General features: G+C 45.2%; 2 protein-coding genes across 2 annotated transcripts; both read left to right on the top strand.

The window, feature by feature from the left end:
- The first annotated feature begins 26,786 nt into the window (after positions 1-26,786).
- Positions 26,787-78,123, top strand: LOC134057010 (phospholipid-transporting ATPase ID-like). Its single transcript, XM_062513978.1, has 27 exons — positions 26,787-26,868; positions 27,194-27,252; positions 36,797-36,910; positions 38,994-39,092; positions 39,986-40,047; positions 41,602-41,674; positions 41,850-41,920; positions 43,041-43,123; positions 46,867-47,025; positions 47,718-47,806; positions 52,789-52,985; positions 54,111-54,319; positions 56,376-56,419; positions 57,954-58,119; positions 58,900-59,088; positions 59,837-59,952; positions 61,340-61,504; positions 62,923-63,034; positions 64,086-64,191; positions 64,988-65,135; positions 67,972-68,155; positions 69,692-69,915; positions 71,236-71,319; positions 72,297-72,542; positions 73,901-74,039; positions 75,927-76,057; positions 77,892-78,123. Exons 1-27 carry the CDS (start codon positions 26,787-26,789, stop codon positions 78,111-78,113), a joined length of 3,573 nt encoding a protein of 1,190 aa, XP_062369962.1. The 3' UTR covers positions 78,114-78,123.
- Positions 78,124-87,916: 9,793 nt separating this feature from the next.
- Positions 87,917-138,215, top strand: RUSC2 (RUN and SH3 domain containing 2). The gene is made up of 15 exons (XM_062512670.1): positions 87,917-88,087; positions 102,805-102,910; positions 121,816-123,891; positions 126,143-126,928; positions 127,409-127,609; positions 128,788-128,931; positions 129,824-129,900; positions 131,933-132,107; positions 132,789-132,894; positions 133,952-133,998; positions 135,218-135,472; positions 135,530-135,871; positions 135,968-136,190; positions 136,793-136,966; positions 137,281-138,215. The coding sequence occupies exons 3-15, from the start codon at positions 121,923-121,925 to the stop codon at positions 137,459-137,461; spliced, it is 4,680 nt and encodes a 1,559-aa protein (XP_062368654.1). The 5' UTR covers positions 87,917-88,087; positions 102,805-102,910; positions 121,816-121,922; the 3' UTR covers positions 137,462-138,215.
- The last annotated feature ends 5,040 nt before the right edge of the window (positions 138,216-143,255 follow it).

The raw sequence follows: 143,255 nt of genomic DNA, 5'->3' as shown, positions 1-143,255 counted from the left end.
TTTGGTCTATTTAAATTTCATGCCTCACTGGCAGGGTTGCCTCATGTCCCAGGCATTTTTGGGAGTCTCAAGGTATAGCTGTGTGAAGCACAACTTCACCGCATGCTGGAGCGATTTCCTAGCTGCAGCTGTACACCAGGCACTACTTTTGACTTTGTGTGCTTGCCAGAGATTGTAATTCTCTGGATTGTCACCAGTTTAATTTCTGATCAACCCTTGCTGCAAAGTTGTAATGCAGGTCGACTGGCCAGGCAAATGTGCTTTTCTTTATTTGTTTTACAAACAGCATTTTTTCTCAGCATTTTTTTGCTGGACTAGTGTAAATATGCTCTTCCCAAATATGCTCTGCAAACTCACTCGGGACACTGCGTTGACTATCCCCTTTGTGTTTAATGCTGTTTTTTTCTCCTATGGCCAAAACAGCAATCTGATTGTAGGAAAAAATTCAAGTCCTTGCTTGGGTAGACACCACCTGTTAAGCAGATGGCATCCAAAGAAACACTCAGGCCTCTTTCTGACCTGTTTACATCTCTGTACCAGCTCATCCCCAGAGCTAATCCAATCTTGCTTTTCTAAGGGAAATTATTACTTTCATTTACTGACACAAAGCATTTATTCTGCTCTGATTGCACCATCTTTACAAAGTCTTTAGGGATTACATGTGTTTTCTAGTACTCAGCTTCACCAAGGGAACTTGGCTAGATACTCACAGTCCTTAGAAGACATTTCTGCTTAACCCAAGCCCTGTGAATATTTGCTGTCAAATATTTGCAGCCTAAGCATTTACATGGGCAGCTGGGCACAGAGGATATCAGCAGCCCAGTGTGGAGCTGGACCACTGGCAGAGCATTGCAGAGCTCTGCTTTTGAGATGTGACACATCTGGAATGAGGAACATGCTGTCTTTGTCAAGATTCAAGGTTATAATCATAGAATCACAGAATGGTTTAGACTGGAAAAGGTGGTAAAATCATATATTTCCAGGCCCCCTACTATGGGCAGGCACACCTTCCACCAGACCAGGTTGTTCAAAGCCAGCCTGGCTTTGAACATTTGCAGGGATGGGACATCTGCAGCTTCTCTGGGCAACCTGTGCCACTGTCTCACCACCCTCACAGTAATAATTCTTCCTAGTATCTATTCTAAACCTACTCTCTTTCAATTTAAAGCCATTCCCACTTGGCCTATCACTTCGTGATTTTGTCAAAAGTGTTCTTGTAGGTTCCCTTTCCGTGTTAAAAGGCTGCTAAGAAAGTTAAAAATGCAAATTTGGAAATAATGGAACTCAGCACAAAAAGAACCTAAAATAACAAACACACCCTGGAGATTTTGCTTAAGAGCACTTTTCTCATTGTCTGCACTAATCCTCATGCAGCTTCCACCTCTCTTTCTATTATTTTAAACTGGGATATCCTGTGATTATCTAAAGATTATCTAACTCCTTGTGGGGAGGAGGCACCAAAAATGGTTGAGCTTTATGCTTCAGTGACACACCAAGATAATGGGCCATGGGTTTTGTGGGTTTTTTTACTTCCTTATTAAGAAAACTACTTTCTTTCTGACTAGGCATTTGGTGCTGTACAGTACTGCTGAAACCTTATTCATTCCCTTTAGTCCCAGAGACTTTTGATAACATTTTTTTTTGTCCTTGCTGGGTATCTTCATTAGCAAATTGCTATCTTGAAGCTGTGTGTCATTACCTTCTGGAGATACAGAAACAAAACCTGAATCACTCTATCAGAAACAGGAAATGTTGTCTCTTCTAAGGGGGCCCACTACGTATTTAACCCCTAAGCAGCACATGAAAATCAGAAGTGGTATGACAAATGGTAACACTGGGAACAGGGTGTTTAAATACCTAGGTACTTTCCATATATCTCCTTGTTTTTAAAGGGATCTTCTGTGACACTGCATCATATTCCAATAGCAGAAATGGCAGTGATTAACATCGAATGAGTTACACACCCAACATCCTTGTGGCTGTGTGCACTGCACATTTCTCACTGGTTTAGCTGCTACTGTCTTCTTTGGGTTCTCCTGAACTGCTAGTGGGCAGCATGTCCTCCTTAACTCTGCCATCACATCCTGAAGGCCCCAGGCACCCATCAGGCTGTTCCTCTCATTCATAAGGATGCAGAGGGATTCACTTGCACAACTTCTACCTGAGTTAACAGGAATTCACTGCCTAATCTCTGGCTGTGCCTGCGTATGGTGATGGAAGAATACATGTCTTTGCTCTCAGCCAAAGTGCAAAGGAACATGCACTTCTGTTAAATACCTGGAGGACAGATGCAGGAACAATACAATATAAATTAAACTCGAACTGAATAAAAGCAAAGCCTGGCAATGCTGGGATCTGGCATGTGCTGTGGCCATGCTGGCAGAGCTGTGGATATGTATGGGTTATTTACTGCCAACGTGGTGCTGCAATTGAAGTGCAAACTGTTGATTAAAATGTCATGCAGTTTTGTTGGGGAAATATCCATGGAAATAGATTGTTTTGTGCTTATTTATGTCATATTGTATTAGCACAGACATTTTAGATCTTTGGTTAATTACCTGAAGTTTGATATTCCATGGGAGCCAAGTTCTCTCTTGTCTATACATTTAGGCTCCCTGGGCCTTGTTTTACATGATAGCTATTTTTTTTTTTTTCAGACCATACTCCTTTGCCACCAGACAGCGCTTCCTTGCTCTTCTCAAAATTCATAGAACCCGAGTTCTGACTGGTCAAGAAGCCAACTCAGTCCCAGTCATCAACATCACAAATTATTGCAGCACTAAAATATTATACTCCTGTGTGCTCAAATGCCGTTTTGGGACCATGGCTCAATGGAATGCTGGTCCTGTTGCACATCCCTAAAGTAAGCATTAGTCAGTCACCCCCAAGGCCCTCTAGCCTTTCTGAACTGAGTCAGCTTATCATAATCTAGCCATCAAAATCTATAATATAATAAAGACCTAACCATAGAATTGTGGAATGTTTTGGGTTGATGGGATCCTAAAGATCATCTTAGCTCCAACCCCCTGCCATGGACAGAACACCTTCCACCAGGTTAATCTTGCCAAGACTTGAACATGTAATTCAGTAAATAATACTAAAAAAAATAAAATCATTTGATATTAGGAGTAATTTTGTAGAGGCCAGTAAGTTGCCTCTGTATTTCTCCTGGCAGGATAGATATAATTGTAACCTGGAAAAGAGACAGTAGAAAATTACATGCGTACAGTATGTTCAATTTGGAATTATGGTTAAATGCTTATGGGCATAATGGATGTGACATAGTGGCATTCTGGCAGAATTCCTGTAAATAGCATTAAGTCTTTCATAGGATGGATAATTGATTGTTAGAGCAATATGCAATGAAACCATGAAGGACCTAGAGAAATAAATCCCAGATATCTTGGCTGATGCTGTAGGCAATTCAGAAGCAGGGACTACTCCGTGCAGATCCAGGGGCTTTCCATGCTTTCCACACATACCTAGTGCAAAAAAAGTGTGGAAGATTGTGGGAAGTCTCTGTAAAATGTGGAGTCTTGGCATGGGTTGGATTTCCTCTTGTGTGTTCAACCACAGGGGTTCCACTGAGGGGTATCCTAATTCCTCAGTGGATTGAGCTGGGTTTTTTGATGTGTATGTTGGGAGTGGGCAAGTGACAGCCTCTGAAGTGCCACCACACACGGCATATGTGTTGGTGGCAGCTGCTGCCTTGCCAATAGCAGCCATGGCCCTTGTGCAACACCCCTGTTACAAAGAGCACTCTGGTCAGAGGGTCTAACAAGTTAGGCTGCAGCTTTCCCCTCAGATACTGATTTTTTTTTTTTCTATTCACATTTATGTGATTAGCTTTGAAGGACCTCTCCCAAGCATTACCCTGGGACTCCTCTCTTTTTCACTGGTGATGATTAGGAAATACGTGTTACACACAGTGTGGACACCTCTGGGGTTTGCTGCAGCAGTTGATTAATCCCCAGGCTTTTTCGGTACAGCCAGGCACCCACAGTGTCCTGGGCAAAGCTAGACATGGCTTTTTATTCCAGGAATATAACACTGAGACAGGAGGATCTCTATCAGCTCCCACCAATATTTGTGTCCATCAAATCACTCAGTTTCTCACAGGATCACAGAGAATATTTCTTTGTACCCAGGAGATTTTATCTCCTTACAATAGCATCTTCCCTACCAAAGCAGTGAAATTTTGGCTGGGAGGGAGTTTGTAAACAGAAGATCCCAAATCTGGTGGGAACTGGATTCAGAAATGAGGTAGTGTTTGGCCTTGTTCCCTTCAGAATTGATTTTCTTCTGTACTTTTTTCTGCTCTTCAGTGTAATCTGAACCTGGGTATTTTGACCAAAATGTTTTCGGCTCTGCTCCATCTCCTAAGGGCTGCAAAGGCAACACCTGAGAGATATTATTTCAATTTCTGTTTTAAAACATCAGATGGTATCACATTTGCAGGGGTTGGTGCCAGGAAGATGAGATCAATAGTTGCCAGAGCAAGCTGTTGCTTTCTTTTTAAAGACAACTGCCTGGGCCTTTTTGATTTCTCATATCCAAGGCGTGGACAATAATGTCTTGATTTGTTCCTTTCAGATCTGTATTTCTCATGTATGCTACTCTGACTTCTGACAAGAAGAGGATACAGAAAGTCTCTCATTGGAAAACCCTCTGACCCCTTGGACCCCTCACAGGTGCTCAGAACAACAGATGTTTCAGGTGTCCCCACAGTGAAGTGGGCTGCTTATCCTTCCCCTACATAAGGAGTTCCTCGCTGGTCAGGACTAGAAAGCTGGAACAGGGAAAGCTGGGACAAGGAAAGTTGTGACAAGGAAAGCATAGACTATGGGAGGAGATTTAGTCATCTAAGGCTAACCCTTGGGGGTTTGTAAGGAAGCCCCTCAGTGCCAAGTAGAAAGGCTTTTCTGGAACAGTGACTGGCATGGTTAGGAACTGAGTGATGCATTTGTGCTGCTCCGGAAGATGAGGTTGGGTGAAATGATCCCTGAAGATTCCACAGGCTCTGGGCATGGGGGATGAGCCCAGCATGGCTCAGTGTGGTACCAGCCATGGCAGAGCAGGTCAAGCTCCAAACCAAGTTCCAAAGTGGCAGATTGCTGTTATAAGAGAGTAAAGGAAAACAAAGACCATCGTTGCCCCTTTTGAAATGCATTGGATCCTTGGGAAAGCATCAAGACGTTAGTAATTTTAAAAAATTGCATTTCATGGAGAGAGATTCTCTCATGGACTGGCATTTGGTTTTAGCCTACATTGTGGGATGCTCCAGCATGTGCTTGTCTCCTGTTTCTCTCCTATCCTCTAGTTTGCTCCAGTTACTCAAGGGCATATTAGGACATCCAAAACGTTACTAGGTCAGCAGACATGTTTGGGTTCTGGGTTCTCCTGAGATGATCCTCTGCTCTATCAGCTTTCCTGTTTGGAGGAAGACCAAATCTAATCTGGAGAGTGGGCTGAGAGCACCCTTTAAAACAGTGTCAGTGAGGCTTCAGTTTGTATCTTGATCACAGTTGAAATGCTGCAGAGGCTGAAGGACTGGAGGTCATTTTCCCAGATAAAGTCCATGAATAAGGTCTCACTGGCATGAAGTTAAATCCTTCCCACCCTAGTTAGCCCTCTATGACTAGTGGGTATTGGGAAAGTGGAGGATTCAAAGGTGAAGGAGAACAGTATGGAGGAGGCTGCCTAGCCAAGAAGACAGCTCATTTACTGAAAAAACTACATATTTAACTTCTTCCCACCACTATGGATCATGGCAAGTGACTGCTGCCCTGTTGCATCTGTCCAGCTGAATCTCTGCCCAAACCCTGCTGGCTTCAGGGGACACTCAGATATCCAGCATGTGTGTACACCCTTAATACAGGAACTGAGATTTTGACAAGTGACACTGCAGGCAGCAGTGCTCCCTGGCATGTTCGGAAATCTGCAAAGGAGGATGCAAACCGTGTGGCAATTGGGAAGATTCTATCCAGGGAACAAAGTGTAAGGCAAGGACAAGAGGACCCAGAGCTGAGTTCATAACCCTGAATCACTCCTGCTCTTGTCAGTGCTTCCATGTGTGTTAAGTTTCCCTGCATGAGCAGGTTCACTGGAGTCCACAAGGAAAGCATAGCTGAGGGAAAAAGTCATGGTCAATGTATGTGAGGTGGATTTCAGTGCCAAGAAAAATCATAAAACAGCCTACTAAACTCTTAGCTATTTTAAAGCCTAAACAAGACCCAAGGCTGGGTGACTTCATGGTCAGTTCCACTTGTGTGTCAAAGGAAGGAGACAAACCTAGTTCTAGGAAGGAAGAAATTACTGTGGCCAAGGTCAAAGTGGTGACAGGCAAATATAAAGACAGCAGCAAAGAAAGTAGGAGCAGTATAGAATGACTTGTAATCAACCGACATATTATAATGTCATTAATAAAAGCAGATGAAAGTTATAAGAAGGAGGAAAACTCCAGAATGAGGCAAAACCAAGGGGTTCTCCAAATATGTAGAAGGACCAAAATTAATCCAGATCCTTGCACTTTTGCTTGCAGGAAAAAATGTGATACTTGGGCGGTTGCTGTTGAAATGAGGAGTGGGTGGTGAGAAAATGAAAAATGGCTAGTGCAGAGGGAATTTCTTCGCCAGTTAGATGCTGTTGAGGTCATAACCACCTGAAAGTGACCTGGATCTTCAGGAGATAAGTCCTGTGTGCCACATCCCACACTGGCTGTTTGTTGTGTATGTGTTTGAATTAGGAAGCCAATTCAGCAAGCATTGTCTCAAACTGGTGTAGTTCGGAATATTACTGAAGTCACAGCAAGGGGCACAGAATTTTCTTCTTTCAGAAATTGGTTATGGTGCTGGAGTGTCCTCTTTATTGTCACTGTGTTCTGCATGACCAACACTGGAACACTACCACTGCAGCCTCCAGAGTCCTCCATACTTTTTCTCTTGACTACAGAAGATTTCATTTTGTAGAAAATACTCTTTGGTAAAGCCTTGACTCTTGTGTTACTATAATTAACCATATGATTAATGCATCTGAGTGGGTAGGTATGAAATTAATTTTAACAGTGTTAATGAATTTCCATGTAGGAAAACTCAGAATTTGAAGGAAAAAAACAGACACAAATACACACAGAAATGTTAAAGTTGCTTGTGTTGTCACAATACATGTTCCTGGAGATGCTCCTGGCAGGAATTACTGTGAACATGACTATGTAAAGAATATGGTGCTTTAAAAGTAATTGCAAGTCACAGGTATAGGGAAGCTAGATGTGGATCAAAGTGGTAGTTGCCCCAGTTTTGGTCTGGAGATTAGAGCACCTGGCAGGTAAAATGCCAGGGGACTGACAAATAGGATGGCACTATATTGTGAAGGGTTCCACAACTTGGGAAAAAAATGAATGTTTTATTTGTTGAAGGTGTGAAAATCTGATGGGAAGGCTGGAAGGCTTATGAGAGTGCTGGGGAGTTCTGGTTAGGAGGGTCCCTGTGACCACAGTGTGGTCAGGCAGGTGTCCCAGAGGGCAAGGGAAGGGCAAGCTCTCGGGATGAGCAAGTAATTCAGCGCCGAAGCAATCCTCTGGCTGGCTGGAGGAAGCTCTGTGGTTGAGTTATGCAATTGTGCTCTATGAGGCTTTTCTCTGCAGAGTTTTTGCTACTCACAACTTTGGAAAGTGGGTGAGGTGGAGCCTTGGGATCTGCTTGTAGGACTGTGTCACTGGGTTTAAGGAGTCCTGACCAACTCCGGTATTAGACACAGAGAAAGGGGCTGCTGCTAAGAAATGGATCCCTTCCCAAGTTCATCCTTTTGGAAAGCAATTTGATATGTTGGACTCTTTTACCCGATTGCTTTCTTTCTGAAAGCTTCCGCGTCGGGCAGGAGGTAGGTAAAGCGAGCAGCTGCTGCCTCTGGAGCTAATTGGGGCTCCCCAAGCCTAGGTGCTGTGCTCTTCTGCTTTACTCTTTCACAGTTTGTAGCACTGAAGCATTTTATTTTTAAGGGAGCTACTACACTCTCCCTCTCTACAGGAAACAGAACATTAAAAAAAAAAAGGGGAGGAAAAGAAAAAAAAAAATTGGCGAGGAGCCAAGCCCAGCGACTGAAGTAAGAAGTAGGGAACTTGGAGTAAGTGTAGTTGCCGGGACATTGTATGTCAGAGCGAGTCAGCGGCGGATTTTAAGGGTGTCGGAGAGGACACACGATGCCCATCTCACAGCGCAGATAAGGTCGCCGTCCTTAGGTGAATGTCCCGGCGCTGCGGCTGCGAGCGAAGCTGCCGGTCCTGGGAGGGGATAAAGCTGCGTGTAAATGAGAAGAGAGGAGTGTACCGGGGTGCTATGGAGGGCAGAAACTTTGTTGCTGTGACTTTTACAAGCCTTCAAGGGTAAGATTTAATGCTTTCCTTCCGCTCTCTTGTTTTTCCTGCCAGTTTTGGGGGGGGGCCCCAGAAAGTTGTGGGGTGGCCTTTTTTTTTCTTTTTTTCTTTTTTTCTTTTTCTTTTTTTTTTTCTTTTCTTTTTTTTTTTTTTTTTCCCAGACCCAAGAGTTTTGCGAAGCTTAATCAAAGCACTCGGGGTTGAGCTTTTCCTACGGGCGAGCTTGGAGATGTCTGGGTGGAGTGAGCTGAGCAGTGCACTATTCCAAGCAGGAGCAGCCGCCCGGGGAAGCTGCTATTGTTTGTTTCAGGGGGATCAGACTGCGTTTCTCTTTGGGAACCCGCTCCGCCACAGCTGTTGATTCGTAACTTGAGCGTCGCCGCAACTAACTTACCCAGCGGAGCTGAATGCAGTTTTTTGACTGCCATCCTGGTGTCAGTTTAAAGAGTGTTTTAATGAAGACAGATGGAGGATGTTGGATCATTACTTTAAGACGTGGCAGATAACAGACTGAGCCTGTTTCCCAGCAATTACAGCTAATTGCATTGGCACATTGGAGTGTAGGGGTGGGAACGCAGAGTTTCATGGGTTTCTGTATATATAGATTGGAACAGCACCAGAAAATAGCTGTAGGGCTGGCTCACCTCATCCAGGATACCTCTTCAAGTATGGAAAAAGCAGGGAGGCTCCAGGGATACTTTGAAGCTTTGCACAGAATCAGTAGATTTAAAAGAGAGGCAACACTGCTTTTGTAAACCCTGATGCCAGGAGTGACCACTTACAGGGCCTTAAACTTATTCCAGTTTTTAATTCTGCCAAATCTGATTTCAGTCCTGAGAAAGAGTAGTTTCTGGATTCAAAACACACGTTTTGGTTGTCAACCCTGTAGCTCACTTTCTGTGTTTGCAAAGCAGGGAGTGGTACAACACATCCTATTCCCTGTTTTGCTCTTGAGGTATTCAAACACAAGAGGATGTAAGGAGGGGTGGAGAAATGCAAATAGTAATGTATTTCAGTGCTGAAAGATTATTAGTACTAATTACTTTAATAGCTGAAATTTTTGCATCTGCTTTTTGTAGAGAAAAACAAATGCATTATTCTCTTTGGAACCAAAATTCAGCAAATTTGACTGAAACAGTACAGTTGTAGTTCAAGGGGCCCCTTGGCAAACGTACTTCTGTGTGGCACATGGCAAGGTCAGTTTGTGGCAGGTGTGCCAGGCCTTTAGACTGCTCTTATGAGAGCCTTGGCAAACACTTCACTGTGATGTCCTTCTTTTGCAATACCTGTGAGTGAATGTGACTGTCCAGTTCCAACGTATGACATGTGGCAACAAAGGTATGGATGAAACAGGGAGGCTGAGGACCTGATGTATTTTAAATCCTTAGTATTTTCTCAGATGTGTCTCTAAATCCAGTGTAAAGTGATACCTGTTCAAAATTTAGGGACTGAATCTTGTACTTAACATCATTACTCCACCAACAGCAATGAGCAGTTGAAAATTTTCAACCTTTTTTGTCATGGTGCTCAGTGCTTGGGAAATGTTTTCTCATATGTTGAGTTATTGGTTGGATATTTACTGCTTTTTCCTGAAAAATAATAGAATTCTAAGATCAGTGAGTATTTGTGATCATTACATCATCTAAACACAAATTTTAAAGAACCCAAACTTTGGTGCAAAAGTTGAGCTGACCTAGAAAGGTGAGTGGGGGCATGATACTCTTTCTGAATTTGTATCTGCACAGGGTTGTTTAAATTTTTTGCATGTATACGTACCACAGGATATTTGGTGGCAAAACTGACTAGAAAAATCTTGTTCTTCTGCCTAATTCCCCTCAATTCTGGGTGCTTGCTTCTCATACTACAGCACAATTCACTGCCCCTTCAGCTCTGATGCGACCACTGCCTGGGCAGGAATTTCAGTCTGTACTGAACTACACCCCATGATCTGGATTAAAATAACCGTTCCAAAAATGATTGTATTTAACATGGATCATTTAACAGAGTCTGGGAATGAAGTGATAGGAGCAGAAGTACCAAGTATATTCTAATTCATATTTATTATTGAATCTGATGTATCATATAGCTTTGTCCAGAGAAACAGGGCCAAGAAATGAGACCAGTTTTCCATCCACAACATCTGCCCTGTATTCATCCAGGTTGTGCCATGTCTTTTCTCATTTTGCCACTCAAGGTTGTGGTGGTGGGAAATGCCTCGCTCCTCCTCCAGTTTCCAGTACAGCTCTCAGTGAACCTTTGCAAAGTCCATATGTTATAGCTCATTGCAAATTACCCCTCATGCAAGAGGAGATTTGCAGTTGCATTCTCAAGCCAAATCATTGAATTGTGGAATGGTTTGGGTTGGAAAGGATCTTAAAGATCATCCTGTTCCAACTCCCCTGCCATGGGCAGGAGTACCTCTCACTGGACCGGGTTGCTCAGACCCCGTCCAACCTTGAGCATTTCCAGGGATGTAGCACCCACAGCTTCTCTGGGCAGCCTGTGCCAGTGTCTCACCATCCTCAGAGCAAAGAATTTCTTCCTAACATCTAATGTAAACCTACTCTCTTTCAGTCTGAAGTATTTCACCCTTATCCTGGCATTACACACCTTGCCAAAAGTACCTCTCAAGCTCTCGTAGTCTAAGTACTGAAATTGGCTCTAAGAACTCACCAAAGCCTTCCCTTTTCCAGGCTAAACAAACCCCACTCTCTCAGCCTGTCTCCACAGCAGAGGTGCTCCATCCTTCTCATCATCTTTGTGTCTCTCCTCTGGGCTCACTCCAGCAGGTCCCTGTCCCTCCTGTGCTGGACCCCAGCTCTGGATGCAGTGCTCCAGGTGGGTCTCAGCAGAGCAGAGCAGAGGGGCAGAATCCCCTCCCTGCCCTGCTGCCCACGGGGCTCTGGATGCAGCCCAGGACAGGTTTGGCTCTCTGGGCTGTGAATGCCATGGCTGGGGCATGTTGAGCTTCCACCAGCACCCTCAAGCCCCTCTCCTCTGGTCTGCTTTCAAACCATTCTCTTTGGGATTGTCTTGACCTACCTTGTTTCTGTCTCTCTTAAATAAAACATAACTTGTTTTGTGAGAAAACATCACTTCCCTACTTGAGACCTGTCAAAGCAGCTTCTTATCGTGGATATTGAAATACCCAGAGCCCTTGATCGAACTGTCAGTAGCCATAAAGCAGGTGGATTTTCTTTGCAGACATGTAAGCAACAGAGAGACAGTTCATAGAGCCCTGCAGGTACAAAAGTGTTCTGTGGTGAGAGGGGGTAATTTATTTGTGGCTTATACATCCAATTCCCTGTAAGTGAAGAATTGGAAATTTGAATTTTAAATAATTTCTGATATAGGACCTGAAAACGTGGGGAAGCAACATGTGTCCTGTTAAGCTGAGGGATTAGACCTGCATGAGTTCTCAAATACTCTGAGCCCCAGTTGATTAATGAACAGTGCAGAGTGCCTGGGGTAAAAAAAATGAAGAAAAAAAAATTAAATGGAAAATGGAACAACAACAGCAACAAAAAGTCCAGAAGGTATGACACAGACTGTGGAAAGCAACTAGAGGAGACTGAAGCAGTGCTTCACTTTGCTTGACCATAGCTGGTGCCAAGGAAAATTAATGCAAACAGGAAATTGCCTTTTTTTTCTGACTATAGAATGTATTTTGTGTGTTTATGGGTTTTTAATTAATTCAGGAAAGGAGGTTATGAAATTGTCCAAAATTTTAGAAGTTCTTAATGCTGCACAACAAATGAAATATGAGATAACTTTTTTCCCCTGGAAGCATAAAGAGAAATTAAAACTGTGATTAAAAATAAGTATGAGTGATAGGAAGCTGGTGACCCATCATTGCAAGTTTGGAAGGGAAACTGAATCTCATATTTAAAAAATAGGAAAATAAAAAAAACTAAATAGGGGCATGGATTTTGATTACAGGTGAAATCTATGGGGGGAAAAAAAACTACCCTGAGGAGGTTGTTGATAAATACAGGTGCAAAGATGTCGGACCATGCAGGTAGAATTGAGAGTCTAAAATAACCCAAGAAAAAAGACCTGGGGCTGAAAGGCAGGAAGAGCCAAGGTCAGCCAAGAGAGCACATCTGTCTGCACAAGCTGTGATAAGTGAGACAAACAGGAGCAGTACCTGCTGCTCCACCAAAGGGGACAACTTCACCATTACTTGCTCCTGTTTCTCTTTGCACTGGCAGCTGGTGGTCGATGAACTCTCAGACTGAAAACAGACACCTGGAAGTGTGACAGTGCACTGTCACAGAGGGGATGTGAGCAGGCAGCCTTGTACAGAAGCCACAATCCTCATGAGAGTGGCTTTCCTCTGTAAAGAAGTATGGGGATTAGATGTGTGAGTCAATAACAAAGCAGTAAAGGAAGGTATTTGCAATAATATGAAAATAAAGGGTACACCTCAATGCAATAGGGGTGTGGCCAGCCCTTAATGCCATCGTCTGTGTGCCCATTGAATACTGACACGTTTTCAAATTACATTGTGGTTTGGGCAAGTCAAGAACTGAGTTTTGCCTAGAGGATTGGGTCATACATAACTCCTGGGATTTAACTAAGTGAGCAGGTATGCCAAGTCTATGTGGTGGAAATGATGTACTGGAGAGGCAGTTGGTACAAATGGATGTTACAAAGTTATCTCCCACTGTCTACCCTAAAAGACAAAGTTTTGTGGGAATTGAAAGCCTATAAGGGCATTTGTGCTGGCCATGATGATAACTTAAATTTGCTGCTGAGAGAAGATGTTGAATGCATGCAATCCTGATTTAATGCACTGAGAAGCTGTGGGAACTACATGCTTTCCATATCAAAACACTGCATTGTTTCAGTCTTCTTGTCATGCTGCATTCCCACCAGAAACCAGGGTTCAAAGAAACACAGTAATTAACAAAAGCATGTGTCAGAGCTGAGGGAAGTTTTGGGTTTTTCTTTGGAAGACGTGAAAGTCTAGTTTATTTAATTTTATTACTGCTGAGAGAAAGCTTATAACTACCTTCTCTTCTCTTCTCTTCTCTTCTCTTCTCTTCTCTTCTCTTCTCTTCTCTTCTCTTCTCTTCTCTTCTCTTCTCTTCTCTTCTCTTCTCTTCTCTTCTCTTCTCTTCTCTTCTCTTCTCTTCTCTTCTCTTCTCTTCTCTTCTCTTCTCTTCTCTTCTCTTCTCTTCTCTTCTCTTCTCTTCTCTTCTCTTCTCTTCTCTTCTCTTCTCTTCTCTTCTCTTCTCTTCTCTTCTCTTCTCTTCTCTTCTCCCCAAAAATGTAAACATTCTTTTTTCACTCTCTGTTGAAATTATATGCCTTGTCAATTTGTACACAGCTGGGAGTGGTTTGGTAGCTCGAGGTTGTTTTTCTAAAATGTTTGGAAAATACATTAAGATCCAGGGTTCTTATGGGTCATGTAATCATCAATATGATGATTAAAACCAGTTAACCTTTTGCATCTTTGTGCTGACAGTGAGGAGTGCCTTTTGTTTTTCTAAAATGTTTTGCAAATACAGCAACATCCAGAGTTCATATGGATCATGTAATCATCAATATTTTCATTACAACCAGTCAACCTTTTGCCTCCTTGTGCTGCCAGGATTACCAGATTAGTAATTATCTGATCTGTGGCTCCTGGTGCTTTAGGAAATCTGAGGTCTTTACCTCTATGTGTGTGGGGAGTGTGTCTCACTCTTCTTATCATCTTATAGGAAGCTCTCTGTCCTAGTTAGTAGAGTTTTGTAAGACATAATAGTAATTCTGAAATGTGGAAGAAATATGTTGAAAGTGATAGACCAAGGTCAGAGATGGAAAGTAAGTTTGGTTAGCAGGGTCAAGAAAGCTTTAGGTTGTGACATTGCATATTTTAACTTTAAATGGTTTGGCTTCATGGACAGAAAAATTCTGGGGAGAGGTGGTACCAAAGCATTTGTTATGATGAGCAGAAACAATTGGATGAGTGAAAAGAAAAAGAACATCTTCCAAGTTGGGTGGGCACAGAGAGGCTCCCAAACCCCTCACTGAATTCAGATTCATGCAACTGTAGCTGCTAAATATAGCTTAGCTGGAGCATCTGGAGCAGAAGTTTGACATATGCTAGTATTGTAGAGTTTTCCTTAAATTTGCCTTTATTTTCTGCAAGGACATGAAGCTCAGGCTTGCACTGGTGGTGTGATATCAGGCTTGCATTTGGGCAGTGGCATAAGCTATGTTTGCATGTGTGCTTCAAAAATACTACATATTTGCTATTCCTGTCTCCTTAGGCACCATTGCTCTGCACAGATAGCAAAGGATGAAGTGCAAAAACTACATTCTGACACCTAGAAAACTTGTTCTAGATAGACTGTGACTCTCTCAAGTGTCTCAGCTTGCCTCACTAATCACTTAAGCAACTGGTAGTGTTCCTGTTGATTCAGGCTCCTGGTCACAGAGCAATACCAGCTTTTCTCATGTTCACAGATCCTCTAGGTTGTCAGCGCCAACATCACCTTCAAAGCCTTTAAATAAACTTGTCTGATGGTTGGGACACTGAAAATTTCACTACCAACCAGTTTTGATGTGATTGTTTTTTTAATGCTCAATTCCTCTGCCTATCAGGATATATTCAGGGCTTTAAATGCATTTCTGGTGCCTGGTCTTAGCTTTGAGGCCAGGTAGTTTGCAGCCAGTGGGGGAGAAATTTTATTCTAGTCTGACCCAAACATGCAGGACGACCAGCCATGGACAAGAGTGTGAGCCAGCATATGTTGAGCAGAGGCAGATTTACAGGAAACCAGTGCTTCCCTCTGCTTCCTCCTCTTCAAGGAGGCTGGTGTTGCTCTGGGTAGACACACAGTTCCTCTGTACCTTAAGTAGAAGCTCTGGGTGTGTATTTCTCATTTTCATCTAGCTCCAAGATAGTGGGAATATCCTTTCAGTCTCTCCTCCACTGGTCCCTTCTTTGTGCCATGTCAGGAGATGAATTGATAAACATGTCTAAAGTAAAGTAGCCTACTGACACAGTACAACCTGAAAACCTGATTGTTTTGTATTTTAATGCATTCTAGCTGATAAACTGTGGCTGTTGGAATTTGTTTCCCCCATTTATTTTGCATAGAATTATATGTATCTGCTGCTCTATGTGTTGTGAATTGTCTTCTCTTTTCTCTTGCAGAAGTTCCATGGAGTTGGACTAAAATAAAGTTTTGGGATGTCTCTATTTGGATTAAAATTTGGAAAAAAGAAATTGAAAGGTGAGTGTGGTCTGATAATACCATTGTCTTGGGAGCAAAGGAATGTAAATACAGCACACGTTCCTTGAGCTCCTGTTTGGGAGCATGTCTGGCCCAGAGCAGGTGGTAGAATACACACTTTCTTTCCTTTTCCTGCATTTCATACTGCCTTGGGGGAGTGCTGTGGACTGGGAATGGGGGCACATCTGGAACAGGATCAGCTACAGAATCTGTGGCACATGACTGCCTTGGGGAAGTTGGATTTTGGTGGGTTTTTTTGTAATACAGGAATCCTTTGTGGGTGTGGGTGGATGAGCAATGCACAGTGCAAAGGTCTGATGCAGTCTTTGGAGGATGAAATGTACTGGTTCATCTCAGATTCTTTGTTCAGTTTAGAGCCCCTCACAAGAAAGACTTTGAGGTGCTGGAACATGTCCAGAGAAGGGAGAAGGAGCTGGTGAAAGCTCTGGAGTACAAGTCCTATAAAGAGCAGCTGAGGGAGCTGACGGGTGTATAATCTGGAGACAAGGAAGCTCAGGGGAGACCTTGTTGTTTTCTAAAACTACCTGAAAGGAAGATGTAGTTAGGCAGGGGTCAGTCTCTTCTCCCATGTAACAAGCAACAGGACAAAAAGAAATAACCTTGATACACCAGGGGAAGTTTAGATTGGATATTAGGAAAAATTACTTCACAGACAGAAGCAAGCATTAGAACAGGCTGTCCATGGCAGTGGTGGAGTAAACAACTCTGGAGCTGTTTAACAGATATATAGATGTGGTATTTAGGGACATGGTTTAGTGATGGAGTTGCCTGGGTAAACAGTTGGATTTGCTGAGCTTGGAGGTCTTTTCCAGTCTTAACAATTATATGATTCTATTTTATGATGGCAATGGCCCAGATATTCCCCCCAGCCTAAAACAGGAAGAAGAGTAAATTAGAGACATGCAGCCTGAAAGCACACAAGTGTGCACCCTGAGAGACCCAGTGAGCAGTGTGTGGCTGGGGATCCAGGCCTGCAGACATGGTGAAGAGGGAAAGTCTCTAGCCTTTCCTTTCAGGGTGTTCCTCTCTGTATTTTATGAATGTGGAATTACTGCCCTACTTGTATTTTGACAACCTCTCTGAGCTCAGAGGACTGAACAGCTTTTTTCCCAGGGGTTTATTTTTGCAATTGTGCTGCTATTTCCCCTTCCTGGACCAGGGCAGACTGTGAGCCCTGGTGTTAAAACAGGGGCATCCGTTTGCTTCTCTGACAGTCCCAGGAGAGGAGATTGTGATTGCTCCCAGGGAAGGATCTCTGCCAGCTCCAGATCTTTTTTATCTCATCTTGGCTTTGCAGATGAGGGAGCACAGGGTTGTCTGTGAGCCACCATCCAGTCAGGACACCCACACTTGTACAGCAGTAGCTGTTCAGATTATCCAAGAGATTCTGTTGCTATATTAGGAAAGTGTCGTGTCTTGCCTGGGCTGGAGTCTGGATTTTGGCAGGGAATGGTTCAGCCCACCTGCCCTCAACCAAGTATTGAGAAACTCAGATCTTCTTAGACATAAACCCTGTGTTTTATTGGGAAGAGTAATTTCTTTTCACATCTGATCATCAGTTCAAAACCAATGAAGACAAACTGGAAAAAGTTCAGAGGCTAAAGGAAGCAGAGGTGATCAGGGAATGAGGAGCTTCCATAACAGGAAGCTGAGTGTTTTCTCCTTCTCTTGTGTTTCAAATTATTTTGCCTTGCAGCTCCAAAGCTATGATTGTTCCTTGCAAACATTTAACTAGGCATAAATGCCAGTGTTGAAGTGCTATTTTAATCTAAGAGTTTGTAAGTCTTTGTGTTTGTAGGACTGTGCTGCCTGAGAGCAGGCAAGGCCCTCCCAGAGGGAATATCACATGTGCTCATCTTGGAGAAGCAGTATTGCTTATGGGATGACCAAATTTCTCTTCCAAAAACAAAGCTGGATGATGTTTAACCTTGCTGAAGAGCCATGTTCATGATATGACTTTCATTGAAGGAAATGGATTACCTCAGGCATCAGCTGCTTGGGATCAGGATTGCTCCCATAAGATCCAGCATTTCTCTCCAGCAAAGGCATGGTTTCCACATGAGCTGCAGGTGAAATATGATCGGTGTAGTTTAAGAGGACAGGTTACATGGTCTTAAGTTTCTTGGTGATAAGGGTTGGCTTTTTATAGTCTCAAGTTCTTTATAGAAGTTATCGGGAGTGTAACTAAAACGCAGCTGATGTTGGCACACAAAGATGCCCAGAGGAAACCAGTGGCTGGATACTGTTGGAGAAGCTGTTCCAACTGAAGCGGGGAAGTAAACCTCTTAGATAAGCAGCAGAGGTGTTTCTATGGAAAAGGTGGATGAGATCTTTTACATTGAGGTTTAACCTACAGTGAACATGGGTAGAACAGAGAGGAATGGGGGCATTTCTACTTCATCAACTGCGTGAAAGGTTGGAGATGGCTGATAATTGTAGAATATCTCTATTCACTGGCTTCCTCCCATGGCAGTTTAGTTCAGCACTGGAGCTTCATACTTGGAGGACAGGGATAGGTGGGTATTATCCATCAAAAAATGGGAATAGAGAGTAGGAAGAATTCATCCACATTGGAAGAGCAGTCATTGCTGAACTTTCGTCTCCATAAACTCAGTGTCAGGGCTTTGTAAGAGGAGGAAGAAGGCTATAAATTGAGCTATGGCTTTTGGAAAGCTCCCCTGGGTTTTCCTTCTTTCTGCTCACCAAGGCAGCTGGGCGTGGAGCAGTCAGGCTCTGGGCAGAGCTTGGCAGCTCCTGAAGAAGGCAGCCCATGACTGGCACTATAGGACATCGTACTCAGCTGCCTTCTGGGATCCCCATTCTGGTCTGATAGGAAATGTCTCACCACAGTAGACATTGAGTGTGAAAAATGTATTTATTTTTACATAATTTCCCATGAGGGAAATAACTGTGACTTGAAAAACTTCACAAAGTTAGTTTCAGAGCTGTATTTATCTTTATGATTTTTTGCATCACTTCCTGCCACTGTACATCGCTGTTATTAACAACATGTGCAATTGTGTTAAGTTGTGGTATTTACCAGCATGTCTAGGAGATACTGTTTTCTAGTAAAGGAAATTATATACGCCAGCCAGTCACTGTCAGACTAGTTTTCAAAATAAAAACAAAAGACTATTTCAGCTGCTTTTTTTGGCATGCTAATGTAAGTCAAAATATTGTGAACTACTATCAGAAATAAAACCAGGACTCAGAGCGATATAAAAATATAAGCAAATGGAGGGGGAGAATCAGATTTGCAAAATGAAGAAAAGAAAATTTCTACTGCTAATATATTTGAAAAATGTATATTTCATTCTGAAGTGGACTGAACCAAATGTGAAAAGATGTAGGTGCTTCTTGAGAATTAATTTGTTGCCAGGAATTTTTGAGACATGATGGGTCCTTACCTCTGCCCAGAGCCAGGGCAGGTGGCTGAGATATTGCTAGGATTAGGAAAGGAAGGGAAACCAGGACTGGTGTTATTTCAGGAGATGGGAAGAGAGATGAGTCAGCCTATGCACCTTCCTAGAAAAACCTAAATGGGAATATAAATAGGTTTAAGGTTATCGAACACTTCTTCCACCTGTGTCCCAAGAGTGCTATTTGACCACAAGTTTTGCACATGCTGGGCAAATCTGGGGCAACATTTTTTAGCTGTCTTTTCTTCTTTTCTCTTTACTTATGGTGATAATATAAAATGCTGCTTTTAGAAAGGGACAGGGTCTACCACTGAACTTTTTGTTGGTATTAAAAATTTACTAGACCTGAGGCAGAAATATTTCCAGTTCACCCTCAGGGTGTTTTATTTCAGACCTTTCATCTGCTTTATGAAAATGGAGGAGGTCAGTACATCACCAAAGTGGGCCCGCTGTTAGCAATTCCAGTAGCAAAATAATTTGGCTTTCTATAACAGGGATATATGGAATGTTTTACCTGTGTGAGAAATTCTGCTATGTGTGGTGTTTGATTGATGCTTAGCAGGAGATTGAGCTCAGTACCGATCACCAAAGACACAGTTCATGACCACAAAATGTATTTCTTGTGTTTCATCTCTTCAGGAGGAAGGAGTATTCCTTGGGTTCTTTGAGGCAAAAAGACATAATAAATATATTTATTTAATAATGGAGGGACAGGAAGGATGAAAGAGGGCTAAACCCACTGATGATGGTGTCCCTGTAAGGTCATGATGCATGGTTTTTCTTAATTAAATGCCCCACACTCAGTGCAGTGTACTCCATTTCTGAGATGAAAATGCATGTTACTGCCTGTGTAAATCCTCTCCAGCCAGGGCAGCCAAAGAGTCTCTGCAGAAGAGGGGGCACCTGTGCATTAAAAATGCATGGAGTCCAGGACAACCCCTCCTATGAGTCAGTAAAAAACCACATTTGTTTGCCAGGCAGCTGAACATGTTCCTGCTCCCAGCTGGGTTTGGATCTGACCTCCCTCCCCCTGTTTCCACCCCACTGGTTCCTCACTGGTGCTGCTGCCCCAGCCACACGCGATGAATCCTGCCAGGCTCTGGCAGCAGCTCAGGTCAGGGATGGGCTTTGGTTTCGTGCTGCAGAGCAGCAGGTGCACAGCACTGCTCAGGTTACAGCATGAGGGTGACACTCAGGTAATGAGGATCTGACAAATGTCCCAGACTGGCTGTGAAACATAGATATTTAACCACTGTGACCCTCAGACCTGTCATGCAGCTCTTTGCTTCACTCATGCATCTTCTGATCCATGTGAGATGATGAACCTTTTGTGTAAAGATCCCTGGCTTTGGTTTTGGATGAAATTCATTTGTTGCAGCTCTGATCCCAGCAAGGAAATGCTGTGTTATGAATGTGAAATTCTGTGGTATCACTGCTGTAAGAAATAATCCCATTGTCTTTACCTCAGTTACAGGGACTCTACCCAGATACAGCACCCCCAAATCAAGACATTTGTTGCATGGTTCTTTCACCCCAGATGATTGCAAAAAAGGAGCAAATATTGCTTTAAGGTGCAAGAGATTTTAACTACTGGCTTTTATAATAACCTCCTAGGAGAAAAAGATTTTGTTTGCCTAACATAGTATATGATTACTTGCCCTCTGCCATGGAGTTGCCTTTTGTGGAGACTGTAATTCTCAGGAATTTTGAGAGGAGGACAGAGGTACTGACTCACCATGGCAATTTTCAGTCGCTTGTGAATGAAGAGGAGCAGTCCAGTACAGACCAGAAAACAGGGCCAGGATTCATCTGCCTGTTAAGAAATAGCATCTCCAGGATGCTGGGTGTGAGGTGGCCATAGTTGAGAGCTGATACCAAAAGGTGTGCCACACAGTGATGATATGGTGCCCAAAAGTATGACAAGGAAAGTTAGGAGGGAGATGGACAAGGAGGAGATAGCAGGAGACACATCATGAGGTGTTTGACTAGAGGGAGTCTTCTGAAAATGCTTATAGCCTGTTGCAGAAAAGACCTGGATTACAGACCCAGTAGGGTTAGTTCCCTTGGAACCAGAACAGTGTGTTACAGCTTTCACAACTTGGTAAGGATAATAGCTTTGCTAAGAACCTCTCTGTAAGGGAAACTGGGGAGATGAGTCCAGCTCCTGGATGCCACACTTTGTAGCTGGTCCAGGGCAGAGTTTTTGCTCTTGAGGTCACTTGTTTAAAGGGTGGAGGAGAGATTATTATTTTTACAGAGTTTATGCTGTCTCTGTTCTGTTGTCAGGGTTAGTTACGCAGGCACTCCCCTAATTGGGCTGTGCACATTTAGTGCATGGAGTATCAGTGCCTAGTTTGTACTGGACTTGGCAAAACCAGGCAGATCTAAACCTCCCATTTCTTGGAGCCACAAGACCCAATATCTACAAAAGTTTTCCAATACCCTGTTGAAAACACTTCTCTTGGCAAATGCTCCTTAGCATAAACCAGAAACCAATTTCCAGGCTGTCTGACCAGATCTTGAATCTAAACTTTTGCAGGACTTTTCCATGCAGCAGTCCTAAAGTAAGAAGGCTGGTGGGTTGGCCAGTTACATTTATAGCTGATTTTTTGGCATGGGTTTAATTTTATTAAATACAGATGTTTTTCTGAGGTTTAGCTTCTAAAACTGTCTGCCTGAGAAAACAGGCACTTTCCCAGTGACTTGGTCTCAGTGGTTAGACCAAGAACTGGGCACTAAGCCATATTTATGTATGCCGAGTTTCCACTGATGAATAATTTAAAATAGTTTTCAGTGGCAGTGAAATGATAACTTGGAGTACAAATACCATTCCTTCTTTCCAGTGAATGCAATTTGCAGAAGCAGAACATTTGATTTACTTAGAGATATATTAAAAAGTTTCAAGAAATGAAAAACTTCTCATCTGATATCCATACAGCTTCCCCCTCCCTTTTTCCTCATTGCTTTCAGAATCAACAGGGCATGATAAGACATGCATGCTTGGATCTACAGCCAAAAATCCATGAGTTATGGTTTCCAGGCAAAGGTGGTGTAATGCTTGACTTTTCCTAATTTTTTGTTTATTGTGGTCATCCAGGAGTCTTAATTTCTGTCCAGACTGTTCTAGAAACAAATGAGAGTCGTGTGATCTATGATGGTTCAGAACTTCTTGATTAGGAGGCACAGCAGTAGGATCTCACAGTCCTCAGCTGGTAAAAGCCACTGAGGCAGTGTTGTCCTGTGCTTGTGGTCAGAGTGGTTCTCCTTTGGTGTAGCCAGAGGATGGGAAGTTCTCCTTACTGATGCTGTTGGATGAGGCTTCCTGTGAAATTTATTGTGTTTTTTCTTGATTTAGCCAAGGTATTGGCTATTACCCAGTAGGAAAAATTAAATCCTCACCACTATAAATTAGCCTTGTATTTTGGCCTTTAGGTACACTACCTCTAAGAGAGATGAATGGCTATGGCAGACAAAGGCTCCAGTCAATTTTGAACCAGGTTCACAGTTACACAGTTAAGGAAGTGTTATCACAGAAAACCTGTCCTTAGGTGCCATGTGGGAGTGCAGTGCCTTGAGTATCATCTTTGTTCTCTTTCATGTCCCACTGCCTCATGTTCCATGGCCATCCCAAAGCCATTTGCTGCCATTAATGTTTCTCACATAAAAGCAATTTGGAGAGTGAATCTCTCTGTTCTGAGACGCACCTTTCCTCACTGGGATGCATACATGTGTCAGCTTTATTTTAAGAGCATTTGAGACTCTTGAGTTCAAATCCATGTGTCAAGTGCCTCTTCCCTGGCTGCAAAGACCCTGGGGGAAACGTGAGAAAGGGGATGGCTTCTTGCTCCCCCAGTGTGCCCTGGGAAGAACAAAGGACCTCAGGGCATGTTCAATCGTTGCCTGCAGCACTTGGATTTCTGTTTCTGCATACAAAACAGAAAGCCACTGACTACTTCAGAAGCTGTCTGTGACACTGAGGCTCTCTAAAGCTTTGTCCTCTATTCCTATTTACATTTAACACCATTTATCTTTTCTGTGGCATTTCTTCCAGGACTAGACTTTGAGCCCCTGAGGAGGGGATAAGGATAGCACTTACTGTATGGCAGGAAACAGGCAAGTATGGGAAGTTCTGTTTTTCACAAATAGCTTTATCTTTCATCAGCTCTGAGAGTGCCGGTTGCTCTCAGGAAAATTCCTGAAGGAGCACACAACACAATAGTTGAAGCCCAGCAAGCCTGGACCTCTTGAGCTCTGCTTCTGTTTTCCTCTTTGACACCAGATAAGCGACTCTGATCTCTTAGTACATTGTTCTCCCCATTGTGAAGATAAGAAAAATTTGTCTGTGGAAAGCAGTGAAGGATTAAGCACTTTGAGGGTATTGAATAAAGCTGCTGTGGTTGATCTGAATCATCCATCTGGGGCAGATGGCAGCTGATTTCAAAATGACTGATACTGTTATATGTACCTGAATAAGGAGAAAAGCACATTTGCCTGCTAACATAGCCTTACATTAGTGATTAGAGGGCTTAATGAAAATAACCTACAGACAGAGACAAAAAAAAAATTGTGATCTGAAAAAGGGCTTAAAAATTAGGGATGTTTTGTATTTACAGGGTCATTGAAGGAAAAGGAGGAAGGTGAGCACTTCAATGCACCAAACAGCTTAGATGCTTGCTAATGCAAGAGTGAACAAGCAGGATGAACTTGGTATCTTAACACATCATTTAATAGGTGTAGCAGACATGTACTGTGATAATTCGTGAGGCTGGAATATTGATAGAAAAGAATAAAACTAACTCTGTATTGTTAACAGAAGTTTCCCTTTTATGACCGCGTGGTCTGAAATGCAGCTCAAAGAAAGAGATGAGCAAATTGCAGATCTCTTTGTAATGTTACAAGGTAATGAGCACAAGCATAGCAGGCCAAGAAGGGAAGTCTTTTGTGGAAAAAAAAAAAGAAAAAAGTTTTCTGAAAGGCAGGACATGGTGGTAAATGAAGAATTCTGTCTATGCAGAAGCAAAGTTTAAAAGAAGTGTAGAGGAACACGACCTACTCAGCTGGCTCAGAGTTTTGATGCAGAGGTGGGTAATTTTTTGGACAGGATGTTCTTTCAGAAGCCATTCCCCCCTAAAAAGAGGGAATGGGAGGAGCTGGCTGGTCCTCTGAAAGCTGGAGGGAATTTATACAGGAATAGTTACGAAATGATGTGATGATACTTAGGAAAAAGTGAGAGTATCAAATTGTTTAATATTGACTTCAAGAAGGAAACCTTCAATACATATGAAGAACTAATAGCTGAGACCTCATGGGAAGAAATCCTGGTGTGGAGGGAGAATTAGACAGGGTTGTTGTTTCCTTAAATAATTGATGTTAAGGGAACATATATTATTAATTAATATTAAGGGCACATATATTATTAATTGATATTAAGGGCACATGTATAAGTTATCACCTTTCAGAGAAAGGCTCAGAAGGATGAGTGAAATGGTGAAATCAGAAGCTCCCCATTTCCTTCAGACAAAGGAAGGATGCCTCTAGAAGGTGCAAAACAGTTTGTTTTATCCAGCACAAAGAGTGTGGTAAAGGCTCAAAGTGAGAAAAGGCTATCAAGGACATAAAGGGCAATAAAAGTTGTTCTGTAAGAGTTTGGGTCCCTGGGGAGGCTCAATGGAAAAAGCCTTAGTAAATAAAGCTAAGAAATCAGAGGGGTTTTGTTGTTGGATTTTTTTTTTCCCTCTAGACATCTAACATAATACTTGCCAAAAGCAGAGGAGAAAGGGGTAGGTTTTGGGCTGGAATAGAGAGAGAATGGGTTGACTGGGTAAGGTAAAGCATGCCCTGGAGCAGCTCTGCCTTTGAAAGTCTGGCTCACAGGCAGGCAAAGTTCAGACGACTGGGAAGAAAGCAAGCACAGTATGTATCTTGAAACAGGGAAAAAAAGAATAGCTGAGCAATTATAGATGTATTGCCTTCACTTGAGTAAAGGTTAAAACAATACAGCAAACCACTTCAAAGTAACTAGGAGTGTGTATGTGGGGAAGAGATGATTAACAGTCAGCAGTCCTGAAAAACTGCATCAAACCAAAATTAATTCTATTTTAGTGGTAGCTGGAGGGCTATTGAAAAAGCCTCAGATAGCTGCCATGTATCTTGACTGACACTTGTGGCATTTTTACAAGTAAACTTGAGATACATGCTTTGAGATAAAGTCACAAAACAGTGAGTGCTAGATTTTTCAGAAAAAAAACCAAGAATACATTAACAATAGATATTGATGACTTATTAGGAAACTTGAAAGATTCATCAGGGGTATATCCCATCCTGAGCCTGCTATTCAATATTTACTTCTACATCTTGGCTGACAGAATAAAGAACACACTTAGTACATCTGTGAGTGGCACAACACTGGCAGGAGCTACAAGCGCACTGAAAGATAGGACTGGAATTGACTAGTTGGAGAAATAGTCTGAAAGAATTTGGATGCAGTTCAGCAAGGACAAATGAAAGATTTGCATTGCCTGATGAGGCATCTGGCTCTGCCAGAAAGGATCTGCCAAAATGGATCATATTCTGGGAAGCCATCCTCTGTGTGCTGATGGTGCATAAGGATATTACTTTAAATTACTCCTGGGTGAATTCTTATGCATGATATGCAATGTCTGCAAGGAAAGTTGCATGTTCCTTGTGCCCTGATCAGCTTTGGAAAGGCCTCAGCTGCAAACCGTGGCCTATTTTGGGCATTCATCCAGAATGGGCTGAACTAGTGGAATCCCACTGGAGAGTACCAAGAGTGATGCTCCTATTTATGGATTAATGCATAAGAAGTGACTGAAGAAACAGGAGCTGCTTACCCTTGGGAAGGTTGGCGTAAGGCACAACAGGCTTCAGTACGTAGTGCATTTGGAATCACAGACTCACAGAATCTCTGCACAGAACAGCCCCAAGAACCATACCTTGTGCCTGAGAGCATTGTCAAAATGCTTCTTGAACTCTGTCAGGCTTGCTGCTGTGACCACTTCCCTGGGGAGCTGTTGCAGTACCCACCTACCCTGTGGGTGAAAAACCTTTTTCTGATATGCAACCTAAACTTCACCTGACACAATTTCAGACCATTCTCTCTGGTCCTGTCACTGGGCACCCAGAGGGAAGATCAGTGCCTGCCCTTTGGCTTCTCCTCCCAAAGAAGCTGTAGACAGCGATGGGGTGTCCCCTCAGTCTACTCCTCTCCAGTCTGAACAGACCAAGTGACCTCAGTGTTCCCCATATAGCTACCCCCCTAGCTCCTTGGTCTCCTTCTAATAGCTTTTATATATTTTGTTTATTGTAGTGCCCAAAACTGGACACAGGACTTGAGGTGAGACTGCACCAGTGCAGAGCAGAGTGGGACAATCCCCTCCCTTGTCTGTACTCTGCATCCTTGGCAAATAGCACAAGGAACTTAGAGGAAGCAGAAGACCACATCTGACCCTCCTGAGAGAAGACAAAACTTCTTGAAATTCAAACAATGAGTTTTATGTTAAATAATGCAGGGGAAAAACTGCCCTAGGCAAAGGAAACTTCAGTCCTGGAATAGGGAATTGAAGAACAGGTGTCACTGGAACTTTCTATGTCATTTTTGGGGCAGAGAGGCAAGATCCTGCCTAGAGGTAAAGGACAGATTTGATGATCTTTTGATATCCTTCCAGTAATTTTTGATTTCATGAGAGCTGTGATGATGGTGTCCCATCTGTGGGATGATGCTCAGAAATGCACCTGTACTGGAAGAAGGGCACCAGTTGTAGGCTGATGGTAACAGCCCCAGAGACTTCAGCGGGAACAGAAGGAGCAGGTCAGGAAAAGTGAGCACAACTAGTTAAGTGGGAACTCCTGCCCAGAAGATGAACAACCTGACCAGGCACGGGCATTGTAGTGAGTGGTGGGTAGAGGAGACTTGTTATGTGGTGCTAAGAGTGCCATGGTACCAGTCCACAGAGCAGCTCCATCAGTGTCACCAGCCACTCCAGGTCCCTGACATGGGGCTATTGGTACAAGGCTCTGATTCACTGTGTCACTCCTTTCTAGCAGCTCTACTTGCACTTTCTGATGCTTCATTCACATCTGTATTGACTCTGCTTACCCTCAAGAATGATTGATGTGTTTCCTTTTCTTTGCAGAGGAAGAGAGACAACTTCAAGCAAACAACCGTGATTTTAATCTGCAGTTTGAATATGCTGTAAGTAACCAGCATATGTTGTTTCATGCAGATGTAGTCACAGATGTAGCTGCATCTGCTTCATGTCTCAAGTGTTGTTTCAAAGGGGTGAACAGAACTGCATGCCAGCTATGGCTCTGCAAACCAGGCAAACACAAGCCAGATGAACCATCAGAGGTGGATTGCTGCTGAGTCAGCCTGAAAAATGGGCAGTAGAAGGAGATCTGATTCTGGAAAAGCATGACACAGTGACTTTGCACACTTCCAGAAAATAATTTGTGAGTCAAAGCGTTTGCAGGATCAGACTCCAAGACCTTTCAAGAATAGAATCTGGGAGGAGTTTTCCTTGGAAATTTATGTCCATTTAAAGTAAAACATGAAAGGAAATGTGTCAGTTCCTCAGCTTTTGCAGTGAAATCATCTATGTCAGGAAGGTTTTGAATCTGGCCCTTGTGGCTTTCTGCCATCTTTTCTGCCAGATTCTTAACAGCCGACTTAGGTTCACTTCGTGCTGTGAAATCTGTGGTTCCAAAGTGTGCCTTGACACAGGTTGGCTGTGTCCCAGGTCTGCCAGGCTAATTTGTCAGGGAGCCCCTTGGCAACTTGATTTCCAAAGCTTGTGGACCATTTTCTGATACTGTGTGCAGAGGAGTCCTAGCTCAGCCACTAAATCTGTCCTGCCTGCCTGCAGGGACATCCCCTCAGTGAGGCCATCCTGAAGCTGCATTCTTTCGAAGGGTTTGCAGCTGCCAATTAGTACCAAAGTGAATTTTGTGAATTTTTTTTCCTTTGAATAGCTGAATTCCAGTGATGAAATTAATCACTCAGTTACTCGGGAGCTCCTTTGAATCATGTTTTGGTTTAAGAACATCACAAGTATTTTCTCGAGTTGAAAAAACGACGCATTTTAAAACACACTAATTTCTTGTAATGGGGACAGTCTGACTTCCCAGCAGGTTCGACTAATGGCAGAATGTTGGTTTTCCCTGTCACTTTTCATCCAAGAACTACACAACATTGGTTAGAGTCCCAGGATCCAAAGTTTCTCTAATGTGTCCTGAATATGAAATGTGTGGAAATATATGTATGTGAAGTACTATGCAACATAAATACATGTCTTATCAAAACTGGTGATTTGAGACTGGGGAAGTAAACTTGATTTGCACACAACTGTCAGTAGTGTGCTGGGGTGGTATTGCCACTACACATGGTTTTGTCATCTTCCACTGAATGATTGCTATGTGCAGTAGTGGGACAGGAAAGTAGGAGGGAGATGGACTGTTATGTCAGGGTAGAGTGAACAAGCAACTCTTCTGGTTCCAAGCCTAGTTCTGTGAAAAGCCATTCAGAAAACTGACTTTGCATGACACTGCTTCCCAGCTGATTGCTTGATTGTGCCCAAGGAATTGCAAATAGCCACAATTAAGTAGACAACTCTGAGAACACTTCAGAATTTCCATAAATCTGTGATTAGATGATAAAGCGAAGGCAGCCAAAAAGCCAGCTCATTATAATGTGTTAAAACTTGGCAGTGGGTTTTGGTAATCATGCCTCTCATTTTAATCAGCTATAGCTCATGATTTCTGGAGACCTGTGTAGACTGAGGCTTAGGAAATCCAGAAAACTGCCCAAAAAGAGACAACTTTTGAAGTCGTGAGTGGATGGTGAGGTACTAACAGATTTTAGGTGGTGATGCAAGAACTGCCCTAACTGTACAGGGCTGCACATGATTTCCTGAGCTGTTTATTTCCAATAAGTCCTCGCAAAAGTTCAGTTTATTTACTCCACATTAATATGTAACTAATAAAGAACTAACCTTATTCGTAGATTACTTCAGATCTTATGCTGTAGATTGCTGATGAATGTGGAAATTACAAAAAGGGAGATAATCTCCCGGCATTCTCCCATAACATATCCAGGATGTTCCTGAAAGTTAGCTCTTCCAGGCAAGAGTTAAATTTGGGAGAGAGTTAAGCTTCCTCACCTTCAGATTTGTCTCATCATGTTGGGGTTGCACTGCTAAGCACTAGGATGTGGTTCTAGGGGAAAGGACCACTAAGATCCAAAGGAAACCCACCAAGTAACAAAGCTTTAAAAGTATTTTAGGTAGTGAAAGTCACAGGATTGAGGCTCAGATTTCTTGCTGTCATAAGGCCACATTAGCCACAAAACCTATAGGACAGGTTTTTGTAACAAAGCTAGGTGAGGCGGGTAAATATTTCTTTAGGGTGAGGCAGTTGCTGAGAAAGGCCAATAAGGAAAAAGAAAGGGAAATGCAAGCCTAGGTGTTGTGTATTGACTTACTGCTGAGGCCAGGCTTTACTTCCCACCAGGTGTGAAGATCTGAGCCATTCACTAAAGGGGCAGTTTCTATTATGTAGGCAGGGATCAAAGGTACAGAACTGTTTTGTCCTTCTTTATCACAAGGAGAACAGGGAAATGGGAAAGTACAACCAGAGGTGAGTATGCTGTCCCAATATCCCTATTCCTGGTGGGACTTTGTCCCTTGCCTGTGCAAAGTCTCCAGGATATCTGTGGAGGGAGAAGAGACCAACTGATAAAGACTTGAAAACTCTATTATGGGTGAAGTCTGACATCAGCTCTGGCAGCTGCTGGCAGTTGGCCCTCCTGGTATGAAGTAAGACTTCCTAATGGCTCAAACCAGCTTTGCAGGAACCTGGTGCTGCACCAGGGAAAGCCGTGTCTGCCAGAGCGTGCAAGGGCATGTCCACCTCCATCACACTTCAACTTGCACGAGACTTCAAAGGGCAAATTCTCTCCCAGATCTGCCAGAAGATACAGGAGATGATAAACTGCAGTGTGTCCCTGCCTGCCACACTTCTCCAGCATTGAGACCTCACTAGCTGAGCAGCAGGGTTAGAAAAATTAAACTTCAAAACAAAGTGCTGCACAGTTCACTGGAAGGGCTGAGTGTGAAGGTATGTACACTGTCCACCAGCTCACAAAATCAGTTAGGAGTTACTCAGAAACCAAATGTGAATGAATGGCATGAAAAGGCACTTAGAACAGCAGAGAAAAGGCCCCAATATAGGTCAGTAAAAATGAAAAATCAAGTCCTAATCCAGTGTTTATTCACAATGCAGAAAGAAAGATCCTTCCTCAATTCAGAAAGATGTTTATATGAAGACTGAAATAAAGTGCAAAGCAGGGTGGCAGATGTGGTATCACAGGATTTAAGGACTTTAATCGACTTAATGTCTGCACTCTCCCCAGCACAGCTACAGAGGGGACAGGCTCTGTGTGTCCACCATGATGGGCTACCCATCAACACTCTGGAGGGGAAAATCTGTTCTGAAGGCTTTTAATGTTTGCTCTGATCCTAGTTCCTTTTTTAATTCTTTGCTTTCACATTGGAATTTAGCACAGCTGCACTGGGACGTCATGAAGGGCTGCGAAAACAACTTTGAAATTGGCTTTCAGACAATAGGAAAGGAAATGCAAGGCCTATGAGTCAATGACAAATTTCATCTTGTATCAGGACCCAGGGTCAAACCAGCATTCTTTCATCAGGACCGGCAGCAAGGGGGCTGCTTAGACTCAGGTCACCTGATGAAGTCTCTAGTGAAATAGGAGTGATGTATATAACTTCCTATAGCCAATACACATTGCCCTGAGCTGGATCAGCAGCTGGGTTCTTATCTCTTTGAAATTTAATTGGAGAGCAGGGAGCTCTGGTAGTGGCTCAGACTCTTCTCCATCTCCTCTGCTTGCACGCTTTGATCTCAGAAGGCTGCCTGGTGGGTGATCCTCAAAGACCTTATCAGGGTGGTCAGGGCTGTGGCTGCCAGCCAGCTGCCCTCTCTTCCTGTCTCAGCCTGCAAATGATTCCCAGCGTCCCTCACACTCAAGGCTGAAGGGAATGTGGTCTCATGAAGTGAAAAGTGGTCTCAGCAGTCCCTGGAGGAATAGCTACAGCAGCAATACCCCTGCACTGCTCCTTCTGCATTTAGTAAAGTGTAAGTTGGATTCATCCAAAGAGCAGCTGAGGCACTGTCAGGGACCAGCCAGAGCAGGGTTGTACTATGAGAGGGGGCAAGCTGGAAGTGGAGGTGATCCCAGTTCAGGCAGAGCTCTCACCGACCAGGGTGCAGTCCTGCAGCATCTGGCTAGCAGGGACAGGGCAGAATGCTGGTGATGGGATCCATCCTGACCATTCCAGACAAAGCAAGGTGATGAACCAGGTCCAGGGTCCTCCTAATGAGCCCAGGAAGAAATGGTGAGAGACAGGGCTGAAGACAAATCTACACCAGAGGCCCAAGGTCCCTCAAGGACATAGAGCTGGATAGATATATCTAGGAAACTAGGACAGATGACAGTCTGGAGATCGGGACTTCGACAGCACAGCTCAGGTGAGGAGGATAGAAGGCTCACGGCTGAGCTTAAGTGAACTCCTGAGCTCTGGATAGGGTTTGTAGATGGAGACATGGGATGAGGTCAAGGCCCTCAAGGCATATTAGGCCCCTGAGAAGCACATAAAGATTGAGCTGTGCCAGATGTGAAGTCCATAGACTCCTTTGGATCAAGTCCCCCACTCTTCATCAGATTAAGTCTCATGGAGAGAATACTCCTACCACACTGGCTGGGAGTCTTGTTGTGTGCAACCAAAATGACAACAAAGCAGTGGTTTGGAGTTTGTCTCTTTTGCACCCTCAGCTGTGCTCTGCCCTCACCTTCTTTCCTCCTTCCTGCAAGGCAGCAGCTCCAGGTACTGAGGCAAGCCAGAGGAGAGCACAGAGCTGTGGAAGGGGGTGACTAGGAGACAAGACCTTTAGGGTTTGTGCTTGGCTTGTCTGTGAGCAATGACATAAGCTTGTCAAGCCATGCCAGCCCTGTGCCCTCTTTTGCACCACTGTGACAAGGATGCTCATTACACTGATGATTAACTGCTCAGTAACAGGGTGACACTGGAGTGAAGGAACAACACAGGAAAACACAACTAGTCACGCTTTCCTGCAGATTTTCCTGGCATTCCCAACATGTGATGAGATCCTGGAACTCACTTCATTAGAGCTGTCAAGAAAGGGTCAAGGGTTTTCATGTGTAAGACATTCCTGTCTTTTTTTCTGTTTAAAGGAAAGAAAAATGGGAGGAAAAAAAAGGGAAGAAAAGAAAACTGTACTTTTGAAATCAACATTTTTATTTATGGTATTTGGTCAGTCTGTTACTTCTGGGAATTTACTTTTTTACAGAGACTTTTACAGGGACCGGATTAACACCACCACATCATTCTGGCCTTTATCAGTCTTCTATTGAGCTGGGACTGCTGCCTGCCATCAGGAATAATTCAATGAAGTTGGGAGTCTTAAAACTGATCTGGTCCGATTGTTCTGTACTCCCTGTGAAAACAAAGCCTTGTTGGCAGCATATGTGCTGTTACATGAGTTTATTACAAATTTTCACAAGTACATTCACAGCCCTTTTGGTCACATTTCTGCTTATGGCTTCTGTGTGCTTTCCAATGGCACTGCTGCAGTTAAACAAAGTGCCATGGAATTGTGCTTCTGCCACCTCCTTGGCGAGGCTTTACCAAAACACTTGGGAAAGATATTTCTGCTGCTCAGCTGTTCCACTGCTCTGTGCTACAACAGTACCAGGGAAATTGCCAAATGTTTTGGCATAACACCTCCCTGTGTGGTCACCAAAGTCTTGCTAAAATTTCCATATGGCTAAGTTGCCCAGCTACTGGGAGCTATTATGTCACTGAGCCAGGGGTATAAATTCAGCAGGTCCATACCTTGCCATACCCTTTAGCCCCTGTAATCTAGCCACAAAAGCATCAGTGTCTCTTATTTCCAGTGACTTTTATGGCAAGAAGATGATTTGTTTGCTCAGCGATCTAAGGTAGGAGCCATCTGCTGAGTTTTGCTTGCTGTCGGACGTCACAGGCAGGCTTCTGAAAACACCCCCAAAGTAACAGCTCATCTGCCAGATCTGGACTTGTGTAACTGTGGAGAGATGAGCACTATTCTTAGGGACAGCATTTTGGTGGAGTCACACCTTCAGGAGGTGTGAATCTAGCCCCTGAAAAGAGCAGATGAGAATAATCCCTCTCCCACAGACAACATTGCTCTGGTGTCAAGCTTTGCATCTGGAGAGCTTCAGGCTCGCTGTGGGTAACTACACTCAGATCTGCTCATTTAGGACACAGGTGCCTGCAGGGACTGCCCTTGGACAGCCAGAAGATAGGGCAGAGCAGGGAGTAAATGTAAAGCTTCCCAATACCCATCTTCGTACTTACCCATAGAACTGCTCTTCTTAGCTGGGAAAACCAAAAGTTTTAGTAAGGCCCCTCAATACCTGATTGCTGTTACAAAGATTATCCCTCTCCATGACTTTTCCTCTATGGAGTCTCCCCCACTGAAGGCAGAGCGTGGAGACAGTGAGGCAGATGATGTGTTAGAGGCATTGTTTGTGAAATAATGGGTGCATGGTGCATTTAATGGCTGCATTTAATGCATTGCCATGGTGCAGGCTCCTGTAGTACCCCTCCCACCCCAGAGTCAAGTTCTGGTTCAGCTCTAAAGAGTGACAGGGTTTGATGATGTTAAGCATCACAGAATAGGATAAGATCAAGAGCAGAGGGCAACTGATATTTTCTGTAGCTGGCCAAGAGCGGGAGCTGTCAAAGCACACAGCCCTGTAGTGCTGCCTGAAAACATAATTGATACCTGAGAGAACTGGGTTTGTTCAGCCTGGAGAAAATAGCGTGTGACTCAGGGTGACCTAACTGTGGCCTTCCACTACCTGAAGTGAGCCCATAGGAATGATGGAGAGGGACTTTTTACAAGGGCATGCAGTAGACAGGGCAAAGGAATGGCTTCAAACTGAGGGTGTGTTTAGATTAGGTACTGCAAAGAAATTATTTACTGTGAGGGTGCTCAAGCACTGGCACAGGTTGTCCGGAAAAGCTGTGGGTGCCCCATCCCTGGAAGTGTTCCAAGCCAGGCTGGAGCAGTCTGATCTGGTGGGAGGTGTCCCTGTCCATGGCAGGCGAGCTGAAATGAGATGATCTTTAGGGTCCTTTCTACCCAAACCATTCTATGTTTCTATGTCTATATGATACCTTGGATAGTGCTTTAGCTGTGTCTGTGATGTGGAAATGCAGAGCTTTGATTTGGAAAGGCTGAGGTTTTCTCTACTTTGTCATTATAATTTGCCATTGATATGACTTTAGCCCCTGAGGTCCATGAACAAGTTGTATGTTGAATTAGAAATATTTCTAGTAATTACAAGATCTTTTTTTTCCTGGTGATTAATTTTAATTATAGATTCTAGAAAAAATGAGAAGATTCATGATAATACTCCCTGTCTTTATCCTCAGGTCTAAAATGCCCTAGTGTCCCAAAAGACTCTATGTGCCCAAAAATATGATCCTGAACAACTATGGAGAAAACACTGGTTATCCAGATTCCTGCAGTTAAGCATTCAGAAACTGTTATGTCTGGGGTTTTTACCATACCTAATGACAATAGGAAATAAAATGAATGGCTGTGGTTCATTCAGTGATTTTCCTGACGTAATTAATAGACAGAAATAGAAGGCAGGAATTGAAATAAACCACTCCTATTCTTTTCTTATTCCCCTCTGAGATTTTTGCAGGCAAAGATCTATAAACTTTGTCTGAGTGTTTACCAAGTAGTTTTTCCCATGTTATATGTGACCCTCTGAAATCTGTTGACGCACAAAGTTCAAGTCCCCTGCATTTACTTTTTCCTGCAGGAACAATCTTCTGTTTTTTCTTTAAGTGAGTGGTCATGACACTTTTCCTTAGAATAGTGTGCATATTTTATTAAAAATTCTGCTAGACTCTGTGCCTGATGGACACAGCCTTGTTAAGCAATTTATTTCCCAGTATGCTGGGTTTGCAGAGGATGCTGATATTCCATTGTTTCAGTTTCAGCACTGTCCACAGAGCCTGTCCACAACACCTACCCCACTGTCAAGGATTTTGAAATAAACCAAATTTAACTACATGTCATGGCATAGACAGAGTTAACCACACTTGCAGGTAGCTACATGATACCAGGAAACAGGCAATATTGTGTATATGATGATCACTGATAAATATCTTTTCTTGCTGGAGTGCAGTCAACAGGAAGATTTGGCTAGCTCTTCTAGGAAAGCTGTTTTAATTTCTGCCCTTTTAGAGATTTACTTATTTGGCTTGTCCAAGGGATAAAACATGATTTTAATGCCGAAGAACATATGCTATGCTGTGTGTCTGAACATAGAGAAATACAATAATTGCCAAAAATGGAATAACTTCCCCCACACATACCTTTCAATGAAATAATTGGTTTAGTTCTGGAGACATGCTGATGCATGTCAGTGTAGATGTTGAGATCCTGGATTAATGCATGGATAAGAAGTGGGCTGTGATTCATAGTTAGTAGCTCTTGTCCTCCCACCAGCTTAGCAATATCTAAAGGCTATTACAAGCACCACAATCACCATTTTCTCTGCTGTTGAACCAGCATATTTATTATGGAATTCAGGTGTGCTGCATATCTGCCTCCTTGTGCTGTCACATTTTATGTTCCCTGGAAGGGGCTTAAATGGGCATTGTCTGGAGAGCTTCTAGAGGAAAAATTTAAGATGTTCTTACAACAGGTGGGATGCATTCTTCCAGGACTAAACCTGGACCAGGGCCTGCTAAACATCATATGTGAAGATGGTCTAGCACACCTGAAAACTAGAGACAGCTGCAGCTGGTGGGTCAGTGTAATGAATTGAGCCTGTCTGGCTGGTGGCAAATATTGGATCAGACTGCTCTGATCTTTGGGGAAGAAAATACACAGTTCTGCAATATCAGGGTTAGGTCTTTCCATGGTTTGCAGAAGACAGGCTGGGGAGCAGCCTCTTCTTGTGGCTGGGGGGCCGTCCACAAATAGAAAAGGAAACTGGAAATAGGGAACAGAGCTGCAGCTTGCTTACTGAAATGGTGAGTTCTTGTATCAGTGACTGTTTGCACAATGCCACATCCAAATTATTTTTGTGGACTAGAAACAAACTACCCGTTGAAGCTGCTGAGCTGAAAGTTTGCTGAATGAGCTGAAAATGGTAATAATAATAATGTTCTTCTGGGAGGACGTGCACCTCACGTAGGGTGTACAGCCAGTGGGTATTTCAAAGCATCAAACAAGCTACAGATGGTTGACCTGGCATGTGTTTTTCAACCCTGCTTTGTAGATGTTAACAGCAAAATTTTCATCTTCTGGTTACAGTTCTCAATTTGCTTTGTGCACTGTGTAAGTAAGAAGACTGTTAATAAAGGGAAGATGTTGTGAGCAACTGCATACAAGTTTATCTACCTACAGCAGCATTGGTATAAGCTGATCATCATGTTTTTACCCAGTCCAAGAGGAATTCTCTGTTTATCCAGACTTGGCATGATTGTGTGGGGAAAAAGGAAACGCTTTTTGAGCTGCTGTTGGAAACAATGCTATTGCTAAATATAAGCAAGTAAGACACAGTTGAAATGTGTTGCGCTGTAATTTTGTTTCCTGTTTTACCAATCCTACTTATTTTCATTTTTTCCCTACAGAACAATTCAATTAAAACATCGAAATACAATTTCTTCACTTTCCTGCCTCTCAACCTGTTTGAACAGTTTCAGAGAATAGCCAATGCTTACTTCCTTTTCTTGCTGATTTTGCAGGTATGAAATCACAGTGTTGTTTCCAGCAGATTGTTCTCGGTTATCAAAGACAATCTATGTTTTATAGGTGTAATGAAGTGCAAACTATATTCCTGGTGTGAATTAGCATCTTAGTAAAATCTTGCAGTACATAGAAAGTAGGGCAGAAAAAAGCAATTTTCTCTTTTAACTTTGGATATGAGGGTTTGAACTAAACAAAGAAAAAAAAGTTAATTACTTTTCAAGAAATTGTGCAGCTTTTTCATGCCCTGCCCTACTATCCCTTTGTGTCTACATCTGAGTGCTCCTGGCTGTCCTCAGATTTTTATTACTTACTCATCCTGCACTATAAAGCCAAGCTGTCTATTACCTATAGATTTCAAGGTGAATTCCACAGGCGGTCACAAAGGAAACACAAGGATACCACTTGTGTTACCCGTGGTGTTTCCCTGGGAAAGAAGGAATTAACACCAGGAAGGCTCAAGGTAGTGGCTAGTTTGCATAAAGCCAGATATTGCTGCTTCCTTCTCCAGGGTGAGGAAGGTGTCCAGTATGGAGTGTATGTATGTCCAGTATGGAGTGTATGTCCAGTATGGCAGCACTATTGAACCCTGTGGATTGTAATGGCATTGAGTTGCACTTTGCTCATCACTCTTGCTAATGATGCCCTGAAAGCTGAATGCACTAGATAAATTGATATCAGGATTTCTGGCCCTTTGCACCTTGCTGTGTAGTCTGCTGTTGTTGAGTCATATCAGAACACACATTATCAAAAAAGGGCATAATTTTTATTATGTTTCAAGCGCAGTGTTTTATAGTTGATCCTTTCACTGCACACAGATCTGCAAAATAACCCATTTCAAATGCTTTTCTTTTTACAATTTCAGCTTAAAAAAGGCTTTATGCCTTCAGCAAACCACAGATGATCTTTTTTGCTTATTTGCAGGGAATGAATTTTTAAAATTTCAGTGCATGTATATTTTTCAAGGGAAGGTGCTTTTACAGATAAGCTGAAAGCACAGTTCCCATGCTGTTGCACTACACTCCAGCTGTTTGTCTGCCAAATGCATAGTATTTCAAAGTAGTTGCCTTGAATTATTCCAGTGTGTGTTTTACTGGGCCGTCTTGGGTTGGCTGTATATAAAAGCATACAGCTTTTTCCTTACATCAAGGTAGCCTTAAGAGGGCAGGCATTAGTCTAGATATTCCTCTGGTTTTTTTCCTCACTCCATCCCTGTGGGACTATTCCTGCATCAAGAGTGTGATAGGCAGGCTGTGGGGACTCTGTCTCCCACTCCTTTGTCACAGACCAGTGGGACATGCGTTTTCCAAGGTGGGTGAGAAGGCAGCAGATGCAGCCTGTACAGCTGAGCTGGGCTGTGGTGCCTGTAGCATCTGGGCTATGACAGTGCATAAATGCCAACTTCACAATGCACATGGAGTTAACTCTTCCCAGATTCAAACTGAGGGACACACTAATGCTGGTTTCACATTGCTTCTATCCCTAGTGCTGCACTTCTAGAGGAAGAGGATAACTGTGTGGGGGTGAGACACCTCCCTCTGAATTACCCATGGCATAACAGAATCACCTTCAACTATTTGGTCTTCTTACTGTTAAAGATGCAGGAAACAAAATGGCTGTGCTGCTCTTGGGAGAGTATAGTCCATTGAACGCAGAATTTAATTCAGCAAAATGTGAAAAGCACTGAAACAAAGAACAGAAACTTTTGATGGCTCTGCGCAGCTGGTTTTGCTCAGATAGCTCTTGAGTCCCTCACAGCGGGCTTGTCCATGTCAGTACTTCCAAAGAAATACCCCAGGGATTTTGCAATCCTAATTCTGCAAATAACAAGAAAGAGCAAGACGCTACACTTTCTGACCACGCCGTTTTTCTAACTTAAATTATAGCTTGTTTTATAAGGAAAACATGGGTTCCCTGACTCTCCCACATTCAGGGGGGGTCACACATCAGGGATGGAGCTACATTTCTGTCCTTATTGTATATTCAGTTATCTTAGAAAAACGTTGTTTGCAGCTTGATTAGGAAGCAGTGGTTTTCTGCACTGGCAGGAAATGTCTTAACTCAGATCTTTTCTTCTTACAGTTGATTCCTCAGATTTCCTCACTGGCCTGGTTTACAACAGTGGTGCCCCTGGTGCTGGTGCTGGCTGTATCAGGAGTCAAGGATGCCATTGATGATTTTGTAAGATCTGTATTTCTGACCTGTACTTTGGAGTTGGCCTATGATTCTTCAGCACAGTAACTGAAAAAAACTGCTTAAACACAGCCAATGGCAGGCTCAGAGAGGGTCTGAGATTAAGTACCCAAAATCTATAGTTTGTTAGTGAAACAGGAGCTAGAATTTCCAAACTGCTGAGAAGCCAAGCAGCTCCAATGACTTCCTCTGAAACTGCTCAACATGTCTGAAAATGTGATCACTCATAGATAATGTCTAGATGAAGGCACAGAAATCTTTTCTTAGCCTTCCACTTTGGAAAACTCATCCTCTGTCATCTAGCAAAATGTAGGTGGAAAAAAATTTGGTAGGAAGCAAATGCTGAACCCACCTGTAATTTTTCAAACTTGCTCAGCTTTGGCCAAAGTCTGATGCCATCTGATCTAATGGTCAAATGCCCAACTGACTTCACAGAATGATATTAGAGCTGAGTTTAGCATCTGATTTTCTGTCATTATTAAAATGATTTTGATGTTCAATGGAGCAATGCCAGAACATTAGTGGCCAGGTTTTGTATGAGAGCAGAGGAATTAATTTCTCTGGTGTTTACAGACTGAGGTGGGCTGGAGCAATGCCAGCTGAGTCAGGGCTGTGCTAAAGTGACATGGAAGGCTCTACCCTCCTTCTCCTCTGCAAGAGCAAGCCCAGTGTCGCCTGCTGCCCTTTGTAGTCTGGTTATACTCTGTATATAAACTCTGTCATGCTGTAAACATGTGCTGGACACTGACTCAGTTGTGACCCTAATCTGCCTGACCCATTCAGCCAGCTGGGTGGGAACCTAAAATGTTAATGAACTGCCTAGGGCTCCTGTGTGTTTGGTTTCCTGGAAATGCCTTTTAACCTTCTGATCCAATTTGCAGAATCGACACAAAAGCGACAAACACGTCAACAACCGCCCAGTCCAGGTTCTGATCAATGGCATGTAAGTATTTTTTGCTGTAGTTCTCACAGAGAAAAGCATTTTATTAGTAATATTTTTGATTTTGTGTGTGTGTGTGATTCTCAAGGATCACTAAACAATTTAAAATTGAATAGTGTTTCATACCACTATTCATCATGCAGTTTTAGACTATGTGTCTGATTAATGGACACTAGACACAGTACCAGAATCTGTGCAGACATTATGGCTGTGACCTTGTGCTGACAAAACCAAAGCTCTTTCTCTATTCCTGGGTGTTTATGTTTAAGTAAGAATTTCAAAGTCTTGAATTATTTTACTCCTTACCCCAGAAGTAATAAGCAAAGCTATCTTCTGTGTCCATTTGTACTCATAGCATTTATTTTGCATTAAGCAAAATTTGACTTTATCAACAAGATACTTCAAATTAAGAAGCTGGAATAGCTCCCTCATACACTTCATAACACTTCGAGTGTGTGTAGCACTTCTGGCTTAGATGTACCCAAAACATTTCAGCTGCGTGCTTTGAACATTGTAATGCTAGCAGTGTTCTTTCCTGCAGAAAAAATAGCAGAGGCTTTGGCTTTCGTGGCAGACAGATGTGGTGTTTACTTGCAGCTCCATGGAGTCCAGCTTTGCATAGGACACAGCTGTAGACAGCTGTGAAGTGTTTTGTGACTTTTTTCCACACTATAGATAGCAGTGTATTGTGCAAACTCCAACAGATGATCAAACATTCAAAAATATAAATGGAAACTGAAGAATAGGGACATAGCTTTTTGTGCTCTCTGCTAAGTAAACCAGTTTCTTAGTTTACTGTGTATTAATTACTGTGTCTAGGAAACAAATTTTGACACAAATTTTATAATATTTTGCCTTTTTCAAAGCCAAAAGCGGTTTTCAAACCACAGATCCTGTCCAGCTCTGATCAACACTGAATAAACAAGATTGAACGGAGTTCAAGCTTGAGCTCCCAGTCCTGTTTTGAGACTGATCTTTCTCACTTCTAGAATTTGCATCTACAGCTATCCTGACTTGGCTGTGTTGGTGCTTGCAGTTTAGCTGGTTTCCTTTGCACATCTAGCTTAGTACTGTGAAGACAGGGCTCAGACAGGCAAGTGCACAGCCAAAGCACCTACACTGACCTTCCTGACAGCTGGTTACTCCTTGCTCTTAGCACCACTCAGAAAACCTTACACAATCTGCAGTTTTCCCAGATGAAGTCTCTCACACAATGAAGAGAGGGTTTTTTAAGGCAATGTGGCCCTTTAAGAGAAGGAAGGAAAGGAGTAGTCAGGGAGACACAAGGCCAAGAGTAGTGCTAATGTGGGGCTTGGTCTCAATCCAGCATGGGTCCACCCAAACAGTGCTTTTATTGATTTTTACTGTTTTTTTCTTTTTTTTTTTTTTTTTTTTTTCATACTGTGGTGGTCCTCCAGCTTAGTATGGGTCAGAACACATCATGGCAGGCCCTGCTCCCAAGTCATTATGGCACCTACAGTCTGGTTCCAGGAGCAGAGCTAACTTTCCCAAGTGGCATTTGCTGTATGTGCTGACTTACTAGAGGTTTCCTTGCAGGTTAAAGGAGCAAAAATGGATGAATGTCCAAGTGGGGGATATAATAAAACTAGAAAACAACAACTTTGTGACAGTGAGTATCATTTCTCTCTATCCTGATCACAGTTAATCTCTGTCACTCTTATCACTCACAAGAAAATAAATCACAGAAAAGGTGATGATATGGCAGTAACCACAAGCAGCACTGCTCTGCAGTGCCTGCTGACTGTGTGAATTAATGCCAAGTCTGTCTGTCTGTCTGTGCTCAGGCTGATCTCCTGTTGCTGTCGAGCAGTGAGCCACACAGCCTGACGTACATCGAGACAGCTGAGCTGGATGGGTAAGTGAGCCTGGCCCTGGTGAACAATCACTGCCACCACTGCAAAGCCACACTCCTGGTGACACTGGGTGCTGCAGGCATACCTGCAATAGCTTTGGTAGCAAGAGTCTTGTAACATGTAGAATAAACTTTGGGCAGGTGTCTTGAAAATAATATCTTCTGGTGGATACTTTTGCTTCTTGAGTGCAAGTGTCATGTGAGGAGAGTACTTCACTTTTCAGTGACAGTTCTTCTAATGCTGAGAGTCAGTTAGACACATGTTCCTGCAATATCCCCAGCAGAAGCTGTTTCTTTTCTCTCCTTTGGTATTTTCCTTGAGACAGATTATCTAGGTGAGATAATCATAATGCATAACTCTGGTAATCTCCTTTGTACTTCTATAGAATAATATCAATGCAAGCACACAGCAAAGGCTTTCAAATGCTGCCCACTCCAGAACACAACTGGCCACAAAAACAGAGGGCTGCAACTTGTGTTGATTGGAATAAGCTGGAACTGACTCATCTTTATGGCCCAGTTTGCTTTACCTTTTCTGCATTGCCCAGAATGAGCAACAGTCTGAGGGACTAAACAAGACCAGAGATTTTGTGTCTCTCCCAAGACCCTACAGGCAGTCCTCTGGACTTTCTCCATCTGATCCCTGTGAAAATGAGTTTGTAGTTTTCATACACACAAGTGCACTTCCAAGAGGCCCTGAACAAATGCAGTATTCTTTTGGCACTGCATTTCCAACTCCCCAGCTAACTAGTCCCAGGACTGAAGTAATCTTCCAGATTACCATGGGGAGAAAAGATTCAGAGCTCTCATATATGCTTAGATACCTCTGGTTTAAATGTGTTATGAGTGACAGGATAGAGAGTGCTGTGCTCTGTGGTGAAATTAAGAAGACAGAGGCACTTCACTTTTGGTACCATGCTCGGAATTCCTCTGAATGCCTGTCATTGCAACTGAAAGAGAAAATCTACACACTTTGGCCAGGTGAAACAGGTGTATGGTACCACAGTCCATCAGATATCTAAGGAAGAAGACTGTCCTCAAAATCACAAGGGATTTTCAAGGAAAGCTTTCAGGTCACATATGATTTTCAGTTCATTTTTTTGTCTTATATTGTTTGTCACAGTGAAACAAACCTGAAGGTGAAGCAGGCACTGACAGTCACTGCAGAGCTTGGAGAAGATCTTCAGAAGCTGACAGAGTTCAATGGTGAGTATAAATGGAAAGTTCACTTTCCACATGACTGGCCCAAATTATAGAGAGTGGTTGGGAGTCTTCCTTCCAAGCTGTCTGCTGCCCAGTGCTAAGTCTTCTCTGGAAACAGTGCCAGCAAAACAGAACAGGCACTATGCAGTCTGTACAACAGGTGTCAACACCACATGTAAAGGAAAAGATCCCTCGTTACTTGCAGGTCTTGGTGCCATGCCTCGTTGTATCCTGACACTGCACTGGTGGCAATTCTTCTGCATAGACACTTTCCTTTTGCATCTGTCTGCACGTGTCAAGACTACCCACCTTGAAAGCCAGCATAAGAGTTCACATAACTGCACAATGGAAACTGTTTTCCCAAAACATTACACTTAGTTCTGGCTTCAAAACATTTTCACACTGTGCTTTCACACTGAGGTAGCACTGATGATGCACTGATTACATTTATCTTCAGATCAGTGGCACTTTGCAGACACCACATAGACCTGAGGACTAACTGTGCACAAAGGGCAGGTGACTACTTCCCACCTTGAAGTCTCACCCTGAAACTGTTCCTTTCCTCTCTCAGTGCAACAATAAAGACTGAATTCTAAAATATCTAAAGGCAAGCAATATTAATGTGCTTTACAGGAAATGTGTCCTTTATCAGCACTGTTTATTGTATCAAATGCAAGATAGGCTAGGCTAGGCTAGGCTAGGCTAGGCTAGGCTAGGCTAGGCTAGGCTAGGCTAGGCTAGGAATAGAATAGAATAGAATAGAATAGAATAGAATAGAATAGAATAGAATAGAATAGAATAGAATAGAATAGAATAGAATAGAATAGAAATAATCTAATCTAACTGGCTGACCAAAAATTAAAGAATGTTTTTAATGCCTATTAATGTTCAAATGCCTATTAAACCTGACAAGCTGTGGGCATCAATCACCTCTCTAGGAAGCCTGTTCCAGTGTGTGGTCACCCTCTCAGTAAATAAATGTTCCCTAAGATGTCCAGTCTGAACCTCTTCTGGTGCGACTTCAACCATTCTCAGAGAATACTTAGCAGCACATACAGAGACAGGAGCTAGACTTGTCAAAACCAGAATACTCCATGCTTGGATATTATCTGTCTGTTTAGAGAAGATAAGAACTTCTTGAGAAGATGGGAACACCAGACCAAGTGGTATTAGTCATGTTCTGCAGTGCCCTGCTGTCTTAGATATGAGATCAAGATTACAGGAGGAGTCATTATGGAAAGGGGTGGAATGAGTACTGGTGTCCTTGGAACGCCTCAAGGATTGCAGGCTCTCAGGAAATACTTTTAGATATAGAGGGAAAATAATTTTAGAAAAAAATGTTTTTGAAATAAATAGATGACGTCAGGACAAGTGGTGGGGATGTGGCAAAGAGCGTAGCTGAGACTGTCTCTGGTAGAGTTTCTTTTGTCTTCGTTGTTGAGGTTTTATGCAATTGTGTGTGGTTTTTGCCAAGTATCAGCTCAGTTTGTCAGGATTTCTTTGAAGTGATGGCTGAGGTCCTGAGTGTTTTAGGTCTTGAGAAATAAGTTTGTACATGTACAGTTAGATGCTTATGTTAGTAATTGGAATGGCATTCCTTTATTATTTTCCTGAGCAGGCTGAAATGTCTATCAATTTGAAGCAAAATCTTAATCTTAGATAATTTTTCAAGCATGCTTAGTATGATGCTTATCTAAGGGCACATTGTTCTTGGAAGTGCTTAACTTAAAAAAATGTTTAAAAATATTTTGGAAAATTGAAAATTTTCTTATCAGATATTTATCTATTCTCTAAATCTCCATTTTACTTATGTTGTAAATAAAAGTGGCCTCTTCACAATATTAGAAATGAATAAAATGTTTCCCATGATAATTTATACTTGATAGTGTACTGGGAAGAGTGCCTGGAATCAGACCAGCTTTGCGTTTCCCTTAGCAAACCTCTGTAGAAATATTTAAATATTTATATAACTCTTTATCTAATTACTTTTTAAGACAGGAAGAGAGGACAGGGCTGTGCAGCTAATACAGGCACTCAGCGGAATGCTCAATGTGAGTTATGATATTTGTTTGATGGTTCAGATAAGGAAGATGCTTGCTAAATGCTGAATTTCTTAGTTTCATTTGGGGAACTGGGAGACCAGAAAGGCCACTTTCAGTTACCCTCTACTTATCACATTTGACTTGGCAATATTTGACTCTTCCAGCTGAAACATATTCCAGATTGCTGTTAGTGGGCGAGGAGGACAGGAGGCATGGTGCCTGTCTGGGCAGCTGCAGAGCTACTGGGTCCAGTGCAGCTGTCCTGGGGAGATCTTTAGAACTTCTCACTCTTTTGTGGTCAGTCTTATGTGGGTGAATCCCTTCTGATCTCAAAATTAGCATGTCAGTAGCCCAGACCCACCTGCTTACAGGCAGTGTCCCATGGTGTTCCTGCTGGGAGACCATGGCCTGGATTTGCTGCGCCAAGCATTGCGCTGTTAGAAGTTCCAGTGCAACACCTCTGTGTCCTTTGTGCTTTTCAAGGTGTTTGTGAGGATGGCAGTGAGACTGGCCTGGTTACTAGAGACTTTCAGAAATGATGGGGCACAGGCCTGGTCCCTGTTGGACCGACTAGATGAAAAAACAGAATAGCAACACAGTTGTTAGCATCAATTCTGATGCCACATGTGTCACTGGATCTCCTAACTGTTCAATCTTTCATGTCTGATGGTTTGTCTGCCCTAGATTAGAGCTGCTTTTTTGACCATTTGCAAAATTTTTGATTTAAAATGTGTGGTGGAGATGATCCTGACGCTTAAAGCTGTATACTTTTCTTCCGGACTTCTCTGGATTTTGTTTCCAGTCTCTTGAGTCTGGTGTGTAAATCTGAGAGCAGCTAAAAGAACCGTACTCTCAGCAAATGCTAATATTTTTGTAGGTATTTACAGCCTGTGATGAAAATAACTTTAACGTTCCTGCTGATTAAGTGAACAGACTGAACTGTTAGGTTGCCTTTCAGTAAGGTTCAATACATCCACAGGGCTCTGCTTTGAATCTTTAAATGTCAGGTGCAGCGGTTGATTTAAGTAGTTGTTTTTATACTGAGGTATCTGAACATATTTTATTGCAAGAAATAAAAATAAAGCATGGAAATAGACACTCCAATCACTTAGAGCGTCAGCTCAGTGGCCAAAGAAGGTAGCAGTTTCTTTTTATGTGCTCCTGGGACTTGAGTTATAAAACAGATTAAATTAAAAATCAGTGAACAAAGACACCTCAGTTAATTACTTTTCTGCAGCCTTTAGGCTATGATTCTATTCACTTGGGCTCCTGCAGCTTGAGGGAAAATGAAATAGGAAAAAAGGTGGTGTCAGCATTTTTAGCTAAAGTTATCCAGTGACATCCTACTGCTATGAACTTGCTGTGAATGGATTAAAAGTATGTTGCTGGTTCAACATTTCTTCTAACTCAAATAGAAGTTCTGGAAAGTTTGTTTTGTACTCTACCAATAAAAAAGTGCCACGTTCAAAGTGTTGGATAAATCCAAGTTCACTATGGTCCCTTGAATTATGAGAAGAATATGGGGAAGGAGCAACAACCCAGAACATCAGTAAATATAAGATACAGAATGAGAATGACAGGGTTAGGAACTGACTGTAACTAGAGTGCAAAATATTGTCTCTCCGAGGAACAGCTGGGAATGCAGTATTGATGACACCTTTCTGGACCAAGATTTCCATTTTCACTTTTACCTTCTTTTTACAGGAGAAGTCAGGTGTGAGGCACCAAATAACAAACTAGATAAATTCACAGGAACTCTTACACTTCGAGGAGAGAAATATGCCCTGGACAATGAGAAGATGCTGCTGAGGGGCTGTACTATCAGGAACACAGAGTGGTGCTTTGGACTCGTTATTTATGCTGGTAGGTAAAAAGACTGACATGTTGGTTGCAGAGCCCAGCAGCACTAGTTTGGGGATACATCACACCCAGCATCCACAAAGTTTATGTTTCTACTGGGTATGAGAAGAAAAAAGTTTATTGTTTCAGAAATCCACGCAGCAAAGTACAGGAGAGGAGTTTTGATTGATGACTAAGATAGAATGTAACTATTAAATTTGGTTAAGAATTCTCCCAAGTGTACTGAAATACACACTCTGTATAATTTTTATGTGATTTTAATCCAGATTGAAATATAAGGGTCATCAATATTATTATTGATTATTGATTACATCTATGAGCATAGTCCTTCTATTTTTTACAATACTCCTCTAGGCCTGTGAGATAATACATAATATGTCACCAACAACATAGCAGTATCAGATATGCTGTGAAAAGTGAATAAACCTGAAAGGAAGGGTTAAATGTTGAAAGAAAATAGTTGAGTCAAAGTCCAGATTTAATGGTTTTATCTGACTCTCTCCATATAATCTCTGACAAAAGACTTAATCTATTTATGCCCAAATTTCCCACCAGCTCTCTAAACTGTGTGTACCTGACTTCATGAGAACTGTGATGGTTATTTATGCTGAAAAGCACAGTGGGCCCTCAGAGAGAATCAGCTTTAGAACAGCTAAGTGTTATTGCTAAAATTTACACATGTGCTTCATCTCCAGGGCCAGACACAAAACTCATGCAGAACAGTGGAAAAACAACTTTTAAACGAACAAGCATCGATCGGCTCATGAACGTCCTTGTGATGGTGGTAAGTTGATTAATGTGTCTTCCTTTCTTCAGATGTGTTCATCATTTCCAGATGCTCCACGTCCCTGTCCACACAAATGGGAGAATATCAGAAGTGACTAAGGATAAAAAGAAAAAGTACATCATAATTTACATCATAATTTATTAGTGGCCTGAGTTCTGCAGCACCTCTGCCAGCCCATCTTGCAAAGCAAGGCCATTACACTGACAGAATTAAGGACTTTCCTTCTGAGCTTGTCATTTACTCTGCTCTCCCTTGCTCTGCATTTTTATGTGAGAAATATTATGAAGTTTGCAAAGCCCTTTTTTTCTTCTAATAATACTGTCATTTTCTATTTAAATAAACATTAGCAGTTCTCTCTCTTCCTCCTGATTTCTTGGCATCTCTGGTTATATCTGCGAAGGACTTGGTAATTGAGTTTGCTAATTTACACGATGCCAGCTCCTGACTTGACACATTATGGTAAATTATTAGCATGGTCTCACTCATGCTCAAAATGGTGTTTTTAGCAGCTGGGAAATTTGAGAACACTTATCTTACATAGCAGGCACTCTTCTCAGATTGAAAAGCAGATCTAATTTGAGGGTTAAGATCATCAGTGCTTTTAACAAATGGCAAATACTTCCAGGCAGAAATAGTGTTTCTTTCACAGACGTTCTCAAGATTTTACTGTTTGAGTTCAAAGCCACTCAGGGAAGAAAGACATACACTCTGACACTACTTTAATCAGTGTTGCTTGAAGAAAAAGTTTTTTCAGATTTTATTTCCCTATGAGCTCAAATTTGTCATGCTTTCCCACACATGCTGCACCACCTTCAGTTTATGACACTGAGAGGGTCTGGTGGCCAATGGTCACTGTTCCTGCCTCTTCCCTACTACTCTTGCTCTCTAGAACATTTTAGCAGCCAGCTAGGGACAAGATTCATTCCCAGGAACTGGAAGAAGCCCTGGAGGAGGCATCCATCAGCAGTCTGTGCATGACAGCAAGGCTGTCCTGTGCTCTCCCTGCCTTCTCTGACTTCATAATTCCTCAATTCTGGGGCTTAGAGCACAAACTTCTCCAGAGTGGCACCACCCTCCAACCTCCATGTTTCATCTCAGCCTCTCTATTCCTGTTTTTTTTTTTTTTCTCGGGATCCCAAAAGTCCTTTAGGTGAGTCTGGGGATGCCCAGCAGTGCCACAGCAACTTCAGGGTTAACTTCAGTCTCTCTTGAGGCCTTGCTCTGTGTACAGTAAAGATATGCCCTTAATTTTAATAATCTTGCACCAATCTCTACCAAGGAAAAATCTTGGTTTATTAACCTTGGCTATCATCAGCTTGTTTCCCTCAATATTTTCTTTCCCTTCTCCCCATAAGTGGGTAGCAATACCAAACAAGGTTGGGCCACTTACATTCAAAATTTTGCAAGCATTTGAAGAATCTCACATTTTCATAGGTGTTCTGCTATGCTCTGACTGAAGAGGAGAATGAGCTGTGGGGGGATCCTCAGGGCACAGAAACAGAGCAGAGAAAAACTGAACTGGGAATCTGGAATTCAATGTTCAATTAAGATTTGCTAAATCTCCTTTCACAAGCCAAGGGTCCCACCCAGAACTTTCAGTCTGTTTAGCCTCTCTTTATAAAAACAAATGAGATGATTTTACCTCCTGGCTCTGTTTTAAAAAAAACTGAGCAAGTTGCAGCTGATTGCATCAGCCTCTGCCTGGGTTCTTGGGCACTGGAGGAGCCAAGGGTGTGTTTTGTCTCATTTACACATTTCTAAGGATCCTAAAATTTTGATGTTTAAATAAAGCTTTGTCACACATTAAACACCAGACTCTGCACACCTAAGGGGACGTGGCATTGGGTTTTTTGGGTTTTTCCAGCTCACTGGGTGGTCAAAGGTTACAGAGTGTGGTCATAAAGGCAGGCAATATATTGTGCTCTTGAGCTGGAGAATACAAAGCAGCCAGGACTTACTATAAATAGGTAATTTAACTGTAATGCATCTTACTGCTTGTTAACACTGGCAAAGTAATTTTGTGTTTATTTGCCCATAAAAATTCCAAGCACAAGGCAGTGTTTAAGCAGGTTTGCCAAGGGAGTTCCTGCTAAATGTTGCCCTGGTATGCCCCAACAAGGGTTAATCAGAAGTGAACCTTCCCAGATGGCAGTCATAGCTGTTTTGTCACATTTGGAGGTGTTTCTCTTTGATCAGAGAGAGAAGTTAATGTTCCTATACTGGGGATGCACGTGCCAGCTCCAGAGATGCTTTTTTTCTCCAAAAGCTGCTTTGTAGCAGGCTAGGGGGAGTCAATTATCAGAGTGAGCTCTTACATTCATCTCTTAAACAACTGACTGCTTCAAATCCCAGAGCAGAGCTCAAAGTACCAATCAAGAAACCAAGACTGTTTTAATTCACAGTCCTACAGTCAATGTTTGTCTTGAAGTCAAAAGTCACTTCCTCTTTACAAAACTTTTACCAAGAGTATCTTTAGCAGGGGCATGGGCAGGACCCGAGGACGGAGGTTGTTCATGCTGGGAAGCTCCATGAGCATGCACAAGCAATGATTTTTCATGTCATTCTCTTCAGGCCTGTGGTTACAATTGCAACACCCTGCCCACTGTTGTTTCTGTGCACAGAAATTAATTTCGAGGGCTGCTTTTAATGCCTTGGTCCTTTCCATTTGTTTCGGATAAAACAGCATGTTAGTGAGCTTTGTGCAAGCACAAGTGTTGCACATGAGTGGAGTTGTGAGAGCTTTGACATGCCCAGTGCACAGAAAACAAAATGTACATAAGTCAAGTGCAACTGTAGGCAAGAGCTGCTGTGGTATAGAATCAGAGTGTTTTGAGTTGGAAGAGACCTTAAAGACTATCTTGTTCCAACACCTCAGCCATGGGCAGGGACACCTTGGGAAAGGTCAGCTCCTGTCTTGCCCCACATATATTTCTTTTGCTGAATCACACACTCAAATTCCTACATGGATTGTGATATTCTTCAAATGGATAATTTTTAACCTCTGAGGCAGTGAGGTGGACATGCCTCTCAAATACCCTTAAGTCTTTATAATTACATCAGCACAGATTGAGTATGTTTTAATTTCTGGTTCAAAGAGGTTTAAAAACACTGCACCACATTCCTTACCAGCAAGCAATATTGTCTCCATTTCACAAATTGAGCAATTTATTTGGCTTCACACAATTAAATAGAGAAGCTACTACTCATGTGTGAAATAAATGTATCCCCTGAAACTCAGTCTGCCACCTTTTCTTACTGCAGTTCCCTTTTGTGGCTTTTTGATATTAAAACTTGAGTTAATCAGGCATGAACATTTCACGAAGTGATGCATAGTACTCCACAGAAGTATCTTTCTTCCTCCCATAGATTACCTCAGCAGTACAAATATTGGCTTTACCATCAATGTTTCTATGTTTGTCTCTCAATTACTGTTTTTAGAAAAGGTTGATTACTGTTTTAATGTGATTGTTGCTGTGTGGCCTTTACATAATGGCTCAACTTACTGATATTTCCTCCCTAATGATTATCCTTGCAAAAGATGATTTTTAATTGCTCTTTTGTGCAACCTGTTGACTCCATATCTTCACTTTTTTATTATTATATTGGTTGTTTTATGTCAAATGTTTGGAAAAGGCCATGCCAAAAGAATTAATTTCTCATAATTTGTCCAGGAAGGATGACAAGTTAACTGCAGTTTATCTCCCCCACTGTCACCATTACTACATTATAAATATTGTAATTATATTAGCAGGATTCCAAGATCGTGGGTCTTCCCAGTTTAAAAACATTGTTAAAAACTAACCTTATTAAAACTTAAAAACTAACCTCTAAGCTTCCTTCTTTGAATTAGATGGACTTGCTGCATTGAAAATGCATATTAGCAGATAGAGCCACACAGTACCCTGTATCAGTGAATATAATCTGCCCTTTTCATCTACTATAGAGCAGATAAGTCCTTCTTCTTCCTTTCTCCTTCCTCTTGGAGGACTGTCTGTTAACACCTTTGCTTTTCACATGCCTGTTTATTACTTTATTTTTTTCTTTTCTTGATACTTTATTACTGTTTGATATTCCAGTTCTGAAATTCCTTGCAGTTTGTATTAATTTGTGTTAAATTTCTTTCTTCCTGTTCTTTCTGTCTTCTTTTCCAAATAAATGTATTGCCACAGTCTTGTCCTTTTTTAATCAAAAAATGCTTTATGGCGTATGTAATGTTTTTGTGTCTGTTTAATGCTGTTCCCTAGGAAGCCCCAGTTTTCTGTATGGTTTCCCAATTTGAAATTCACTTCCCAGCTGCTGTTGCCCTGGTTGCTTCAGGCTTCAGGAAACAGGCTTCTCTAAAGCCCAAAGTTACGCATCACTGGTTGGTGTTGCTTTTTGTTTGCTCAAGGGAAATGTAATCAAATTGTGAGGGCAGATACTGAGGCAACCATTAGCTTTGAGAAAGCAATTAACTCTCCTCTAACCATCAGAATAATATCCATTGCTAAATTCCAGACTGTACGCTGATGGATTATCCTCAGTGGCCTTTCAGAAATTGTGAAGAAGACTGTGATACATCTGGCAGATGGCCAAGTAAAGTCCTCCAGGCAGTTTCTACTCCCAAGTGTGCAGCCAGATGTTTGAAGACCCTCAGCTCAAGTGTCCTCTAATGAGATATGGTGTTCTGCAGCAGACTGCTGTAACCACCCTAGTTGAGATGTCTGCTTGGGATTTAAATCTCCAGCTGTCTGAGCACTTTGAATTCCAAGTTGCCAGACTCTGCATTGTGTAGCTTTGTCATTGAGGTAGAAGTATCATAATTTTGCTGGTTTTTCCTCTTCATCCCTAGGCACGTTTTCCTATGATTCAGGCTACCCAACCCTATCCTATTAGGGTCTTCTGATTAACCTGTGCAAAATAAATTACTTGTTTCTAAAATGCAGTACATTTTGTTTGGTTTTGATTTGTTTGGTTTGTTTTCTGATTTTTTTTTCCAGATCTTTGCATTTTTAGCACTGATGTGTCTCATCTTAGCCATTGGCAATGGTATCTGGGAACATGATAAGGGCTACTACTTCCAGGTCTATTTGCCCTGGGCAGAGGGTGTCAACTCTGCCTCCTACTCTGGCTTCCTCATGTTCTGGTCATACGTGATCATTCTAAACACAGTGGTACCTATTTCACTCTATGTCAGGTATGTGCCGGAAGCTCCTCTCACTTTTGATCTTAGGAGAGATTTAGCTTTTGCCTTAACTAGGAGCAACATTTTCTTTAAAACCTAACACAGCCCCATCATGGATGCTCCTACACAACCACAGTGAAGCTTTTCTTGTTTCTGCTGCCTTCAGAAGGTTTTATCAGGGCTGGAGTGGGGACAACAGCGAGCCCTGGAAGAGGAGAGGATGATTTCATAGTTAAAGGGGAGGTGTAGATGTGTAGGATGCTATAGGAGCAGGGCTGGAAGCCTGCCACCATTAGCATCTTGCTAACAGTGAATGAATGGCCTGTTCTTCAAGGGGGCTTCAGGACTGTGTGAGGATTTCCAGGTAAGTAGGTGCAATCAGGTTGAAGTACTTGGTGCTATCTGAGCAGTTGAATGTGTTGTATCTTCCCAGACAATGCAGAGTTGTTGGTTATTAGTGATAGACAAATAGAAGTGACAGGTAGGCAATGTGTCTGTGATGCTCTCAAAACTTGGGGCTAGGGTACAAACTGCACAGCCCTGTTTAATTAATCATTGTGCCTACCTTCAGCTAGCATTGCTACTGAGACTCTCTTTTTTGTTGGTAAACATGAGGAATGAATTCCTTTCCTGTCCAGTATGTCACCCAGCAAGCTGAAAATTAATGTCTTCTGTGAGTTGATGCCACTCTTTTGGTTGTGCTGAGTGGAACAATGGCTCTCTTGTTGTGGAGCTCACTGTTGTTTGAGACATGGCTGTGCCCATCCCCTGCCACTGCCACTGTGGGCTCAGCCCAGCCCACATCTCTGCTGGAAACCATCTCCTGAAATGCACTAACTTAAACCCACTGGTCCTGCCTCACTTCTCAGGCCAAAAATTTCTGAAACTTCCCATGTACTTTTACAAAGTACTGCTTTATAAACAAAGGAAATGAGTTTGCTGTAAACTTAGCAGATCATTTCAGTGGGACTTGCTTCAGTTTCCCTTACCACCAGCCACCTATGGACAGATGAGTTCAACCTGTCATTACCTTCAAAGCTGTCTTCTAATTGCAATTGATAACGGTGGTGCTGAAGATAAAGAGCTTATGCCTTAAGCTAATTTATATTCCATCACCTCATCTTTCTGTTTCATCAGTGTGGAGATTATACGCTTGGGTAACAGTTTCTACATTGACTGGGACCGTAAAATGTATTACCCACTGAATGACACGCCAGCTCAGGCTCGAACCACTACACTCAACGAAGAGCTGGGGCAGATCAAGTACATCTTCTCTGACAAAACGGGAACTCTCACCCAGAACATCATGTGTTTCAACAAGTGCTCCATCAATGGCAAATCCTATGGTATGTTTGTCTTACTCTCTGGGTTTTCTTCATTGTGTGTGTCTTCATCCACAGAGACTAAATCTGATATCCAGAAGAGAGTGCCATGTAAGGAGCTGAAGTGATCAAGGGTAAAGCTGCCCATCATGGATGTCTGGACAGCCTGATAGCATCACTTCCCATGTATTAATTGTTTCCCCCTTTTTCTCACTCTTTTATCTCCCTTTACTGCCCCACTATTATCCCAACTAAAGAACCAACACTATTTGTTTCTCCTCATTTGTCCCAGATTTTCACCTGTACTCAAATTTGGGTGTTTTTTCATGATGTCACTAGTTAGGTAATCACAGCGTTTTTTGGTATTACTGACATGGTTAGCCAGATATTGCTAACCTTGCAAAACATGGCATGTAACTCACATCACTCACTGCCTCCTCTAAGCACTTGTGAAATCAGACATCCCTCATGGGACTTATCCACAAATTTTGTCAGCTTCACACACTGTTGTCTCTCAACAATTTCTTATATCATGAGCAGTGATTTTCCATATCCTTTTCAGGTAGCTGGATTAGTCAATGACCAAGTCTTTGTCTTCACACCTGACATTCTTCACCTACCAGATGAGAGAAAAGTTTGTAGGGAGTTGGACAAAATGGGAAACATGAGTTGTTAGCTCTGTTAGATCCTAGAAATCATTGATTTAAAAGGTTTGTTCATACTATGGCCCCAGGCAGTTTTCTTCATACGGCTCAAGAGGTGCTAGCACTTTGCAAACTGCCTAATTGATTAACATCATTAGATGCCCCAGAGAAATTAATCACTGCTTATTTGTGTATGGATGCTTGCTTTGCCTGTGTCAGACCTGCTGATGCACTAATGTGGCACAAAGTTTGCATCTTTTCTCAGTGCTGTCAGCTGACCTAATAAAAGAAGATATTTCTTCCTATGAATCTGTGCATGTTTGGAGACCACCTTATCTCAAGCAGTGTTACTATCATATCTAACATTAGTACTGCTAAACAGTTTGAAATCTCTCCTATCAAATGTCCTTAACTGACTTTCCTGAAGTGGATGTCACCACCGACATAGATACAGGGTAAGGGTTCAAGAAATGAATGGGAAATACATGCAAAGAAGGCAAACAGTCTGTTGCCTGTAGTTTTCTATATATTTAACTTCTTCCTTGCACACTACTGCTCTGCTGCTCAGGGGCATTCAGGAAAGCAATTCCAGAAAGGATGATTTTGTTCTGCTCTTCTACAGAGGCTTCAGGGAAGCATATATACAAAAGCCTCTTGGTTATGGATCCCAGGGAATCAGCTGATGCAGGTTCTCAGGAGAGGTGTTTACTGTGTTTCTTTTACACACCTGGGGCCTTTGTGAAGGTACACCAGCATTACAATTGACTTTGGTCACAGCTGAGCTTGCTGGTGCAAACATGAGTCAATCATTCCTGTAATTCATTGCATTTCAATCTTATTTCAATGAAGTGTTGGGACTGGGTAGCCTTGGCACAGTCCAGACCTTCCTAGTGAAACTTTTCTCCCAGCAGAAGTTTTAATAATGTTTCTTGGAGATGACATGTCTTTAATTGCTATGATCAGATCATCCATTCAGGGAGAATCAACAGAGCAGCCTTGCTACCTAGATGTGGGGAAAATGGGCTTTGAAAACTCCTTTTCTTTGGGTGTCCAGGGACTGCTGCAAATAGTACAACCCAGGAGTTGGATTTTGGAAGAGAATGCACATGAAAGGTCATCCTCTGGATGCACTTTCATTTCCTACTTAGTACTAGAAATTGTATCCTCTGTGTTCAGCTCAAGACAAGTCTTCTTAGCTCAAAAGGCAGTCACTTTTATGCTAACTGCTTTGTGTTTCAAGCATCTGTCAGTCTCTGGATTTTGTCATGGACTAACATAGAAACTGATTGTTATGTATCATCAGTTGTCAGTGTCCTTGTCAATGTACTGAAACTTAAAATAGATTCTAGCTTAGAAACACTTTACCCAATTTTGTGGCTCAGAGCCTGCACTTAACCCACAGTTTGTGGCTATAATTTCCTCTTTCTTGCTTGCAGGTGACGTATATGATATGTCTGGGCAAAGGATAGAAATAAATGAGGTAAGTGCTCAAGTGCTATCAGGACCTGTGTTTTCAGTGGACCTGGATAAGTACCAGTGGACACAACCCTGCATAGCTTATGTTTTTGACCCTGCAAGAGCTGATCCTCTTGATGCTTACAATAGAGATTAGTGTACCTCTGGATGTCAGAGAATTCCCAGAGTTAAGTTCCTTTCCAGTAAGCCTGGGTTAAACCTGCAGGTCAGGAGCAGCTCACTGTCCCCTCTACTTCACCTGACATCCTGGTGAATGCACAACTTCTCTTGAACTCTTGACCATTGGTGTTTGCTGGAGACTTGGGACATTGATGGATTTTATTAACCTTGGCAGTTAATTAAAGCTTTAGCAAGGAATTAGTGAATGCAGTTCATACCAATAGGGAGGTCGCTGTCAAATTCCTCTAACGTCTGGACTTCAGATAGTGTGAAAATATGTAATTTCTGCATTTTTCTTTAACCCCTTCTTGTGGGCACAAACACATGTCTTCATTTCTAAAATGTCTAAAAGCAGCATGCAGTAATCCAAATAACAAACAGCAAGATGATGATGAAAGTTCCACTCCTCCTTAAAATGATTCATTTCCAGTCCATTGAGAACTTAAATTGTCCACTGAAACAGGCTGTTTGTGCTGAGTTCTGTGCCTCCAGCCTACCCTGTCTCCATCAGCCTTGCTTGGTGACACACACTGGATCCCTGCCAACTGTCCACCCCACCCTGCTGCTCATGACACTGTCTGGAGCAGAGTCCTGCTGCCCACACATCCACGATGTTGCTGTGCCTGGACCTTGCTGCACAGACCAGTGAGGGAGGGGTCAGTCTGTGCTCTTGGACTGAGTGCTAAATGTCAGTGTGCAGAGGTCAAAAGGATGATTCCTGTCCTGGAAACTCTGAACTCACCAGGGATGGGGCGGGAGTCAGAATTGTCTGAGGCAGGCTTGGCAGTCCATTATTCCATGACACATCATGTGGTGAGCTTCTGGACATTTCTCCAATGTGTTCCATTCTGCTTGGAGCTCCTTGTTTTTTGACAAGATGGGCAGTGCCTGTGGAGTTTAACCTTTACTTCACCTGTCTGTCCTGTTTTTCCATATCAGGATTTTTTTCTGGCTTTGAGAGAACATTGTAGGTAAGACAGACTTTTGAATTATTTTAAACTCTGCATTCCACTATCAGAGGCAGCCTTTGACATCATGAGCATGATGCTTCCAAGCAGACCTGTTAAAGGCAGGCACTTCTTTGCTGTAGGCATCCACTGGCAGGGATCCTGTTGGAGCATTAGCTGCCACTCAGAGAGGCAGTTTAGCTAATTGGTTCTTAGCCTGAGTGCTGCTCTGAAAGACACATCTAGTGCCTGTCCTATGATTAAATACCTTTCATAACCTCTCACATCCTTAAATCCACCAATCTGTCACAAGCAGCCAGCCCTGCAGGATAGGGTCCTTTGTAAATGTGAGGAAGAGAGAGGAGCTGTGTTGGGCAGGCATTGGTGCACAGCCATGTGAGAGCTCGACAAACCAAGCCATGTTTTTTTCAGAACACAGAGAAGGTTGATTTCTCATACAACCCGTTAGCCGACCCAAAGTTTGCCTTCTATGACCACAGCCTGGTGGAAGCTGTGAAGCTGAATGATGTCCCAACACACAGGTTCTTCAGGCTGCTCTCACTCTGCCACACGGTGATGCCAGAGGAGAAGAAGGAAGGTGAGGACTGGTGAAGGCACTGGAATGAGGGGTTATGTTCACCCACACCACAGAATGTCTTCTCTCCACAGAAGCTGTTATTCGTCCTTTTGGCTCCTTGGTGATTTTATGTAGTGTATAGCTACACATAAATCAGTGTCTTTGGAGATGCCACATGGGAAGAGAAAGGACCAGGGCCTTCATTACCTGTGTGTTCCTGTGGTCGAGCTGACACTACTTCAAACACCCCATCTCTGGAGTGTGGAAATTGCAGGTGCCACAGCTTCCCTGAGTTGGCAGAGGCTTGCCCCACTCTTTCTACTCTGCTCCTAGTCCCAAAAGGCAAAGAGCACCTATCCACTGGAGACTCATTAGCTCCTCTCACCCAGTGTTCCCACAGATACTAGGTCAGCCTCCTCAAATCCCAGACAGGATGAAAGCCATGCTTTAAAGGCTAGAATCAATTGACAGGTATGAAGAAAAACACTGATCAAAAAAATACATGCAGATCTAACTACAAGGGGCTAAGCCCAAGGAACCTATCCTCTCAGTGAGATGTTAAACTCCAAAGAGAGTGATTAAAATCTCCAAAAGCATCCAGGGTGCCTCTTGCACTGTCTTGGAGGATGGGTTGGTGGGACTTGATAGAGATGAGTGAACATAAGGTGCTTTTTAGTGCTGCACCTCTGTGAATAGACAGAAAAGCAAAGAGATAACTGCTATATTAGATTTTGCATTTTTTTTTTTTTAGCTCAGAAATAAGTCAGAAGACACATTACATTTCTTTTTCTTGTGTATCAGGTAACTTGGTGTATCAAGCACAATCTCCTGATGAGGGAGCCCTAGTCACTGCTGCCAGGAACTTTGGGTTTGTGTTCCGGGCTCGCACACCAGAGACCATCACTGTCGTGGAAATGGGAGAAACAAAAATCTACAAACTTCTGGCCATTCTTGATTTCAACAATGTTCGCAAGCGAATGTCTGTGATTGGTATGTTCCCTTTGCTGCTTTCTTTCCTTCCTTCTTTTTAGGTACTGGAACTGTCCCTCATTCTGCTATGGTGCATTTTTCTAGGAGATCTCCTTTGCAATGTGCCCTGAGTTAACATTTATTTCTGAGGACTTGAGATGGGCTGCTTTGACTTTATAATTACACAGCTACACTGCCAGAAAAATACTTAAAGGAGGCAGGTGGGACAAATCTCCACATCTGGACCACAGTGATGCAAACCAAACTCCTAAAGACACTGGCTTTACATATATCTTGCCCCCCTCATTACAATGCAAGAAAGGCCTTTCTTCTAGTCTGCTTTTAAATTGACAGTGAAATTTGAGGAAGTAGGAAAGGAGAAAGCAAGAACGAACTGAGAAACCCACTTTCCCAAACAGAAAATGGAGAAATTATGTTTCACAGCCTTTATTAACACTCTAACATACTCTAATGTTTCAGGAATGTTGCAATTGTAGTTACAGTTTACTGGTAGGAAAATAGGAGAAGTGGACCAGTTCTCTAAAAACAAGTTGTTGCTAACTTTTGAGTTCTGCCTGTAGGGATCATGTAGTTCCTGCTCAAACCAATGCACTCTCTTCTTTTCTAAGCAGAACTTGTCTTGAATCCTGGGAGTTTGATAAAACTTGGGGAAATTCAGACAACTGTAAAAACTGTTTTTGGCATTGATGGAAGGGCCTCAAAAGACTCAGTCTGGGATTTGTAGCATTTCTTTTCCTCTTCCTCACAGTGCGGAGTCCAGAAGGTGACTTGACTTTGTACTGCAAAGGGGCTGACACCATTCTTTATGAACTGCTTCATCCATCCTGCAACTCTCTCAAAGAGGAGACCACAGAACACCTGAATGTAAGAGATTCCTTCTCAACAACATCTCTGCATTTGATGCTTTCCTTTTCTCCAGAATGTTTTGTCTTCAGGGAAAAAACCCTCAGGTTTTAGAAACAGCACTTAAGCACCAATTTGAAGTTATGGAATAGAGAAAGAAATTAATTGCTATGGCCTTAGGTCTCAAATTAGTTGCCTAAGCATGTGCACCAGGTGCCATTTGGACTGCTTCAGGACTGTGAGCATATCGAAGGAGATGTCCTTCTGTCCTTCTGCTCTTCTCTTGTAAGACCTCATCTGGAGCACTGTCCCATTCTGGGATCCTCAACGTAAGAAGGACAAGGACCTGTTGGAGTGAGTCCATGACTATGAAGATGATCAGAGGGCTGGCATACCTCTCCTGTAGCTGAGAGATTTGGGTTTGTTCAGCCTGGAGAAGAGAAGGCTCTAGGGAGACCTTATAAAATCTTCCGGTACCTGAAGGGGCTACAAGACTGCTGGAGAGGGACTTTTTACAAGGGCATGTAGTGATAAAACAGGGGTTAATGGCTTTAAACTGAAAGATGGTCAATTTAGATTAAATACTAGGAAGCATTTCTTTACTATGAGGGTGATGAGACACTGGAACAGGTTATCCAGAGAAGATGCAGATGCTCCATCCCCAGAATTGTTCAAGGCTGAGTTGGATGGGGCTCTGAGCAACCTTGTAGAGTAGAAAGTGTCCCTGCCTATGGCAGGGGGGTTGGAATGAGATGATCTTTAAGGTTCCTGCCAACCCAAGACATTCTATCATTTTATGATTCTCTAATATGTACAAAGATGGCAAATCCAGTGCAGGACATTTAGAAAACCTGTGACTTGTTTCCGATGCACCTTTACTTCAAACCTGGGGAAACACCTCCCAGAGATGTATTTCACAAATGCATCTTTGCTGTTCCACCAAACACTGAGCTCCATATTGTCCATCTGAAAGCACAGTTGCAATGACTTGCTGAGATCCGATGACTAGCTGTGCTCATGCTGTGCATTTCAGCCAGAATTCATACCCAAAAAATCTTGAACCCACATGCAAAATTTGAGGCTGTGTTTTGTGTTCATTTAGGCCTCACAGGGAAAAAAAAAATACCTTGTTAGTGTAAAGCTTTAGAGCCAGAAAGTAGAAAAGCTCTTTTGAGGTTTTCTTTTTCTTTTTTTTTTTTTTTTAAATAAGGACCATGGGTGACAATCATAAAGTGGTCTGGAATTGCTATGTGAAAATACCCCAAGGTTTGTGGGCTAAGGTGTCGTGTTTTCACCTTTCCTCTGCAGACTTTGCCAAGATACTTTTACCAGTCTGCTGTCCTGGGTCCTTTGTAAGCCAGGTGACCAGACTGTTCTTGGACCTTTCTGCCTCACCACTGTCTTGCAGGAGTTTGCTGGAGAAGGCCTGAGGACACTTGTGGTGGCCTATAAAAGCTTGGAAGAAGACTACTTTCAGGACTGGATCAGGCGTCACCATGAAGCCAGCACTGCCTTGGAAGGACGGGAGGACAAACTGTCAGAGTTATATGAAGAGATTGAAAAAGACCTAATGGTTGGTAATTCAGGGAATCTGGGCCAAGCTGTGGGGGAGGCAGTGAGGGTGGTGGTTTGTCAATAAACAGCTCAGTATGACTTCAGTAAACACTGTTCTGCAAACAGCTCAGTGGGCTGTGTGACAGGAGCGGGTCAGAACGTGACAGCCCTGGGTGTTCACTGGCACCTCCGTCAGGAGCCCATAACTGGGGTGTCAGCCACCAGTTCAGGGGAATGGTTTTATTTTTACTCATGTGGGCGTCAGAGTAGCTTTCTTGTGATGAAGTGACATACCAGAGCCTGCAGGGTGTGATGTGGACACAAATATTTCATAGCTATCCCTTGTATGTGTGAATGGTTGATCTATTTATTTTCCAGCCTTTGAAATGGCAGACAATGAATAATTCCCAGTGCCCCTGACAGTGTCTCCTTTGTTCTTCCAGCTCTGGTCAGGACGGGTGGATGATATCCATGAACATGTTTGTGTCAATTTGAAATAGAGCTAAACTGTGATCTTCCAGTCATTCTTCTCTCCCTCAGTGTTGTTACAATTTTTAAATGCCCCGGAGGATTTGTCTGTGTTTTAGAGCCATGAATAATGAATGAAAAGCACGTGTGTGATCTGAGGAGAAGCAATCCAGCTCTCAAACTCGTGGCAGTGCTTTCCTAAAACCCCAGAAATCCTGGCAGACACCTTTGCTCCTTCCATTAGTTGTATGCTCAGAATGCCAGCAGGGCTCAGGGAACAAGCAAGTGTGAGCTGGGGAAATGTTGGCCTTGGAAAGTTCATAGTCTCTCTAGCTGGGTCAGGGACTACTGTAAAACAGGGACTGCACAGTTTTGAGGACCCTGTAGAGAAGTGCCGTCAGAGCTGTTACCTACATCAACAACACTCGTAGCTGAAGTATGATGGACATCCCAGGATGCCAAAAGGGATCCCAGGCTTAAAGCCAAGCTCTGAATTTAGTCTCCAAGCAGGAGGTAGGTGGTAGCAGTGAAACCCGAGCCAGCAGTGAAATCTCTATGTCCCTTTGACGACAGGTTAAAGCCACCAGCTATCTGCAGTACAGCACAGCTGTGATCAAGTACCACACCAGAGGAGGTTTGGGGACATGGATCCACAGTGTCATTGTCCCTCTATTAAAGCTCTATCTGCCATGAAGGGAGCACATGGAACAGCACAGACCTGTAGTTCTGCAAACATTATTGTAAATAATTTCATCCCTATTCATAATCAGAGCCTGGGTGGATTAGAGCATAGAACATCTGCAGGATGAGGGTTATATTCTGTACAGTAAATTTGCTGACAAAGAATGACAATCAGTACAACCTTATTCCTAGGGATTTAATTTGTGTTTGCTTGAATGATTAGGTTTAATGTTTTCTCGTTTGGTAGCAGTGGGAGGATTTAACCAGCCTCCTGCCATTTCTGTTAAGCTGCTAGGTGCCACAGCCATAGAGGACAAGCTACAGGATGGGGTCCCACAGACAATTGAGACTCTTGCCAAAGCCAACATCAAGATATGGGTTCTCACTGGAGATAAACAAGGTAAAAGCACTACAGCTCTGGATATTTCTTTTCTCCTTCACTGCTGAGGTGTTTCTGCTAAGACCAGTGTTCTCATGCTTTGAAAACTGCACAGAAGACAAACTTAGAGAGCTTTGCTTCATTGCCAGTTGTGCAAAATTTCAGTTAACTGGAATTAGACCAGATGACTGTAGCTTGTGCCTGTCCTTAATTTCTGTCATGAGAGTGGAAGCAGGGTGAAGGCAGCATCCTTTTCCTTTGGAGAGGTGAGACTAAGCACCCCATAGTCCCTGACCTAAGCTGTGAAGAGGTGTCACCTTCATCCAGTTGATCATTCAGGTGAAGAAGGTGGAAAAACTCTTGTCCTGCTTTTCAGAAACTTGAATGTTAAAGTGGATGTTGGGAGCAATTGAGTTTGCATTCAGTTTTTTGTTTCAGGGTCTCATCATCCCAAATAGAAACAAAGGAAACATAGGCTTTTGGAAGTGGAAAGAGCAGCAAATAGATCCCAGTGAATTCTTTTGGAGACATTATATTTTCACTGAAACAATGGTGTTTCAGGGAGGTCAAAAGTGTTTTCAAATAATTTCATCCAAGAATGAGCAGAGAATTTTTGAGAAAAATGAAACATTTCATTTTGTCATGTTCCAAATGCAATAGTTTTTCTATAAAATACAAATTTTTTTTCAGAATTGTATGGAAAAAATGTCATATTCTTAGTCAGAGCTGTGGTTTGGGGTTTTCTGGAAGGAGGGAGGGGGCAAGTAAAAAATCCAAAAAAAATTTTTTTAATCAACGTGAAATGTTTTTTGTTGCTCCAAGTATGTTGGCCAAAGGGTGTTTTAAGCTATTTCATTTTGGTAGAGTTCTTTTTTCCCTGTGGTCTTGTGAAGTCAAATTTGCTGCTACATCCTTCAAAGTGACTTTCCTGGCTCTCTTACTTTTGACTCTGAAAGGCCCCAATCTCTTCTGAGTCATAAAGAGAGCTATTGACATATGAACAAAAAGGCCACAGAAGTGGGTGAATTTGGGGCTGCTGAGATGGATTATGTTCCTGGCTTATCTTTCCCAGAGACAGCAATGAATATTGGTTACTCCTGCAACTTGCTGAATGATGACATGGCAGATGTTTTCATTATTGAAGGCAGCACATCTGATGACGTACTGAATGAGCTGAGGTAAATGGCTGAAAAACAGTTTCAGTGCTCTGCACCAGCACTGTCTGTGTTTTGTATCTTTCCACCTTCTTTTTCCCTGTCAGCTTTCCTTGCTGCAGTTCATTCAGGGACCTTAGGTAAGGGAGAGTTGTCTCCCTGGAAGATCCAGAAGTTTAACACAGTGTAGGAATCTCCTCTGAGCGTAAATGCTGAAGCTCCTTCATCCAAGAACTCAGATTAAATGCAGGTAAAAGGAAGCAGAGTCAGATAGGGAGTATCAGCTGAAATTGACCAACGAGTTATCCTGAGCAACAAAGGCTTTTATTTGGCCATTGCTGTACTGCTGTAACTATTTATTCACATTGCTGTCCTTTGTCTGGGTATGTCCTTTGTCTGGATACTTTTTTGGCAGTGTCTGAGAACTTACCCTCCTTCTTCACCTCCTCTGTAGACACAGGTTCTTAGGTAAAGGTGGAAAATGGGAAAGGTTTTCAGTGCTTTTTTCTTGGAATAGATGGTTGCCGGATGACATGCACAGAAAACTGGATGTCCTTGTTTAACTTAAAATCAGCAGAAGTTTAGCAACACTTGTTAGAGTTTCAGAAATGTGGATGATCTGTGCAGACAGCAGCAGCTAAACAATGCATATTGTTGTAGGATACAGTAAAAATTGGACTGAGGGAAGGGAAAGCATCAAAGGGAAGCATTGATTTTTATTTTCATAAAGTTGTTTTTACAAAACATACATATTTGAAAGATTTCTAGATTGTAATTATCCTGGATTTCTTTTTTTTTTTTCCCCTTTTTACTTTTTTAGGAATGCAAGAAAAAAGATGAAGCCAGACTCCTTTCTGGACAGTGATGAAATCAACATTCAGTTTGAAAATTCTTCGAAAAAACAAATAATTGTACCTGATGAGCAAGCAAATGGGGTGTATGGTCTGGTTATCACTGGCCACAGCCTGGTAAGGAAAGTTCAGAGCCTTGCTAGAGATGACTTCCCTGAAGAACTTACTGCAAGACATACTGGAAGTCTGAAAAATGCTTTAAAAATTAAACACTAGAGGACAGGGGTTTTTTTCCCAATTTGAAGATTAGTTTTAGTGGTTATCTAAGACATCAAAGGTGACAGGAACAGAGAACAGTTGGCCTTGATCTTTGGTGAACAAGAGGGGATAGATCCTATCCCCTCTGGAAATGATATGCTGGATGATATTTAATTTCTGGAAATATACTAGAAAAATAACCAGGTTTGTGTTTGCAGCAAGAAGATAACATGAGATGTGTGTTTCAATGCCAAGGATGTATTCTACTAAATATAGCTGAAAACAGAAATGCTTATTTTATAGGATATAGATCTTATGACTTAACTAATATATTGATCTCTCCCATGATGTTCTTCCAAGCAAACTGAAGCAATGAAACCTAGATGAAATTGCTAAGTGACAGATGAAGGACTGCTTGGCAAACATGGCTCTGAAGGGTTCACTGTTGATCTAAAACAGCATTTAGCTGTCATCTGCAGAGAGCTATCCAACATCTGTTTGATGCTCAGTGTTTGCATTAACTGTTTAAGAGAGCAGGTAACACAGGCTGGGAGAGAGTACAAAGAAATCTGAGTCAGGCATGATCTGGAAAGCATAGGGGGAAACTGAGTCAGTTGGGATTTCTGAGCCTGGAGAATACTAATCAGTCTTGGTAATACTCTTCAGATTATAAGAGGTAAACAAAGTAATGGAATTAAACTGAGGTAAGAGAGTTCTGGATGAAATGTCTTCCTGGTGAGAACAGTGAAACTCTTCAAGAAACTATCTCTATTAGGAAATTTTTTAGAACCAGTTAGAGGGAAAAAACCAAAACCCAAAAGAACCAATTTAGATCAATTGAAACCTGTCTGTAAGGAAGGTTTAATTTATGTCAGGTTTATTTATCTGTTGTATTTTACTTTCCCAGATCTCCGAGAAAGCAAATAGACATATTTAGAAAGTTCTGGGAGGTGCTGCCTCCCAGAAACAAGGTGCTTCTGTTCCCTGTGGTTGCTAGCTTTCTTAATAACAGCCCAGAAATTTTCACTCCCAGCTCTATACCAGCCCAGAAAATTACTATTAAGAAAATCTAATCTTTCTCTACTTTTGGCTCATGTGTCATGTATACAGACCCCAAGCACTCTCAGACAGTGTCTAGGCTGTTAAGTACCTTTTCTCCCTCTTTTATACTCACTTCCTCTTGAACTCTAGGGCCTTTAGATACCCACTGCAAAGCAGACAAGGGGTCTGTCAGGTTTGGACCATGTGCATTGCATGGACATCTGCTGGAAACCCCCTGTCTGTTCCTACTCCATCCCTCTAGTGCTGACCCTGGGTGCTGTGCTACCAGAACACCACTGGCAGTGATGGCAAACCTTTCTTTATGTTCTTGGAAGAACACAAACTCACCCACACCCTGGCTTGGGGATATGTCCCACACAAAGAAAGTCACATCTGGGCTGTGTGGGAGCAGCCAGTCCACACAGTGTAGACACAATGTGTTTCACCAGGATCATGGCTTTCTCCTCAGTGGGGACCACAAGGACCATGCAGACACAGATAGATGTCATTTATTTGTTTATTTCTATGAGCTTGAACAATGGTAGCAGTGCTGATACTGTCGCCTACACAGCACCTGCTGAGTGCTCTATCCCTGCCTGAAGAGTGGTGGGAGGGCAGTGCCAGGCTATGCACACATCTGGTGTTTCCTGAACAAAGCAGTGGACAGAAACTTGTCAGCATCCTTAATGGCATCATCATGCCAGTTGATGTGTATGCGGTTGCACCATTAATATACAAAGTTGGTGCTGTGCAGCAAGGATGTTGAGGCAAAAGCCATCTCTGACTGCACTGACCAGCAGTACTCAGGCTGAACCATGAAAAGGTCTCTTGTTGAGCAAGCCTGCTGCCGTGACAGAGGAAAAAGGGGACACTGGTGACTCACAGCTCTCTGTTTCAAAAAGAAAGAATATGTGACTCTCTGCCTTTCACAGACAGGGCAGTGGGCTTGCTGTAATGGCTCTGAGCAGGAGTGAGCCTTGTAGATTCCTTCCGTATATGTCTGCTAAAAAGAGACAACAAAGAACAGAGCCAAAAAGCATGATCTGAAAGAAATATGAAAAGCTCACAGCGCTCCCTCCTCCTCATGCAGAGCTGGAGGGGTAACTAGACATCCAATTATCTCAGTGTTTCTCAAACAGAAATAACAGAGCTGACTGATTTAAAAGGTCAGCACTCAGCCTTCTCCCTAGTTTTATGTTTTGCTTTGTCATGCCCACCTGAGCCTAACGTTTTACATGGTTTTTTTTAAATTAAGCACTTAATTAATTGAAATATTTTCTATTTATCTCCCAGATCTTAAGTAGTAATCCAAGAGGGATGAGCAGCTACTCTCTCACATGGAGATACACAAGGCTGTTTCAGGCCCCGCAGCAGCTTCCTGCTCTTGGTGTTTGGCACCTCTGCCCTCTGTCAGGTTACATCAGCCAGAGCAGCTGTGGTGCATGCCCAGCTGTTGTTCATACCCAGCTGTGGTGCATATCCAGCTACGGTGCATATCCAGATGTGGTGCACACCCAAAAGTGCAAGCTTGTAGGTGTAGAGTGCACAGCATGATGTGCAGTGTGGATGCTCCCTGTGGCTGGGTGGGTGGATTCACCCACAAGAGTGAGTGTAAGAGGTTGGCTTAGCTGTCGTGGCCACCTTGCTGCATCCTCTTTGTCAGGCCAGGAGTTGCTGCAAGCCTGCCCTGAACACTCCCATTCCTCTTTTCCAGGCTTATGCGCTGGAAGGGAACCTAGAGCTGGAGCTGGTGAGAACTGCCTGCATGTGCAAAGTGGTGATCTGCTGCCGGGTGACTCCCCTGCAGAAGGCCCAGGTGGTGGAGCTGGTGAAGAAGTACAAGAAGGCTGTGACCCTGGCAATTGGAGATGGTGCCAATGATGTCAGCATGATCAAAAGTGAGTGATGGCTGACAGCCAGCATGCTGCAGCAGAATGACTCAAAGAGATATTTGCTCTCTGAGGTGGGCTAGCAGCAGGAGCACATATCTGAGTGCCTCCTGTACTGAGTGCTTCCTTCTTTGTAGAAACAAGTGCATGCGTCCCAAATTTTGGCAGATCTCTACAGAGCACTCTCAGTACAGGTTAGCTGTGTCTCCTGCTTTCTGGGTCACAGTGGGCTCCTCCAGGAACTAAGGTTGCACTAAGTGCCTATTTTTTTGTTTCTAACTTAGAATGGACAAAATGGTTGGTCTCAATGATCTTACAGGTCTTTTCCGACCTAAATGACTCTATGATTCTGTGAAAAGTCCACATGGACTGTGATGTGTCAGTGTGTCTGCACGACCACCATGCCAAGGGCAATTTATGTAACAAAGAGTTTATATCATAGAGGGCCTGACTCAAAGCAGAAATAAAATTTCTGTGCCTGTAAATATTCTGTATAATATTATGTGGGGTGTTTTTTTTCAGCATTTCATTATATCAGGGCTGTTTGTTAATTGTCTCCCTAGAGTTACAAACTATGGCTTCCAGACCTCTCCATCCTTGAGCATCATTTGATGCTGCATTACCTCAGTGAATTTATGAAAAAAAAGTCCCAACTAGGTATAATTAAATTAAGATTATTCAGAAAGACCTATTGCTAATCTTCCTTGTGTTAATTTGCAAGAATTGATTAACTGGAGCCTTTTAATTAAGAAAGAAAAGGCTAAGTAGAGAGCTTCAAGGGAGATAAGTCAGGCAGTCAGCAAAGAAAGGAGAAGAAAGTTAAAGTGTACATAATAATTAGAAATTAACCCACTCCCCCCACAGGAGGATTGAGACTGGGATTTTATCAATTCAGTTCAGTGGAAACCTCTGAATCTATCCAACCTTCAGCCATTAAGATAGTATTCATTAGTTAAAGCTGTATAATTAGCTGTCACATTAAACTTATATCCATATTTAATAAAAGCAAGTTACTACTAAAAAAATGTGACTCTTCTATCTAATTATTTGATTGAACTAATAAAGCCCAGGAAATGTAAAAAGGCTGTGGTCTGCCTTTCAGCACAGTGTTTGAGAAACTTTAAAATGTTTTGAAGATTTTGCCTGTCTGGGATGATGTTTTAAGGCTAGAAGGACATGCATGCATGTAAATAAAAGTCACATGTCAATATAAAGATATTGTTTCCTAACAGCAGCTGTTATGAACAACAGTATTCATGCTCCTGGAAAGTGTTCAGAAATAAACCATAAACTGTCACCAAACCTATAATTTCATTCAAATAATAAAAGCCCACTTAAGGGAAATGTATCACAGAGCCAAAATCATAGTGCTGCTGAAAGAATTAGTGCATCAATATTTTTCAGTTTTTAATAACTTTTCATCCTGACTTTTTATGAAGGCTGTGAGGTTATTAACATGGTGTTCAGTGCAGGGTAACTAATCTTAAAAGCAGGGCAGTGAAAACTCTCGGTGTAATGAGGTGACCAACGACCTTCCTGTTGCAGCTGCCCACATCGGGGTTGGCATCAGTGGGCAGGAGGGGATGCAGGCGGTCCTGTCCAGCGACTTCTCCTTCGCCCAGTTCCGCTACCTGCAGCGCCTGCTCTTGGTCCATGGGCGGTGGTCCTACATCCGCATGTGCAAGTTCCTCAAGTACTTCTTCTATAAGAATTTTGCCTTCACCTTGGTCCATTTCTGGTATGGTTTCTTCTCTGGATTCTCAGCACAGGTAGGTCCAGCTTTGGTTTTGCCAGAGATGGTCAGAGGGCAGTACCTCTCCTGTGAAGACAGGCTGGGGGAGGAGGGCTGGTTCAGCTGGCAGATGAGAAAGCTTCAAGGAGATCTTAGAGCACCTTTCAATACCTAAAAGTGCTGCAAGAGAGCTGTAGAGGAAATTCCTAGCAGGGCCTATTGCGATACAACAAAGGGTAATGATTTTAAACTAAGCTTAGATTCATAGAACAAAGAAGTTTTATACAATGAAGTTTGCAAAACACTGACAGAGGTTGCCCAGAGAGTTGGTTGATGCCCCCTTGCTGGAAACATTCCAGGTCAGGTTGGATGGGGCTCTGAACCTAGTTGTAGATGTCTGTGCTAATTGCAGGGAGGTTGGTTAAGATTAATTTTACAGCACTCTTCCAACCGAAACCATTCTGCAAGTCTTTAACTAGTGTTTTCAAGCCAAGTATCTGGAAACATTTTACAAGAAAAGAAACTAAAGCATTCCTCCCACCTCACTGAACAAATTCAGGTTAATCTTCTTCTTCTCACCCACATGGGTACAAAGCACATGTTGCTGCCTCCATTGTGCTGCTGCTGGAGGGTGGACACCTGGAGACAAAGTAAATATATTATAGAATCATATAATCATTAAGGTTGGAAAAGACCTCCAAAATCATTGAGTCCAGCCATGAACCCAGTGCTGCCACATTCACCACTAAACCATGGCCCCCAGTGCCACATTCATGTTTTTTTAAATACTGACCACCCTTGCAATGAAGATTTTTTTTCCTAATATCCAATCTAAACATTCAGCAGCATTTAGGTGCATTATGAAGCACGTATGTTACTTGCAGGATTTTCAGATGTATTCAAAGTGGTAACAACCATCAGCTGATGACACAGATTAGAGGTTGGTGCAGATCTTGTAGTTAGCATATTTGGAGCAAACTGTTTAATCCTGAGATGCCTGTGGGCATCATGAACTTGCAAGAGGAGCACATCTAGAGTGAAAAAAATGGTGTTGGTTCACAGCAAACCTGCCTCCAACTAAACACAGATGTGGGGAGTGCAGATATCCAGGGGGTGGGGGTGCAGAGTGGTGCAGAGGGATCCTGCTCTGGCTACAGCCAGCAATGGGTGCTGAGCAAACTGGGCTGGTATAATATGATCCTTCTGTTTAGGGATGCTGGGCTTGACTCATCTTACCCCTTTTGTCTTAGTAACATCTCAAAGGTGCTGCAGCAAGTAGTTGCATATACTTTCAAAGAAATAGAAAACACAGCTTTTTGCTAACTTCTCTTTCTTTGTTTTTGTATTTTTTTCTCAGACTGTCTATGATGAGTGGTTCATTACACTTTACAATTTGGTATACACCTCTCTCCCAGTGCTAGGAATGAGTCTCTTTGATCAGGTAATGTTTCTGTCATTACTTTGGGGGATTTTATTCATAGGGGGTTTGTCTCCAGGTGCTTTAAGCTGGTTCCTTGAAGCAAAAGCAGCTGATCTTTTGGCCACATACTTTGGTAATCCTTGAAATAATATCCTGACAGAGGGAACTTGGACTACAAAAAAAGATGCACCTGAGAGAAGGTGTATTCCCTCCTAGTCATATGATTTAGGTTTAGATTGTCCTGTGAATAACAGGGAATTGAGATAAATACAATTACCCTGACTTGGCCTGTAGGTTTCAGTGTGTGATGAGATTTTTTGGGTTAGGCTGCTGCCTACAGCACTAGCTGCCATTGCAACTCTCCCCTGGAGCAGTCATACCCTATTACCTGTGCTCCTGAAATCTGTCAAGTGACTTCCTAGTGACCAGACAAAACAATTAATTAACTGGATCTTTGAAACCAATATTTGCAAGGTCAGCCTTTTTAGTGAATTCTTAATTTTTTCTACAGTAATTTCACACAAATTTCAACCTCTTTTATATTGTTTGACAGGACAAAGGAGCAATAAAACTGCTCCTATATGCATTTTGCAAGTTAAATAAATAGGAATTAGCTACTTTCCAGTGGTTCAGTGCTCCACTCTGGACACTTAAGGGATCCAAGTCAGACAGCCTTGCCTGTGTGGGGAGGTATTTTCTAACCCTTAACTTCCAGTCAATTCTCTGGAGAAAGACAGTCTGCTTTAGAAGAAGTGTATATTCTTTCTTATTTTATCAGCTGACATTTTTTTTTTTATCACAAGAAAGGTAAAATACATTATGGAAAATATGCTCAGGTGACCTTGGGATGTGCCATGCCAGTAAGCAGTACTGAGTGAATTGTGTGCCATGCTTTCCTCATGGGAATGCATGTCACAGGGATGTGGCAGCTCTAACTGGGTCTGTGTGTTTGGCTGGGTAGCTGCCAGCAAATCTGACAGTCTCCTCTGTGCTTTCAGGATGTGGATGATCGCTGGAGCATGCTGTTCCCTCAGCTATATGTGCCTGGCCAGCAAAACCTCTACTTTAACAAGGTGGTCTTTGTCAAGTGCATGTTGCAAGGGATCTACAGTTCCCTCATCCTCTTCTTCATCCCCTATGGGGCCATGTACAATACAATGAGGAGTGATGGGAAGGCCATTGCTGACTACCAGTCCTTTGCTCTGATGGCCCAGACCTGCTTACTGATTGTGGTGTCTGTACAGGTAAGGCATCCCAGGTAATATTTTTAGGAATTAATTGTTGTTTCATGATGGCAGCATCTGGGGGGCCAGCAGGGGCCTTGACAGCATTGTATTTGCTACTGCATTGTCCATTCTTGCAAAAAAAAAAAAAAAGTTGCTTGACACCAGATTAGTCTACTCAGTTCAACAGACCAGGAGATTTGTATGTTATAAAAGATCAGGCTGACAGGAAAGAAGAGTCTTTGCCTTGGGAAGATTGTAGTCATAAGAGACGAATCAGTTAAGACAGGGAATAGAGAAGGACATGTTCCAGTTTTGTGGGAAGGGTTTGAAGCACAGGACTGTCTGTCTGCCATCAGGCAGTTATTTATAGATTCTCCATTATGGAGATGTCTCTGCAGTCTGGCCCAGTGCATGATGTATGTGTGACGCAGCCTGAACTTGCTGGAAGAAATAGCTAGGACTTAGTGGTAGAAAATTCAGATGGTACTATCAGGATGAGAGAGATTTCTTAAAAGAAAATCAATCAATCACGATTCCCTGGATAATATTCCCTGGATAATTCCCTTCTGCTGTCTGAAGTCTTTGCAGTCTTGTTCTCCTAGCTTTTAATGTTACATCACAGCTTAGGAGAGGGGAAATAAAGCCTGACTTGTTTGAACTTACTGTATTCAGCTCTGGGGCACTCAGCATAAGAAGGATGAGGGCCTGTTGGACCAAGTCCAGAGAAGGGCCATGAAGTTGATCAGAGGGCTGGAGCACCTCTGATAAGGAGGCTGAGAGCATTGGGGTTATTTAGCCTGGAGGAGTCTCCAGGGTGACCTCATTGCAACCTTACAGTTCCTACCAGGGGCCACAAGAAAGCTGGGGAGACACTTCTGACAAGGACGTGTTAGTAATAGAAGAGGAGTCACTGGCTTTGAAATGAGAGTGGGTTTAGATTAGATACTATGAACAAATTCTTCTTGTGAGGGTGTTGAGGCAGAGGCACAAGTTGCCCTGAGAAGCTGTGAATGCCCCATCCCTGGAAGTCTTCTAAGTCAGGATGCGTGGGGCTTTGAGCAACCTGGTCTAATGGAAGGTGTCCCTGCCCATGGCAGTGGGGTTGGAACAGGATGATCTTTAAAGTCCCTCAATATCCTGTCTCCAGGACCGGCCATTAGTGAATGCTTGAGAAGAGGGCAACAACAGGATAAATATCATAATCCTGCCTTGAATGGTTTCCCAGAATCTTATGATTTATGACTTGTTATTTCTTAAGACTTGAGTGAATGGTATTCTCAGGGGGTGATGTACAAAGCAGAGGACAAGATTTGTTCAGCACAGATCTGCTAAATAAGGAAGGCACTGACAATAGCTGTATTGCTCTGTTCTTCCAGATTGGCTTGGACACTTCTTACTGGACAGTTGTCAACCAGTTCTTCATCTGGGGCAGCCTTTCTGTTTATTTTGCTATCACCTTCACCATGTACAGCGACGGCATGTACCTGATCTTCACAGCCTCCTTTCCCTTCATTGGTAAGCCTTGGGACAAATCTGGATTGCACTCAGAATGGGCATACTTCAGAGCTGAAAGCTTCCAAGTATTTATATATATATTTTAGTATATATTGTTGCCTTTTCTGCAAGAAATGCCAGGATATTTCTGAGGGTTGCTGGGATTTATTTTGAATCCCATCCATCCAGGTGAATATGTGCCATGTTCCCTTCCTTATGTAAGAGTGGACATTCCTGTGCAGTCATGGGAATGGTCCTTCAAATAAACCTATTGATCTGGATGGGATGCTTTCTGCTGCTCTTCTATATTTGGGTTACAGGCATCCAATTTTTACAGTTATCTAGGAGCATCTTATTTGTAGATATGTGATCCTTGTAAATAAATTAACATTTTAGCATAGGAAGGCACAGAAGCACAACATCCAGTCAGATATGAGAAAAACGCCATGTGATTATGGTGAGCCTTCTGCCAGGTTAAATGGCAAATTCCCTAACAACAAAACACACCAGTAGTGACCAGTTGTCTGCAGTCATTTTACATAACAGATTTCTGAACACACACAAAAAAATGAAGGATAAAAAATGTGTTTGTCTCCTGAGACTTTGACCAGGAAGAACCTGTAAGTAAGCAAAATAATTCAGATGATTTTAAAAGCTCTGTGCATCTGTAGCCAATATAGATACATTGTTATGAGTCTCTACTTCTGAAATCCCAACACTTTCTATTTCAAGTCTCAGATTTTTGTATTAATAAATGCCTTCATTTTTATACTGACTTTTTCAGTAAAACTTGTTTTGTCTATCTTCACTGCAACAGCAAGGAACTTAGAAATACCTGAAATGCAGGTCAGTTGTTGCAACATACTTTTCAAGCAAATGATCATATCCACTTTGAGATGGCTTTTAGAATCAAAAATGCTGAGTGAGAGAAGACAGAATGTCTGTTTAGTTTCCCAAGGCAAGTAGATAGTTGGACTGGATGATCTTGAAGGTCTCTTCCCATCTTGAGGATTCTATGATGATTATAACTCACTTGCCAGGGGTATCTCATCTGCTGCTCTGTTATTGTTACACTGGTCAAAGAAGCCATAATACTGAGGGTTAGTTAATAAGGTGCCAGTCTGAAACCATTTTTAAGGAAAGTGTTTCTAGTCTGGACTGAGACAATTTGTTTACTTGAATTTCAGTGAGGTTGTATTACAGCAGGATTTGGCCAACTGAAGAGAAAACATTCAGCAAATATACTGCCAACACCAGCATCATTAAGCCCTGTAATGAGGGCTTTGCAGATTGTTTGTTCTGTCTTACATTCCCTCTGTTTTGTAAAAGCCAGAAGTGAGCACTTTGGTTTCAAAGGAGGTGTCAGTGACATGCCACATGGCGGTGGTGCTGCCAGTACCCCCATTAGGCTACCCAGTCTGTGCAGATCCCCAGAGCAACACATGCTCCTCTCATAAAGGGCTGTGATTCCCATCGTGGACTGGGCAGAGCCAGTACTCCATATCCTTTAGGAAATGGTGCTGGGAAGCAAGAAAGGAATGTTCCTCCCTTTGCACTAGAGTCCTGGCAAAAGTGGGAGTCCTGGGCTGCTGCTTAAGAGCTCCTGAATGTTTATATCAATCCTTGCTGTGATTTGACTCCTCACAGAGAGAAAAGATTCACTTTGACACCCTTGCCTACCTGGGCTGTTGCTGCAATCATGTCTGGACATTGCATTTTTATTTGCTTTTCTTCAACAGTGACACCGGCTTTGCAGTTCTCTCTTCAGCCAGTTAATTTCACTATTGGAGATGATATCTGCCTTGTATTTCGGTCTGTTTGCCAGATGCTGTGAAATCACAGAGAGCAACAGGGAATAACGGTGGGAGGTGCCTCTTTTGCAGCTTTAATCATGCGTTTGTTTTCCAGGTACGGCTCGGAACACCCTCAGCCAACCAAACGTGTGGCTGGCCATCTTCCTCAGCATCATCCTCTGCGTGCTGCCGGTGGTTGGCTTTCGATTCCTGAAGGCTCAGTTAAAGCCAACTCCCAGCGACAAAGTAAGGACATACCTTATTAAACCAGAAATCCTGCTTACCATGGTCTAGGAGCTCACTGTGGAGCCACATTGCATGGGCTTGGCATCACCTGGAGTGTGTGTTCCTGTGGCTGCAAGTACTGCCATCTGTCTGTCCCTTACTCCCCAGAGGAAGAGGATTGAATCTGGGGTTTGGCACCATTCAAACCATCTGCAGCTGGGACCAAGGCTGAGATTATTTAGATGTGGATTAGACTGCTCTGAGGCAGGAAAGCTGCACTATTTTTAGGTGCAGGGTTTCAGCACTGGGCTCAATGACAAAGGAGTGGCATGTTCCTCCTGCCCTGGTGCTGTGTAGTTTTTAGCCGACAGATTGTAGGCTTTCAGCCTCCACCAGGGAATATATGTTTGCTGGGGATTTTAAAATTTATTTCAGAATTGACTTTTTGTAGCCAATAGCTATATGCCCCCTCTGGAACCAGCTTCCCTCCCATTCCCGGGAATATGAAGATGTGGGCACCAGGGCAAGGAGAGACAGGGAATGATGGAGTGGGGCAGGGAGCACAGTGCTCACTGCGTCTAAGGGACCCCTCAAGAGCATCAGCACACACAGAGCTCCCCGGGCTCGGTTCCCAACAGGAGCATTTGCTGAATGCTACTGCCACCTCGTGCTTCTTTCCTCGCCCTGCACCGAGCTGCTGCCAATCGGTGTGAGAGCACAGCCCCAGGGGAAAGCACTGCAGTTGACATCCTCGGGATGTCTGTGGAGCTCCACAGGCTCTCTCTGACTGTAGGAGAACGTGTTAGGGGAATTCTCAACCATTGCAGAAAGGGAGGTGGGTGCTGGAGAAGACTCCTAGGTAGGGAGGTCCTTGGGATGCAGCTGGAGGCAGTCTGAGGGTGTAAAAATGGGCTGAGTTTAACCCAGCTGAGCAGAAACAAACACAGCTGTCACCCAGGATCCCAGCCTCACTGCTGAGGTTGAGCACGCCTCTCTGTCTAGCACAAAAGTACTTTTCTCCCTCCTCTTGGAAGTGAATGGTCACAGGAGAGGTGTGGGGTTCCCACTCGGAGTCCCCCAGCTGGCAGGAGGCAGGCCTGATGTACAGAGGGGCCAAGCACCTGCCACTGCCAATGTGCCAAGCAAGAAGCACAGCGGTCTGGCAGCTGGGGGCTCTGTTGAACCACAGGCTCTCAAGAGCAGCCTCCTGCATTAGACAGCCCCATTCAGAAATGGTTCTTGACAGCAGATTAACTCAGTGGCCACCTGGGAGCAGAAAGCCCACTGCCTGCAAATAAAGTCCATCTGCCAAGGAATACAGGAATCTCTCTATTATCTCTGTAAGCATTTGAGGCCAGGTTGCATGGGGCATTGATCAACCTGATATAGTGGCAGGGGGTTTGGAATGAGATGGTTCTTCCAATCCAAGCCACTCTGTGATTCTATAATTCTATAACAATCATCATTATAATCATAAAAATCTTAAGTGCACCAGAAACTCCCTTTAGTAGTGTGTTTTCTATATTAAATATCCCAATTTTTAAATGTTTCTTTATTATTTTCTGGAATTTTGACTTGTAGAGATGACTTTCACATTTTGGGTGATTTGACTGAAAGTCCTGCAGTCATACCCCAACCATGGCATTGCACAGCTGTGGGGGATAAATGGAAATAATTCCCTCCTATGACCTATATATGATGCTCCCATGAGCACCTCTTAGAATAGAAGATTCCCTTTCCTCATTTTTGCCTTTGGATTCCTGCTTTTTGTTTCCCTTTCTCTGCTCCTCTTCCATCGTGCTTGTGAATAATGATACACTTTCTGCTTTTTCCCACCTTATCTGCTGATTTCCAGGTCCTGCTGAAGATCAAAGAAGCAAAGAAGAGGCCCCCTCCACCCTCACCCAAGAGACGCCTGCGCCGGACCAGCACCCGCCGCTCTGGCTACGCCTTCTCTCACCAGCACGGCTTCGGAGCACTCATCATGTCTGGGAGAAACATGCGGCCAAAATCACCTTTTGCCACAACGGGAACATTTTCACCAAATAGTGACAAATATAAACACAAAGGATTGTAACAAAAACAAAACAAAAAAGAAAAATACACCCCCCCCCCCTTCACATTCCCCATAAAAACAAAACAAACCAAACCAAAGTAAAGGGCAGTCAGGAGAGGAGGCTGTGCTGCCTGCAAGGCACCGAGCCAGTGGCTGCCCAGAGCTCTGCTCTCCGGGCTGCCAAATCAAGGACTTGGGGTTTTCCTTTCATCCAGGTGCACTCTCTGATTCTAGTTTCTTTTCCAAAGATGTGTTCCACTGCTAGGGAAGGTGGCCAGGGTGAGCTGGAGTGTGGAATTGTATGGTATACCAGAGGGCCTCCCTGGCACAAGAGATAATGTGCTGTGGGAGGCATCTCTGCTCCCTGAGATTGTTCACAATGCTATTTTTTTTTCTCCCTCTAACTATATACCTCCAAGCAAAGAGAATTCCAGTCTGAGGAAAAGGTTGGATTGGCAGTGTCTTTCTCAGTCATGTGCCTTCATTTTTCTTCATGAACCCACTCTGGGCCGTATTACTGGGGTGACAGTATTCACCCCAGGTGTGCCTTAGGCCCAGCCACACAACCCACAAATCCACAATCTCTGTAATGTGTGATTCTGTGGCCTTTTGACTGTAATCCACTTTCTCAAGAGATGGCCAGTACCAAACACCACCCTCTTCCTGCATCTGCCAGCAGGAAGTGCTGCAAGCTCAGAGAAACCCTTAGCTGGTCAAGGGACCAGGAGCTGACACTCATCATCCTGCCCTGATTTATCTGGGTTACAAATCTGCTCTTGTAAAGGGTTGATGTCCTCAGAACCCTCTCAAGTTTTGTAACTGGGCACCAGCCATTTCATTAGAACTTAAAATAAAAGAGCAGAAGGCACTCAGGCTTCCTTATGGATCAAAGCATGAAATCTGGCCCCTGAGAAGCCCATGCCATGGTTAGGGCTCCTCTGAGCTGCCAACACGAGGCATCTGTCCTCTCTTAACAGAATGAGGTATGTGCACATCTGGCTTGGTGGAGATCACACCAGAGTTATTGAAGCCAGGAAAGCTATTTCATGGCCAAGCAGCTGAAATAGCCTTTACCCCACTGGTGCTGGGGCTCAGTGTAAAGGACAAAGCACGACCTGGTGGCTCCCTCACCCTCCCCGATGAGCAGAGTGGTCACGATTCAGAATAAGTTAGTGAGGCCTCAGGAATCTCTGCAGTGTTTCATGGCTGCAGTGTTTCTCTGTGCTGGCTTAAATTTTACTTGGGAACAGGTTATGTGTCAAACACTGGTGGTAGAGCTGGAAATCCTACTAGTCTGACTGCCAGCAGAGGGACCTAAAATGCACAGACACAGCTAGGGAACATGGTGATCTTGAGGGACTGGGATTTGCTTGCAGTTTTGTTACACCAACTCCATAATCAGCAGGGTTGCTGGGTGGAAGGCCAGCGTGGCAGCATGAGAGTCCATCCTGCCAGCACTGCTGAGCTGTCTAAATGCAGCTTTTTTTTTTTTTTTTTTTTTTTTTTTTTTTTTTTTTTTTTTTTTTTTTTTTTGTGCAGAGGACTTAGCCCTGGCTGTTTTTAGGGTGGGGTTTTTTTTGTTGTTGTTGGTTTTGTTTGTTTGTTTGGTTTTTTTTTTTAGGGTTTTTTTTTTTGAGGTTGGATTTTTTTTCAGCTCTGTTATACAAATTTAGACTCCTTCCTTCATTTGAATTGGATCTTTTTTGTTCAGTAACCAGTTGATATTTATGAGACTCTGCCGTGAGTCTCTGAGCTGTCAGTGGAGGCAGTGTATGATGGCAAGAGGCCAGCCATGTCCCCATTTCATGGAACACCCTATGGTCCTCGTTTCAGCAGTTACTGCATGAGATTGTTTAAGATCTAACAGAAGGTTTCATCTCCCTGTGTTTTACTAAGCACGGGAAAGAAAAAAACAAAAAACCCAAACTAGTCTGTTGCACCTGCTGCTTGGGGAGGCTTGTTGCAAACTGCGGTATTAAATTTCAGCATGGTCAGTGCAAAACTGGGGCTGGGACTGGATCCAGACTTCGGTGTTTGGGAGCTGCTTGCTAGGGAAGGAGTAAATTATCTGGTAATCTCCCCTGGAAGAAGACACGTAAGTAAAGTGAGAGCCTGCACTCTGGCTGAGGAAACCACTGTGGTAGTTAATGCTTGTCACCTCCCCCTGATTTACCATCCACTTTGCAGAGACAATCATGGCTTTCTGATGAGGATTATGTTTTTCACAGTCAGCCTCCCTGGAGTTAGAAGAAAGAGGAGAATTTGTGCAGCTAAGCAGCCATCCCCATGATACCCAGACTGGTCTGTGGACTGAAAGTCCTATCAAAGCTGTTCCTGACGTCTGGTGAAGCAGAATATATTGCAGAGCAGCAGAGGCAGACCTTGTGCTGACAGAGCAAGGAAAATCTGACACTGTGCCTCTCCTCATACGGTTTACGTGCAAAGTACTCACCTTCTGGCTAAAAGGGGATTTGAAAATGTTGGCTACAACATGTAGGGGATAATAAAGCTGTTGGTGAGCTTGCACCAGACACAATTCTTTCAGTGGTTTGACACAATCAGCATTTGAAACACATCAGCTGGCAGTGATGTCTGTCTTACATCACTCCTGATTTTGTAAAATATTTTTTTTTTTTAAATAAAAAGAGAATATTGGGATGATAGATTCCTTGGCACTCTTGTTAGTTGATGTACTAAGTTTATAACCAGAAATGCATGGGGAGGGATGGTATGTGGGACAACGGATCTGAGACGGCAACCTTTTTCATCTCGGTATCCTGACGCTGGAAGCACAAAAATTCCCAAAATTTTCCATCCTGGCTGAGATGTTTTAAGAGGAAACTTAGAGGAAACGTCAGACATCCTTAGGCGGAGAACCCGGTGGGGGCGGGCAGCGCGGAGAGCCCGCCCCGTGGAGCGGCTGTAAACAGCGGAGCGATGCGGGAGATCGGTAAGGGACGGTGGCAGGGGGTGCGGGGACAGCGCGGGGACAACGCGGGGGCAGCGCGGGGACAGTGCGGGATCGCTGCCTCTCGTGTGCGCTGTGCTCTTCTTGGCTCCCCGGGGCAGGTCAAACCGTGTGTCATCGTCTGTGCGGTGTCTGAAAATTGTAACTTAGTCTTTTATGAAGCTCTGGGGTTTCACAGATATGTCAGAAATTAATCCCTGAAATAGATTTGGGATTTTGTTTCACTACCTCCCTGATTTTCGTCCTCATTATTCCATAATATAAATATTCAGAGTTTGAACATTGTTTTGCTGTTGTGCCTATACTTGCCACCCTGCTTGGCTGCAGTTTGGGGGTCAAGAATGATAATGCTCTGATGGTGTCGAGGCATTGGAGCATGAGCCCAGAGAAGCTGTGGATTCCCCATCCCTGCCAGTGCTCAAGGCCAGGTTGGATGGGGCTTCTGAGCAACTTGGCCCGGCGCAGGGTGTCACTGGATGGAACAAAATGCTCTTTAAGACCCCTTCCAACACAAACCATTCTGTTATTCTTTGATAACCAGTGTTTCCTTGTCTTATACTGCGGCAGAGGAGAGCTTAGAACATCTTCTCTCTCCTCTGAATGCACAGGGTGACAATGAGCAATCTCTGTCCCTAATGCCATGGGTCAGCAGGTGTGTTTGGGCAGAGGCACCTCAGGGGTGTTTTCCACTGCAAACTGCAACACCTGCATTCCTTCCAGGCTGCCTGGTAGCTCTCACTCCGTGTACATCCACACAGCTCTCTCCCACTGATCTGTAGCCTGGAAGTCCTTGTGAGCAGCTCTTAGGAAATGGGAGGCCAGAGGAGCCCTACATGCTTGCCCTGGGCTCTCCAGCTGGATGCTGAGCAAAGTCTTTTGTATGAATGGAGACATCGCAGTAATGACCCATGCTAATTATCAGCTGAAACAAAAACAGGAGCATAAAGGCCTTCTTGGATATCTGTGGGCACATGCACTGTATCCCCTAACCCCATCGGACTTCTGATAAAATTCGTCCTAAATCCAGGTATTCCAGTTGGAAAGCTTCCTGTCTTAAGGGTTGATTTTTCTCTCTCTCTAATTTTCAGCCTAAATGTGTTCACTGCATTTATTCTCTTTATTGTCATGCCAGCTTTATACTTTTGCTTCAGCAGTTTTGTCTCCTGTGATATATTTAGACAGCAATCCTATCCGCTCTCTGCCTACATTTGGCTAGGCTAAACAAGCCAGGCTCTTAAGTTTCTTCTTGTTTGATAGGTTTTCTGTTTCCCTCAGGCCTTTTCTGCACCTGCTCATTTGAGTTTATAATTTTTAAATGTGGGTGACCAGAATTTCTTCTGCATGATGCTTCTTTTATCAGTGCCTATACAATAACTCTGGTATTTCACTGCCTCGCCTAGACTGTGTTTACTTTTCTTACAGTATCATCATCTCTGTGTTCTTTAACAGTTTTAGTGGTTGTTTTTCATAATTTTATTACGAATATGCACAGTTATTAGCTAAATTAGGTTAGGTACATAAATACCTCTCCTTTCATGCCTGACAACATGAGGAGGAGCTGAAGTCATCACAGGATAAGTCTGTGCATGCTGGTGCTTTAAACTGGTGCCTTGTCCTCAGGGCCAAGCTTTTTCCATGACGGCTGGCAAGGACATTTGGCTACATTTGCTGATGTGTTGGCTGATGTAAATACGCTGGAGTGAGGGATCTGCTATTTCTCCCAGCAATAAGTGTGGGGCTGAGTTCCAGCCACAGCTCCCAGTCAGCCCTGTCTGTGTCCCTGTGATAAAGGTCTGTGTTGCTGCAGGGCTGGATGTGATGAAGGGCTCAGAGAAGGGCTCAGAAGAAGGGTGCAGAGCCCTGGGCTTGACCTCTAAGTACTTTTGGACATATCTGCAGCACAGCTACTCCACAGTTTTTCCAAAGCTAGTCTTCTGCTGCCCTGCTTCTTATCATTCATTTACAAGTAGAGAGTGTTTTTTCTCTTTCTGGCACTGTAGGGAAGCCTCCTCTACCTGATTGCTCCCAGTTTGAAGGGAAGAACTTTCCATAGTGCTGTCTCTTTCCCCAGCTTGCCTCTCCTCTCCAGCTGGGTGGAGCTGACTGTACTGAGCTGTCAGCTCCTGCTTTTCCAAACAACACTGAGCCCTCTGCCAGACTTTTCAGCTATAAATGGATCTCGACTTTTCCAACCCCCACCCTCAACACCAAGAGATGTTGTGGGATATCGGAGCTGGGCCAGGCTTCCTCTCAATTAGGAAAACATATGACCCAACTGCTTGCTTTTTTGTAGGTTCTCTGTGAGCATCGTGCCTGGCTTTGGGGGAGCTGTGTGTGCCCTGGTGAGGGCTGTGCTGCTAAATTCCTTGTGTGCACTGTGAGAGCAGCTGTTCTCAGACCTGAGTGTGAGGCTGGGCCAGGCATGCAGGTGCCATCACCAGCCCCACACATCACTCCACAAACACAGCACTGTCTGATCTGAGCAATGTGTCTCCAGGGAAGTCAGTGTTTTTGTTTTACTGGCTGCATCCCGCCTCCACATCCAAATCAGGCACTTTGTAAAAGAAACCTGGCTTTTGTACATAATGAGCAATCCTCTTTGCCTCCCTTAACTTTGGGGTTTATGGCAGGGGGTCCTGAGATCTTTTAAGCTTTACTGTATTCTGGCTCCTCTGAGAAGCAGGGGGCATCAGTATCTCCTTATTCACGGGGGAGCTGGGGCCTGAAGTATGCACACCAAGGTGACTCAGGGAGTCAGTAGCTGCCCTGGATTTGAAACTGAAGGCTTTTATGTCATCAAGTGTTAACCTCCATCAGCCCTGCGGGCATCCAGGCCATTCATTCCATGTAGAGTGCAGGTCTGTATTTAGAAAACTAATTTGTACTCTCATGTTGAAAAATTGCAGTCTGAAAGTCTCCTATTTACTGTGCTTTGTAGAAGCTGCTGGGCAAGGTTCCAGTCTGGTGACCTTTTGCTGGAAGCAGTGGGTTTGCATCCTTTTGTCTTAGACAGCAACACCTAGAGCAGCTGCTTTGGAAGCTTCCTTACCTCCTGGCAGTCATCCCTCAGAAGCCTTCAGGCTGTGGATAAAGAATCATAGAATAATATTCAGAAGGTGCAAGCCTGGTTCATGTCTGTGTAGTAGTCTCTCTGCAGTTCTGCTTCTGGTTCAGGTTTTGCTGTGGCAGCAGATGCTGTCTGACACATTTTCCTGCGCAGGATTCCTGGTATCCTGCATTTTCCTTAGTCAGTGGCTTGGTTGTGTTGCTTTTTGAATGGATCAGTGCATCTGTTTACAGGACAGTGTTCGATGGACAATGCGCAGGAATAATCTGTTCTTTTTTTTTTAATGTGAGCTGGAGGATGTAATGTCCCAAACCATGATATTGCATAGGGCTTATGGTTTATTAAAACCTCATTTCTGTCTTCCTTCTGGGATTGTGAGCAGCATTTTTACAAAACAGATGAGGGATAGATGAAGTGCTCCTTCACTCTTTTCTACTCCATCCCTGGGCTTTGAGCTCTGGGAAGATATGAAATGAAGATACTGTATGTAGTTATAGTATCTGATGCTCTTTCCTGTGGTAACCTCCTCTGCAGCTTCACCAGACATCAGAGCCTGCTGGTTTGCCAGCTCACCTTGGAGTGCTTCAGGTTAAATTTGGTTGTGAGGAGTTTTTCTGCTTGTAGTGTCCCTACCAGATGTATAGGGAGGCTGGCTAACCCCGTTCCTTTTTGCCTTTTGTAATCTGCCTTTCACTGAATACTTAATTCCCAGATCTTCACCATACTCTGGACTCATAGCAGGGTGTTTTCTGAGGCTTGCTGGCTCTAGGTCTCTGTTCTTCTCATTCTGGAACATGAAGCCTGATTGAGGTTTTGCTACTAATACCTGCTGCTCACTTGAAGCCCACAGTTTTTCTGCCTCCTCTTCTCATTCTTGTGTGTGTTTGCTGGATTGGAAATTATGGTTTCCACAATTCACATCTCTTGTGCCTGGGGTGAGTGTTTGGTGAGCATATTTATAGTCCTTAAGCATTGATGTGGACTCTGCACTTCCACCTGAGTCCTCAGTGGAGCCATGGATGATCATGTATCTCAGCCAGCCAACACTGCAGGTTCTTTCAGGGATCCTTGGCAGAATGATGATGGCGCTGAATCATATTTTCAATTAAAGCTTTTTTTCCTTAACAGGTTCCTGGCAGCCAGGAAACATAGAATGGTTTGGGTTGGAAGTGACCTAAAAGATTTTTTAGCATTCCTGATCACTGTGCTTGGAGCACTCCTTTTCCAATGCTGAGCTTTGCAAAGGTCTGGTACCTGCAGTGCCTGGTCCCACAGGGGTCCCTGTGCAACACATCTAGCTATGGTTTGGAAGATATAGTGAAGACTATAATTTTCTAGTGATTAGAAAATTAAATTAGGTTAGGATTTGTCAGGGTGGTTAGTCTGAAAACTTCTTGAGGAATTACAGGACCATCTTGCAGAGCTATTAGCATGAGAAAACAGCAAATGGGAGATCATGCTGATAAATGCCACATGTAATGGTGATCTGTAAACAGTTTCTCACTGCCCACAACAAGCTGTTTTGAGTCACTGTGGATTTTTATCTGAGCAAGCACATCAGCTATATGTTCGGCTGTAGCCAAAAAAACACTGGAAACAAAATTTGCTGATATGTATTCTTGTATACTAGATATACATGTTGTGCCTCCATGTTGAGTATCACATACCAGCTGATCACCCACTTTCAGAAAGAGTGATGTAGACCTGGAAATTATAAAGAAAAGTGGAATGGGAATGATTAAGGGACTGGGATAGCTTCTGTTGGAAGAGAGATTAAACAAGCAAAAGTAGATGATACTGAGAAAGAGCAAATGTCTGTAACACAGTGTTCAGTAGGGAGAAGTTGAGTAAAGATTGACCTTAATAAACTTTGCTATTTCTCACAGTGTAGAGGAAGCGCATCCAGCAAAATAATTTATTACACAGGAGGCTGAGGAAGTCCTTTTTCAACACAGTTGATTTGTAGAACATGTTGCTACGAGATGACATGGAGACTGAAAATACACACAGATTCCAAAAGGAACCAGACACCTCAATGGCAGAGATACTTTTCAGTGTCTGTGAAACGTGATGGTCAGTGTGTGACCTCCAGCTCTAGGAGTTGCTCATCGTTGCAGGCTGGAAGAATGCGTCCTTAGGGCAGATCACTCTGATTGCACTCAATGAAATCGCTCTATGATTTTTATGTGCCAGTGCCATATAGTCAGGGATAGGGCACTAGACCAGAAGAATTCATGGTGTAACCCACAGAGGTGGTTCTGTTGATATTAGAGTGTGCTGGGACAGTGGGTGAAAATTAACTGATTGGGTTTTGAGCACTTCTTCTCTCACCACTCTCCTGCTGGAGTCATGCACAACTCACCACAGATTTTCATGTCGCTTTTATTAGCAAATCTGGATGGACTGTCAGGAGAAGGGGACTGATGCAGGCATGGCCCATTAGCTGCCTCAGTGTGCCAGGCACTGCTGTGGTTTTTGCAGGGTGTGCCAGCCTAGTGAGCACTGCCCTGCCAGGTAGGTGGCATGCTTGGCATTAGCTGTCCAGTCCTATCCTTTTTGTCTCTTGGCATATGACTAAGATATGGTTTATGTCCTGATGAAACAAAGTTTGGCTTTTTAGAGCTTCTTGTTCACAGAGCTGTGGGTGGTGGTGTTATCCATTCAAATGTCTTGTCCGACGGAAAGGGGAAAGAACAGGCTATTGCAAATTCTATTGTGAATTCCTTTATCCTTTCCAAGTCTTATGTTGCAATTTCCTTCCCAGTCTAAATAGCAAAATGTCTCTGTTCACAGAGAACTGTGAAATTTTGGAACTGCAAAGCCTTGAAAAATATATTTGCTGGTAATGAAGTACTCTCTTTAGAAGCATTAACAGAAGCCACTGTTACTTGCTGCTCATCCTGTTGAAAACGTACCAAATCAGTGTTTCTAGTGTTTTGGTGGTTTCTGCTGTTTTTTTGGGTTTTTTTTTTTTTTTTTTTTTTTTTTTTTTTTGTATTTGTTTTTGTTTTGTTGTTGTTGTTTTGTTTTGTTTTGTTTTGTTTACGGGGGGTGTTGGCAGTGTTTGGTTGGTTGGTTGGTTTTGGTTTTGGTTTTGTTTGGTGGAAGCTGGATGAAGCTGTAGCAAAAGCAAAAAGCAGTAATGGACATTATTTTATGTCTTCCATTCAGTTTACTGCAATGGGATTCTTCACTGGTTAAGCCTGATGATTGTATCACAGTGAGATTTTGGGAGCACTGGATTCAAAATCCAGTCATAATTTTGCTTCTGCCTTGTTCCTTGAGTTCACAAACATTATAATGTTTGTACCTCTTGCAGTGGGATGGATAAAGAGTTTTAAAGCCAGTTCGCTGCTCCCTACAGAGAAGAAAAAAAGTCTCCTGGCAGCCTTAAGCTGTTTTTAAACGAGACAAATGCCCATGGTGCCTGTCTGCCAGAGCCCCCAGCCCCTACCCCCAGTCCCTTTTTAGCACTCTTCCCCATGCAGCTATATCTGGCTCCAGTTCTTTGTTCGGGGAACGTGACCTCATCGTTGTTTTGGTATTTCCAATGATTCAGCCTGGTCCGGGGCAGGGAGGAGTCATTCCTGGTGCAGGCTTGACAGGGTGTTTGTGCGTTGCTGGAATTCCAGAGCAGTGCAGCCTCAGCCCTTCCGCTGCTTTGACAGCTCGGCTGAGGCTGGGTTGGTGCACAGCATTCCTCCCTGGCAAATGGCCTGGGCACAGCTGGCAGAGACATTGATGCTCCTGCTTTTGGGGGTAATGGGGATCCCTGTCTTTGCAGGGTGCCTGCTGTGGTGAGGGTGAAGGAAGCTGCGAGCAGTAGCTTGTGTGTCGAGAGAAGCCACAAGGAATCTCGGCCGTATGGGTGGGAAGAGAGTCCCACAGAACGCTTATTTCTGCTTGCAGACTGCCAGCATCCCATGAGGAAGTTAACTTTGCAACATCCACAGCAGCTTGGTAAGTGTTATGGTCCTTGTTTTTCAGAGGGGGAAACTGAGGCACCGAGAAGGGAAGTGGTCTTGAGATTTTACACCACTGATCTGGATGTCCCCTGCATCTTTACAAACCATAGGTGCTCCAGAAGTACAGGAACTCCTTTTTCTTCATTGCCAGTTTCACTCAGAGGTCACTGGTGTGAGCTATATGCCTGCCTGGCACAGGGCTTACAAGCAGTGCCTCTGTGCTATAAAATTTCCTGAAACAGCTCCTTCCCAACCTCTCCCTAAAATCTCCCAAAGCTTGTTTAGTGGGTTGAACCTGTAAACCTCTCCTCTGCTGCTGATTCTAGTTGAAGGCACAGTGGAGGAAAAGACCCTGAACCCTTTGACACCTTGCTTCTTAACCGTGAGATGAGCTCATTTGGTGCTAGTAATGCCAAGGTTGTGGGTTTGGCCCCTGAATGGGACATTCACTTAAGGGTTGGACTTGATGGTCCTTGTGGGTCCCTTCCAGTTCAGAATAGTCAGTGATGCCAGCCTAGTCCCTATCCCTCATGTTCTGTATTTGCTGTAAATCCAACTGCAGTACAGCTTGCAAATTACCCTGAGACAGCAGGGAAAGAAGAATCCTGACAGGAGATACCAAAGATTTTGAACTGAGGAGAGGGGTTAAGTCTCGAAGATGTGGAGACCAGGAGCCTGGACAGCAGGAGTGGGTCCAAGCAGGTGAATGCAGCAATGCTCCAATCAGCCTTTCTCCGTGGTGTGGTGAGGCTGCTGTGGCACACTGCACCAGACATAGATGGGACTGGGGATGTCCCAGCTGGGGTACAGAATGGGAAGTTGGATCAGTATGCATTATTTGCTAGCATGTACTGCAGATGGAGCTCAGGATCTGATGGAGAATGTGGAATTGGGGGGGGGGGGGAGGGGGTGTCTCCCGTTAGTGGTCACTTCACCCCATGGCTTCCCCCGGCAGGCAGCTCCCCTCCCCATCCCGCACAGCCCTGCCACGCTCTCCCCGCTTTCCGCGCCTGCTGTAAATGGCTCTCTGTAACACGAGCTGCATTTCTGCCATAGCCCTCTCCTGTGCGCATCTGTATTTACACTGGGGCTTTCATTAGCAATCTGGCCCTCTCTCCTCTCTCCTGCCCACATGCTCCCTGAGTGAGACCCTGGCACCGCTGTGCCTGTCGGGGGGCAGGTGGCTGGCAGCAGGAGGAATTCCTGTCTGGAAGAAGTGCCTTGTCATCTTGCTTGTTGCCCGCCATCCCGCATCAACAGGGGAGCAGCCGGCGGAGACTCCCCGCAGCACGGCACACTGATCCCTGAGCCGGCACGGGGACAAGCTTCGTTTGCTCTGGATTATCGCTGGCTCTGCACCCTGTGTTCCCCTGTGGCTCTCATGCCAGTGCTGCTGCACTCGGCTTCCAGCTGCGGTGAGCCGAGCCCACGTCCTGGGGTGGTTGTATGTGGCAAGGTAGGAGTTGATCCCTTCTGTTTGTTCTGCTGAAAGTAATGTGACCAGTCCTGCCACTTTACAACATGTGTCAATTAGTTGGTTTTGCATTGTTCTGTAGCTCTGATAGACAGTCAGTATGCTTCTCTTCTCCCTCTCTCCTCTCTCCTCTCTCCTCTCTCCTCTCTCCTCTCTCCTCTCTCCTCTCTCCTCTCTCCTCTCTCCTCTCTCCTCTCTCCTCTCTCCTCTCTCCTCTCTCCTCTCTCCTCTCCCTTCTCCCTTCTTTCTCTCTTTTATCTCTCTTCTCTCTCTTCTCTCTCTTCTCTCTCTTCTCTCTCTTTTCTCTCTTTTTCTTACTTTGTCTGTTTTCATGTAGCATCCTGTGAATGTTCTTCAGGTCATGTCATCTGCTTCTCCAGGAGATGTGAGAGTAGAGAGCAGTCATGGGAGAAAAGGAGGAGAACTTGTCTGAAGACAAAAATCAAGGAAGTTCAGTAGGCTTGGAAGTGGCTTTAGAGAAGTTATTTTTAACCCAGAAAATCAGACAAGGGAAGAGCCTCTTTTCCTTGGATAGTTTCAAGAGGGTGGTTTGCTTTTGATTTTTTTTCCCCTTTAGTGCTTCAGGGCACACTGTTTTTATATGGAAAGGCCTGAGGCTGCTACTGTCCCTAGGGATAAAGGACAGTCAGTCTTGTTAGTCTGGTGCCTCCTTTCCAGTGAGCCTTGCTAACATTTAGTGCTTCACCTGCCCCCACCACTGCACACCTTTGCTGCTGCCACATTGGGAAAAGAGGTGATGACCAAGAAACCCAGTCTCTGCTGGATTTCCCTGCAGCAGCCAAAGAGAGACAAAATTGGAAGGGATCAGCATTTTTTGTGTTTAGGCACAACTGTTCCCTTTTTAGTCCACGGCAGCTGGGATGTGCACTCAGCCATCCATCTTCCCCAAGCCTAATGTACCTGGGCTTCCCTCCCATATGGATGAGAGCCTGTCTCCTCAGCAGGACAGACAGGGGTACCAGGCCTCCTGCAGGTTATGGCTCACTTCTCAGGACTACCCCAAACACAAAACCATGTTTTATGGCCCTGCTGTATCCCTGTGAGGAACATAAAGGGGTGCTCTAGCTTTCCCCAGCTTATCCTGCGGTGCTGCCAGTGGGTGTATAAATAGTGCCCACAGTGTACTATTTTGGTGACAAGCTCTTCCCAGGATTCATCCAAAGAGTTATGTGAGCAACTGTTAAAAATAACACCAAGCCCTGCCCAAATGCTGGCATCATTTCAGCCAAAGTGTTGGGAATCTTCCATAGACAGCAGCGTTGGACCCTTGGTGGGGGGCAGCAGGAGGGGTTCCAGGGCAGCTTCCCATATTTTCCTCCTCTTGCTGTCCTGCGGACTACACAGGGCTGTGACCCTCAGCTTCAGCAGATGTGCTGGTCACCAAGAAGGTGTGAGTCTTCCACTTCTAATTAGGTCAGTTGCCACTGGGCTTTCCCTGTGTGTTCTGAGTATTATTGCTGGGTTTAATGAGAGGAACAGAAAATTTAATCTATCTTTAATCTAGCCTGTTGCCAGGTTCCTGCTGGTGGCTAGAACTTGCTGCCTCATTAGAAAGTCTTGGGCTGTAGAATGGCATAATGGCATTCTGGTTCTGGGTTACATTTTTCCTGAGGACTGGTAGCTGGAGAATAGTTTATCTTTGGAAAGGATATTAAATCTGTGTGTTGCATTACGACTGTGGCTCTTGACTTTCTTGACATCCATATAAGTGAGAACATTATCCCAGATTCTGCCATTTTCATGATGTAGTTGGTATCTGTATCTGAGAGATGCACCACACAGCAGAGATATGTGTGAAGCTGGAGCTGTGGTTTTTTTCCCCTCAGGCTGGGTTTTGCTTGTTGTTGGTCAGGTTCTATGCTGGTTATGCAATTCAGCTACTATCATGCTGCAGCAGCATCAGGCTATGTGCTGGAAAGCAGGAGACCTCACTGGAAGGCAACAGACCTCACTTGGTCCTTGTGCTTGGTGTGTGAAGCCCAGAGCTCACAAAAAGGCTTCCTGGGGGTGGGGGTGGTGAGGGTGGGGGGGGGGGGAATGTTCATGCTCAAAGAAACCCTGCCTGAAGAAAGAGCTAATGACTCCTGCAGATGGATGATGTATCTCCACTCTGGCCTGGTCTCATATGGGATGTAGAAGCCTCTGTGGGAGTAGAGCACACATTGCTTAATTACACAGCTTAATACATGAAGCCTCACACACAGGAGAAGAGAAAGAGAAGAGATGTCCTCTGATTGCAAAGACAGGGGAGAAGTTGTTTGCTCTGAATTGATAGCAGCAGTATCATGGACAGAGATGCATCGACTTCAGATGCTGGAATTCAGGATGACAGCATTAATACCCCTTTATAGCTCCTTGCCCCATCCCCCCCCCCCCCCCTCCATTTGTATCCCCAGATACATCAGTTCCAGTTTCTGGCTTTGTAGAGGAATGGCTGGATGGTTACAGCTGGATTTGATGATCTTAGAGGTATTTTCCAACCCAAATGATTTTGTGGTTTTGTAGTCTTTGAGCACTTTCAGAAGGGCTGCATTTATTTTAAGCTGAAAGAGAAGGTTGCTGTGAAAGCAGCAGGCATACGAAAATTGCTAAAAAAGGTTACAAGTGCTGTTGGGCACTTATGTTTCACCTCCTCTGATACGGGATTACTAATTCTGGGAGATGTTCCCAGGGATGGAAAGCAGGTCCTGTTCAAACATCATGACCAAGCATTTTCCCTGGCTGTTGCATTGAGAACCCGTGAGAGAACACTCCAAGCAGAGATGCTTGGCTTCTGGCTTGGACTGTTGTATCTCCAGTGCTCCATCATTCTTGCCCTCTCGCCTTTTAGCTGGTCTTCTCTTTTCCAGGCTGTGTGTCGAGAGCCACAGGCTGGGTGCGTGCACAAGATAGAGTGCTTTAAGCATGTATTGAGGGCACAGGCTTCAGAATTGTCCGGACATGGAAGTACGTAATGGAGATGAAAAGCATGTTTCTGTTTCTCCAGGAACGTGCTCTGGGCAATCAGTCCTTCTTCAGGGGCTTCCTGCTCCTGAGTTACTCTGTTCCTTCCTGCTGCTGTCCCATGTCCAGCCAACAAAGAGCTCTCTGAGTCACCACGGTGGCTGCTTATTATTAGGGCTCAGACCAAGGCTCTGTGTATCATCCTGTATTACAGAGCTCCTGACAGCTCTTTTAGGGCTCTTTCCACCCTGGCATGCTCTTGTTCCTCTGACTGGAATGTGTCTGGAATGTGTGGGGACATCTTGTTTGTTGTCCTTAAGCACCTCTTCGCTGGATGTTTCTTGATAGTTTTCTAATCGTTCTTCAACCTAGAATAGCCTTCTAGACTATTCTCTGATCGTCTCTGCAGTGCCAGAGCCACACACCAGGGATTCCAGGAGTTCCTGAAGTGCCAAGATGTCTCCATGGGGAGCATGTAGAGTGGTCTGCCCCAGGTCTTTCATCTGGCTCACAAGAGGCTGAGCCCTATTTCAGTCTGCCCGACGAATCCAGGCTTGGTGTGTTTTTCATCTATCTCCTGTGACCTGCTTTGCCTTCATGGCCTGCCTCACCACTGCTGCCTGGGCTTTGCCTCTGCCAGCTTTTAATTTCTATTTTAAAGAACAGGACAGGATTTCCTCCCACACACAGATCCCCTTTATCCCTATAGCATTTCCTTCACCGGGGGTCTTTCTCCAACCTGAGCAAAATCATTGCCCACAGCCAAAAAATTTCCCATTTCTGGATCTGTGTGCCTGTCTGCGTATGGGATGGCTGCCTGTTGTTAGAATGTGACTTTTAGAGGAGGTAGACCTTGCTGAACTTGCACAGCAGCTGGGAGCTGCGAGTTAAGACTCTTTGTGTTAATTAAATGTACACCGATAAGCACATACAGCCACAAGGTTGCTTAATCATGGCCTGACCTGACATGGAGACCTTGAATACAGCTGACTGATGATCCATGACAGCTTGCCCTGGTTGATGGGAAGATGTTAATAATAACCAGAGAGAAATTTAGAAGGGTTCTCAGCTGTGACCAAGGATCGTCTCCAACATGACTGAATTCTTGAGGAAAAGGTCTTTTCACTGTGGGAGATGAAAGGAGATGAATCCACTGTCTGAAAGCTCACACAAAACATATTCTGCTTAGGGAAAACATACATCTGGAGTATGTTTTTAACAGCCAGGTGGATTAGCAGCCAGATCAGCTGGCACAGGATGCTTTTCTACTCTCAGCTGCACCTGTGAGTTTGCTGTGTTCTTCCAGGAGTGTGTTTGTGTTTCTCCAGGTATTCTGCCTCACAGAATAAATTGCTCTTAGCTTTTAATCCTGCATTAGAGGCTTCCCAGTTCTCTGAGTCAAACAGAAGTCAGACAGCAATAAAACCTCCAAAAGCCATGTAATAATCACGTCCCCCTAAGCAGGCACAGTGGACTTGGGCTGTGTGATTTCTTGGGTTTCTTTATTTAATCTCTGGAATCTCCCACTGATCAGGACATTTCCTGCTGCATCCTTCATTTTAGCAATTCAGTCCCTTCCTTCTATTGGTATTTCCTGATGTCATGCATTGACCAAGATTATAACATGGGCATTTGTTTTGCAGTAAAGTTGAAAAAATATATTGTTTCCAATTTTTAACAGTAAGGGCTTGTGAAGATTAACAGGGGTGCATGCCTCTAAATTTAAGGCAAAGAGCTTCTGAGATATACAAGACCATGGAATATTTTAAGCAAACCAATTTACCTCCTTACTGTTATGCATTTTTGGTGCAATAGTGAGTGATTAGTTTTATCTGTTATTCCTGATGTCAGCTCCCCTGTGTGGCCCTCGGGGATCCTCTTCTTGTTGAGGATGTGAAGAGCAGCTTGCCCCCTTGCTCTTGGCAGCAGCCTTTTGTACATTTTGGAACTGCTTTAATGTACCCCCTGGTTTTCCCCTGAGAACTAACACACTTGCTTTGCAGTTTACGCCTTTCTGTGCTTTTTTCCGTGTTGTCTTCAAGCTCTCAGCAGTTTGTCCATTTAGAGTATGTCCATAAGCTGTGTTCCAGTGTGGGCAGAGGGGAAGGATGACTCCAAGTCTTGCACATTCAAGACATGTCTATTCATACAGCCCTACATATTGCTTGCCTGCTTCAAAGTAAAATGCCACTATTGCTCAAGCTGTGCCTGTGATCTGCAGTTACCACAGGTCCCTGCTGAATGAGCAGGTCATGCCCAGTGATTAAGGGTGGGGATGTGCAGTCCGTGCTGTGTGAGGTGTTATGGTAATGGCTATAATTTATGTCAATTTGTTGTTTGTGTATTGTCCTTACCCATTCACCTAACAGTACTGTAGACAGCACAGGTGAAGAATAAGAGGCAGCTGCTCCATCTGGGAGCCAGCAAGTTAATGTACAAGTGGTGGACAGGGTCTTGAGAAGTTTTCAGTGGTCCTGTTCCCTCTCCCCTTTGCAGCTTTTCTGGGTGTCTGCTGGGATGTGGGTTCTCAGGAGCCCAGGCAGTCTCTTGTGTAGCACTGGAGCCCTATGCCTGCCAATATTGTGCTTATCTGTTGCTGCTGGTAGGTGGGGATGGGGTGAATCTTCAAGTGTCTTTTAGTCACAGAGTGCTTTGCAACTGCCAAGACACTCCTCTATTTGCTACTAAAGCATAGCCAGCTGGGGCAGGTAACAGTGCAGAGCAGCACTGTGTGTCCAGTTTGGGTATTAACTGGAGAAACTTAGTGGGAAAATCAGTATAAACAACCTGACATCATATGTCTCTAATAAATCAGCAAGTGGTTATGTACTCCCTGGGCTTCATTTGCAGAGTGGAGTGGGAATGTTTGAGAACTGGAAGCTCTGTTGGGAATTTTCTGTTCTTTGTGGGGAGTTCACAGGTCTCTCTGTTTGACTTTTGCTGGGGATGGCGGGGAAGGACTTTGGCACATGCAGAGTGATGTTAATGCAGGTTTTCTGTGTGAATCATAGGGTTGTTGAATGGTTTGGACTGGAAGGGACCTTACAACGATCATTTAGTTCCAACCTCCCTGCCCTGGGCAGGGAAATCCAGAACAGTTTTATTACTTACTGTTGCCTTGGAAAACTGAAATGTTTATGATTCAGTCTTTGAGCAAGAGGACAGGAGGGTTTTTTCCATTCTTGGATGTGGCCTCTTATGCATCCAACAGTGATGTTTTTCTTCTGCACTGCTTGCCCTTTCCATGCTTCATCCTTTCCACTGCAATTCCTGTGAGCTGAGCCTCGTGTGCAGTGCAGTCGCCCTCACTTTGAGTCAGCCCAGCCATGCCCCTAGAGTGGGAAGAGAATGTCATTTTGCTGCACATCATAGGAGCCATAAGCAGTCACCATCCTCGAGCAGTGTGTGCTGTGTACACAGTGAACCATTTCAGGGCTGCGGATTCAGCCCTGCAGCTTTTCATCTGCTTAGTTGGAAGTACATAATTTTTATTTGAGGTCAGAATGCAGCAGTGCTGTGGGTGCCAAGTTCACCAGCCCCAGTGTATTATGTTATGTGGCAATTTAATGCTTTCCTCATGGCAGTGGGGAATTATTAAGTTATTGTGAAACTACTTATTTAGGTAAATGGCTCTGTAAGGGCAGCATTGATCCTGTTTTGAAAACTAATTTTAATAGGAGTGAAGCCAATAACACCTTAATATCCTCTGTTACCATGGCTGCTCAAACTGATTGTTTGCCAGATTAAAAGGCTTTTTTTTTTTTAATAATACCCTTTCTGCTTCTTTTGCCAAGGCTTTGACTGGTGAGAGTTTATATTCCCAGTCGGTGTAGCATCAATATCTGAGTGAGTGCTTGAAGAAACAACTTTGCTCTTAGAGCTGAGCTCCTACCTGAAACACCCTGAAACAGTCTAGATCAGTTATGTACAGGCTTTGCTTTAATTCAGGATTTTCTGTGCAGCTTTATGAGCCTGGTTTATCAGATGGAAGCAGAGCCTTCAGACATGATTCAGGAGCTGCTCTGCTGCTTGTGTTCCAATTTCCCTCTGCCTAGAAGCATTCAAGCTCTTGCTGGGGCAGTACTAAGTGTTAGGAGTAGAAGATGGGCACTGAGAGTTGGCTTGTAGGGTCATTTCTGCCTTTCACACAGAATTCCAAGTGATTCACATCTCCCTGTTACCCCAGCCTCCTTTGGGTACACGCACACTGGAATCCTGGGGCTGGAAGGGACTGGAGACTGACAGCTGGTGGTGGGCAGGGTTTGGTTTTACTATAGATGCCTCAGTAGTGTGGAGGTATGTGGAACTGTGCCCAGCCCTGTGCAGAGCCATGTCAGCGCTAGCACTATCTGGGAGTTGTGACTTTTTATGGAGCTTGTGAGGGCCTCTGTTCCTGATCAGTGAAGCATCAATTGCCTGCACTAGGAAGGATTTGACCTCAGTACTGGAAGCTGGGAATTCAGATGGTGATTGGGATGGAGGAACCTCCTTGCCTAGTATGATTTTTCAAGAAATGGCTGCAGGTGTTCAGGAAAGAGGGGGAGCAGGACATACAAGTATCCTATCCTGTCTATTTGTTAGTTTGTCATTTGCTAGTATTTTGTTTGTTTAATAACCTGAAATGAATCTCTCAAGTGCTTGTCCTGCCTTCCTTTAATTCGTGTGTAATTCTTCCATTTATAGTACCCTTTGAGAGGTAAGAGGCAGTAAGCAGACTAGAGGAAGATAACAGGAATGTTGAAAGAGGAACTACTGCTCTGAAGGGAAGTTGTTAGTGGAGATCAGCCTCAAAATGGAAGTTGTTCAATATATGAAATAATGCTCAGTGCAGTGAAAGGTAAGACTTCAGTAGTGATGATTTCCTAAAGACATACAGCTAAGGAAGCATCATCAGAGGCTGTTCAGTGTTATTCAGCAGGAAAAACTGGGATTATTCCTTAAGGAATAGAACAAATGGGAACTAAATAGTTCAAAATTGAAAGGTTGTGTGCCTGAGAAATGAGCAAAAAATTCAGCTCTGAGTCTGGAAGCTCACTGGGGGAAAGTGACAGTGGGGGGAAAACTCAGGCTCTCAGAGTGGTGCACAAGATAACTATGAGCATCTAATATGATGCAGCCGTAGAAAAGATATGTGTCATCCAATGTGACACACTGGAGAAAGCATCGCTAGCAGAGATGGAGAAATTTTAGCATATTAAGGCATGGGAGGCCTTGCTTGGAAGACTGAACGTTTCCAGTCACTCTCTGAAGGCTGTGTGCAAACTGGGTCGGGTCCAGAGAAGAAATACAGGTATGATCAAAGAAATGGAAAGCCTACCTAATGTGAAGTGATTAGAGAACTCAAATGGTATGACTTTAAACACAGGCTGGATAAATGCTGACGTTAAAGCTCATTTTTGGAACATGAGTGAATAGGGGTGAGCTGTGCATGGATAAAGATAAGCTGGGAATTCAGAGAATGTTCTGAAACATCAGAAGACAACCTGGGGAATAAATTAGAAGACAGTTAGCAAGCAACAAGAAATGTCCAACTTTTTTTAAAAAACAGGAGCAACTTTCTCCTTTGAAGAGAGGAGAACAGGAGCAACTTTCTCCTTTCTCCAATGAGGCATTTCTTCATTGGAGGTGTGGCTCCTGCCTTGGGTTGCTAGCCCTGAAGAAATCAGTACTGCTGCTGTGGGCAGTGGGCAGGGCTCCCTGGGACACAGGGTCATCATGGTGGGCTGGTGAATTTGGATTGTCTTTGACTGGCAAAACCTCACAGATTCCTGTGCCTCTGTCCCCTGTTCCCCTTAGAAAGCAGGCTCAGTGTGGATTGGCTAGCAACACCCCCCCAGGGAAATGTGAGGGCTAAGGGGAGACATTTTAACTGTGCTAACATGTTTTTATCATCCTGCTTGGATTTTTGACCCTTTGTTCAAAAGCTCCTGTATCTGTTCCCACTGAACAGAAAAGATGTCGAGCGTATGTCAGTATCGATCAGCCTGTATTGATCTCTGTGTGTCAGAGAGATGGTGTTTGACCTTGAAGGAATAGGGAATTATTTTAGTTTTCCTTTATTATAGTTTTTACAAGGTTTCATCATCTGCTTTTCTCTTGGCTCCTATTTTCTGGTTCCCTTTTGCTCCATTTGAGCAGACCCATGCTCTTAGTTCAACTCTGACCAACATCCCTTTCTCTGGCATTTCCCAAACAGCCTGGATGTTGTTGGTGCTGGGTAGGGTTGCCATGGGATTTAGATTTCTGACACAAACAATGGGTAAGCAGGGTGGAAAGACACTGAGCTGCTTTGGCCTTGCTCCCTGGGAAAGAGTGAAGAAGTCCCTGTGGCCATGCTACCAATGTAGCCAGAACGTGTATCCTAGGCATGTTCCTGCTGTTGCACCTGCAGATAACGAAGCACAGGTTTTCGTGCTGTGATGGAGAGCTTGCTGTTGCTTGTACCACCTACTGTTTGCTTGAGAGGCATGGACACACTGAAGGTAATGAGGGATTGGTCAAAATGCCACCTTTGAGGAGGAGGTGGCAGACAGCTCCCTTTGCTGGGGTACAGCTATGAGCTGGAGGCAGCAGCTGGGGCTGCCTGGCGGTTTTGATGGTGGTCAGGTTGTGCCCCACCCCTGATGGTGAGGAATTATTAAAGACCTGTCCTGGCATAGTGCTTGATGTCAGAGCTACAGCCCAAACTGCTGACTGGAATCTGGGGCTGAGCTGATGCCATTTCATGCATCACTGGAGCTGCTTTGCAGAAAATAGGTGGGAGGCTGGGTCAGCTGGTGGGTGATTTTACTGCCCAATTGCAGCAAAATGGAATGGGTTCTTCTTGTACGTGGGCGTGTGCTGACCTTAGCAGTCAGCTCCTGCATGGTATATGAAGGAAGAAGCCCAGTACCGAAATGGGTTGGGCTTTCTAACACCCAGTCATTCTATTTGTGACCTAGATGTAGTCAGCAAGAACTCCAGGTACATGTGAAGCTCATGTCCAGTGTGAGTGCAGCACCTGTGGCTCCCTCAAAATGGTAAGCTGTGCTGCAGCCCAGGACTGGGAGGAGGATGTGCTTCCTTACTGGAGTTCACAGTTGGGAGACTGTGTTGTGCATTCAGTTCTGACAATTCTGGAGCAAAGGGTAAGGAGGCGAGATGGTAAAAATCCTGCCCAACACTAGAGATGCTTGTGGATAGTGAGACTGACATTGCTTGATGAGGAATTTTCTCCTACCAAGCTACCTGCACTGCAGAGTGCTGGAGTCTGTGGGAAGCACCTATCCCTAACTGTCCAGGTGAAGCAAGATGGGAACCCCTGTTAGGGCAGGCATGTCTTAACACCTTCATCTGTCTCACCTTCCTTCTCCAAGGAATACAATCACCAGCCTGCAAAATCCCTGCTCCCTCCTTGTGTGACACTGTGGAGTCAGCCATGCTCCTCTTTTTGCACTGACTCATCTCTGTGATCAAATAGAAGTCATCTCCTAGAAGACAGTCTGCAAGAAAGAGCTTTGTTCTTCCTTATTAGCGCCTGAGATCTCCTGCTGCCTGCAAGCTTTGGGACAGGCCATCAGTTCTGAGAGCTGTTGCTGAGCGAGGCAGATTGGGGAGGGAGATGCAGCAAAGGGGTGTGTGCTGCGGAGGGTCGAGGCCAAGTGAGTTTGAGATCTGGGGAACATGCAGAGTGTATTTTGGGGAGGAGGATACAGACGTTTATGCTGGGAACAGACGCGTAAATAGGAGTGTTTCTTTGGGAACCCCTTGCCTGCTTCATTGGTCAGTCTGATTTTAAAGAAAATATCCCCCTGACTCCATCTGCTCTGGTATGTGTGTCTGCTACAGTAGGCAAGCGTTGCTGTCAGTGAATTGGTTAATGCCAGTGTCCTGTGGCAGAGGCACTGAAGGCAAGCACTCAGCCTGCCAGCATTTATACCTCCTGGCGTCAGCATTGGCAATGCTTGTGGAGGACTGGGGAGGGCACCGAAATAGTTTCCATTCTCCTCTCTGCTGTGGGAACGAGTCTCCTGGGTAACAAATGCTCCTTGTTCTGCACGGAGCTCTGCAGCTGAAACCCTCAGTCTCTTTCCTCGCTGTTGCTCCCTGACCATCCCAGCTGAAGGGGCTAGAGATGTCTGTTTGGGCCGGCCTTAATTAACACTGACAGTACAATAGGGCTGGCCATATGGGGGTCCTGGGGCTGCACGTTAATGGGAGCACAGTAAATAGTTTCATTTACAGCAGTTTGGTTGGAGCTGAGCCTGCCAGGACTGGCTTTCTGCTTGCTCTAATGGCCAGGCATGGAGGTAGGTCCCTCACTCCTGCATCCTCCCAGAGGTTTGTCCCTGCCCCTTGAACAGGACCAGCTGATGGAGTGGATCCAGAGCATCCCAGGAAAGGCAGACAGTGGGCTGGGAAGCATAAAGGGCTTCTGATAGGACAGGTACATTGACTTCTTGGGAAGGATCTGACCTGTGGAGCCTGCCCTCTGGGACTGGTGGAGGGATCATTCACTGTGGTTTGGAGGTGAGTAGCACAGCTGCATGTGGTGGTGGCTCCAGTGCACTGCAAACATGCTGCACAGCCTACAGCCCAAGGCCCCTTATTTTTTTCCCAGTGGAATGGTCTCTTTGCACTGGGGGTACTCCTGGACTCCTGCCTCTGAAGCCCTTGGTAGGAGCCACACCCCAGCCCCATGGTTTTCTGTCAGAAATCTGATTTTAATGTTACTTGAAGAGATATTTTAAAAGTTTCTAGTGTTATTGGATCTGAGAGAATTGGCAGTCACTTTCAGTAATAAGTCTAACATTTTTCTGTCATAGCTTCTATGTTGACCTCTCCAGAGGCAGAAGCTTCTGTGAAGTGTTATATTGTCTAGGCTGTTATATTTGTGTTACTTGTTTGCTGCTTTGGGTGCATCATGGCATAAAGTAAAAAGTACTGAGTCATGTGGCAGTTCTTATTTTCTTAGAATTTTGTGTCCATGTGACAATTTTACCCCTTCTCTGCCTTGCTCTGATCTGCTCACTTCCTACAGAACCTCAGTTTAGGAGATGGGGGGGGGGTCACAGGTTTTGCTTTTTCTGGTGTGGATTCTCCAATTTCTAAGCTGTGTTTGGCTCTACACAGGGCTATAGGCACGGGGTTGGATGGGAAAGGGCAGTAATGTGAGTGATCCCTCCAGGATGGATGCTGTTCCAGTGCTAGGAACATCTGCCCTGGTACAGCACAGGCCAGAGCACAGCTGAGTCTATGGGGTGTATGGTTATGCCCCAGCAGGTAGAAAAGCAAAAGTAGACACATTTGTCCCTTGCACAGCTGCTGTGCCCTGTCAGGAGCTGCACTGCTCTGCCTATGGAGCAAATTCCATCACCACTTCTCACCAGCTACCTCTGGTGAAAAGAGATAGGGAAAAATCCTTCCAAATAGCAAGAGAGCCTGAGCTTTGCAGGTGGTGACCCTCTGTTTCAGGTAGGAAGATCTGCTGTGGGTTGCTTTGCCAAGATGCTGGGCTCTAGCCCGGGTCTTGGGCAGCATTTTAATCACAAACTGCAGCTAGGAGTTGGGATCTTGATTTGAGGTCCCCTGTGAGAGCAGGGACTGCAGACATCCTGCCACTGACAGGTGGGTTCAGCACTGTGGGCAGTGGTGATGGTTGCATCTTGCTCTGGAGGTAGCTGCATTTCAGGGATGCTGTATAGTGTTGATGAAACTGTTTAGGGCAAGGCACTACAGAAATCTGAAGAAGCTTCAGGAAGCTTCTTGCAGTATTCCCATCCTCCTCCTCCTGCTATGCATTGCTTTGCAGACTGCCATTTTATCTCCAAGGGTTCTAGCTGCCATTGTCAACAATAAGAACACTTCAGTCCCCTTTGCTTTCCTTTACAAAGACAGAGTAAAGGGATCAGGCAACCTGCAAGCACACAACATTTGAAATCCAGTCTCATCACAGAATAGGATGCTGCAGCTCTATTTTATGGCACAGGCTTTGATCTTTTTATTTCTCCTCATGCTGCCTCCCTGATTTCCCGGTTCCTGTAAGAATCAGTCCTCCATCATCCCCTCCTTTTCTGCTCCCTCCCATCCCCTGCCTTGTCTGAGGTTCCACAGGGACTGATTGCGAGCTGAGGCGGCAGTGCTGTGGGCATGCTTGCTCCTTCACACGCAGCAACGTCACAGCAGCAGCAGGAGCATCGGAGATGTGGTTGCGCAGACCCTCTGCATTGCCAGGGATGCAGCTGTGAAGAAAAAAAAGAAATCAGAAAAAAAAATTGACTCTGTGTTTCCCACAGCATCCTGGTGAGAGAGCACAGAGCCTTCTGGAATCTGAGCGCTCAGGAGTGCCAGAGCAGAGTGTCTTTGCTGTCAGGAGAAGGGGAGCAGAGGATCTGTGGAAAGGTGAGATGGACAAATTATTGGGGTGGGTGTCAGTGGTGCTGTTGGTTTTCGGGCCACTCGGTGGCTGGTTTGTTTTTGTGGTGGATGCCAGCTAGCCGATGAAGCTTAAGGATTTTAGGGTTGCTTTGTCTCTTCAGAAGCTGCATTGCTTTGGAGCTGTTGGCTGTCATGGATGTGAGGGAGCGAGGAGGCTGTGGGTGCTGCACTGTGTGTGTTTGTCCATTGTGGCTGTGAAATAGCAGCTGTCATGTCCGGGCTGGCTGTGCAGAGGCGAGTTGTGCTTCACCCTGGCAGTGCCTCTGCACAGCTCTCCATTGTGCCTGCCATGACAGCCGAGCCCACACGGATTGTTGTGCTCCATGCTCTCCGTGCATCCCTGGTGGTGATGCTGCTGTGCAGCTCAAAAGCTGTTTTGACAGACAGCGCTTCCATGAAAAGCCAGAGACAAAGGGGCTCAGAGGAAAGGTTGCTGTCACTATGGCTTTTGCCTTCTTTTTTTGTCTTTTATTTTTTCTCTCCCCCACCCCCCCAAATATTGGTAAATCATTTGTTCAAAAGGCATTACGGTAAATATCATGGCAAGTAAAACCTTGTCCTTCTGCTAAGCGATACACAGACTCTGTGCACGCTGGAATCCTTTGTGTTACCAGGGTGTGTCTATGCTGGCTGTGTAAATGGATGCTTTCTCCCTGTCTCTTTTCACAGATCAGATGAGAAAGGTTATCTAGGAATGGAGGAATTACTGCTTTTAATTACTGAAATGAGGGGTCCAGGCTGGGTACCAGTTACTGGAGCTTAATTACATGGTCTTGTTACAGCCAAATCCCTCTTTTCCCTCCCTGCCTTCCTTCTTCCTCCCTCCCCCACCCTCTGCACAAATCCTTCCATTAAATTGCCTCTGCAGATAGGAGAAGGGCTTGAACAAAGAGAAGGATGTATATGGGGTAGGGATATAGATGCTGGAGGGGCAGTGATCATCATGACAGTAAGAACAATAAAGCAAAAGTATGAAATAATGAGATTTTGGTGTATGTGTTAAAGTGACGTGGCTGTAGGGGTATGTGCAAATGGAAATGTCATAACAAAAGGAGGTAATTGAATAGCAGATTCAGTCTTTCAGAGTTATGGAAAATGCTGAGCGTGGGATTGCAGTTGCAGGATTTTGGATGGATGTGAAGTAAATGGGAGTCACAGAATAGCATATCATACAAGGTACGGATTGATGGGTGTCATAAAGGTGTACAAGAGTACAAGGGAAGTAGAGGTCTTCATTTTTATCTCCACACACCTGCAGCCTTTTTTACCAGTGTTGCTAAAGAGTGAGCTTGACATGCCTTACCTATTCACAGAAATTTTTCCCTTTTGCCAGAGACCCAAGAATAATTCAGACAATGCCTTTTAGGTCTATAAAGAGCAACAGGATGACAGAAAAAATATAGATAAAATGGTAGATGTTTGGCAGAGCTGCAGAGGAACCGAGGAAAGAAGAGGCAGATGAGAGGCATTGCAGAGCTGGGGGAGCAGGAGGTTTGGGTCAGAGACCAGTGGGAGAGTGCACAGAGGGGAAATTCAGGGTTGTCATTGTCAGGGAATGCAAATGTGTTGTTTCTGTTGTCATTCTTCAGCCTCGCACTGTGCTCCCCGAGACGCTCAGTGCTGCGTGCAGCCCTGCAGGGTTTGTGGGGGTGGGGGTGATCCTCAGCACAGCCTTTTCTGCAGCAGCTCTCCGGAGGAACCATTTTGCTGCTGCAGGTTCTGATTTGGTTGCTCCTTCTCCATCCCTGTGGAGTGACAAGGCTCCACAGCCTTTTTACCTGGTGATGAAGGCAAACCCAGAGTTCCAGTTCAGGGTGCCAGGTGAGAAGGAGAGATTCCAGCAAAATCTCAAAGTGACATGTTGCCTTCTTGCAGATCGATAACAATGTCCTGGAAGCACCACAGGGCTTCCTGAGCTGCAGCTCCTTCTCACACCTGTCTTGCTCTTGTACCTGGGAAAACCTCTCTGTGTCTCCCAAAATCTGTCCCTTTCAGGCTGATGGGAGTAGGGAGCTGGATGTGTCCTGCAGGTGTGCACTAGACTGGGTTTGTGGTGCTGCTGCAGAGCAGGTTCCTGTGGGAGATTGGTGGTGGGTAACAACAGCATGACTGTGCAGCACATCATGGGCTGGAGGACAGGATGTGCTGCAGAATGTACAGGATACACATACCCGTGTCAGCATGTGGAAGAAAAATCATGTATTTATGGTTTGTGTGTACAATGCTTGCCTAAAGGAATAAAAAGAAGGTGATGCAGCCTTCTTCTCTGTGTGGGGTGGGAATGTCCCCAGGGCATACAGGCTGTGCCTGGCTAGTAGGTGCCACTCTTACAAGAACATCTGTTAAGCAGTGAGAGTGCACAGATAATCTGCCCTGAGATGGTTGAAAGACGGGCAAGAGGTTCTGGTGACTGGAGCTGACTGAAATCATCCTCAGGAGCATGTCTTCCACACTGCATCAATGCAGGTGATGGAGGTAAAGTGCAAGTGGATCTCTAGATATGAAAGACCTGGACCTGCATTGCAGAAAGTGCAGGTGGCCCAGGGGAATATGCTGTGAACTCAGGAATGGCTTGCCCACAGCTCCGTTACTGCCTGTCAGGTGTCTGAGGCTGTGAGAGCAAACAAATAACAAATTTTTAGTCCCAGACATCTCATTTTCTTCTAGTCTGATGTTCCTGGTGAGTCAAGATATCACTCTGGTGTGATTCCTGGTACCCAGACAATACTGTAACTTTTGCAACCCCTTGTTGTGCTTTGCCCTGTTTTTAGTTTATTTCCCTGTCTTATTTTTCTTTTCTAGTATTTTCTGGAAGACTTGTGTATAGTAAGGGCAAGTTGATAAATCTAACATGTGTCACTTTCCCTGCCCTTGCAGAACAGCTACGGACTTTTACCTTTAATATTTGTCAGCCACATGGTTTCACCTTCTTCCACACTTTTCTGATGGGTATTTTTATCAATAGCACAGTTGCCAGCTGCAATCAACCAGCTATTCTTTTATTGTTCTGGGATCAAGAATATCTTGTCCTTCTGACTTGAGTGCTTTCATCTTCTTGTATTTATTTCCTCTCAAAAGCTCATTTCCTTTTCTGCACCTTCTTCCCCCGTATTATCTAACTCATCATTGCTGTAGCTTCAATATTCATCTTGCCAAAACAGCAATGAAGGTGCTATTTTTCTTACCTCTAATATCCTTCTTGGTGTGGTTACTCATTCAGGTTGATCAGGAGCCTTTCTCTTCTAATCTCATCTTTCTTGGTGAGTCCAGATTTTTTTTTTAACTTGAATTTGAAGTATTTTCTGCAGTACTTCTCCAAGCTGTTTGTTCTTATTGGCATTATAACTGTTTACCCTGACACTCCAGAGATCTGCTCTTTAAAAATTAAGAAGGTTTCATTACAGCTCTGTTTGCTTTTTACCATTCTGTTTAATATAAACTGGGTCAGGTTGAAATGTTAAACTCATAGCCACTTCTGTATAATGGGTGCTGGATGACACTTCAGCTTAGTAAGCACAGTTCTGATAGTTGAACCCAAAAAAAGTAATTCCAAAGTAATAGATGTGGAAATCTCTGCAGGTGGTTGAGAGATGGATGATGGGAGGTGGAGGTACCTTCCTATTAGCTGTGGAATCAAGGCCCATACTGGGCAAGATTTTGTACTCATGCTTGGGGAAACCATTGAAATCTGACTGGCAGTGGAAAACCTCACTTGTCTCCTACATCTGCTGCATTGTGGGCAGTGTTCTGAAGTGGATAAAGTGCTTCTGGCTGTCCAGTCCATAAGGCCCAAAGAGCCAGAAGCCAACCATCACATTCCAGCTGTGCAAGAGGCTGCATGGTAAGGCTTGAAGAAGCTGAGAGAGCTTGGCTGGCAGGGGGTGAAATCTGTAGCAATGATCAATGACAGCTGTGTTGGTAACGAGCCTTAGCAGGATTTGCCATTATTATTATCTGCCAGGAAGGTTCTCTGAATGCCCTCACACTCATCTCCAAGTTGGTTACTCTCCAGTAAAAAAAAAATGGGCTGTCAAAATACCTCTGATCTCTGTTTCTGTTCCAGTTTTCTCTCTTGATGAAAATCATTTTAATATTAATTTCCTGAAAAAAAGTGGGCCAAAGCTAGGACATACCTGTTAAGATGAGCACAAAAGCAGGCTGGTCCACAAGCTCTTTCTCTCCTCACCACAGTGGTGCTGCAGCCTCAGGATCATGTGGGCAGCATTTTTTTCTGTACTTCAGACCCATGCAAGTACTTTTTACTGAGCCAGGCTGATGGTTGCTAAAGTTACAGATAGTGGGATAAAAAACCCGAACAAGTCCTGCTGTGTTTTTTAACTGCTGTAAATGGGGTGGAGGGGGAAGGCAGAGCTGGAATGTAGGTGAGTGGCCATAACGTGGCTGGCGGCAACTTCTCGCTCAGGCTCAAGTTCTGAGTTTGGACTCTTGGAAGAGAGACCATGTGTTGGTCTTTGGGCAGTGCTGAGTCTGTGGGGCTGGCAGTACCTTTGGGTGATAAGTAATCAGTGTCTGAGTGATGTTAGCAATGCTTTGTACTGATCCTTGGCAAGTGATAGGAAGCTGGCCACCTATCTGCCACCCCAACACAAAATGTTCTCTGGAAGCAGAGGACTGTCACTTCCCTGTTATGCTTTTGGGGACACTGTCAAAGATATCTCAGGGTGTATGAATGCTAGCTGTTCCTTTTGGGAAGAGGGGAGTTTCTGCTCTGGGAGTTATAGGAAAAAAATATTCAATTAGAGCCTGCATAGAAAACCCTGGTAAACAGACAACAGTTTTTCACCTGATACCTACCTCAGACCCACTGTTACCTCAGACTAGAGTCCTTGCTCCTTACCCAGTTATACTAATCTATCTCCTCAGTTTGACTCCAGAACCACACCTTACTCTTTTTAAACTCATAGTAGCTGCCATTGCTTCTGGCAGAACATGTCCTAAATGCTTTCAGTGGACTCATTCTCTCTGTTATGGTCTGCCTGAACTAATGCAGGACCAGCCACATGGCTACTTTGCCTCCTTTTTCCTATATGCCCAAATTCACCCAGGTTGTTAAGTCCCTCTCTGGGGTTGTGTGCCTCAGGCTTCACTGTCATGTGTAAACTCCTGTGTAAGATCAGATAGCATAGTTGTACTCCCAGTTGCCTTTCTTAGCAGGAGGAAGACCTGTCTTGATTACTGTGCTAATAGTAATAGTAATAATAATAGTAATAATAGTAATAATAGTAATAATAATAATAGTAATAGTAATAATAATAATAATAATAATGCAATTTTCTGCTCTTAGCAGGCAGATTTATTACCATGTTTGCTTACATAATATTTTTCCCTGTAGTCCCACCCTCAAACCATTTTCAGTAACTCAGGTGGCAAAATGATAAGCCCACACAAGGAGAATATCCAGTGGGAGAAGTAAATATTTCATATTTGGTCCCAAGTTGCTGTTGGCCCACAGAATGTATCTTCCTTGGCTTTGTCTAATTCATTCTGATGATTGATATCTGAAGTATCTGACACATCTGCCTGGGGTTAGCCTTGCTCTGGTCGACCTGTCCTTCACCACTTGTTCTCATGTGACTTGCTGTAGTGGCTTCTAAGGGGTTTGTTGCCCAAGCGTTTCTTACCCCGAGAAGTGATTGTACCTCCCTTCAGAAAACCAGCAAGAGGATTTCAACGCGCATCTGCACTTAGCCATTTCCTACTGGAAACAAGTAGTTCTCACTTGTCCACAGTCAGTGGCATCTAACCTACCGTACTGCTGAGATTCGTCCTCCAACTGCAGGTTGTGGTGCTTGGAAAGATGTTGAGGAGAGCACTGTCCTTACCCAGGTGTCTCCTCCTGCCTTCAGCTCTTGTCATATGCTTAATTTTCATTTCCGTAGGCACTTGCTATTTATAATTGCTATCTTTATAAAACACTCTGGAGGTGGTGACTGCTTATTACAGTAAGCCTGGCAGCCTGTTTGTTCCCATGTGCTCCTCAGAATGGCTGGTTTTGGTGGAGCACTGGTTCAGAGGAGAGGTGAGGCAGTGTGGAGCACAGGGTGACCTCAAGAATCCCTGACCCAGGTCAGGAGGGCTAGCCAGTTCATAGCACGAAAGGAGGAGGGGGGAAACCACAGGGAAACAAGTGTGTCCTGGCACTGGCAGGCAATGGCATGGGGGTGGTTAATGCACAAAGGTGGCAGTGCTCCAGCCACAGCCACTCAATTTATTCTTGGTCGTGTCTGGTTGAGATACCAGGAATCATTTTTGATCCTTTGGGGTTTCTGTAATCTCTGGTTTTCTTGGTGACTTTGCAAAAGTTTCAGAGACTCCATGGAATATTTCCATCTCCGTAACCTGACCTCTCCCAGGCTTTGTGCTGGCAACATAATTTGGTACCCCAAGGTAGAGAAATAACCCAAACTGAAATGATGCATTTGTAATTGTCCCAGAGGCACTGAGGGGTGATTCTGCTCTATACCAGAGCACATTGAACAGCCAGGATTTTGGTCCAGTGCCTTGGTTCTGCTTTCCCCTTGGTATGAATTGAGGTTGAAAAGAAAAACCACAGCAACCTCTTTGGCCTGCCCATCAAAATGAAAGGGGAATCTTCTTTCAAGGATGCAGGCCACTAGACCTCCCTGCTTTAGTGAGGCAGATTCACTACAGAGAAATATCCCTCAGTCCAGACCCTAGTATGGCTTCAAGGACCCTTTTATCTCTTGGAAGCCCTCAAATAGAAATTGCATGGTGACATGTTGAGAATTTATGCAGCCTGAGAGAGCAAGCTTCAAAACCCATACTCCAGAGATGAGGGAAAAGAAACTCCTTTGCTCAGAGAACAGATACGTTAAAAAGTCCCCTGATTTCTCTTAGGCTAGTCTTGTAAATCTTGACATTTTTTATCTTGATGCTAAGTTATGTAAGTGTGTGTAAGAGAAGATAGTCACAAAGGTACACTTTGTCAGATTCCAAATAATTAAACTGATTAAATGCATTCCAACTCATTAAACTGATGTCATTAAACTTAAAAAATAACTGATTGTCAACCTAGTCATAAGGGACGTTACCTGGCAGGCATGTTCATAGGGATGTTAAGGTACATAAGAAATGGAATGGAAAATTATTTTACAGCTTCTAATCCCACTGCCGGTTGGAAAACTGTGTGAAATTAGTCACCCTAGCTCAGAAGCATGAATGCATAGCTGGAGAGAATTGAGAAATTGCCTAGGAAACGGAACAAGTCCCTGGAAAACATTCATAAGAGGATAGATTGAAAAAAATGGAAGTTGTTTGTGGTAAATGGGAAACTGTAGGGTTTGTGATATGAAATAATGAACAATCTGGAGAAAGAAAATAATGATTTATGAGGTGCCCTGGTTGTAACGTGAAAGCACACCAGGAAATTAAGGAGGATTATTTGAAACTGATAATATGAATACTTTTCACATACTGTGATTAATTAGTCTATGAATCTTGCTTTCAAACTTCAAAGCCCAGCAGTATTCCCAAATGGCTTGGCATTCTTGTGAATAAGATTACCAAGTGTATTTATAGTACATGTTCAGAAGTTGCAGAGTTTTAAAACCTTGTGGTTTTGTTAAGGCCCATCTCAGTGCAAGGGCTTAAATGCAGGCAAATGTTTGTCTCAGCTGCATGTCTTCTCTGAGACTGGTGGTTCAGAAAGGATGCAACAGCTTCAAGAAAGATGTTCAAATATGAATGTGTCCTGTCTGCAAAGGTTTGTGAGTCTTAAGGCATTTCCTTAGTTCTCTCAAACACCCTTGAAGTAATTAAAAACAGACTTCTCACATAATCATAGGATAGTTTGGAATTGGAAAGGACCCTGAAGTTCCCATCTCATTGCACGCCCCTGCATGGGCAGGGACACTTTACACTAGACCAGGTTGTTCAAAGCCCCATCTAACTTGGCCATCCTTTCAGTAGACTTGTTGGGTCTCCTGGGACTCTGACTGCTCTCCCAGTACAGAGTCAAGGATCATCCCTGTTTGCTGTCTTTTTTTCCCTAGTCAATAGGTCTGTGTGGTCCAATATCATCAGCAGAAGACCTCGGTTAATCCAGGGTGATCAGATTTAGTTTACCCTTAATGCTCTGTTGAGCCCAGTCATTCCAAGCCTAATTAGCACATGAGCTGTCCTGTGGAGTGATATCCTAAAATAAACTGTCCTGAATACAGCTTTACAAACTGAGTTTGGTTTGGGTTGCCAGCCCCTACAAGGGATATGTTTCCCTCTCAGAAGGAAAGTATGTGTAATCATTAGAAGTGCCTGGTCTGCTTCATAAGTATTTTATTAAGATTCTGGCTTGCCTTTTGTTAGTTCTGCTGCATGGAAAATATTCTGTTATATAAACTGATGCTGTGGTTTCATCCAGATCCTCTTGAATTCTGCCTTGCTGACAGCCATGTGAACAAACAAACCCACCCACACATCAGGAGGACACTTGAAAAGAGGTTGGTAATCGGACCAAGGATCTGGGAATACTCTTGTACTTGAGCAGAATAAAAATCTTGGCACTGAAGTTTGGCAAATGGAGGAGAAAATATGATCCTCTCCTTGCCCTAACCCAAGGAGAAGTGGTGAAGTTAAATATCCCTATGTTCAAAAGTACTGACAGATAACTACTAGTGTGGTGTGTAATCTGGTGTGGAAGTAATCTGGTTCAGGAAGTTACAAGCTCTAAAAATTTGCAAGAATTCCAAAAAACAGAAGAGATGCTCAGGGATGATTGTATAGTCTCCTAAATTTCTGTGGGCAGGTTATGAAACCTGCTCTGCAATGTAAATTGTTCTCAAATGGAGGAGGCTGCTTGTGGCTCGGTAGTCTCATGATGGCCCTGGGGTTCCTACATCAGACACTTCTTGTCTCATCATTCCAGGAATCATTCTGCCTTCTTTATTTTTACCCACACTGAGCTCTGCTGAAATGAGATTCAGACATTATGGCAGAAAACCTGTTTGTTCAGGTACCTGACCAAAAAAAGGGTCAAGAAATGCACAATCTTAAAAGTAATCAGGTAATTTCTATTTTTAAATATGAGTGCCAAATGATCTTTTCCTCCAGCTGCCTTCAAGGGATTGTAAAATCCAGCCTATGGTCTAAAAGCATTTGGATATCAGTGTTATTATCATATATCCATACATTATCCATGTATCAAATGTCCATGTATAATATATTATGTATATAATGTATTTCTATGTATTATTATATATATTCATGTGAATAGAATAGAATAGAATAGAATAGAATAGAATAGAATAGAATAGAATAGATAATATGTGGTCTTAATGTCCTTCAGAAGGCAGGATAAATTTAATGTATTAACTCCTCAGATGCTGCTTTTGTTGGGCTACTCAGCTTTTTTTTTGATTTGTACAATGCTATCATCCCCAAATCAGGGAGTTGCCAGCTTCCAGATCACTGTGTATTCCTGCGTTGGAGACAGAAAATATCTTCCTGTGTATCCAGGCGTTTCTTCTGCTCTTGGTAGAACAGCCTAGGGCTAGGAAGGGTTAAAGTCTCCTGCAGCCTTAGCAGGAGTCAGCTGTTGGTTACAGCTGCTGGTTGATGAACCATTTAGATGTGCAGTGTGGAAGAGGAACATGGAGTAAAATCAGGCTGCTGCTGGGATGTGTTCTGTTTGTGCCTGGTTTTGGTGCTCCTGATTTGTTTGCATGCAGTGTGCATTAAATTCCATGTAGGACTGCATCATTTAATTCAGCTTTGCAGATGCAGGCATTCAGGCTGCCTGGCAGATCCAGTGTCCATCACTCCTAGGTAATGCCATAGCTGCAATGCTTCTCCTGTTCGCTGGGATGTGATAGCAAATCATTGCAGCACTGCTGCGTTCCAGTCTGAAATAATCCTACTAGTGCTTTTTGACATCACTAGCTACTTTATTTACAGTGGCTTGTGGGATGGTATTTTGTTATTTCAAGAGCTTGGCCTGGCTGTGGTTTTACTTGACTCTCCTGTAGCCACTTTTGCTGTCTGTTCTGTTTCTGCTGTTGTGCTGCATGAGGTTGCACGTCGGTAACCCGCCATCCCAGAAATTTTTGCTTTTTACTTGACAGTGAGTGATTCCTATGTATGTGGCACTCTGGGCTGAAGAGACTGTAAACATAATTTTACAGTCTGTTTTTACTGAGTTACCTTAAGGCTGAGTTCCTTATTTGTCAGGTTTTTTTCAAGTGGTCACCAATGCTTTTGTCTTGCAGGGAGAGTTTTTGTTCTTGCAGGGATTATTTTGTAGCTGTGATTCCTGCAATGCATCATCTGGACAGAAGTGCAATGCCAGTTTTAATCTGCACATAAAGGAAGCAGTAGAGAAGATATGCAGCCACAGAGTGGCTGGAGTCTGCATGGATGTGCTGAGCTATACTGCAGCAAGATCTTGTTCACAGTGAAGACAGACTTTCTTTGTCCATTTTAGGACTTAGCTTGTCTTTTTTCCCCAAGTCATGAAGGTGGTAGAGGATATAAGACTACTTGAGGTAGAGCTGGCCTTGTGTGCTTTTTTTCATGCAGATGAAGACTGCTCCTGAAATTATCCTCCCATAAGCTTTGGATAAGTAGGTCATCTGCTTTGCCATGATCTGGCCAGCGCTGTACTGCCCGAAGCCAGATTCCAGTGAGGTTTAGGGAAGAAAATCCACGGCAAGTGATTTGTCACTTCTCTTTGAGTGATCTTTCCAAAGGGTGGTGCAGGGTTGTGTGCACTGATACAGATGTAAGTAACCAAGGTGACCACAATCCACAGCTGAAGTGCAAAGAGTAGATTTATCCCATCACCTCGCTGGCTGGAAGGTTTCAAAAACAGATGCATGGGACACATACCCTGCTAAGCTTATCCCACCTTAGCAGGGACCAAAAGCATGTGGGTCCATCCTCTGACATCTCAAAAGGCCTGGTCCATGTGCACTGCTTCACAACTCTGCTTTCTATAACCTCCAAGCTTCTTACCTCTCTTTCTCCCAGTGGGGAGGCCCAAGCCTGTGAAGAACAAGGTTTAAGTCATTGACAGCATTCTGTTCACTTCTACAGAAATTCCATTTCTCAAGACATACAGAAAAAGCAAGAAAGCAAACATAAAACATGAACTTTCCCACACTGAATATTCTTAGCATCCCCCAGCTGCCAGGTCATCTTGAGTGAAAACAACTGTTTTTCCTCCTCACTAAATTTTCTACTTTCAAGCTTTTTCTCCCTGCAGTGGTTTCATTCTTGGGTTGCTCTATGCAGGGCAAGGAGTTGGACTTGATAATCCTGATGGGTCCATTCCAATTCAGCATATTCTATGATTCTGTGATTCTGTTTGTAAGGATGCTACAAATCCCCAGCAAGCCCAGAAATCTCCAGTGCTGTTTAGAATATCATGTCCTCTCCACTTGATGTCATCTCAGGAGCCTTCACCCATGCAATGGACACCTGAATAAGAGCAGCTCCCCATTCCCCATTGCATGTAGCCCTATGACAGACGTAGGGAACAGTTTTACCACCCTGTGCAGGCAAAGGTCAGAGAGTTGGCCTTGATTCATGAATCTGAGCTGAGTTTGATGCCTGATTCCCTCAGCCAAACACTCCATTCCCTGCTCCCTTTGGCTCTTGTGATGAAGAGTTTTGAGCTTATAGCTCCCAGGCATAGCAGGTGGTGGGAAAACCTTCAGTCCAGATTTCTGATGGCTTTGGCTCAAATTCACCCACAGCTGATGATTTCATCACCACTCAGCTGCAGCTGCTGGTTCATGGGGTCCTCAGTTGGGCAGGTCAATAGAAGGAGCACACTGATGACACAAACAGCCCTGCTTGGCACAGATCATAGAAGCATAAAATCGCTTGGGTTGGAAGGGACCTTAAAGATCATCTAGTTCCAACCCCCTTGCCATGGACAGGGAAGCCACCCATTAGGTCAGGATCACTAAGCCCTGACCAAAGCTGTGCAGTTAGGGAGGGGCAGTCTTGGCATCTTCAAATACTGAGTGTGCCCAGAAATTTCTTATGCTTATAGGGCTTTCTTTCTTTCAGCATGGGTACTTCAGTGCTCTGGTGACCTTGCAAAACCCAGGCTTCATCACCCAGGCAGCTCTGCGCTTCAGAATGAAATTGTGTGATTTCTGCTATTGTAAGATCTTCAGGAAGCATTCAGAGTGCTCAGGCAAAAGGATGCTATACAAGCATAGTCCTTCCTGCTGCTTCTGCTGCTGCTACTGGAGTGTCTGTGATAAGAAAGGATTTACTGTGTCTGCAGTTTAATTCAGCAGCAATTTCTGTGTGATATGAACAGCTAGAAACATCAATCTTTTTCTTCTCTGAGGATTTGCATAAAGTAATTAGGAGCATATGTGCTGGGGGCTGGGGCAGGGAAGAGGAGGAGGAGCAGATTCCATCCCAGAGCACCTCAGTGGATGCTCTGAGTCATGGCCTGTAAATGGCTCTTGCCTAGTGCCACATGCCAGATGATGAGTCACAGAGCAAGGGAGCACAGAAATGGAAGAAACTGGTTTGGTCACTGTCCTGCTCCTGTGTTAGCTGGTATAGATCTGCTGCTTGAGCTATTCCTGATGTCTTTTGTAACTTTCAATGCACAGAGCAGCTGGGGTTTCTTGTCCTCTGGCTGGGAGGCAGTACCTGCCTCATGCTGCTTATGTCATCATCAGGAATACACACACTACACCCATTGCTTAGTTTTGTGTGTGCTGGTAACCCCTGGCCCATGCAGTTCCTTTCTGCCGGCAGTACAAGGGCTGTGACTGACCATCAAATGCTGTGGTTTCCATTTGGAGCACTTCATAATCCTATATAGTTCTGGGATGTAATGATACATTAATCATGGGCTTAGTCAGGCTGTCCTGGAAACCACTAGAAAAAGCCCTGGCCAAGGTAAGGCTTTGTGGAAAGAAAAAAGGGAAGTGGTCTTTTCAGGAATGACTGCAGAGCACTGCAAGAGAAATCAGCAGAGGCAGAGTTTAGGAAGTATTTAGTCTTTCTATTCTTTTGCAGCTCCCTTTCAATATTCACCCTGGGAGCATGCAGACCACCCTGACTATGCTCCCTGTCCCCTGAGGCAGGGAGGAAGAGCTGGAAGTTCAGGATGAGTCAAACAATTAGCATTTCCTATTACACATTTTTTCTTCATAAAACACACTGAATGATTTAATAAAGCATTTAATGAAGGTATGAATTTGACAGAGATTTATTAGTTGGCAAAAAAGAAACGGGTGTCCAAACACTAACTAGACTCATTCTGGAACAGCTTACAGGCTTCCTCACCTCTACCCTCTGCTTACACATTCCCATAGTTCAGACCCATCCCCAGGCCACTTAGCCTGAACCACTCATCCTCTTATCTGATGCTGCTCCCTGAATGCCCTCCAGTTTTCTGAAATTTTCCTAATAAACTTTTGTTTAAAACCATCCAGTGCTTTCTGGCATCTTTTGAAGTGACAGAGCTGGGGCAGGGATGAACTGCATTATTGGTGCTGGATACAGTGAGCCCTGAGATCCCCCACACACTCTGAAGGGTGGCTTTCAGTTTGGATTAATCTCCCAGCCCATTTGCCTGGAGTAAAACTGAAAATATCTCTCCCTGTGGAACAAAGAGGAGATGTCTGTATTGTGCCTTTGTCTGCAGGATCACACAAACTGTTGCTTTTTGCAGCATTTCTCACGGTGCTTGTTTTGTAGGGCTGTGTGGTTTCTTCAGGCACGTCAGTGCAAATGCACTGTAGGAGTCAGGGGTTCACATGTAACAACCCTCATTGAACAAGCAGCTCTAATACAAAATAATTTTTTCTGCTTCTATGAAACTGAATGCCTAGCTTTTAACCCTGTTTTTGCATATTTCACCCTTGAATGACATGATTAATTGTGGTCTGTCTGAGGAAGGTGATGATGGCATTGAAACGATGGCCATACACAAGGAGTCAGCAATAACCCTCACAGTTAAAGATTTCTTTGGACACTCTATTTCATAGATGAAGTGACTGAGGTTTGTAAAAACAATAGTCTGCTCAGAAAAGCCATCCTCCAAAAAAGCCAGCATTGCCTCCAGCTGACAGTTCTGATGATGTTGTGCCTGCTTCCTTATCCTCTGTGCTCTATGTCCAGTCTTTTTTCATTAAAATCACATTTATCTCTCCTATCTCTGCATGCCTCCTCCAGTGCATTACATTTTATGAGGAAGCCTGTGTTACTGTGTGCTGACCCCTGTTGCCCCATGTGTGTGCAGGGGACAGCCCTGAGCAGAGTGGGGTATTAAGGATTCAGCTCTAGAGCTCCAAAATCATAGCTGGAGCCATAACAAATACCAAAGTATGCCTGGAGGTGTGCAGCCACCACACATAACTCATCAGCCCTTGGAGGCAGTTGCAGCCAGGTCTGGTGGCTTCTGCATCTTCTCAGTAGTGTTGCAGAGTCAGGAGTTGGTACCTGAGGCTGAGGAGCCATGAAGCTGCACTGGCCATCTTTGAATTAGCAAAGTGTCCTCAGTCTTTGAGGTATGACAGGAGAGGGATTTGAGGGCCTCTGTGTAGTGGTCAGCGAGGTCTTAAAAGAGTACGGAGCCCAAAGGATTCTGCATGCTGCTATTACCTGCAGCATGCTGTCTCCTCTCTACAGCTCAGACAGGACCTGATAGGTGGCTCTCAGATCAGTGCTGAACCATCCTTTGTTGCTCAGCACTCACCTGCTTTTTACCTAGAGTTTTGCTTCAGCTAAGGAATTTTTGTTGTGTATATTTATTTTCATAGGGGTACAGTAATTCATGAGCAATTCCATACCAAAGGTATCTCACAAAAAGCCATTCTTCCTGCTCTGTGTTATCCTGTTCAGAATGAAGCATCCGCAGTGTGGCCCTCACCTTCTCTGGGTAACCCTTAGCACCTCAAGAAGGAGCTCCCTGAGTAAACAACCCATGTTGTTTACAAACAAACAAATGTTTACAAACAAACAAACAAACCATGCTGCCATGTTGCAGCAGAGGGTGTCAGTATAGAGAAGGCAAAAATTCTGACATTTGAGAATAAAATGGCTGATGTACAGGCGTGTCTATAGCCGTGGTGCTCCCTGCATGCCTCCCTGCCTTGCAGTGCCATTACATGCTGTTCTAGGCAGGAATCGATGCTGGATGCTGTGTTTGCTCTTGTGTGTGTAGCATTGAGCAGGATTCAGCACAAGGGTAAGAAGAATGAACTGATTCGGCAAAAAATACTCAGGTATGAACTGCCTGTCAACTTCTGTAAATTTCCTGTTTCAAAAGGGGAATGACGGCTTTATGAAGAGCTGACCAAAACCAGCAAAATCTGAAACTGGTCTGCTTGCTGCATTGTATTTCCCAATATCAATCCCAGCATAGCAGACCCCAAGTAGGAAGAGGAAGGATACTTCTACAGTCTTCCAGAATAAGAAAGGGTCAGCTAAGGGTCAGCCAGGGAGGATGCTCTGATGTTGGGAACTGAATAATTCTTGTACTGGCAGTGCCATTGTCAACATCCCTGGACCCCTAAGTCCAGAGGAGGCCAGGAGAGGTTGTAAGGGAGAGAAAAGTAGTAGCTACAGCACAAAATGCTATGCCTGTCCCTAGGGAAGCCATCAGCATGTCTCCTGGCAGGAGCTGTCTGCATGTCACCTGTGATCCAGCACCTCCGAGCCTGGTGCTGGGAGCAGGTCATGTGTGCAGGCAGGATGGTCATTGTCTGCTGCAGCATCTCTGGTGACCAGTGAATCACAGCCCAGCTGGGAAGCCTGTGCTGCTGCTGGAGCCAGAGAGCTGGGCAGAGCTGCATGTTGCAGCCAGAGTACCAGAGAGACAGATGGGAAATGGCTGCGTGTCAGCTCTGACATTTTTCCATCAAATGTCAAAGTGTGTCTGTGCAAGGCTCGTCCTCCCACAGCAGCTTCTGTGCTGACGTGAATTGTGTGCTGCTCGGCAGATGGGTGCTGGTGCCAAGAGCCTGCTCCAAACAGCCATTTCCCAGAGGCAGCAGAGACCTGGTACTTCATCAGTGAAGTGTGCTGCCATCATTGTCTGTATCCTCAAAATGATGCTTTTCAGGTGTTTGCATTGTGGCAGTGCTTGAAATACAGCAAAGCCTGGTGGAGAGATGTGATCTGAGCATTAGTCAGATATAAGAGCAGTAACAAAGACGAGGAGGGCTGCAGGAGCAGATAGGCACTGGAGGGCCAGCTTTTTACCCAGAATGCTTGTGAGGTGGGGATGGGAAGACAGGAAGACTTCTGCTGAGTTCAATAGAAATAAACTCAGATAAAATCAGAGCTTCTGCTGTGCCATCAGTGGTTCACAAAGTTTAAACTGGGGCACGTACACCACTCCAGCAAGTGTGTATGTGTGTATGTGTGCTCTAGGCTCAGGGTCAGGAGCTGCTGTTACCCACAGTGGCTTTGGAACAATGGGATCTTAGGAATTCTTGATGAAAATCTGCCCCCCAGGATCTGGGCTGAGGAGAGATCAGCCTCTGTGGCAGCAGCTGTGCGAAAGAAGCCAAAGGCTTGTAAAACAGAGGAGTCATTGAAAGGGGTGTAAAGGCTCATAGAGGTTTCAGGAGGACTACAGTTGAGGGAGAGTATAGGATTGCATAATCAATAGCCTGGTTGGATGTCCACCACCTGCTCCAAGTGCTCTAGGGGATCTCTCTTCCTCAGAGCCTAAACCTGAATGAAACATCCCAGGAGAAACAGACGTGTAGATGACTGTCCCAGTAAGTCTCTGGACCATCTACCAGAAGGCCTATCTGTTCTCTGACACTGGTGTTAGCATTAACTTTTTCATTATTGGGTGTTTACTGCAAACATTAGCTGTTTCCATCTTTGTATTTTTATTCCTGCCAGCATCATCCTGTGTCTGTGAGAAGCACTGCTGAGCGTGGGAGGAAAGTACTTCTTTTGATCATTTTTATCATCTTCTAATTGCTATTCTTACATATTGAGGCTGAAAGAAGTGAAGTTCCTGATGTTTCTGTGTAGCTGTCTAATTGCTCACGCTCTTGTTCTAACTTCATTTAACCCACATTTCTCACTTTCCCTTCCTGTTCTCCCATGTGCCTTTGCAAGTCTGCTCCATATCCATTATCACCCCACAGTCACAAATGCTGGGGTAAGGTTGGCAAAAGCCACTGTGAATACCGCTTTCTGGAGTCTAAAGGTCAGTGGTGGGGGCCCTGGAGTCCAGAGCAGGATCCCAGGATGGAATTTTCAGGGTGCAGTGATCACTGAGGATGCCTGGATGAGTTATGGGATGTGTAATGCTGACCAAGGGTGCTTGGGCCAAGGTTTTCAGAAGAAGTGGTAGATCTGTGAGAGCATTAGGCAATTTTTTAATCACTCAGACTCATCCTGGATCACTGTTGTCTTTTGCGGTTTCTCCCTCTCCTTGCTGCCTTAGCTGCCTGCCCATACACGTCTGCGTTGGATTATCTGATCTGTAGAAGGGAATACAAGAAGAAAACCCCCTCCAGACTTGTGCTGGAGGTGCTTGTAGGCTGGGCCTCTGGTTTAGGTGAAGAGGGAGAAATGGGTTTGTCCTTTGCTCTCCCATGTCAAATGCTGGTGAAAACTACAAGAAAGATGAAGAGACACTTTCGACACAAGCAGAGAGTGATGGGAGAAGGGGTTTCAGTTTCAGTTTTCAGTTTCAGAAGAAACTGAAAGATGTCATTTTTAGATCAGATATTAGGAAGAAATTCTTTACTGTGAAGGTGGAAGGGCACTGGATTACTCAGAGAAATTGTGGATGCCTCATCCCTGGGAGTGCTCAAGGCCAGGTTGGATGAAGCTTTGAGCAACCTGGTCCTAGGGAAGGTGTCCCTGCCCAGGGAAGGAGGGTTGGCAAAAGATGTTCTTTAAGATCCCTTCAGCCCAAACCATTTTGTTACTCTTCTGGCTCTATAAGAACCTGCTATTTATTCAACACAGGAAGAGTGGGGCTCTTAGTGCCCTGCCTGTGCAGTGCCTTGTTGTATGGCTCCTAGGACTGTGGCAGTCGCACTGTTGTGAAATGCAGCAGGTAATAAGCAGGTAAATGCCACAGATAATATGGCAGAGAGATTCGATCCCCTCCCAGACCACAGTAGGCACCAGTTTGAGCTGAGGTTTCACCATCAGCAAAAGCTCAGCAAAAGCCAGTGTGCTGTATGGGACCTATTTGACCAATGCCCGTGGCTCCCCATGGCTCCACTGAAGCCATCCACTCCTTTGCACTGGAGAGACCCTTGTGTACATAAGTAGTTGCATTCTTTGGCATGTTCGCCTGGCGCCATTAAACAGGCTCAGGGCCTCATGGGGTCTCCTGGTTTTTGGAGAGGAATGACTGTTGCTGCTTTTCTGCTCCAGTTTGCTCCTGCTTTCCAGTCTCTTCCTGGATGTGTTTGTGTGTCTCTTGCAAGACCTTGCAGTCTTTGGTTCTTGAAGGAAAGTTCAATGTATCTAAAAGGAAGCAAAAACATTCTATCCAGTGTGAGAAGATAGACTGCTCTCACCAGCATGCAGTGCTTCACTTCAGACTGTTTTCCTGTGAGCACACAGTGCCATCTGCAGTGAGGTCCTTGTTTGGCCCAAATCCTATGCAGCCCTTTGGCCACCTGACTGAAACCAGTTACTCTCTTCAGATAACTTTGGGAGGGGTCAGGTGGAATCACAAGTGTTGTCCCAGGAGCCTGCATGGAGAGTGATGTGTTTGTTTTACATCATGATGTTTTGTTGCCTGGAAGGACCTCATGCTCAGGTATTGGTGCTGACAAGGAAAATGAAATCTTCTGTCAAACCAAGGATGTTTTAAATAGTCACTGCCTATCCCGAGAGGTGACTCCCTTTGTGATTTTCTCTCTCTGTAGGTATCTGAATTCCCTCATGAGAAGTGTCCTCCCTGCCTCTCATGTGCAGTGCTTCCTGTTCATGGGTGGTACCAGCTTCACTGATGCCCTGAAGAGTATTCCTCACCATGGATAGTCCACCCAAGCTGACTGGTGAGACGCTGATTGTCCATCACATTCCCCTGGTGCACTGCCAGGTCCCTGATAGACAGTGCTGCTCCATGAGCAAAAGGACCAACCCCTTCTGCCAGCCAGAGCTCAGCATTACAAGGACCTCTGCCCTTCCAGACAGAGATCTGTCACAGACTGACTCCTTGGTGTACAGCAGCTTTCTCCAGACCTCTGAAACCTCAGCTGAGGCCTCAGACAACAAAGAAAGAAAAGCAAGGGATCTGATTGTCCCTAGTGTGAGTAAGCGACACAACCCTTTCCTGCTGAGTGAGGGTGAAGACCTCAGTATTTTTGGGGATGACTTGGGTCAAAAATCTTTCCACCTTCACAACTCACTCGTCGATGGCAAACCTCCCTTCAATCTGCAGGATCTGGCCTTGCCCCCTTTCCACCTCCATGACTCCAACCACATTGTGAAATCCTGGAACATGGCCAGCCGGTCTGGTGTGGTGGATGGGCAGGAGGACAAACTCAGCAGTGATGACATCCAGAAGAGGAACAATGCAAACAGGTGCCACCAGGCCTCGGAGCACATGGAACTGGATGAATGCAGCTGCCATCGTGGCAGCTCCTCCAGCTTCTCCTTTGACAGTGGTGACCAAGAGTGGAACCAGAACACAGGTGAACCACTGAGGAATCAGGATGCCCTGCACAGGACATGCAGTTGTTCCAGCTCAGAGATCCAGCACTGTCGCTGCTACAGTTCATCAAGTCAGTCTGAAGTGATTGACCAACAGATGGGCTACATCAGTGACTCTTCTTGCAACAGTTCTGATGGGGTCCTGGTGAACTTCAGTGCTCTCTACAACAAAATGAATGGTCAGTCTCAATCCAACCTGAATTCAGCTAACCTGTCCTGTGACTCTTCCTTCTGCAGCCACTCAGACACAGGAGCTTTTTACCTGGACTTACATTCATCACCCACTGAATCCAAGATGTCTTGCGAGTCGCATAACCCAGAAAATTCAGGGAAGGTGTGTGGGTGTCAACACTCCTCCTCACCTGTCCTTGATGCTAACTGCAACTCCTACCACCTCCACTGTGAGCCTTGCACATCAGAGAGCTCAGACCTCACTGCTTGCTTCCAGAGCCAAGCACGGCTTGTTGTGGCTACTCAGAATTACTATAAGTTAGTCACATGTGACTTGTCTTCCCAGTCATCCCCCAGCCCTGCGGGATCTTCCATAACTAGCTGCTCAGAAGACCAGACCAAGGGTAGCCCAGCCCAGCCCACAGAGTACTATCTGTTCAGAAGGCCTGACCTGAGACAAGAAGAAGGCAATGTAGAGTGCAGTGAGGAGGAGCCAAAGGGAGAATCCAGCCAGAACATGATTGAGGGTCAGGTCTATGTCAATGTGTCACCACCGAACCTCAACACAAGCCGGCAGCGCTCCAGGAGCTATGATCAGAACCTGGACAGGAGTCCTGGCAGCAGGCTGGGCTCCTTGGAGCGCATGGTGAGCTGTCCAGTCAAGCTGAGTGAAAGTCCAGCAATTCCCATTCAGAGCTCTCCCCCCAAGAGGGTGACATCATTCGCTGAACTGGCTAAAGGACGGAAAAAGAACGGCACCTCCCCACCACTCCGCTCTAGTGGTGATTCTTCCCTGGAGTTCTCTCCTATCCCTGAGACTCAGCGGGATTGCCCAGCCTTCCTTGAAGAAAGAGCTCGGCGCAGCCAGAGTCTTCCACCCATGCCCTTCATCCATGGCCTGAACCGGAGCTGCGAGGGCTTCTGTTTGAATCATGCTTTTGGGGACAGCCAGGCTTTGTGTTCCACCAAGGACTCGATCACCAGTGAGAAGGTCCCCAGTGGGCATGGGGCAGGTGAGCAAGCCTCTCTCTCCCTGCTGACGGAGGCAGATGCCAGCTTCTCGAGTGGCTCTGCCAGTGGCCACAGACAAAAAGATGTTAGAGCTCAAGCAGACGGTAAGGAGCCAAACTAGGTAGAAGGGAGAAGTAAAAGGAAAGCAGCTCATTGGGATATAAGGGGAACAGCTGGGAAACACGCACGGTGATAAGAGACCAGTGCCGGGGCAGTTTGGTTCCTGGTCTGCCGGTCCCTGGGACAAAACCTTGCTGTGGTTTGTCACAAAAGCCTTTCAGTCTCATATCAGTGCAAGTGTCTTACCCTTGTATTTCTAAAGCCTCCCAAGGTTTTGTTCAAACATCTCATCTCATATTAGCCAGGACACGGCATTAATACTGAGAGAGTCCATGCAGCTTGAAGGGTTGTATCCCTTCCAGAGTATTTACTGGGCTTGTCCATGAGAATCACCTGCCCTTAGCTCCTAAGACAGAGATTTGAAGATGCTCAGCAGAGTCATAGTCACATAGCCTTTCTTCTTTGGAGTTATATGGGGCAGAGGTGGAAAGGGAAGAGGCATAGCCAGCAGTCTTCTTTCCATGCAGGTCCAGGAAGCTCACACAGATTCTGCTAGGACTTAACAGTGTGAGTCCTGCTGAGTCTAATCTGTATAGCTCTGCTGGAATATCCTGGTAATGTCCTCCACAGTGCTGTGAATTGCAGCAAAGGTTTCCAGGGAGAGCCACTGTCACAGTTATCTCTGTAGGGAAGCCTGTAATATGTGAGTTGTTTTCCACCTTGATATTGCTGTCACTTGTCCTCATGAGGAAGCTGTGTGACACTTACTTTGGAGGAGTAAAACAGGTAAAAGTCCTTCTAAAATGCTTCTAACCACTGAAGTAAATAGCCCCTATTATGTAAAAAAAATGTGATGCCTTAATAGACTGTCTTCGCTTAATGTTCTGAAAATTTCTGGCAGAAGGTAAGAACATGTGGTTTATTGCTGTGGCAAGGGTGGGAGAGATTTTGGAGCAATACTTTTTCGTTATTGTCCTGTTTGTTCATTGAGCCTTGAATGCAAGCTTGGTTGGTGTTGGAAGGCAGTGAGGGCCTGCAGGGAGAGGGCAGCATGGCAGGAGCCCCCTTAGCTTCAGAGGGAGGGCTTGAAAAGAGCAGGTCTTGCTTAGGGAGGAGGGGGCAGACAGGAGCTTTCAGGGTAATATATCCCAGCAGTTGCTGCCCACCACCCTGATAGGGTCCCTCCTTCTGCACTGTGACAGCACTGCAGGCATCAGGTCTGTGCTGAAGCTTCTGCCTGCAATTGGAGGTGGAGGTGCATCTGCCTTGATCCAGCCCAGAGCAGCCTGCAAGCCTAGAGGCTCTGAGAGGGGCTAGAGGGAAAGCAAGCCCTGATAAAAGCTGGCTACAGGGAGAAAGGTCTGAAACAGCCTGCAGGCAGTGGGTAACACCAGGCTTAATAAGGGATCTCCGTCAGTCCCACCTATGCACCCAGTGTTCCGTGTGTTTTGCACTGAATGCACAGTGTGTCACACTTGAGATGTGTCCCTCAGGATATTTGTGTCCCCATCAGGAGCTGGAGGCATGCACGCATGTAGATCAGCCCACCACACTCCCTCAGGATATCCTAGTACATCATACGCTGGAGCAGACTGGCACTTTCCAGGGAATATCTGTTCAGGTCTGGTAGAGGCAGGGGAGCGGGATAAAGGAAGCTCTGTTCCAAAGTGGGGACAGTGACAGGGAAAAGAAGAGGGAGGGAGGGAGGGAGAAAGGGAGAAAGGGAGAAAGGGAGAAAGGGGGAAAGGGAGAAAGGGAGAAAGGGAGAAAGGGAAGCCGGCACCCTTTGCAACAGCACCAGTATATTGTGATATGGGATGCAGAGCTGCAGTGCTATTGCATGTAATGCTTGTGCTGGGCTGTGCAAGTCTGCAGTGCTTGTGGAGGGGTCAGTCATTTGGGATGAGAAATCTGACCGTACCACCTTGACTTCGTGGTACTGCTTGGGCAGAGGCAGTTCAAGGGCAGGCACCTGACCCCATGGCTTTGTACAGTCCAGAGGACAAGAGATTGAGAAAGGATATAAGGCTGATGATCCTACCAGGACACACAAGATACAGTACTCTAATCTTCCAGACAGCTGGAAACTCTGCTCTTGGGGCCACTTACCATTTATCTTACCACCTCTTGATGCATGTAACCAGTTCAGACTTGAACCACTCTGTAACTGACCTCTAGCTCATCTTCTTCCTCCTGCAACAGAGAGCACGTTCCCTTTTGCCTGTATCCTGCTTGCCTGAGGATGATAGTTGCACTGCCCGTCCTCACACTTTCTTCCCCTTTCTCCCCCTGAAGGTGGTGGCACAGACAGCAAACCTGTGGTACGCTACAGCAAGGACCAGCGTCCCACGACTCTGCCCATCCAGCCCTTTGTTTTTCAGCACCATTTCAGCAAGCCACCCAGGGCACGTGCCCTGCACAGCCATTTTGCCTCCAGCCTTTCCCAGCTCTACAGCTTGTCCAGCAACCGGTCTGCCAGCCAGCAGATCTCCAGTTCCCAGTCCTCAGCCTTGGCCACCTCGGCAGAGCAGGTGGCAGTGGCGGGGAGCCAAGGCCATGGCACGCTCGTGACCCAGCGCTCAGCAGACGGAGCTGCTTCACGCGGCGATGGGGGCGTCAAGAAGCTCGGCCCTGAAACAACCCGTCCATCCCCGCTGGGCAGTTACTCCCCTGTGCGATGCAACGTGCCTTTCTTCCAAAGCGTGGACTCCTCTTCCTCACCCACTGCAGAGAGAGCTGAAGACTGCCAGCCCCCCAGAAGCAGGTCCTGCCCCATCTCTGCTAACCTGCTTCCCACAAGGTCGTCCCCGGCTGTCAGTGCCGTGCAGCCCTCCAAAGCCACCAAAGCTGACACCCTGAGGCAAAAGGAGAACCCCAAGCTGATTCCCAAGAAGGAGGCTCAGCTGGAGCCAAGCCCACCACTCTCCGAGTACCGACTCCACAGTGGGTCCCTCCCGCCCCTCTCGGTGGGTGCCATGTCCATGAGCAGAGTAGGAGGCCATGCAGATTCACACTGGAGAAGTGGCAGTGAGACCAGCAGCTCTGGTCCCCTGAGCAGCATGGGAATACGACCTGTCAATGGTAGGTACCCATCCTCTAGGACCTGCTAGTCTGGAGCATCTACAGCTCCCTGTAGCTATGGCTGCTCCCTATAGTACCACCATTTCCTATAGCTACAGACCAGGGTAAAATTGCATCTGGATGCTGCAGGAGAACCTACAGTAGGAGCATGTCCCTCCAGCCCCAACTCCTACACTGTGTCTCCAGAGAGGGCAGTGTGAGCTGCTTATCTTACAGTACCCCATGTCAGGTGCTTGCACTCCAGACCTGCTCCCTCTGTGCCTGCAGCCACAAGGGTACCCAAGCTCCTGCCCTGCTTTGCCAGGCAGTGACTTTCACCTGTTTCCATATGCATGTGCTAATGCCTGAAATGCTGCTGGACCCCTGAGTAATATGCTGTCTTTCTTTCTCTGTCTTCCATCTTTCTCTTCCTCTCCCTACCCATTTCCGTTCTGCATCCTCCTGTGGGCTCTCATCATCCTGTCTGGTGCTCACTCCCAGCGAACCACCTCTCCCCCCAAGCACTGAAGTGGAGGGAGTACAGGCGGAGGAACCCCCTGGGTCTGGACCGTGTTTCAGGGCTGCCCAGCTTAGCGGGCAGCCTGGACAGAAGGCAGCAAGAGCCTCGGCTGAACCGGGGCAACCCCGTCTTTGAGTTCCCTGGCGCTCTCAGCACCAGCCATTTCCACTGCAAGCTGAACGGTGCGCACCACCTTTCTGCAGGGGGGTCTTGGGAGGTCACCTGGGGACTCGGGCTCAGTTTCCTTGAGGCTCAGGTAAAGCTTGAATTCATCACTGCTCACAGGAGGGATGATACATCTGTTCACAGTGGGGCTGGAGGGTCCAAGAGGAAGGTGAACATTGCTTCACTGGTTCAGATCTTTGTGGAGCTTTCCTTCTCCATGAGGTGAGAGCAGTCGGGTCCAGATGTGGGCTGGGTTGAAGGGCAAACTGAATGGCCCAAGAGCCCACTTAGATCTCAGTAAGTGCTCCTGGACCTTGGATAGCTTGTAGTTTGTCTCACACAGGAGCTGGGCCCCTTGGAGATATCAGGTCTGTTCCCCATGGTGCCTGACCTTCTGTCCCAGCCCAGACAATGTACTGGGTGCTGAGCTGTAGATTTCATGAGGCAGTTGACAACACTAAAGACTTTCACAGGACTCTGTCCTTCTTACAGTCTTCCTTGTCCTGGCAGGAAGCGCTGACAGGGGCAGGCTGCTTTTGACTGAGCCTCTGAGACTCCTGTAGGGAGAGCAGTCTGGTCTGTTTGTGGGAGGAAGAGCATTCTACAGGCTAGCCTCAAGCCATGGAGGGAATGCCTCAAAGCCTTAGACCTCACTCCACCAACCCAAACAGTTTCTCTATCTTTCTTCAAGGGAAAATGCATAGGACACAGTCAAACAGATGGAATCCAAGCACATGAGACATCTCCTATGGATGTCACCCCTTGAAAACAGAAGCCATCCCAGAGAAGAGGCAGCAAACATGCAGTTTCTTGTCTGTGGATGCCTGTGTGTGACAAATAATGCATTTCTCTGTGCTGACTTCAGACCCTGTTTGCAGCAGCATGGGCAGTCTGGAGCAGCAAGGTTTCCCTTAGCCCCAGCCCATGAGAGTGAACCTCCCACAGTATTTTCCAGAGCCCATGGGCCCCCAGTCAAGCTGGAGGTGGATATTGAGTAGGCCATGGGGATCAATTTTACTGGCACACATTGCAAACCACTGCTGGGGTAGCAGCAAGCCCGTAGCCTTGCTGAAGACAGGCTGGCATGAAGACTGCTGCTGGTGCAGATTGCTTCTGGGAAAAGCAAACAGCATGGAAGAGGCTTTGGTGTGCAGGATTGAGGCTGATCCTTGTTCCCTCTGTCTTCTCCCTGCAGGACAGTCTATGAGGCAACTCCAGCTTACCTACAATGACTTTTTCCCTGACTACTTCTCGCTAGCAGAGAAACCACCTGCTGAGTTCTGCCTCTCCCCAGATGGCAATACAGAGTCCATCTCCATCGACTTGCTGCAGAAGAAGGGTGAGTCCATGCATCTCTGGTGGACCATGCAGTGTGCTTGAGCTGCTTGCCCCAGGAAATATGATTAGAAAGGATCTTAGGTGCACAAGAATGGGCAAAGAGAACAGAAAGGCACAAGAGTGTGACCCTAAGGCAGGGCATGCTGCCACCCCAGGCTCTATATGCAAAGGCAGACCCGTGTATATCTGTGTGACATTGCAGATGTGCTCACCTGAGATTTTGCAATTTAGGTAAAAAGTGTGTTCAGCCCTACATAAGTAATATAAAATTGTATCAATTATATAAAAAAAGTGGGAGAAAGGACTCCAGAGCAGGACAAGAAGTGGCTATGGTGGGATCCATGCTACAGGCAGGGTGGCAGGATTTGACAGCTGTTATCATCTCAAAGGCAAGGGATGTGCAAGAAAGTTCCCATGTCTTTGCCAGCTATGTGCTCATGATTACCATGTGGCAGCTTTCCCTTCTGTTTCTGTTCTTTTCTCACGCTAGCCTGGTGCAGATGGCAGATTGCACACCATGGGCTTGTTACTGAAAGTCGTGACAGAGCCTACCAAATGCAAGGCTTCTTGACACCCTGTGGCATCAAGGTAGCAAAAGACACATTGCCTTGGGTCGCATTTCTGCTGCCTCAGGGCATGGGGTATGGAGGTGAAGGTCTCTGTCCCTTGGAAGTATTGACAGGTTGTCCTGCTGGCAGGCTGATAGGTGAGTGCTGGAACCAGCAGGGAGAGTTTTGGTGAGGATTTAGGAGAGTCTACATGTTTTCTTGACAGAGAGGGCTTGTGTGTAGACATAGGCTTGCAGTGCCCTGGCTGATTATTTCATGGACTGTTTTGTCAATCTGTCCTCAGCAGCTCCTCAGGCAGCTTTTTGACCTGTTGTTTTCCTCTAGGTCTGGTGAAGGCTATCAACACTGCTGTTGACCTGATTGTGGCTCACTTTGGAACCAGCAGGGATCCAGGGGTGAAGGTATGTCATGCATCCAAGTCCATTCTGAGTGGCTCCAAGAGTACAGAACGAAGTTGCCTCTCCATTCTCTTCCAGTCAAAAACTACAGGTTATCTAACAAAGGCAGGAGTAACAAGGACAAATCAAACAAAGGTGATGGAACACCATGCAGCAGAGAGTAAATCTGTGACAGTTCTGCTGCATGATGCAGTAAGTACATGTATTTAAAGGAAGATCAGAAAAACACAGGGAAGGGAAATTCATTGATGTTTACTAAATACACAGGAATACTGTCCAGCTTAGTCTCTGAGTTGGAAGTAGTTGTAGGCTGTGAAAATATAAAGGGCAAGTGTTACATGTGTTTTTTTCTGGCTTAACTCTTTCTTATGAACTTAACAGCTCTTTATAAGAAAGAACACCAGTCCAGCTGCCCTTCTGCTCTGATGCAGCACACCAGCTCTTCTTTCTCACACAGTGGAGAGTTGTGTCTCCCTCCTCCACATATCCCATGACTCTGGCCTGGCAGTGGTGCCAGGGCACAGTACAATGTTCCCCATCCCTCAGTATCTCACAGAGCTTAGTAATGATAAAAAGGTGCATCAAACTTCACCCCTCTGGGGCATTTGGTCTTACCAAATGCCTTACCATTAATACATTAGAGTATTTAGAGTACATCTAAGGGGCTGGCTGCCTTAGGTCTGTGCTCCCCTCATTTCCCATTTCTGGAATAACACAGAAGTTCATCTAGGTTGACCTGGGACTGACTGTCTTTGGCCTGTGCTCTGTCATCCCCCATTTCTGGAATAACACAGAAACAGAGCAGTTTTGCTTCTGTTTGCATCAGGCATTGTTCACAATCCTGTGACATCCAGCACATTTGTGGTGCCTCCCCTCAGTGCTGAATGCTCAGCCTCAGCAGGCGACTCTGGGCAGCAGTGTGACACTCTTTGGACATGAAAACTCCCCTGGCATGCCATCCCCAAGGAGAAACCTGACTGGGACAGATTCTAAAACCATTCAATCTTATCTCAGAGCCCAGTGTAATTTTCCCCTAATTATGGCTGTTGCTGATTCAGAGATTGCTGTGCAGCATAACTGGAGCTGTTGAGATTCACATGGCTTTTTAGGGCTTCACTGTGAATTTCCAGTTCTTGCAGTATAGGTTTGGGGAATAATTGCAACGTTCTCCCATTACTTTGCTTATCAGACCATGCTGTGGTTTTAGCCTCAGGTTTCTTTATATATCAGTGTGCCAGGGGCTGAGCATTCACCTGTCAAAAGGCAGCATCCATCCCTGCTGCTGCCGTGCTCAGTGGATCTGACAGGATTATTCCTGAGCAAAGTTCAGTTTCAGTTCAGGCTTTTGTGAACCAGTGCCAACTGGTCAGTATAATTCCAGCTCAGCTGGTAAAATCTGTGCTCTAAACACCATTGCCTGACCCATTTGGATAGACCCCTTGGCAGCTCAATGACTGTAAGCAGAAGAATGTGTCCCTGCTCTGCTGGTGCTGGGCTCTTACATGCCTCCTCTTCATCTCACTGTGAGCTCTGGCCATCAATTTTGCCCTCATCTTTTATTTGTAATAATCCCTAGGAAGTAGAACTTGACATGTTCACTGAGTTAAGTGTTCCATAACCCCTCAGTGCTGGTAGTTCTATTTGGCTTGGTGCTTCCTGCTCCTAAATTAGCCACAAAAAAAATCTACAGCAGCAGGAATATCCCCAACTCTTTTCTTCCTCAGGAGAGTCTTGTTTTCCCTTTTTGGAGAACCAGGCATCCTTTCTAATTGGGATATCCTCTTCCCAAGCTAGGATATTATTTTTTCATGTTACTGCCTCTTCCCAGCCTGGGGAAGAGCTTGCAGAGAGCAATCCAAAACTGGTGTATGAAGCATCAGGAGTGAAAGCAAAGACCCTGCATGTTCAATGAGCTGCTCAGCTTGGATGTTGCTTGCTGGGTGTCTATAGTAGGCAAGTGGGGCTGAACTGTTTACATGCTTCTGTACCTTGAAAACACTCACCAGCAGTCTCCCTGTTGCCTGTTGTCCATTAGGCCAAACTTGGGAACAGCTCTGTGAGCCCCAATGTGGGGCATCTCATCCTGAAATACCTGTGCCCTGCAGTCCGGGACATTCTGAGTGACGGGCTCAAGGCTTACGTCCTGGACATGATCATTGGCCAGAGGAGGAACATCCCCTGGAGTGTGGTGGAGGCATCCACCCAGCTAGGTATGGATGTTGTGCAGCAGTGCCTGTGGTACTTGTGGTCGTGAGGTGCTGGGGAAGGTTGGCTCTGAGGATGGGAGTGCAAAACACCTGTTTTCCTGCATGGAACAGGGTGCACATTGGCCATCTCTTGCAAGAAGGGAGAGACACTATGCTATTCTGCCCAAGTATTTCTTGTCATTTCCCTGATATTTACAAATTCTCCTGTGACAGGCCAAACCAATAAAAAAAGAGAGAAAGAACCCCCAACAGAATTAATTCCACATTGGTTTCTGCATCATACTGAGAAGCCTCATAGCCTGATTATGGCAAATCTTCAGCTCTGTGTTTATCTCTGTGATTGCAGACACCCCAAATTATAAGCACACACCACAATATTCTCTTTACATGCTGATTTTAAGCCAATGGCTGTGATTGTCACTGAAGTGTGGGAGGCAGGTCCTTGTGGTAATGAAACTGTCCCAGAATTTTGGAGTGGTGCTCTGGGATGGATCACAGCCCATCTCCCATGTGTACTCTAAGTGCTGGTATGGAGTAAGCTCACACTGGTGTGGTGGAGGGGCAATGCACACAGACATGGACACCCAGGCAGCATCTGTCTTGCCTTGATGCTCCATCCTGTGGGCAGCTTTAGCTTTTCTCACCAATTCAATAATAATCTCAGCAATTTGCTTCTCTCCATAGGTCCTTCTACAAAGCTCCTGCACAGCCTCTACAGCAAGATCAGCCAGTACACAGAGCTCACCAACCATACCATGAGGTTCAATGCATTCATCTTCGGCCTCCTCAAGTAAGCAGGATCCCAGGGGTGGCTGTTTGTCCCTGTCCAGGGCTGGCAGCAGCTTTTGGTCCTTGACTGCAGGCAGGCACAGCTGACCATGAAAAAAAGCTTAAGAATGTGGGGAGCCTTGCCCAGAAGTAGGCAAGGGAAGGAAGAAGCTGTAAGACTCAGGGAACTCCTTCAAGGTCAGGACTGAGAATGAGTGGCTGTAGCAACTGAAGAACAGGGTCAGTCTGTTTTAGCCACAGAACATGAGGTGAGAAAACTCTGTCTGTCCAGTTTCATGTGAGGTTAGACATAATATAGGCATTAATTACTCCTAGAAATTTCTCTTTAAACCACTGTTTCCTGAAGCTGCAGTGGATCCCAAGGTATGAGGGTCTGAAGGAGAAATTGCCCTGGTCCTGGACTCCAGACTGGCCCTTCTGGTATGGATAAGGAGTGTCCACACTGCTGTGTTTAGCAGAGGAAGGCAGTGGTATGTTTTTGTTGGTGAAGGGATAAGCACTGCTAGGATGGTGTTTCCCTGCTCCTCTCAGGTAGTCAGGAAGAGCTCTGGCAGTGGAAACAGAGTTCCCAAGATCTCCAGATGCTGTAGAACTGCTCCAGGCAGGACAAGCTCTGCCCTGCTCTGCTTTGCACACAGGGTGATCCAGCTCTGCCCCATTGGCACAGGATACTGGCATATTTTGGGCTGAGGCACCAGCACTGCTCTTAGTTTTGCAGATAATTTGCCTCTTCCACAGCAGCCTCTCCTCAGCAAAACAAAGCTCTGTTGAGGACACAGGAGCAGAACAGTGAGGAATTCTGCTGCAGACATGGTTGTTCAGGGTTACAGCTGCACAGGTAAATCTGTGCTTGATGTTTGGTGACAGGATGGGTGTCTGTGATCAGGGCATGCTGATGAGGCAGAGCCACTGTCCTTTCCCTGAGGTTTACAAGCTCATGCTTTTTCATGTACATGCCCTTTTCCAGCCATGCTTCTTGTAGCAGAACAGCAAGGATGAATGGGGTGAAGAGATTTTCACTGTTTCTTTCTTACCCTGCTAATTTTCCATTCCTGCAGTATCCGGTCCTTGGAGTTCTGGTTCAACCACCTTTACAACCATGAAGGTAAGAGCCCAAAGGCTGTGTGTGGGCTGCAGTGGGAGCCAAACTGCACGCAAAAAGAGCATGAGATGGAAGTGTGTTTCTCTTGTTGCTCTCTCAGTGTGGGCTGCTCTTCTCTGCCCTGAGGTGAAGGACTAAGCTGTACACAGTCTCAATGTAGCAGGGAAATCCCAGGTGGAAGTCCAAGCACCATGCAGCTCCTTCCACCTGAATCTGGACTTCCATTCTCCTTCCCACTTGCAGCTGGTACCCCATCTATTATTACAGATCCCTCAATCTATCTGCAAGAGATCAGTTCTAAGCTTGCCCAAATTTCTGTGTTCCCTGCCCAGTGCCTGAGAGTTTTGTATGCCTGGAGGTGTTCACACTTACGTGATACTTTTTGGGCACGGACAATAGGAAGAAATGGAAAGGAATACCTGACCTGTTTTATAGCAGAATATAATAGAATAGAACAGAACAGAACAGATCAGAACATGGTCTATGCTTATCCTGGCTTTCTGAAGCAGAAGAGAACCACCTATTCCAAGCTGTCACTAAGAGCTGGAAGTGTGAACCAAAGCTGAGGGTGTCAGGGTGATGAGAGCTAAGTGGAAGGGTTGGAGGTAAGGTGCAAGTCCTGTCTGTGGTGTAGATATGTTATCTTGCTGGCTTGGGCCACAAATCCCATTCCCAGCTCTCTCTCTGTTAGTGAGACCTGACAATAAAGCAGGACAGTGGGGTAGTGCAGATGTGGTCAAATCAAGTGAACAATTAGTGGCAGACTTAGAAATGCTAATAATTTCCCTGCTAAGACTCACAGTACAGGTTCCTGGAAAGATTGTATTCAGCTGTGCCTGATACCTCTATCTGCAGGGGTCTGGTACTGGCCATATCTGCAGCTCCTTGTTCATCTCCAGAAGTTGAAAGATAGGATTTTCACATGTGCCAATGCTTTGGTGTTTTTTATTCCTATCCTACTTCTGTGACATTTGGTGGCAGAGGTCATCTAGGTTTATAGTCTGTCAGGCAAGTCCTGCAGGTACAACTGGAAAGCTCTGTCTGGGCCAGTTTGCTGAGAGGTCACAGAGCATCTGGTGCTCCTTGACCCAGGCCTGAGCCTCCCACTGTGACCAAAAACTGGTGTCCATGTCCTTTCTTTCCTCATAGCTTCAGCAGCTTCATGGTGACTTGGCAATGGGGGCAAGAGTGTTCCTTCTAATCAACGTCTGTTTTCCTACAGACATCATCCTGGCACATTACCAGCCAGTGGGCTTCTTGTGCCTGTCTCACAGTGTGTGCCAGCCTCTTTTTGAGGAGCTCCTGCTCCTGCTCCAGCCTCTCTCCCTGCTGCCCTTCAACCTAGACCTCCTCTTTGAGCACCACCTCATGCAGATGGGCAAAGAGCAGCAGCAGCAAAAGGAGCTGCTGCGTGTGAAGCAGGATCTGCTGCTTTCCGTGCACTCCACCCTGCAGCTGATGCGGACCCGGGGCAGCAGTGAGGATCCTGACGGCTGCAGCACTGCCCCTGAAACATGCCAAGGGGATGCCAGAGATGGTGACATCTCACCAGGGCACAGCCCACAGCAAGCTGTGAGTGAGAAGAGGGTCAAAGGGGTGGGGGCCTCCTGCGGAGAAGGTGACAGGGAGGAAGAGCAGAACAAGACAAGAGAGAGCACCTGGGAAGGGAAGAAGGACAAGCAGGCAGGCTGGTGGTACCAGCTCATGCAGACCTCTCAGATTTACATCGAGAGTTCAACTGAAGGCTCCAAGTTCATCCGCTCTGAGAAGAAGGCAGCTGCTTTGAATCCTGCACCCAGGTCAGTGCAGACCCACAAGGCACCACCTCCCCGAGAAGGGGTGGTGGAGGGTGCAGAGGCTTGTCCCATTGCTGAGGGCACCTTGGAGGAGAGGCCCAAGGCAGCCAGCAAGCCAAGTCCTGAAGCCATGGAAGAGCCCTTGGAAAAGCCCCAGCAGGTAGTGGCTGGCGAAGAAGTGAAGGAATGGAGCTGGCCCTTTTGGATGGGCAGCCCCCCAGACTCTGTGCTTACAGAGCTAAAGCGCAGCAAGGAGAAGGAGGCTCAGCAAAGAGTGGGAGCAGCAGCATCCCCCCAAGAGGACAACAGCACCAGTGCATCACAGGGCAGCCAGCCCATCAAGTGGGGACACTTGTTTGGGTCCAGGAAGGTACAAAAAGAGTCCAAGCAGCCAAACAGGTAAGGGCAGGGATGGTTTGGGGCTGAGGAGGGCTGGTTAACCTGGAGTGTGGCAGTACAGGTAGAAGTCAGGCCCAGAACTGACTGCTGGGGTAGACCATGGTGGTACATCAAGGGGCTGGAGTCATGCTCAGTCCTGCCAGCCTGCCTTAATTCCTCCCATATCCTTGCTCAGTCTGTCTCATAGACTCTTCTGTCTGAGCTCTACCACTGCCTTGGCTTCTAAACCCTGCTACAAGCCCCATCATCACCTCACCCCTCCCAAAACCACATGTTGAGAACAGAACACGGAGCCATCCCTGTTGCTTAAAACAGGTGTGGGGGAGGCATGAAGTTGCCCCCAGTAGCTGAGACCTCCCTGCACTGCCTCTCCCTCTATACACTCATACTACTCCTGAAAATGACCCATGGGAATGTCCTTCCCAGACCAGGCTGTGGTGCTGTATCCAAGCCCTCCCCGCCTGGAGACCTGGGCCACTGCGTAGCAGTGCCCTTTGTGCATGAAGCCAAACCTCTAAGGTGTGGCCTTGCCATGAGAGCAGCTGCTCTGTTTCCCCGTGTGCACTTTTCTGCCACAGACTGCTTCTGTCTCCTTCTTCCAGGTTGCCCTCTGGCTGGCTGAGCTTGGACAAGTCTGTGTTCCAGCTGGTGGCCCAGACTGTTGGGGCCAGCATGTGGCGTGAAGCAGCCCCGGAGCCAGACCCTCCCCATCCTGAACCACCTGAGGCACCTGCTGTGGCACGACCAGCCAGGGGGATGTCTCCTCACCCTGCCTGGTGAGTGACACCAAGTGGACAATCCTGCAGGTGCTGGAATGTGTTGGGTTGAGGGTGGCACAGCTCTACCTGTTGCAGTTTGCCTGGCCCCTTTCACAGTCATGGACCAGAGGATGGTTTGGGGCAGTGATGCAGCCTGTGCATCCCTTGACCACAGCTCTGCAATCTGCAGGTGATGGGGAGCTGGGGGGCAGCTGGGAGCCCAGCTGAGGAGGGAAGCAGGGGGTATTTTCCTCTCCCCTCTGGGACTGTGGTGGTCCCTCAGTGGGATGAGTGTCTGAGGTGGGCTAACCCTACTTTTCTTCTGCCTGCAGTGAGGTGAAAGCTCTTTGCCATCACATTGCCACTGAGGCAGGACAACTGAGCTTCAACAAAGGGGATATTCTGCAGGTCATCTCCAAAGTGGATGGTGACTGGCTGCAGTGCAGCCTTGGCTCCAACAAGGGACTGGTGCCCATCATGTATGTCACCCACCCCGAGGATGAGGACTATTGACATATTTAGGAGGCCAAGCACAGTTTCCTGGGCTGCTGAGGCTCCTCTGGGGTAGCCTACCCTGCTAGAGGAACAAACACAGCTTCTTGCTAGTTTCTTACCTTTCCTGCCATTACAGAATACAGTAACCATAAGGTGGTTCCTTCTTGCTCCTCCTTGTGCAGCTGCCAAAGGCCAACTTAGCCCCCTGGGCTTTTCTGTGAGCTGCACCTTGTATTGCCAGGCATCACCATGCATGCAGCCACACCAGGGACCACCTGACCCCCCCTTCCACCCCACACTGTCTCCAGCACCCACAGGCCATGGACTTGTACCTTCCAGGAACCCAAGCAGTCCCTGCCAGGGCAGCACTGCCCCGCTGCCCAGCTCTTGGATGCAGGATGGTGCAGGATGCTGGCTGTCCCCTCCCTGGGGGTGGCAGTGCAGTCTGCAGCCTCCAGCATCCCCGGCACCCTCAGCCTCAGGGGTGGGAGCACCCTGCGTTGGCAGGGTCCCTGTGAGGCTGGGCTGATTTGTTGTGTTTACTGGGGCACTGCCAGGTCGGCTCCCCCACGCTGGAGTATCCCTGTCCTGGTGTGCTGTGGTGGTTCCTGGTGGGCTGTACTGGGACAAGTGGCCTGGCAGTGCCACACTGCAGGGCTGGGGCTGTGCGTGGCCACAGCCAGGGCAGGGGGACGGGGTACGTGTGTGAGTGTGGAGCAAAAGGGTGTGCGGGGTTGTGAGGAAGGCACGGGGTTGTTCAGTGTTATGTAGGTCCGGGATGGGTAGTGCCACCCTGTGCAGGGATGGGTGCTCTGGGGGGAGGCCCTGTGCCCTCCACACTGAGCGGGGAACCAGTGCCTGGGAAGCTCTGGGATGCTCAGTGGAGGGGCACTGGAGGGGAGGGAATGAGGGCAGCGTCCCTGACTGGGCTAGGGATTTGGGGGCAGTGCTCCCAGCAAGTAGATTGGGGGTGCTCCTAGGGGGAGCTGGGGAGCGTGGGGAGGGAGGGGTGGTGCTCCCTTTGGCACAGGGTTTCTGGTCTTGCTGAGCGGTGCCGTGGGGTGGGGGGGATAAGTGTTGTGCACAAACACAAGGGGATACTGGAGGTCCTGGGGTCCTTGGTAGAGGCAATGCCAGTCCACCCCTTCCTTGCCATGTTCATGCCGCCTGCTGTAGTGGGGATCTTCACCTGCCTGTCAGGTGGGGAACAGTGTTAATGAAAGGCCACGCCAGTATTTGGTGCCATGGCCGGCTTGACGCTGTTCACAGCATCGTGCCTGGGCTGGCTTCACCATGGCAAGGGGCCCTGGTCTTGCTAGGTTACCTCCTGCTTGTACATCGCTTCGCGGATGTTGCACCGTATTTAATTTGTATTTCCCTGTTAGAATGAGGTGTCTCGCCTTTATTTATTTCTTTATTTATGATGCATATTAATAAAAAAGGTGCTGATTGAGCTCCCTGCTACCCAGACTTATCATTTCAGCGCATCCCTCTGAGGGGTCTGTGGGTTACCTGTGCTGGGACACTGCACTGCAGGCTTCCCCCTGCAATCCCCACAGCCTACACCAGACCTTCAGGAGGACATGGGTTGCCCCCAGCAGCCAGACCTGTCAGTTCAGGCCTGATGGGTGGGGGGAGTGGGCACTAGAGATGATGGTATGTCTTGGGGAGGCAAGGCTGTTTGGGGTTCTTTGTGCACTGCTTGCAGGGACCCAGACAGCTTTCAGACTGGGGGTCACACAATCCCAGCCTGGAATCTGGAATCTTCTCCTGGGTCATGGGAAGGTGAAGGTGAAGGAGGGGCTGTGGGCTGGGACCCATAGCCTGGGACAACCTGGCCGTGAGTTTCAGTGGCTGTGGGTCACTCACAAGGAAGGACTCCAAGGGTTCTAAACTTAGACCCAAAACAAACATTGGGCCTCTGTGTCTGCTATAAACCCCAAGAGCAACCTCTTCCCCTCTCAGCAGCTCAAAGGGAGAAGGGAAGAGCTCTGCTTGTGAATCCCACCTTCATTGCAAGAACACCGCTCTGGAGTTTGTTGGGCAAATGATCTGCACATGTGCAGTGCATCAAAACTGCTGAAAAAAATCCACAACTAAAGCAGCATAAACCTCTGTTCTGCCTGGGAGCAGCACAGAGCAGCCAGGGTTTGTACGCGAGCTGCTTTGATTAAGCTCTCAGAAGGGGCAGTGGTCAGGGCTGTTCACAAGTTCCATGGAGTCAGGCTGCTCTCCCTGCATGCACTGGCTGGCCCAAAACGAGGAAGAGGACCATGTGCTGGCAAACAGTCCCCCCAGGATGCTGAGTCAGCCCTGGGGCAGGAGAGGGGATTTCCAGCTGCCTGCTTTGTGGGAACTGTGACTGAGCAGCTCCCTGGGTGCTTGCTGCTGGGGTAGCCTTGGATGCAGGGGAGGCACAGAGAAGCGGTTAAGGTGTCAGAGGCTGGATTTGGGATTCCTGCTATGGAACTTGAAGCTGCTGTGGTCTTCTTTGTTGTCATCTGGCTAAGGTCAGGCAGATCCAGGCTGGTGGCTAACAGACAGCCTGTGCCAACAAGGAACTGGCCACAGGGCACGAAGTCCATGAATCCTGCAAGGCTGGAAGCACACAGGAGTGTGTAGGGGATGTTGGGACAGCATGGGGCGGTACTGTGACAGAGCTGTGACCAGGTGGCCCTGCTGGTGGTCTGGTCCTGGAGGGTCAGCTGTAGGATCCTGATGGGGACATGAGCCTGTGAGCTGTATCTGGGTCATGCTAAGCAGGAAGAAGAGACACTGGGTGTCTGTAGATACTCATCATGTGTGAGGACACGCACACAGTTCATGGAATCAAAGGATGACTTGGGTTGGAAGGGACACTAAGAAACATTTAGTTCCATCCTGCTGCTGTGGGCAGGGATGCCACAGAGACGTCCATCCAGTTCAGACACATCCTTGACTACTGGAAATCCCACGAGTTTCCATTCAGCAGTTGTGGCATGATGGGCAGGGGCTGCCAGGCTGGGGATGGGCATGCAGGTGACTCTGGCATGTTTGTGGCAGTTAGTTTGGGTTATAAAACTATGTAGAAGCTCATATTAACCCCCGAGAGCTGTGTGAGAGGACAAAGCAGCTGAACATCATATTTTGGGCCAACACAGCTGCAGCCTGGCCTGGGCACAGCCCAGCTCCCTGCACTGTCTCTGTCCCAGCCCGGAGTCACAGGAGCCACTTCCCAGGTCCCTGGTCAGTGAGACCCCACCTGTGGCAGCAGGCCAGGAGTGCTGAGGCTGGGCTGACCCTGGGGCACAGCCTGGCTCCCCTCCAGCTGGAGGAAGGACAGTGCTGCTCTTGCGGCACCACGCTGGGACTCGGCGCTGAAATTGGCTCCTGCCCTACTGAATTCCTCCCCTGGGCCCTTTGCTGGCTCCCTCTGGGCCTCATTGCCTCCAGCTGTACACTGAAACCCACACGGCCTCCTCTGAGTGAACCTCAGGGGCACCATTGCTCATGAGTGGCTTTCACAGCCCAGGGCCCTTTTCCCCTGGCCGGGATGCTCGTGGGGCAAGGGCCAGTCTGGCACCAGCAGCCGCGTGTATTCCATGTCAGGGGAGGACTGGTGAGCCAGATGCCACTCCTGGAGAGCATCATGCAGGGGAGGAGCATGTGTGGGTGCAAATACTGACTTCCAGCTGCAGGCAGAAGGCCTTGCAGACTCTTGCTTTCTTCTCTGTGGTGGCTAGTGACAGGACCTGAGGGAATAGACTGAAGTTGTGTCCAGGCTGGATATTAGGAAAAGGTTCTTCACCCAGAGGGTGGTTGGGCACTGGAACAGGCTCCCCAGAGAAGTGGACACATCACCAAGCCCGACAGAGCTCAAGAAGTTTGGACGTTGCACTCAGGCACCTGGTGTGACTCCTGGGGAAGTCCTGTGCATGGCAAAAATTTGGACTGGATAATCCATGTGGGTCCTTTCCAACTCAGCTCATCCTGTGATTCTGTGATTCTCCAAGGTATGGCCCCAGTGATGGGGCCCTGCTTCAGAGGAGGGCTGCAGACCTCTTAGCACCATGGATACACCTGTGGGAACAGAAATCCCAAATGAATGAAAGGGGCAGGGTGTCCCTGCATAGTGCTACTGCTGTTGGTCTTCAAGCACTTCTATGACTGGTTTGCAATACCAGGCAGGGGCAAGCAAGGTGTCAGTGTGTGGCCTTCCACATGCACCACAAGACTGGCAAGAAGATGGGGAACTGAGCTCTGTGCAGGAAATATAGGCCAAGCATGTTCCCAGGAAAGGGCTGCCTGCTGGTGACAGCCATAACATGCTTCGTTACCATGACATTGAATACTCACCAAAGACTGGAAAGACCAGGGATATCTTAATCAGCATCAAAAAGAGGAAATATGTGGAAATGAGGGAACAGATCAAGCAGCATGGTCACAATGTCCAGCACTTCTTCAGAGTTAAGGCAGCCCTTCAGAGCTCCTGGTATCTAAAGGTAGAGGCAAAGCAGCAGAAATAACCACCAGGGCCAGAGGTTGTTCAAAACAGAAAGACTCCTTCAAAGACAAAAAGTCATATCTAGAGGACAAAAATAGTATCAGACTGCTAAGATATAAATTCTTGATAAGGAAAACAAAAAAATGAGCACAGAACAGCCTGTAGAAGCAGCCAGGAGCCCTTTTTGCAAACACCTCAGGAACTCCAGATCTGCCACGACATCTGTTGGGTCGACAGGGGAGTGTGTCCTCACAGCAGAGTGACATCCCTGGGGTGACACGACTGCTGCAAAATGTGGGTCCAATACCAGAGCCCTGCAAGGTTTGTGGTGAAATGGGACACACTCCTGGCAGCATGCCTGAACCCTGGCACTGCAGCATGCCTGAACCCTGGCACTGCAGCATGCCTGAACCCTGGCACTGCAGCAGGACACAGCTCCTTGCCTACACCTGCTGACATCCAGCCTGCCCATCCTTCCAGCTGAGCCAGACCTGCTGGGTGCAACGGCCTGTGTGGCTTTCAGCTCGCCTGGTGTGACCAGAAGTTGTTGGACCCTCTGGAGAAAGCAGAACTGTCTTGCAACACCACTCCATCCTCCCTGCGAGAGCCCAGGTTGCACCCAAGGCTGAGTTTTTATGATGTGGAGTAAGGGGAAGTGTAAAGGTTAGAGAGCTTCCTGACAGCTGCTTGGGCCACACTTTGTCAGTGGCTTTTGAGGTTTCATGTGGGGCCATGAAGGATTTTCAGAGATGCCAGATCCTGGTAACATAAGAGCTGAGAGCCATTGTTCTGCTGGGAGTGGTGCAGAGGGGGACCAGGGATGTGATTTGTTTTTTTTTTTTTAGACATTTTTGATTTATGGAATTTTCCTACTCCTTTTGCAAAGATCCTCCAAACTGAAGAACCCATTCCTACTCTCACCATTTGTTATTGCAGCTCTTTAACTTTTGTCTTGAAAGGCCCAGATGCACAAAGGGACAGGGAGAGGTGAGCTCTGAGTTGCTGCTGTTGCTGGAGGCAGAGCAGCAGTTGCTTCCCTCCACTCCCCAAACCTCCCAGACAGCTGAGACAGAGCACTCCTACCTCCCAAGTACCTCCCAGGCTGTGCCTTGCTGCCATGCCAGGGTCCTGTCTGGGCACTTCCAGCCCCAGGACACCTTTTCCAGGGCCCTTCAGAAGTCTGTTTTATCACAATCCTTATCAAGGCTGTAAACACATGATGGTTGTCCTGATGTAGCCACTGCTTAACTTTCTGGGTAAGTATGGAAGCCACATCTTCCTGCTAAAGCCCAGCCATGGATCAGAGCACCTCACAAGCCCTGCTGAGGT

Source organism: Cinclus cinclus, chromosome Z (assembly GCF_963662255.1).
Source record: "Cinclus cinclus chromosome Z, bCinCin1.1, whole genome shotgun sequence".
In the NCBI taxonomy this organism is placed as follows: domain Eukaryota; kingdom Metazoa; phylum Chordata; class Aves; order Passeriformes; family Cinclidae; genus Cinclus; species Cinclus cinclus.
Note: the sequence above shows the minus strand (reverse complement) of the source record. Positions and strands in the feature narration are given on the sequence as shown.

Bases quoted from the DNA above. Each gene is read 5' to 3' on its own strand.
- LOC134057010 (XM_062513978.1), top strand. From the start codon at position 26,787: ATGCACCTGTACTGGAAGAAGGGCACCAGTTGTAGGCTGATGGTAACA. The intron at 59,953-61,339 runs GTAAGAGATTCC...ACTGTCTTGCAG, and splicing joins AGACCACAGAACACCTGAAT to GAGTTTGCTGGAGAAGGCCT. The intron at 72,543-73,900 runs GTAAGGCATCCC...CTGTTCTTCCAG, and splicing joins TGATTGTGGTGTCTGTACAG to ATTGGCTTGGACACTTCTTA.
- RUSC2 (XM_062512670.1), top strand. From the start codon at position 121,923: ATGGATAGTCCACCCAAGCTGACTGGTGAGACGCTGATTGTCCATCAC. The intron at 126,929-127,408 runs GTAGGTACCCAT...GCTCACTCCCAG, and splicing joins GGGAATACGACCTGTCAATG to CGAACCACCTCTCCCCCCAA. The intron at 136,191-136,792 runs GTAAGGGCAGGG...TCCTTCTTCCAG, and splicing joins GAGTCCAAGCAGCCAAACAG to GTTGCCCTCTGGCTGGCTGA.